At 49.9% G+C, this 134719-nt stretch overlaps 13 protein-coding genes, 1 long non-coding RNA gene and 1 pseudogene across 32 annotated transcripts in view; 6 read left to right on the top strand and 9 right to left on the bottom strand.

Annotated features, from left to right (window-relative positions):
- HINFP (histone H4 transcription factor) overlaps positions 1–9508 on the bottom strand; it is a 10413-nt gene extending 905 nt beyond the window's left edge. Inside the window, exons 1-10 of one of the 2 annotated variants that reach the window (XM_082629696.1) lie at positions 9256–9508; positions 4306–4508; positions 2541–2770; positions 2170–2281; positions 1838–1990; positions 1234–1311; positions 1029–1149; positions 804–942; positions 582–706; positions 1–58 (exon numbers count right to left, since the gene is read on the bottom strand). The exon at positions 1–58 is cut by the window's left edge and continues 905 nt beyond it. In XM_082629696.1, the coding sequence (XP_082485822.1) occupies positions 1–58; positions 582–706; positions 804–942; positions 1029–1149; positions 1234–1311; positions 1838–1990; positions 2170–2281; positions 2541–2770; positions 4306–4498 (1209 nt within the window). In that variant the 5' untranslated portion in view covers positions 4499–4508; positions 9256–9508. Of the gene's footprint in view, positions 59–581; positions 707–803; positions 943–1028; positions 1150–1233; positions 1312–1756; positions 1991–2169; positions 2282–2540; positions 2771–4305; positions 4509–9255 lie in introns of those variants that run through there. The other variant, XM_082629697.1, reaches the window with a different exon arrangement.
- A 3204-nt stretch (positions 9509–12712) lies between these two features.
- C2CD2L (C2CD2 like) lies at positions 12713–25750 on the bottom strand. 3 transcript variants are annotated; one of them, XM_082629695.1, is made up of 16 exons: positions 25697–25750; positions 21997–22052; positions 21010–21733; positions 18924–19019; positions 18424–18543; positions 18135–18245; positions 17930–18046; positions 17724–17835; positions 17473–17581; positions 16722–16786; positions 16504–16631; positions 16238–16412; positions 15409–15510; positions 15128–15264; positions 14755–15040; positions 12713–13805 (listed from the first exon to the last, which is right to left on the bottom strand). In XM_082629695.1, exons 3-16 carry the CDS (start codon positions 21361–21363, stop codon positions 13594–13596), a joined length of 2124 nt encoding a protein of 707 aa, XP_082485821.1. In that variant the 5' UTR covers positions 21364–21733; positions 21997–22052; positions 25697–25750; the 3' UTR covers positions 12713–13593. The 3 variants fall into 3 exon arrangements, with proteins under 3 accessions (XP_082485821.1, XP_082485819.1, XP_082485820.1); XM_082629693.1 differs by lacking the exons at positions 21997–22052; positions 25697–25750 and having other exon boundaries at positions 15128–15261; XM_082629694.1 differs by lacking the exons at positions 18424–18543; positions 21997–22052; positions 25697–25750.
- Positions 25502–30845, top strand: DPAGT1 (dolichyl-phosphate N-acetylglucosaminephosphotransferase 1). Of its 5 annotated transcripts, none has more exons than XM_082629698.1 (9): positions 25508–26571; positions 26886–27006; positions 27183–27396; positions 27642–27788; positions 28871–28955; positions 29325–29513; positions 29836–29923; positions 30091–30246; positions 30330–30845. In XM_082629698.1, exons 1-9 carry the CDS (start codon positions 26411–26413, stop codon positions 30393–30395), a joined length of 1227 nt encoding a protein of 408 aa, XP_082485824.1. In that variant the 5' UTR covers positions 25508–26410; the 3' UTR covers positions 30396–30845. The 5 variants fall into 5 exon arrangements, with proteins under 5 accessions (XP_082485825.1, XP_082485826.1, XP_082485824.1 ...); XM_082629702.1 differs by having other exon boundaries at positions 26480–26571; positions 26983–27006; positions 27199–27396; XM_082629701.1 differs by having other exon boundaries at positions 26487–26571; positions 26983–27006.
- A 78-nt stretch (positions 30846–30923) lies between these two features.
- Positions 30924–32934, top strand: H2AX (H2A.X variant histone). The gene has a single exon (XM_082629705.1). The coding sequence runs from the start codon at positions 31650–31652 to the stop codon at positions 32079–32081; it is 432 nt and encodes a 143-aa protein (XP_082485831.1). The 5' UTR covers positions 30924–31649; the 3' UTR covers positions 32082–32934.
- Positions 32935–33248: 314 nt separating this feature from the next.
- Positions 33249–40594, bottom strand: HMBS (hydroxymethylbilane synthase). Of its 2 annotated transcripts, none has more exons than XM_082629703.1 (14): positions 40394–40594; positions 38126–38185; positions 37714–37786; positions 37279–37328; positions 37140–37195; positions 36679–36756; positions 36368–36445; positions 36155–36230; positions 34925–35038; positions 34641–34679; positions 34316–34435; positions 34020–34073; positions 33792–33878; positions 33249–33689 (listed from the first exon to the last, which is right to left on the bottom strand). In XM_082629703.1, the coding sequence occupies exons 1-14, from the start codon at positions 40424–40426 to the stop codon at positions 33516–33518; spliced, it is 1092 nt and encodes a 363-aa protein (XP_082485829.1). In that variant the 5' UTR covers positions 40427–40594; the 3' UTR covers positions 33249–33515. The 2 variants fall into 2 exon arrangements, with proteins under 2 accessions (XP_082485829.1, XP_082485830.1); XM_082629704.1 differs by having other exon boundaries at positions 38132–38185.
- A 1911-nt stretch (positions 40595–42505) lies between these two features.
- VPS11 (VPS11 core subunit of CORVET and HOPS complexes) lies at positions 42506–52547 on the bottom strand. Of its 3 annotated transcripts, none has more exons than XM_082626385.1 (16): positions 52314–52547; positions 51330–51478; positions 51097–51244; positions 50604–50767; positions 49755–50002; positions 48813–49014; positions 48262–48413; positions 47443–47629; positions 46142–46288; positions 45828–46016; positions 45564–45725; positions 45205–45344; positions 44914–45116; positions 44619–44790; positions 43667–43889; positions 42506–43017 (listed from the first exon to the last, which is right to left on the bottom strand). In XM_082626385.1, the coding sequence occupies exons 1-16, from the start codon at positions 52498–52500 to the stop codon at positions 42853–42855; spliced, it is 2838 nt and encodes a 945-aa protein (XP_082482511.1). In that variant the 5' UTR covers positions 52501–52547; the 3' UTR covers positions 42506–42852. The 3 variants fall into 3 exon arrangements, with proteins under 3 accessions (XP_082482511.1, XP_082482512.1, XP_082482513.1); XM_082626386.1 differs by having other exon boundaries at positions 51097–51232; positions 52314–52546; XM_082626387.1 differs by having other exon boundaries at positions 51330–51501; positions 52260–52340.
- Positions 52548–52631: 84 nt separating this feature from the next.
- On the top strand, positions 52632–78295 carry HYOU1 (hypoxia up-regulated 1). Of its 4 annotated transcripts, none has more exons than XM_082626382.1 (26): positions 52632–52706; positions 67460–67557; positions 67798–67891; positions 68070–68148; positions 68304–68458; positions 68582–68658; positions 69105–69286; positions 69497–69612; positions 70749–70941; positions 71156–71290; positions 71448–71530; positions 71618–71750; positions 71921–72108; positions 72339–72477; positions 73245–73305; positions 73461–73540; positions 73958–74143; positions 74287–74459; positions 74541–74628; positions 74758–74880; positions 75029–75162; positions 75243–75327; positions 75972–76212; positions 76307–76354; positions 76621–76671; positions 76805–78295. In XM_082626382.1, the coding sequence occupies exons 2-26, from the start codon at positions 67467–67469 to the stop codon at positions 76864–76866; spliced, it is 2997 nt and encodes a 998-aa protein (XP_082482508.1). In that variant the 5' UTR covers positions 52632–52706; positions 67460–67466; the 3' UTR covers positions 76867–78295. The 4 variants fall into 4 exon arrangements, with proteins under 4 accessions (XP_082482508.1, XP_082482509.1, XP_082482506.1 ...); XM_082626383.1 differs by lacking the exon at positions 52632–52706 and adding an exon at positions 66393–66484; XM_082626380.1 differs by lacking the exon at positions 52632–52706 and adding an exon at positions 66491–66622.
- Positions 78296–86536: 8241 nt separating this feature from the next.
- On the top strand, positions 86537–93020 carry SLC37A4 (solute carrier family 37 member 4). 4 transcript variants are annotated; one of them, XM_082628723.1, is made up of 9 exons: positions 86537–86598; positions 87829–88170; positions 89041–89273; positions 89588–89831; positions 90325–90483; positions 90729–90814; positions 91348–91461; positions 92081–92219; positions 92330–93020. In XM_082628723.1, exons 2-9 carry the CDS (start codon positions 88023–88025, stop codon positions 92494–92496), a joined length of 1290 nt encoding a protein of 429 aa, XP_082484849.1. In that variant the 5' UTR covers positions 86537–86598; positions 87829–88022; the 3' UTR covers positions 92497–93020. The 4 variants fall into 4 exon arrangements, with proteins under 4 accessions (XP_082484849.1, XP_082484851.1, XP_082484848.1 ...); XM_082628722.1 differs by lacking the exon at positions 86537–86598 and adding an exon at positions 86754–87217; XM_082628724.1 differs by lacking the exon at positions 86537–86598 and adding an exon at positions 87259–87280.
- Positions 93021–93914: 894 nt separating this feature from the next.
- TRAPPC4 (trafficking protein particle complex subunit 4) lies at positions 93915–97110 on the bottom strand. Its single transcript, XM_082627960.1, has 5 exons — positions 96614–97110; positions 96276–96450; positions 95551–95654; positions 94779–94905; positions 93915–94274 (listed from the first exon to the last, which is right to left on the bottom strand). Exons 1-5 carry the CDS (start codon positions 96786–96788, stop codon positions 94196–94198), a joined length of 660 nt encoding a protein of 219 aa, XP_082484086.1. The 5' UTR covers positions 96789–97110; the 3' UTR covers positions 93915–94195.
- Positions 97111–97158: 48 nt separating this feature from the next.
- On the top strand, positions 97159–98986 carry RPS25 (ribosomal protein S25). Its single transcript, XM_082627961.1, has 5 exons — positions 97159–97269; positions 97514–97609; positions 98171–98354; positions 98744–98842; positions 98937–98986. Exons 1-4 carry the CDS (start codon positions 97267–97269, stop codon positions 98836–98838), a joined length of 378 nt encoding a protein of 125 aa, XP_082484087.1. The 5' UTR covers positions 97159–97266; the 3' UTR covers positions 98839–98842; positions 98937–98986.
- CENATAC (centrosomal AT-AC splicing factor) lies at positions 98952–107659 on the bottom strand. Of its 2 annotated transcripts, XM_082627958.1 has the most exons (11): positions 107524–107659; positions 107218–107381; positions 106697–106795; positions 103024–103090; positions 102883–102945; positions 102472–102536; positions 102214–102319; positions 101140–101170; positions 99449–99538; positions 99244–99376; positions 98952–99160 (listed from the first exon to the last, which is right to left on the bottom strand). In XM_082627958.1, the coding sequence occupies exons 1-11, from the start codon at positions 107641–107643 to the stop codon at positions 99097–99099; spliced, it is 1002 nt and encodes a 333-aa protein (XP_082484084.1). In that variant the 5' UTR covers positions 107644–107659; the 3' UTR covers positions 98952–99096. The 2 variants fall into 2 exon arrangements, with proteins under 2 accessions (XP_082484084.1, XP_082484085.1); XM_082627959.1 differs by lacking the exon at positions 98952–99160 and having other exon boundaries at positions 99255–99376; positions 101140–101232.
- LOC309808464 (enhancer of rudimentary homolog) lies at positions 103886–104472 on the bottom strand (annotated as a pseudogene). The gene has a single exon. The product of its transcript is annotated as an enhancer of rudimentary homolog (transcript).
- Positions 107660–107794: 135 nt separating the features above from the next.
- Positions 107795–116444, top strand: LOC309807427. Its single transcript, XR_014294564.1, has 4 exons — positions 107795–107875; positions 109720–109782; positions 110635–110695; positions 116314–116444. It is a non-coding gene; the product is annotated as an uncharacterized lncRNA (long non-coding RNA).
- Positions 116445–116916: 472 nt separating this feature from the next.
- Positions 116917–127101, bottom strand: FOXR1 (forkhead box R1; the record flags this gene model as incomplete). The annotated part of the gene is made up of 9 exons (XM_082629514.1): positions 116917–116994; positions 117462–117700; positions 118552–118778; positions 119020–119267; positions 119370–119444; positions 120329–120413; positions 125497–125685; positions 125766–125897; positions 127096–127101. 9 exons carry the CDS (start codon positions 127099–127101, stop codon positions 116966–116968), a joined length of 1230 nt encoding a protein of 409 aa, XP_082485640.1. The 3' UTR covers positions 116917–116965.
- Positions 127102–132523: 5422 nt separating this feature from the next.
- UPK2 (uroplakin 2) lies at positions 132524–134382 on the bottom strand (the record flags this gene model as incomplete). Its single annotated transcript, XM_082629731.1, has 5 exons — positions 132524–132660; positions 133063–133133; positions 133393–133531; positions 133719–133853; positions 134307–134382. The coding sequence occupies 5 exons, from the start codon at positions 134380–134382 to the stop codon at positions 132524–132526; spliced, it is 558 nt and encodes a 185-aa protein (XP_082485857.1).
- Positions 134383–134719: the final 337 nt, after the last annotated feature.

The following is a 134719-nucleotide window of genomic DNA, read 5'->3' as shown; positions in this document are numbered from 1 at the left end:
TACACTCTCATAGCGAACCAGCTGCAGCCGCATGTAGCCGTCTTCATGCTCCTTGTACCTGGTGAAGGAGGAGCAAAGAGGGCAGCAAACAAGGGCGGGGGGGAGGCAGAAATGGCCTGGAGATTGGCGAGGTAAGGGACAAATACAAGGGAAAGCAGCAGCTCTGGGATTCTAAGTGATGGAGGTTAAAGACAAAAAAGGTCTTTATTGGAATATTTAGAAGAAAAGGCAAGAAGGATCATTACTCAAAAAGGAAAGGGAGGGGAGTGAAGGGGAGAGGGAGGAATTATCTGTACTGGACAGTAGTGTTGTCAAAGGATTTATGAGCAGGCCGTGGAGCTACAGGTTAGGACCCTTGGGCTCACACTCTGGTTCCGGCTACAGGGCTTTTGGCACCATTTACTGTTTTTGGCATCGTGCCTTGGATTCAAAAATCAGGAAAATCATCTTTGCCCCACCACTATTCTCGAGGTTCCTTGAACCTAAATGGAGATAGTGGACATCAAAGCACCATCAAATTCCAGGTCTCTAAATTGTTGAAAGGTATGAAGAAAAAGTGTGGGAATCTGGGAGGAGCATACCGAAAACGGGGGTGCCCTGAGGGCCACTTGAACTGGTGTTTCTTGCGAAGGTGCACGGTGAGGTTGTTACCCCTCGTGAAGCATTTGTCACACACGTGGCATCTGTACCTCGGCTCTGAGTCTCCCTGGGGGGGGAGGGGAGGGAGGGTGAGGCTAGCTTCCCCCCGACCCCGGGCTCCCCGACACTTCTGCTGGTCCTTCCCCACCGCCAGCCCCACTCACTTCATGCACTTTTCGGTAATGGGACTTGATAGAGCAGAGCGACCGGGCACTGAAGGTGCAGTTCTCGAAGTCACACCTGTAGGCTGGCTCCTTGCTATGGGTATCCAGGTGCTTCCGGAGGTCGATCAGATTCTTGCAGCTGCCGAGAGAGGTCAGGAGGGGTCAGAGGGCATGGGGGACCCTGGAACACGAGTTTCCTGATTTCCAGTCCCCGTTTCCCTTTACCTGTAGTCACAATAGTCACATTTAAAGGGCCGGGCCTCGCTGTGGCGAAAGCGCATGTGGTTTCGGAGGGAGGATGGCAGTGGGCAGGTCATGTCGCACAGAGGGCACTTGTAGTGGTTCACTGAGGAGCAGAGAGCAGGCTGTGATCCGAGGGCTGGTGGAAGCTTGGAGGGCGGGCCGGGACGGGGGGTGGCCGGCCACTCACCGTGGTTACGCATGTGGTCCCGCAGCAGCCGCTCCGTGGCAAATCTCTTGGAACAGTGAGAACACTGGAAGTGTTGCTCTGTGGTGGGGCGGGCAGAAGAGAGGGTGGGTTGTGAGGGATGGTGGAGAGGCACGGAGAGGAGAGCAAGCTGGGAGAGGAGAACCATCCCAGGCAGAAGGGAACCACCAGGGGAGGAGCGGGGAGCTTAGGGAACTATGGACGGACATAGTATCACAGAAAGAGCACGGGACTTGGAGTCGAGAAGCTGAATCAGAATTCCGGCTTGACCACTTACTAGCTGTGTGATCTCAGGTAAGCGATTTAACCTCTCTGAGCCTCAGTTTCCTCATCTGCCAAAAGCGTGGATAAGAGGCCTACCTCATGGGGCTGCTGCTAGGATTCACTGAGATAAGAGCTGCGGCACACAGTAAGCATGGAATAACAACGTCTAATGAGTCTCTATCAGCAGAGACTGTGGTAGGTGACTGAGCCCTCAAGGTAGATACAGCCAACTTGCAGATACCTTCAGCGGTCCCCTCTCCTGGGAATGTGCCCCCGACCCCCACTCCAAGCCTGCAACCATGCCCCTTCTCCGACCGCTTACGATCCAACGAGGTCTGGCGACGGATGTGATCTAAGAACTTGGTGTTGTTGGCAAACATGCCCCCGCAGGTGGGGCAGGCCACCACCTTCTCCTGGGTATGGCTACGGAGGTGCTCTCGAAGCTTAAAGCGGTCCTTGAAGGTGCACGTACAGCCTGGGAAGGAAGGTCCAGTCAGGTCCAGCTACAGACCCTCAGAGTAGGCTCTCATACCCCCACGTCTCTCCAGCCAGCAGCCAACCTTGCCCTGCAGGACTGGTCCCACCCCTAGCTGCCCTGGCGCCTTAGCAACCCCAAGGTTTCTTGAGAGGTCAGAAATTAAAGAGTGGCCCTACCTTTCCAGCCACACACCACCAAGTGGTTGTCCTTGCCGACTGCCTGGTATTCACAGCACAGACTGTGCGCTTCCACATGCCGATAGAACCACTCGGGATTGTCGAAGGAGCTCTGTGCCAGGAGCAACTTGGGGTAAGGACTGAGGGTGGGTGGAGGGACTCTTACCCCTAGGTGCCCAAAGGGGGCTTCTCGGCCCTCTCCCAAATTAACTTGGTAGGATAGGAAAGTTTGAGCAAGGGGGCTACCCAGCAATGTAGGAGGGCTACTAGCGGGAACCTCAGGAATACAGGGCATCCCTGAAACGGTCAAGGCATCTTGAGTTGAGATCCCCAGCTTCCCCCCACCCCTATTTCTGGCTCTGCCTGCTGACCTCACAGTGCTCCCACAGACACAGGAAGTGGTCAGGGATGTCAGGGATGAGGTTGCGGCTCTGGAAGTCCAGGACGCAGGGGCTGAGGTCAGCCTGGCTCTGCAGGGCCTGCAGCCCACACTGTTTCAGCTTGGTGTGGTAGCAGTGGAAGTAGACATGGCGCACAAGATCAGCAGAACTGTCCAGAGAACAAAAGCCGCACTCCTGCCACAAGCAGGAGAATTCTTCCTCTGCAAAAAGGGGTTTAGAAGGAAGAGTCTGATACTTTCCAGAGCTCTCCGTCCACTTAGCAGCAAGTGAGGATGCCGGACTGACCTGGTATGCCAGGAATTCTTTCAGCAAATACTAGTATTTAATGACCACTAACTGTGTGCCAGGCACCAGGGATACAACTACAAGTTAAAAAGAGTCCCAGCCTTTGTCCTCGTACAGCTTTCAGTCAGGGAGAAAAAAACATCAAATAATCACATGTATAAATGTTAGACTGCAACCAGGTGGAGGGGAAGTGTGGTCTAGGCAGGGGGACAGTGTGTGCATGTCCCAGTGCCAGTGACTCAGAGACAGCAGGTGTGGCTGGCATTTGCTACAGTGGCTCGGAGTTTCTGCTGTTCCCGAGGGGCCTGAGACACCTCCCACTCCTTCCCGTCAAACCGGAAGTCCTTCTTTCCCCCATATGCTGCCCAAGATCGGCCTTCCCTAGGAAGGACTATTCTCTAGGACTATTCAATTCCACTTCCTATCTCTCTAGCATCTGTCTAAGCACCAAATTTCCACTGCTTTATAGGGGTTTACTTGTTTTGAAAAGTAGGTACTTTAAAAAATATAATAATCCCCTAATTTCTCTTCTGTATAAATATTACTTGACTTCTGAAGCTATTAATTATAGTTCGCAGTCACTAGACTCAAAACAGAATTTGAGGTGGGGGAAGGAGAGGTGTCTCTATACCTTCTGTAGAACAGAGTTTTTCAAACTGTGTTGTGACCCATTAGTGGGTAGTGAAATCAGTTTAGGGGATTGCAAATCACACTTTTTTTTAATGAAAGAGAATAAGATAGAACAATTCAGAGAGAATTTAATAAAGGCAAGTATTGTTTTTAGTATTTTTTAACTTTTGTGTACAGGGTTGTGATATAAGATGTATTCCTAACTGATGGTCACAGTGGAAAAAAAAAAAAAAAAAAAATTGAAAAGCACTACCAGAGAGTGAAAAAAGCAGCTTGCCAACAACTTGTACAATACGATCCTCTTAAAAAAAATAAAATCATATCTAATTTATGTATACACATGCAGCGAGAGGTCAAAAAGAATGTTCACCAAAGTCAGTAATAGACTTTTTTTTTTTTTTTTTTTTTTTTGCTGTACACGGGCCTCTCACTGTTGTGGCCTCTCCCGTTGCGGAGCACAGGCTCCGGACACGCAGGCTCAGCGGCCATGGCTCACGGGCCCAGCTGCTCCACGGCATATGGGATCCTCCCGGACCGGGGCACGAACCCGCGTCCCCTGCATCGGCAGGCGGACTCCCCACCACTGCGCCACCAGGGAAGCCCAGTAATTGACTTTTGATGGCAGGATGGCAGGTTCATTCCATATATCCTTGTTGAATGAGTTTTCTATAATGAGTCTACAGTGTTTTTATAAACAAACCAAAAAAAATAGGAAAATAAACCACCACTCCCGCCGGCTGCCCTCCCCCTGTGCGGCAAGGAAAATCCGATTTTCCAGCATCCCTCGAGCTCCCTCCCCTGCTGCGTCCTGCGTCCTTACCCAGCGGGTCCTCCTCCTCCTCCTCCTCCTCCTCCTCCTCCTCCTCCTCCCCGGAGCCCTGCAGGTGCTGCCGCAGGTGCTGAGTGACGTGCTCGCAGAACTCCTCCATGGCTGAGCACACACAGGAGCAGGACCCCCACTCACACTGTAGCCCCAGGTTCTCCTTTCGAGGAACTTTCCCAGGGGGCGGCATGGCCTTCACCCTAGAGGGGGAGGAAGAAATCAGCAGCTGCCAGGATCCCACCCAAGTGTTGGTGGGCGTAAACAGCTGGGCGGGCAGCCAGCCTAGAACCAGGAGACATTTTCCAGTGGCCCGCGACAAACGCCATGCTTTTTCAATAAGGACAGAGTAGCAGTTCCTTAAGGCCCTGGAAGCTGTCCGCTGTTCTTGGGAAAGGAGAATACGAACTAACATTACTGAGCATGTGCCAGGCTCTGAGCTAAGAACTTCAACAGACCTTTTTTCAAGGAGCTTCAGAGCAACCCGCCAAGAAGGAATTACTCCTACAGGAAGCAGAACAATGCTCAGGTTCAAAAAGGCGGCTTTGGGGAATGACCCAGGGTTCAAATCCAGACGCCTCTGTCCACCACCGACTTAGCTGGGCGACCCCGGCCAGGTAACGTAACCCTTCTACTCCTGAACATCCTCATCTTCACAATGGCGATAACAAGCCCTTTTGCTTTCAATTTCACGCTTACTATATGCCAAGCACCTACTAAGCACTTTATTTGCCTTGTGTCATTTAATTACCAACACCACCCTATGAGGTAAGCACTATTTTTAACTTCATTTGTAGATAAGGGCCTAAGACTTGCAGAGGTTAACTGGTTTGATCAAGATCACACACTAGTGTGGTCGGGTCAGGTGAGGCTGACTCCGAAGTCCACATTCTTTCCTATGCACACAGATGACCCTAGAAGCTCCTTATTTCTTACAGTATCGTAAGTCCCCGCCAGACTTACAAAGTGCCGTACCAACTCCCTTTGCCTAACCTGTCCAGTGCTTTACTCCACCATGGCCCTAACATCCTCTGAACAACAGTGCAGATTCCATTTCACGTAAGAGGCAGTTACCTGTCCAGTTTATACTGGGTGTACACAGTGCTAGGCACACTTAGGCATGTAATAAATATTTGCTGAAGAAAGCTGAATAAAAAAACTAAAGGTTCTCAACCTTTAATACGCACACAAATGCACAGGTTTCCAGCCCCTCCCCTAAAGGTTCGGATTCGGGAAGGCTGGGTTAGGCCTAGAAATTCGCTCTCTTAACTCAGCACTCCAGTTCTGGTGGGGCTTCCAGGAACAGAGTTTGAGGAACAATAAAAGAACAGTTTCCCTCGTTAAAACAAAACACAGGGACTTCTCTGGTGGCGCAGTGGTTAAGAATCCGCCTGCCAATGCAGAGGACATGGGTTGGAGCCCTGATCCGGGAAGATCCCACATGCCACAGAGCAACTAAGCCCCTGCACCACAACTACTAAGCCCACGCGCTGCAACTACTGAAGCCCGCTCACTCTAGGGCCTGTGCTCTGCAACAAGAGACGCCACCGCAATGAGAAGCCCACGCACCACAAAGAAGAGTGCCCCCCCACCCTGCTCGCTGCAACTAGAGAAAGCCCGTGAGCAGCAACGAAGACCCAACGCAGCCAAAAATTTAAAAAAATAAAATAAAACAAAAAACCCCACAGAATGACAGATGATACTGCAAGCAAAATCTCTGCGGGAAGAAAAGACACTAAGAGGCCCTGACTTTGTCCCCTAGGTGTCACCTCTTCCTTGAGGATTCTCACTGATTCTTGCTGTCCCCACTGTGGTACCCTGAGAGGGAGCGGGGGCATTGCTCTCGCTGGCCTTCCTGAAACAGGTGGGAACTCTGAAAAAGAACTTTACTACATACTGAGGAAAAAAACCCAGAAAACACAAAATGCATAACATCTTTCATAGCTACAATTGTAAGAACCTACTATATCTAACTGCTTACCAAAGAAACCCCCCCCCCCTTTTTTTTTGCGGTACGCAGGCCTCTCACTGCTGTGGCCTCTCCCGTGGCGGAGCACAGGCCCCGGATGCGCAGGCCCAGCAGCCACGGCTCACGGGCCCAGCTGCTCCGCGGCATGTGGGATCTTCCCGGACCGGGGCACGAACCCGCGTCCCCTGCATCGGCAGGCGGACTCTCAACCACTGCACCACCAGGGAAGCCCCAGAAACGCCTTTTAAATCCACAGCCTTTGCCTCTCCTCTGAGAAGAAGCCAGCTACCTTTGACACTCTGGGGTGTGAGTAGTTGGGGTTGCTGAGCTCTTGGTAGACTAATAGTGAAGCCCTATTAGGAGAAAATGTGGACTACTTTTACAATTTGGGGGTAGAAGAAGTAGGGAAAGCCTTCCTAAGTCAGACATAACAGTCCAAACCTCCTATACTACCTTCAGGATCAAGTCCACTTAGCACAGCATGCAAGGCTCTTCTCCAACTGGCCACAACTTACTTCTCCAGGAGCTGGGTAAGGGAACTAACACATGAGGGCCTACCATGTGTCAGCCCTGGGGTGAGTCCTCTTCCAAACTTCACTTCATTTGGTGTAAGAGTGCCCCGATTCTAATCCAAAGGTCATGCCCTTCCCCCCACACCTATCCATTTATTCCCTCTTTCTGAGTCAGTAATCTTTGTCCCTAAACATACTACATTCTCCTAAAACGCTCTGCCTGAGAAACTTCAACTCATTTGCTTCAAGCCCAAATGCCCCCTGCTTGGTGACCCCTCTCCCAATTCATCCAGGTACAGCTGACATATCCCCCCTCCTGCCTCCACAGCACTCGGTACACACCTCCATCAAACTACCTGTTACAATGGAACAGAATGTGTGTCCCCTAGACGAGGAGCTTCTCAGGGCAGAGCCCATCTCTTCACTTCTCATTCCCAGCATTAGGCCAGAGCTTTGTACTCTTGGGAAACTCAATAAATGTGGGGATATGATTATATCCCAGGAAGCGTTCCTAAACTAACCTGCCCCTCAAATCACTCTCGCCTTTCGGTCTGATGGCTAGCACAGTTGAAACCAGAAAAGCTCAACCCTATTTTTTCTGCTGCCCTTGGTCACTCATGGTTGTTTTGTGTTCTACTCTCATCTACCCAACTGGACAATATTAGCTGCTTCTGAGCAGATACCATATCACGCCTGTGTCCCTATACTGTGTCCAGCACAATGCTGAGCACAAATATTCTAAACACATATCTGTTGTTAGACTGTGGATAAGGCCCAGGAAGCAGGCTATCTAGATATCTAGAATGACTTGAAATTTAGGCAAAGCTCCCTGAATCCCTCTTTCACCATCCCCCAGCGTTCTTTACTTTCTTTCCCTGTACGCTGCTTGTTTCTACCCTGGGAAGCTGTAGGACAAAGTGACTATTTGGTCACCACTCCTCTTTCTGTAGGCAAGGGATGCAAATGAGGCAACCTGTATAAGGAAAGGGCGCTGGGCCAGCTGTCAGAAGACCTGGGTTCGAGCTTCCTGTCTCAATGAGTTTGCTCAGCCTAGAAAAATATAACACCTATTAACTATCTACTATATGCCAAGCACTGTTTTAAGTATCTTATATGTATAAAAACTCATTAACACAACAACCCTATTGAAGTAGGTACCATTATTACCCACTTCATAGATGAGGAAATGGCCCAGATAGGTTAAGTAATTTACCCAAGATCAAAGCTAGAAAATGATGGAGACAGAATTCAAAGCCAGGAAGCTTGGCTCCGTTCTCCTCCTACATCAGCCCGTCTTACCTCTTCATGTCTGATTCCTTCCTCCCCACAGACATCGTATCCAAATACACAATACCCAAAGCATGTTTTATTGAGTAGCTATTTTGTCAGTTTCCTCCAATAAGCTGTGAGCTCCTAGAAAGCCTGGTCTGTGCTGTGTTCAGTTCTAACTGCAGGGCCACCACAGTAGGTTGTACCTAATACAACCTCTTTTAATGTTTAAGTAAATCTGTTAACTTATTACTTTACTTTCAGACAAATCACCTAGCTTCTTTGAACCTATTTCCTTAAATGTGAAACAGGATACTAATATCACAGCAGTGGATGATGGATTCAACAGATCTGATTAGAAAGTTCCAACATTTACTAGCTATGTGACCTCAGGGAAGTTACTTAAGCCCGGGTTTCCCATGTAGCATGGGAATAATCATGCCTGTCTCATTGAACTGATTTATGGATTAAACCAGATAATGGATATTAAAATGTCTAGCATAACACACCGCCAGAACTCAACAAGTGTTGGCTCTTCGTATCCTTGCTTCTAAGGATGAGATGATCTAAGCACGAATTCTACAAAAAGATCAACAAAAGGAAAGCCCGAAGGATTCCTAACCCTTCCTTTCATCGGGAGCCATAGTAAGAAGCAATCAGCAAATACCTGAGTATACATTGTAACGCAAAACGCCGAATGAACCCTGAATGGTGTTCAAGAAAGGAGGGACCCAGATCCGGAACCTCCTAAGGACTCACAATGTGGTCGAAGAGATAAGACTCTGACGTGTTAAGACAGCGACCAAAACAAAGCGCCGGATGGGGGAAAGCTGGACAGGGAGAAATCCCAGGGGCAGGCGAAGCAGGGAAGACTTGCCCTAAGCGGTGAGGACCGGGCCCCCGGAGCACAGGTAGAATTCGGAGAGAAAGAAGGAGACCGCTCCGGCGGGTAAACCTCTCCCTCTCAGCCCCGCAGGCTTCCCCCAAGGCGTGGCGGCGACCGTGTCTCAGCGGCAGCGAAGCCCCAGACGGGAGGTTCGAGTCGATGTTGGGGGCAAGGCGCTGCAGGCACCAGGCAGACCAGCGTGGCCGAACAGCAAGAGGGAGCCTCGCCTAAGCGACCGGGGAAGAGCCTGGCCTCGGCTGCCAGCCCAAAGCCCAGCCCGACGCTGCCCGGCAGAGCCCGGAACCCGCACTTACCGTCGATCAGTCTAATCGGCTCCGGGGTCTCTCCGGCTCTCCTCCCACCTCCCACCGTCTCCGGTAGGGCTCTTGAGCGACGGCCAACGACAGCCAATCGCCGTTCTCGGATCCCTCTAACAACCAATCGCCCCTGCGACTGACGGAACCCATGCGCGACCAAAACACGGAAGGGGCGGGAGTGAGAGGCGGCGGGACGCGCGGAAAGGTACCGCTGCTGGCGCCGCCGATCTCCTGGCGTGGCGCAAGCGGGGATCCCTAGGGCCCGAATTCCCCCAACTGCGCAGGCTCGGCCCACGGCACCAACTGGGCATGCGCAGAGCTCGGGCTGAGCGCAGAGAGGGGTCTCCGACCTTGTGTTGGTTATCAAGCTAGCTGGCCGCGTGGGCGGTGAGGCGGAGGAACAGGTGGAGGAGGCCGAGGAACAGGTGGAGGAGGCCGAGGAACAGGTGGAGGAGGCCGAGGAGGCGGAGGAGGAGGCATGCGAGGCTCCGTGCCCAGCACAGCAAGCCCCGCTCAGCCCAAACTGGGGGTCCTTCACCTTCTTAATCTTCCTGTTTCTTAAATATCAGTATTCCTTGTGCCATCTTCTCTTTCCCCTACACCTCACCTCCTGTGTCACCAGGCTCAGTGAATAACTCCTTCAAGTCAGAAACCTGGCGGTCATGGCTGATTCCTCCCTCACACGTCGCATCCAATCCATTGCCAAGTTCTGTAAGTGCTACCCCCTTAAATACAGGATCTCTCATGTTCATCCCCCGTTCTTGATGTTCTTGACGTTCGCCGCCCCCTCTCTAGTCCATTAACAACGTCCATCCCGGATGTGTACACTGACCTAACTGGTTCCACTGCGGGCACTCCTACTTCCTTCCAAACCATTCTCGTCGGAGCTCTCAAGTGATCCTTACAAAGAGCAAATGTGATCAAACCACCACCCTGCTTTAAACACTCAAAGTCATTCTGTTGTCCTCAGGACAAAGCCCCAAACCATACTGAGGCTTTCTAGACTGTTCAGCATCTGGGTCCTGCATACTTCTCTCCACCGTGTCTTGAGTGCTTCTCGAACTCACTCTCTGCTCTCCAGCCCCCACATTTCTTTCAGTTTCTCCACCACACCTAGCCGCCTTTCCTCCCCTGCCTTGTATTTGCTGTTTCCTCTGCCTGGAATAATCTTCCCTTTCTCTCCTTCCCACATATGTTTGATTCCTACTCATTCTTCTGGTCTCAACGAAGATGCTTCTTTTTCCTGGAAGTCTTCCTGGACATCCCTTTCCTGCATTTCCCCATTACAGCTCTATCATGCGGTATTGTATTTGCCTGTTTACGTGTCTGCATTCTGCACTAGACTCAGTTCAGTGAGAGAGGGCAGGGATTGCGTGTGTTTTTCACGTTTATAACCCCATTGTTTAGCCTAGTGGCTGAAACTCAGTAAGGGTCCAAGACATTTTGTTTAAAAATTATGTACCTTAGTAAAGTTCATTGGGATTGATATTTACTGTGTTATATTTTCTAACCTAAATATAAACCTATATAATTTATATAATCAGAAAACACCTTACACGTTCAACATAAATAAAATGAACTTAAAGATGCCATTAAAAATAGCAGGGCTTGGGGATTCCCTGGTGGCGCAGTGGTTGGGAGTCCGCCTGCCGATGCAGGGGACACGGGTTCGTGCCCCAGTCCGGGAAGATCCCACATGCCGCAAAGCGGCTGGGCCCGTGAGCCATGGCTGCTGAGCCTGCGTGTCCGGAGCCTGTGCTCTGCAACGGGAGAGGCCACAACAGTGAGAGGCCCGCGTACCGCAAAAAACCTGCTTCCCTGGTGGTGCAGTGGTTGAGAGTCCGCCTGCCGATGCAGGGGACACGGGTTCGTGCCCCAGTCCGGGAAGATCCCACATGCCTCAGAGCGGCCAGGCCCGTGAGCCACGGCCGCTGAGACTGCGTGTCCGGAGCCTGTGCTCCGCGGGAGAGGCCACAACAGTGAGAGGCCCGCATACCGCAAAAAAAAAAAAAAAAAAGCTGCCAGAAAATCTTAAAGCATAATTCATACTCATCAAAAACTGTGGATCTCTTCTGAAAGTATAAAGTGAATTAGGTTATGTTTTGCGTTTCTTTTGCGTTCATTTTTTTAAGTCCCTATTTTTGAAATGTGATCAGGCTCTTTGTCACTACTAAATATGTGATTGCATTGAGTTCTGGGCAGGTCACCCTAGAAACTGAGTACATCTTCCAGTTACCATCACCTCAATCCACGGGTCTAGTAGGAATCTGAATACCTGCCCTCCCATCAACAATAGTTTCTTGTGAAATTTCGAGTTCAGTGTGTTTGGCCGTCTTGTCATATTGGTAAACAAACTGCTCCTCTGTGAACTATTAAGAGTTGTATTTCTTAGATCAGGGGAAGTAGCTTGATAAATCTTTGAGTTTTGAGGACCTAGAATTTCGCATACCAATATATGCAAATTAACCAAACATCCATATTCTGCCACCCTTTCTAAATATTCCATTATTCTGTGACTAGCGCGGACAGGAGCATGGGGAAAATGAACAACTCCAAGCTGCCTAGCCAAAGGCAGGTGCCCTGAAGCCCCCTGTGATATAGGTTAGTCAGAATGGCAAGGCTGGAAGTGAGTGACCTGGATGATTATCTAGGCCACCCTTCATTTTAGAGATGAGGAAGTTAAGGTTCAGAAAGCAGAAGCGGACTTCTCAAGGTCACTTGCTGAGTCTGTGGTACACCCAGGTTTTCTGTTCCTGGTCGAGTGCTCTCTCTGACATCCTGCAGCAGCTTATCTGTTTCAAGTCCTGTGTAAGATCCCAGAGAACAGGAACCAGCGTCCTAGAGTTTGCTAGTATCCATCACTCCCTGAACTTTGCCCACATTTAGGAGTGAAAGACTTTTTATTATGACGAAACCCTTATAAGACTTCCCCCTCCCAATCCGTCTCTTCTGAGGCAACAGCTCACACTCATTCAGCACCGACTGTATGCCAGCCAAGTTCTAACCCACAACCAAATGATAGTTACTTTTATCACAGTCCCCACTTTACAGATGAGAAAAGTGAGGCGCTCTAAGTTTACATATCTTGCCCAAGGTCACAAAGATAATTAGGGGAGCTGGGACTCAAATCCAGGCAGTCTGGATCCAGGGGCTGTGCTCTGGACTCTCCTATATTCTAGAAGGAGCAGCCTGTTCAAGGAAGGGGAATGAAGATGCCCGTACTAGCTGATGGACTTATTTTTCTGATTGACATTTTTGCTACAACTTCACCCTTCAAAGATGCTTGTTCTCCCATCCTCTCTCTACATGTCCCTTCCTCCCTGCAGGAACTTCGTAGACCCAATGTACGTGTCACCAACCCCATCTCACCATCTGGGCCCTGTCTCTGATCCTCCCACTCCAACACCACAGCCTCGCTGCCCATTCGCCTGTCAAAGGATGACCAGTTGTCCAGTTTATAAACTCCAATTTGACTTTAATAAATTAAATTCCAGGCCATCACACAGCAATGGACATCATCATCTCCCACTATACAGAGGTGCAGCTCTGCTGCTGCTCCATCATCACACACTCTGTAAATAAAGCCCCTAAAGCCACCTCTCGGGGGAAGGCTTCCCATCAGGCTCCTGGCTCCCTCCTTCCAACAGAGCCACTGCTCACAGAGAAGGCATCAAGTACAAAAACGGTAACAAAGGGGGAGGGAGGCATGAGGAGCAGAAGGGGAGGCAGGGAGGTGGGGAGTACCTGCCCCCCATCCCGGGCACCGGCCGGGCTTTCTATGAGCTGTCAGTGTCCTCAGAGGCAGACACTGGTGCTGGTCGGAGTGGGGACCTGAGGGAGGTGAGGGCGCCCCATCCGAAAGGGAATTGCCTACCCTCCTGGGATAGGGAGGAAGGGTCACCTGGGAGAGATGCCCTCTATTACCTGTTCACTGAGGGTCCAGGACCACACATATAAATAGAAAAGAGAATAAATAAGGGAGGAAGGATCAGCTGAGGAGCCGAGCACCCCGGGACTCCTCTGAGGGGCCAGTGCCCACAGCAGGCCAGCGGGTCCGATGAATGCCCACACGCGCCAGGACGGAGCCTCCTCTTTCTCCGGGCCTCCCGCTCCCTCCTCTATGTCCTCAGCAACGGGCGTCCACCTCTCACATGCTTCCCGTTGCAAGTCCCCTTCCAACTAGCCCCACAGCCCAGGGTGGACAGGGCTTCCTGGAACCCAGAGGGCCTCCCTGGCCCAGGCTACTGGGAATCCAGGAAGGGGAATGGAAGGGAATGTGGGGAAGGGGCTGAGAGGACGCCTGCCCTCTCCTAGCTCAGGAGGTGAGCAGGGCCCTCAGAGCTGGGGGCTGGGGTTGCCATTGGCCTTGGGTTTGGATTTGAAGGAAAAGCGCTTGATAAGACGGCGAGAAAAGCTGCCAGCCTTCTTTCGGACGCTGGGTGTGGCCGTCGTGTTGGAGAGGTCATCGTGTGATTGGCTCAGACCGGCTTCCTTCTGACGAGGCCTCCGGCGGAAGATGAGCTTAGTGCCACTGCGCAGGAAGCTCACTGTGAGGGGAGAGGGGAGGCTGAGGCAGAGAGAGGGGCCCCGGGGGGAGCAGAGGAAGGACAAGCATGAAGGGGTCCAAGATGCGGAACAGAACAAACATGCCCTTTATCCTTCCTGAGGAAAACGTGGTGATGCTTGTGGGATTCCGCCCCTGAGGTGGAATGTCACGGGGCTGGCTGCTCCATGAGGACAGATTGATGACTGGGCCTCTTTACTATGGAAAGACAAAGGCGGAGCAAAGGGTGTTCCTAAAAGCCATGAAGGGACAAAGCGGGTTGCCGCTGACTTGCTGACCAAATTCCAGGCTGTGAGCAGGAAGCAGTGTGTCTGGAAAACTTCAAAGAGGTAAATTCAGGACGAATACAATGAGAAGGGTGCTTACACGGCAGGCTTCGGACTTAGGACTCTCATTACCCCAAGAAGTGATGCAGGCTTAAATCATAAATAGTTATATATACACTCGTGAGTGATAGACTCACTGGCAGAGGGATGTGGACGTCTGGGGCAAGCCCTTGAACCTGAGAAATTAGAAATACCACAGCTGTGCACAGACTGTGTCACCGCTAGAGGGGTACCCCTAGGGTTGCCTGGGGTAGGAATTCTTATTCTCATAGGGGAGAGAGTTAAGAATGAAAGGAAAGGGTGGGGGGCGAGAATAAAGGAAGGAGGATATGCGCTTAGATCCAAGAAGAAAGAAAAAGGGAGGTAAAAGGAAATATTTTTACATCTCTTCTTATCACCCAAGCCTGTTAGATCCAAGCCAAGACTCCAGACATCAAGTCCCCCCTCTCTACTCAAGCTTGGCTGAAACAGGCTGGGAACTCTGGGATCCCTTAGGGGAGGAAGGAGGAGATTGGCCCGAGGCTCCTATGTCCCTCAGTGTCCAGTGGGACCCAGGTGATGATACTGGGTATAGAAGAAGACGGGGGGCTGCCAATATCTCCCCACCTTTGTGATCCTTGAGGCTGCGGGTTTCCAGCGCACCAGTAGACCCTGTTTCCGACTCAACATCATCCACAGAGGGCCTCTCAGAAATGTCCGAACGTGTTGTCTCATCTGCTTCCTGGACACTCGTGGGACTGGAGAGGGCATCTAGGGGTCCCGGGGACATGGCTGGTGGGTCTGAGGGAGGTGAAGAGGGACCTCCACTGGGCCCTGCATCATCCTGCATTGAGGCTTCCAGGGATGCCGCATAGCCCAGGGATAGTGCCAACTCGTCCTGAGCAATGGGCACCTGGCAGGAGGGACAAGTTTTAATGGTCAGGAGTGACCAATGAGGGCTCTTTCCCTAGCCCAGCTCCTCTCCCCAGAGCCCTGTTACCTTGGAAACACCGGAGATGATGAGTGTGCTACGCTTGGTGGGTGTCTTCTTGGCTGCCCGCCCACTGGGCTCAGTCAGCTGGCGAATGGCTGTCTCTGCTACAGGGTCCAAGCCGTTGGAAAGGTGGCTCTCCCCTGCTGGATGATGGATACAGGGGATGGCTAGCCTGACTCCTCCCCAGCTCCTTCTTGGACCTGAACTCCTGTGCCCCACCCAAAATGGTTTTTGAGTCTGGGGCCCAGGTGCCAACCACCACTCACACTTCCCGATTCCCTACTCACGGCTGCTGCTGTGGGAGGTACTGCTGGGGCCACCGCTCTCGCTCAGCACAGTTGTTGTCTTCTCGGTCACCTCCACCTTGGACGGGGAGCGGGAGGGGGAGTCTGGTGGGTGGGGGAGGGTCAGTGAGCTGGGAGGTGCTTTAGAGTGGCCCCCACCCCCTACCGTCTTTATTGAGATGCAGACTTTGGTTGACTCAGAGGGTAGGGATGACTAAGGGATGATTAATCACAGGGGTGACTAAGAAGATGCCATGGGGACAAAAAGACACCACAGGAACCAATGGGAGCGTGGGAAAGTGCCAAGGGGCCCACCAAGGGCACAGAGAGATGCCATGAAAATATTGAGTGTGCAGAGATGGCAAAGGGGTCCAGTGGAGGTAGGGGGAATTCCATGGGACCCCTAGGGATGGGAGAAATGTCACGGAGGGCCCCTGGGAGTGGGAGAGTTGCCAGGGAGCCCACTGGGTTTGTTGGAGGGTCCCACAGGGTGCTGGAGGTTGAGGGGCGAGGGAGGGGCAACTGGGCAGCTGGGGCTGGGAAAAGGGAAGGGGAGAGACGTGTGAAAAGACAGAGGGGAACTTGGGGAGGTGGAAGTGTGAGAATACTGTAGGAGGGGCTGGTAGATCCAGGATTGAAGAGGGAGAGGACTGGTTAGGGAAATGGAGGGATGCAAGGGAAAGTTTGAGAGAGTCAAAGACAATGAGGAAGACGTGGGCGGAAAACAGGGAGAGTCGGAACTAGGGCTTTCCTTGCCCTTTCCCTGTCCAGCCACGGATCTGCGGTCTGGGGCCCCTGGCTAGAGCTGGGCTCCCAGGCTCCTCCTCTTTACCTAATTTGCCATCTACCCGGGGCCGGGACTGGACGGTGGTGACTGTGGTGACAATGGTGCCATCGGGCATGATGGTCCGGTCAAGCTCAATCTTCTTGGTAGGTGTGATGCTGGGGCGTGGAGTGGAGGGGGTGGGAGTGCCCAGGTTCCGGGGGGAGCCCTCCTCATACTGAAGCTGCCGAGGGGTGGAAGCGGAAAGAGGCAGGGCCTCAGAGACTGGTCTTCCCCCGTGTCCTCCCCCCTCCCCCCAGGGGGCAGCTTCTCACCTCTACTGCCATGGTGGCTGCCTGCCCCAGGGCTTTCCCTGGCCCAGGGGTGAGTGGGCACACCTGTCTTCGGGACAGTGGTCGGGAAGGGGAGGCCACAGACACTGTGGCCTGGCCCAAGAATTCAGCTGGGGAAAGGGGTGGCACTGTGAGCTGGGGCCATGACCAGGCCCTGCTCAGCACCCACCCAGAGGTGCTCCTTCCTGCCCCATACTCACTGTCTCCACAGCTGCTACTCCTCAGCACTTTGAGGATCAGCTCCCGGCTCTGGGGCCCCAGATCCCTGTGGCCAAGAAGAGGTAGGGCAGGGAGGGGGAAGATTAGCAAACTGAATCCACCCTTGAGTTGATCACAGGCCAGAGGCAGAGAGAGATGGAGGCAAATAAAATAGAACAGGCACTGCAATCATCCTCCAAATATGGCCTCTTCCCAAGAGAATGGGACGGGGCTGAGCAGGGACCGTACTACTCAGCTGGGCATTCAAATCCTCCACGCTCCTGCCCCATCCTGCCTTCGCAGTCTCCCTCTACGGCAAATAACTCTCTTTTTCCTTTACTCAAGCTGTTCCCTCTGCCATGAACGCTTTTCTCTAACACTCCGTTAAAATCCTACTCTTGCTCGAAGGTGTGATTTAAGTGCCACCTCCTCCGTGAAGCCTACTCTGATCCTTAACCTATGGGAATTAAGCTCCCCCATCTAAGCACTTCCACAGCACTTTGTGTAAACCTGGACTGGAGCACTTATACCATCTTCTTTACGTACACCTGTCTCTGCTTCTAGCCTGTGATCAACTCAGGGCGGGGGTGTATCTTGGTTATATCTGGACTAGGCAAGGGCCTGGCAGACAGTAGAGGCTCACACCAAGGTTTACTGAAAACAGAGCTGATTCATGCCAGGGCTCTGCTGGAAGGCTCTGATCCCCAGTCCAGCCATGGGAGCAAGGGTGGGGGCTGGGGAGTCACTCCTTACAGTGCCAGGTCCTCGCTCCACTCCACCTCAGGCCCAGCCCTCATGGGCTTGGTCCACTTCTGTTGCATGGGGTTGTCGAGCTCAGCTACACAGCACACTTCCCCAGTGCCTGTGGGGAGCCGGAAATTTGAAAACACTCAGTTCCAAGCTGAGAGGCCACTGAGGAGCAGAGAGGCCATGCCCTTGGCAGGGGTGCCAGGAGCACCTGCAACCATAGCCTCGGCAGTCCCCCAGAAGCTTCTGGCTCTCACCTTCCAGCTCACGTCCCAGGTGAGATGCTCGAAGCTGCCTTAGGAATAACCGGGTAGGTCTGGGGATGGCTGGCTGGGCTTGGGGCACCATAGGTGGCTTCTCACTGGGTACCTAAGAGCAGAAGGAGGTAAAAAGAGCAAGAATCCCGACACAGTACCCTGGGGACAGTATGCATGCAAACTATCTGCTTTGAGCACCTACTCACCAGGCCCCCAGGGGCAGAGCAAGCCCTGAGGTTGACCATCATAGCTGGCTGGGTGCTGACTATGGAATCCTCGATCAGCTCCTCGATAGTGGAGAGCTCTACTTGCTCCTCACCTCTCTGCAGGGCGGAGAACAAGGAGGTGAGGCCCCCAGCTCCGCCTCCCCCTCCCTGTTCTGTCGCTTCTCTCCCAGCCCTGCCCCCTTACCTCTCTGTTCTGCAGCTTGGGAAGCACTGTCAGCCTGAGATCTGGGCGATCCGTGAAGGCCCAGGATACAAGCAGGCCCTCGCCAGGGATTTCCTCCAGGTTTACTTCCAACTGGGGACAGGGGACAAAGGGACTGGGTTGACTTGCCCCACTCCTCCAACTACTCCCAACCCCCACCCCAGGACCCTCCCTTCCCAAATTCTGTCTTAGAGAGGAACCGAACTGAAAAGGCCGAGGCAACTGAACGGCCCGCCCCCTGCCCAACTCAGTTTCCCACATCCTCCTCCACCTGTGTTGGTGGCAGTGTCAGAGTGACGTGGTAGGTCTCCATGGAGACGGCAGCGGGGGACTGCTGGGTCACAGAGACTGGAAACATCACCTCCTCAGCAGAGAGCTGGCAATGCAGCACCTGAGACAGGCGAGGCACGGAGGCAAGGAGGGTCACGCACGGAGGAAGGGCGCTCAACTTGGCCCTGCCCTGTCCTGCCCGACAACGGTTCCGCAGACCCCTCTCCACTTCGGTTTTCCTTGGGAATCACCTTTTGGGGGTCATGAGCCCATAAAAGAATGATAAAAGCCAAAGACTCCTCTCTCCAGAAAAATGCAAATATGCACACATGTACTACAGTTTGCATGTAACTTTAGTGGGATTTTCAGACCTCCTGAAACCAATCCTGGGATCCCTAAGGCATTCAAAGACTTTCAGGTTAAGAACGCTCAGACTAAAGGGAACTCAGGATCAGCCCCCACTCCAGCCCTAAAGAAGGCAGTGCCCCATCAGACCCTTACCATGGTGCGCTCTGATTGGTCTGTGCAGGTCACATGACTGATGCTGGCTTTGGGTGGGAGTTGGGGCACCTCCTCAAAGGCGATTTGGATGGAGCTCTGAGGGAGTAATGTGGACATAGGATCAGGTCTCTGGAGCTGCCCCCCACAGGGCTGGCCTACTCAGTTGCTGGCTAGGCCCTGGCACTGCGGAGGCCTCAGCTGCAGGCTGGCTTCTGGCCCCTCCTTGGCTCAGCGCTTTAGGACAGCAAGTGTTCCCCCTGAAGTCCGCCTCTCCGGGGCCTGCAGCTGCTAGGGAGAGCTGGGAAGCTAGACCGCCTCAGAGACCACATCACCTTGAGCTGAAGACCCTAGACTTCTCCTGGAATGCCAGGAGCCTCCCTCTTCTCCCCCACCTTCCTCTTCATCCCCGCCCTACCCTGGAAGAAAGGTGTGCATAGAAAAAAAATAATAAAGGTGTTGGTGCCACCTGCATATCGTAGCTGGGCAGAGAGAGACACAGCTGAGCTAAGGATGAAAGCAGTAGGGCCCCTTATTCAAGACAAGAGCTAAACCTTCCTCCAGATAAGTAGGATGTAGAGGCCTAAGAGTAGGACTCTATCCATATTCTTGGAGATGAAGACTAGCTCAGCATGGCCTTGGGGAACTTTACCAGAGGAACTGGGAAGAAAAGCAAGCTCAGAGGGCTCAAGGGCCAGAGACTTGGCTAATTCCTCAAGGCAGACAGCAGGGTGGCTTTAGGGAGCAGAAAGCTGCTTAGCTTAGGTGTTGTAAGAGCTTCCTAATTCTTCCACAGCAGTGGAAACCAACTGCTGCAGCCCCATCCAGAGAGCAGGATGGGAAGAATTGAGGAGGGGGCACAGACTGAGCTGGCAGCTCCTCCTTGGGTCTTGGGATGGGAGGAAACAAATCCACAGGGCTCATTTGCCTGGCAAACCAGGGAAAGCCAACTTCTCTGCTACTGTAGCGGTCTTGTTCAAAAGCCAGGCCAAGGGAGATGACTGCTGGGAACGCCAGTCTCCCCACCCCCTGCAAGGGAGGCTAATGTCCAGCTGAGTCAGCTGTCCTGGGGAGTCAGTCCTGACCCAGGGACAAGGTACAGGGAGAGCTGGGTGGAGGGTTTAGTTCAAGGCATAGACTGACAGCTGCCGTCTGGCTTTCAGGTCAGCTGGGCAGAGGAAGCAGAGCAATTTCTTGCGTGGCCACTTCTGTTTCCAGGCATCTGGGGAGCTAGTGGAGGAAAACCCTCAGACTAGTGGTGGCTGGAAATGGAGAACCCTCTGAGCCAGGGGCTAATAGGCTGCGAGGGCCAAGATGAGTGTGGACCCCAAGAGAGGGAGGTCTCCACTTCCCACCCCACCTCAGTCTTATGACCACGCTTCCTGCCCCACTTCCTGGGAGGCCAGCTGCCCATGGTGCAATGGGAGGAAGTAGGCTGGGTTAGTCTGTGACTGACCCTCAAGGGGCAGCTCTAGGCTCATCTACTGGGCGGGGCATGGATTGTCAATCTCCTTTCCACCTGAATACCTTTCCCTCAACACAGACACTGCAGGGAGCATGGAGAAGGACGTGTTAAGACTGCAGCAATGAAATTACTGAGGGATGGGGTGGGGGGGAATTCAGGCTCCCCGGAGACCTGCCTGATCACACCAGGGATCTGGGGCATGAAGTGCTGACTGGGTGTGGTGGCATGAGGACCTGGCAAATTCCTTCCACAGGTGCACATGTCTCCCTTCTAACCCCCAGCAGCGCCGCCCCACCCACCCAAGCCACACACACAACCAGCACCCAGGCTGGGCGGAAGTGCCCCGGGGCACAGGGATTAGCGTTGCTGTGAGAACAGCAAGTTGTGCACTGGTCTGGAGCCAGAGAGTACCTAGACCGCAAGAATAGAGGATTTGGGACACAGCCGGATTTCTACAACCTCCAGCCTCACTCGCACCCTTTTCTCTGATCCCGGAGGAAAAGAGAGGCCATAGGGTTCCCCAGTTGCTCCCCACCCCCATACGTGCCTCTTGGCCTGAGCAGTCCCTCCTCTAGAAGAAAAGGCTGAGTGACGGGACCACCTAGGTCCTCCTGTCCAACTCACCCCATCCCTGCAGGCCTGCTCGTTCAACGCTCGCACCCAAGCCCGCTGCCAGTTCTCCCGGAAAGACTTGAAGGCGAAGAGCGACGCCAGGAGGCCCCGGACGCCTGGCTTCTCAGGGGCGCCGGCCCGAGTCGCCCGCAGCCTCAGCAGCGAGCGCCAAGCGCCCAGCTCCCGCAGGGAGCCGGCGGGCTCGGCAGCTAAGGCGGGTCCCGGGCCCCGGCCCCCGCGGGCCCGCGCCAGCCACAAGCCCCGGGCATACTGCAGCAGCCAGCCCAACACCGTAAGCAGCGAGGCGGCGAAGAGGACCAGCAGGGCCGCCCAGCCCACGTCCCGCTGCCCCCAGTCTGGATCCATGCTCCGCGCGGGCTCAGGTCCCGGTTCCGGCTCGGGCTCAGCCGCTGCCCCGGGGGAGCATGGCCCGGGCGGGCCGCGGGGCGGGGGCGGGCTCCCCCGGGGCTGGGCGCGCGGGATCGGGGCTCTCCGGGGCTGGGTGCCCGGGACTAGTGGGTGCCACAGATCGAGGAGAGGAGGTTCCTGGGGGGTCGCGACGCCGGGATCCCTCTCTCCGGAGTCCGGGGCCCTCCTCGGTTGGTCCGGCAGTCCAACCCGGGTTAGTCTCCGGCCAGCGCCCGACTCCTCCCACGGCGGGGGCCCCGCCGGACCCGGGCGGGGACTCGTCTGTGGGGACGCTGGGGCTCGCAGGCCGGCACCGGCTCCAGGAGGGCTGCGTGCGCAGAGCTGACACTGACAACACGGCCGGCCCCCCCGCCCCCATCCGGCCTTAAAGGAGCCGCACCCGAGGCGGGCGGGGCTTAGAGAGCCCGGCGTTCCAGCGCTAGAAGAGGGTGGGAGGAGGAGCGGAGAGCGGAGGAGGTTCTAGGGTTGGAAATAGGCGGGATCTTTAACTACCCCGCCCCATCCTGGAATCGGGGGTACTCCTGCTCCCCCGAGCTCAAGGCGACAGTAAGCAAGAGTAATTTCACTCACCTGAGATGACGCCTCTGCTTTCCCCTACGTTCCTTAGCTTTCCATAGTTTGGACGCCTGTGGGGTTAAAAAGGAGGTGACCCCTGTGGATAGCATCAACCCCTTATCCCAACACTCCCAGGCTCAGCAGCTTCTTGGTTCCTATGTCCTGGCGGAAGCTAGGCCCTGGGTATGTAGCTGCAGAGCATCCCTCCTAGATAGAAGTGACTGGCAGAGGTCCAGCTGATACCGACCCGAGAGGAACCAGAACCTGAACCTGGTAGAGGTTGAGAATAGAACATGGAACATTGAACCCCCTCCTCCACCCCCATCCTCTTCCCTCTGGAGCCAGGACCAAGGGACACCCTATTAACCTCCTTGCTCGTGTGGGTTTATTCTGGAGATATTTCCAAAGCCTGGGGCTGCTTCTGTTTTTAAAAATAATTTATTTCCATAGTAACAGCTCCTGCCTATGGAGCACGTGTAGGGGGGGTGGCAACGAGGAGGGAGCTGGCAATGCAGCACTGGACTATCAGTAGATTCAGCCAGAAGACCCTGCCATCCAAATATGTGACATCCCAGCAAGAACCCCAAAAATTATGTTATAGGTACACTCTGGCCTCAGGATCCATTCCTTTTCCTAGATTTAAGGGAATGAATTCCATCCCTATAGGACAGAGGCTTGTCACTGCTTTCTGGAGGCAGGGGAAGGAAAATCCTACAAAAGGATTCAAAGGAATCCCCATTCCCCAAGAGGCCCTTTTTCTCCACATACATATGGCAGGCCTTCCTTAGAGAGGTGAACAGAGAGGCGTTAAGTATCTCTCTCCCAAATCCAGTCGTTAGTCTGAGCAGTGAGCAGATAGGAGTAAACAATGTCTTCTAAAGTGCGGGGTTGCAGAGCTAAGCAGAGCCTGGCAGGTCAGCGACAGGGTGCCTGAGCCACAGGAGGTGGTAGGAAAGCCTGGGGCATCCCCAGATTTCACTCTAAGGAATGGGGTAGGGTGATGGGGTAACCTTGCTGTGACCCTGCCCATGCATTATCACTGGACCTCCAAAACCATAGAAGATTCTAGAGTGTGGATTTTTAATCTTGGGGGGAGAAGAAATGAAGGGAGGAGAGAACTCAGGGACACAGAAGGAAGCTGTCAGTGGGCAGAGCAGCTAGGGCTAGGGGAGCAGGTTATGTGGAAAGTTGTCCAGGTACAGTTTCACTATGAAGACCCTCTTCCCCCAAGAACCCTTTTCAGGGTTCTTCAGAGTTCATCTCAGGTCTCTGAGTTGTTGGGTTTACTTCAACTCCTCCACTGAGTGCTTGGTCCTGTGCTGCCAGATACTGCTTCACAATTCAGTCTTATATTAGTCTCTCTACTTAGTCCTCCCAATCTTCCATCCACTTATTACTAGACCTCTTGTACTTATTTCATTCTGCCTTATAGCCTAGCTGGTTATTTATATGTCTGTTTTTCCCACTCACCAGAAAGCTGCTTAAGAGTGGAGACCCTGTCTTACTCATCTCTCTTCCCTCATATTGACTCAAGGTGCTTTAATATGATGAAGTAGACTCCTTGGGGGAAAACAATTGCATTTATATCACTTTGTGTCCCCACAGTACTTAAAAGTTTCCCATGCACATACTAGGGGTTAGCAAATTCTTTGTAATTTTAAGAAGTCTAACAGAAAATATTCCAATATACATGTAAACACTGAGAATTTCTATATTGTTTCCACCTTTTGAAAACCCATTCATGTCATCCAAGTGGAATGGGAGATCTTGGGGCTTGCTATCAGCTAACAACTTTCGATAAACTGACAGGAGAGAGGTGGGAAGAAATGGTAAAAGAGTAACTCAGCTGCTTGTAAAGAGCCACAGATATGGTCCTGCAAGTGTCATAGATCCAGACTCTCCAAAGCTGTCTCATATGGACTTTTTCAGCACTGTGAAACATTTCTGGGACAGTCTTTGTCAGGCAATCAGCCTTAATAGTGCATTAGCTTTGCTTACTGGGAGGCACTCAGAGCTCCCCAGTAGGAGATGTGCATCTCAGACCTTGTCTACTCAGCCCAAGAAACCAGCTGAAACTCACCTGATCCATGGGTCCTAGGACCAGCTTCAGCATTTAGGCAAATGCTTTCAACTTGTACCAGGACAGGCACAAAATTTCAAGTGTGGCCAAGTCATGTGTGTGTTTGTTTCTCCTGGTGAGTCTGATAGTCAACTGGGCATTTACCATCATGGGAACAAAAATATTCAAATTATATGACAAGTATCCAAGTAACCATGTTCTGATGGTAACATGTATGCATGGATGATGAAGCCCCAGTGTCTTGTTTTTGAACAAGTATCCCCTACCCTCTTCCAGGGGTGTGTGTGTGGGAGGGCTAAAAATCTCTGGAGAAGAAAGAGACAAAGGTGCCCAATGCCAAGCTGGGAAGGAAGAGTTATTAGGATTGGCCTCCTAATAAAACAGGAAGTAGTTACAGACTGTCCCTCAGATCTCCAGGGAGTCTCAGCCTGCTCCTGAGCAACAAGATAACTGAATGCTGCCTCCTCTGGGGCTCCGACAAGCTCCTCCTTTCCACCTGCTCCTGGCGTCTCACTTTCCCTGTTTGGAAGGCCCTTCCACTCTTGCCACCTACTGAAATCCTTAGAGACACTACTCTTCCTCAAGGTCCTCTCACTTCCCCTGGTCACAACTAATTGCTCTCTCCATGTGCTTCTATTGCCCTCTGTACCTCTTTCAGATCCAGACTCATTATGTGTGATGATGCCTTGTATACAGATATCTGTGTGTCCTTAGCCCCATAGGAACACACTGTGGAACAGAAAACACTTTGCCTCTAGGGAATTTCCAGTCTAAGAGGCACAGATGCACACTCATGCACCCGTGTGCAGGTACACACACACACACACACACAGAGAGAGAGAGAAAAACAATACCAGTGGGATAGTAAGTACTGAAACTTTGGAGGAATACTACTATCAAGTAATTACTGGGATTACTTTATATACATGGTTTGAGTTGTGAATTAGAGCCACCTTCGAGTAGAAAGGACATTTCACATCTGGTTTTGAGAGACAGGAGGGCCTATCTTTGGCCTAAAAGGAGTCAACCTGACCCTGACTCCTTATTCAAGAGTGAACAAAATGTCAGCATACTTCAGTCGTCTCCCGCACTTCCTGGTGATGAATTCTTCTCTGAGGACTAGAAATCATTTGCCACCTAAGAGCTTGTGTGTCTGTGAAAGAGAATGAGATGCTGGTGAACTGTTATTTGCAAGGAAACAGATGCCAAGCAAAAGGCACCTAGCCTGGAGAAGAACCTGCCTGGGAATTCCTCACACTTACCGGAAGCCAGCCACTTGTGGGTCTGGTTCTCCTACTTAGCTCTTTCCAAAGCCTCAGCCTCACCTCCTCCGACTGGGAGCCTGGCACAGTGCAATGATCCAGGACCAAGGAAAGTCAAGAACGGGGTTAAATCCAAGACCTGAGGGCATGAGGGTACTCCCAGCCCCTTCAGTGCTGAAGTACCCCCTCAGTGTTGCCCGGCAACTAACTGCTACTGCGGGGGCAGAAGGCGGGTGGGATGATGAAGGAAAAGTAGCTGGATCAATGACACGGAAAAACATGAAGTGGGAGGGGCTTTTCAAGTGTCCGCGCTTTAAATTTTACATCATCTTCCAAATTGTAGCTGTGTTTCGGGGAACTGAGTTGTGTTTACCTTGGCTTCCTTCCCAACGCTGACTATGTTAGCAACAGGTTTTCTACACCGAGCAGGTGCTGCTCCACATCCTCATCCCGCCTGCCCTGCCCCTTGCTTCCAGTAGCCATCTTCCAGTCTCCAGAGGCGTCCCAGAGTAAACGCGGGGCATTGGCCCTTTAAACGCGACCAGCGAAGGCCGACGGAGCTAAACCTGACGTGGAACGAAGAGTAAGCGGCGTCAGACACGTGGTACAAGGAGGCGCTCATCTTGGAACCGGGCAAGGAGTTTTTCCGCTTTGGGCTGTACATCTTTAATATGATGTTAGGAAAGTATCCGCCTTTGTTTGTCCTTCTTTAATTGCTTTTCCAATCCCCTCTTGATGATTCAACTCTCGAATAAAGGGTTTAGTTTAAAATCACACTTCTGTCCCTACTCTTATGCCCATATTAAAAATGGCCGCCGCCTTCCACAACGACAGTTGCTCTGCGAACTAGATCCGGGTGGAAACAGTGGGCAGGCAGATGCAGTGGGGCAGAGGCAAGGTTGCTTTATAGAGGCTCGCGGGAGTCCGGAAGGCGGCTCAGGTCAGAGTTGTTGGGTTTCGCTCAGGGTGGTGTGGGAAGATCCAGCCTGTGGCGAGCGGCCACTCCTTACTGCTGGGGCCACAGGGCTTCTGCCCAGCTTGCCCGTTAGCTAAGGAGGGGGCCGACCGGGCCCCCTGGCCGGTCACCATGTGGGCCTTCCCGGAGTTAACGATGCCGCTGTTGGTGAATTTGATCGGCTCGCTGCTGGGACTTGTAGCCACACTCACCCTCATCCCTGCCTTCCGTGGCCACTTCATCGCCGCACGGCTCTGCGGCCAGGACCTCAACAAATCCAGCCGGCAGCAAATGTGAGGGGCCGCGCGCTGGTCCGGGGCAGTGGGGAAGGGGTGGGCAGGCAGGGGCGGGGACTGGAGTGCTGGACTGCGAGCGGAGACGAAATGCTAACCCAACAGCCAGCCCGGGACTCTGGGAGGTGGAGGGCAGATCTGGTTAGCATTGGGGAAGGGGTGGAGGCGGGAAGGTGGGACCCTTGGGTGTATCTGGGACTCCAGTAGTGTTGCCCTTCCCCGCCCCCAAGTCAGGTTATGGTGATGCTTGCCCTAGTGAGTGACCACGCCCCCTTTCCTCTTCCCCCTCCCCCCGGCTTGCTGCTGGGCCACAGCCCAGAATCCCAGGGAGTGATCAGCGGTGCTGTTTTCCTTATCATACTCTTCTGCTTCATCCCTTTCCCTTTCCTGAACTGCTTTGTGGAGGAGCAGTGTAAAGCCTTCCCCCACCATGAAGTAAGTGGGTTAGTGAGGGCTGCTGCCTGTGGCTGGGACTGGGAGCTACTGGAGAGAGTTGGGGTTATTTGGGTGTGGGGGGGAGGGGCTGAGAACGAAAGAAAAGATGGGAATTCTTGAAAGGAACTGTGAAGTGGGAGTAGGCTGGAGCCATGACCTGCCCGAGCCCTCCCCAGTTTGTGGCCCTGATAGGTGCGCTTCTTGCCATCTGCTGCATGATTTTCCTGGGCTTCGCGGATGATGTACTGAATCTGCGCTGGCGCCATAAGCTGCTGCTGCCCACAGCTGCCTCACTACCTCTCCTCATGGTCTATTTCACCAACTTTGGCAACACGACCATTGTGGTACCGAAGCCCTTACGCCCACTTCTTGGCCTGCATCTGGACTTGGGTGAGTAGCACCGCCACTTCTGCCCCTGTGGCCCCTGCTTCAGGGCACCCTTGCCCTGTGAGATATCCAGCAGAGCATCCTTTCTGGTGCTCCACATTCTCCTCCCTGTTTTGTCCCTGTGTTTTCTTAGATCCTTTTGTTGGCCTTTCATCCCATCCTCTATCCTCACCACTTTTCTCAGAAGAATATCCTTAACTTCTCATTCTACAGGTGGCATTACTTCTCTTACTGTTTTCTCCCCCCAGGGATCCTGTACTATGTCTACATGGGGCTGCTGGCAGTGTTCTGTACTAATGCCATCAATATCCTGGCAGGAATTAATGGCCTAGAGGCTGGCCAGTCGCTAGTCATTTCTGCTTCCATTATCGTCTTCAACCTGGTGGAGCTGGAAGGTAGGTGGGATTGGACTAGGGAGAGAAGAGAAGTCTGAGTGTTAAGGAAGTTGCCTGATATCTGGCTTTGGGGAATTTGTTAAACGTGAGAAAGAAACTAAGATTTGTTAAATGTGAGAAAGGAAAATAGCAGCTCTGTCATTTATAACGGCATTGGCACTAATAGGTAGGCCATGGTCTTCGCCTATTGAACATAAACAACTTCATAAAACCTCAACATCAGACAGGGTCACTCTGTGACCTTGATAGAGTATGACCAAAACTAGACCCCTCTGTAACCATGTCTGAGCATAGACAAAACCACAGGAACATGGTTTTGGTGCATCTCACAAAAATGACCAAGATCCCCTTCTAGCTAACACGAGTGCTTGCTGCTTCCTTCCGATAACAACTCAGTTCCTCTCACTTCTTGGATAGAAATTATTAAGATGCCCAATCATCGCATTATCTCTGCTGACAGCACCCAGTGCAGGGCAGAACTCTGCCTCCTTGCATCCTCCCCAGAATTATTTAAAACAAATGCTATAAAAAGTCCTCCTAACACCTCCTTACTGAGGCATCCCATGGTTCCCCAGGGTGTGTGGGTTCCAGAGTTTCTCTTGTTTCAAGTCAGTAAACCCAGCTTTGTCTCCAGGCGTGTTTCTGGTGGTTTTCGGCTGATGGACATCCATAAGTACTTATTAAAGCACTTTAAAAATGTGATCTCACTTTAAACTCTGTAACAGCTCTATGTGGCAGGTGTTTTCATCAGCCTTTTTTCACAGATAGGAAACTGAGGCTCAGAGAAGTTAAATGTGTCATGATCAACGTCACACAGTTAGGAAGGAAAGCTGGCATTCAGACCTAGGTCTGAATGGTCTAAACCAAATGTAAGACAGTAACTAGTTTAGGAAGGGTTCATGAAAGAGGTGAAATATTGGGAACTGCGTGGGTGACATAAAAGGAATAGTGAGTTCTTGGGACTTGGAGAGGTGGATGATACAGCTTGGGACAGAACTCAGGGACAGACAAAAATAGGACCCAGGTGTGCAGGGGAAGTGGCTATCAACATTTCCTTCTTTCTTTTTCCCCTGCTTCCAAAGGTGATTATCGGGATGATCATGTCTTTTCCCTCTACTTCATGATACCCTTTTTTTTCACCACCTTGGGATTGCTCTACCATAACTGGTAAGTAGGCCTGTGGATAGTGGGACAGCTATTTGAATTTGTGGCCAGTACGGTCCTCCTCATTGTGACCCATCTCCTGACGGAGAGGCTGAACCTGCGCATCTCTGTATTGAGTGTTTTCTGGGTCTTTTTGGTAATATTCTTAAATCTTAAATATTCTCTACCCAATTGTAGCCGGGGGCAGGTGCTGTGGAGCCCCCAGGAATAGATGGATTCAGGGCCTTGTTTCCTGGAGAGTTGCTGGGAGAGCTGGAATGTCCTCTGAGCCAGAACTAGGGTCAGGGCTAGCCCAGTGAGCAGGGTGTGTGATGTGAGAGAAAGGATTGCTCATGCCTCTTGCCCCTGGCTCAGATCCTCTCCCCCACACAGGTACCCATCACGGGTGTTTGTGGGAGATACCTTCTGTTACTTTGCTGGCATGACCTTTGCCGTGGTGGGCATCTTGGGACACTTCAGCAAGACCATGCTACTCTTCTTCATGCCCCAGGTGTTCAACTTCGTCTACTCACTGCCTCAGCTCCTGCATATCATCCCCTGCCCTCGCCACCGTATGCCCAGGTAGCCACTTTGGGGCTTGAAAGGGACATCATAGCTTTTTCCCTTGGGATGCCTTAGACGTTTGCTGTGCAAAGGGAATGGGCCCAAAGAAGGGCTAACTCTTGCCATGCGGTTAGCCCTTTATACGTTACAAAGCACATTTGGTTCCACGATCTCATGTAATGTTCACAGCAGCTCTGATCACACAGACGCAAGCAGCAGAGCCAGAAATAGATCTCAGAGTGTTTGACTCCACCATTCAGTGCTCTTCCTATTAATGAACCACAGGGAGGAGAGTTCTTTGAGTAGTGGCCCAGTCACATGAAGCTGTCTTCCCCTGCAGACTCAATACCAAGACAGGCAAACTGGAGATGAGCTATTCCAAGTTCAAGACCAAGAGCCTCTCTTTCTTGGGCACCTTTATTCTAAAGGTAACAGGGTAACAAGGAGGTAAGGCTCTAGGCTGCCATTCGGAATTCAGGGAATGGGGAACCTAGGCCTACAATCACACCCAAGGGGAGTTTGGAAGCAGTGAGCAGATCCCCATTCCTGAAGCGTCGGTATTAGCTGAAGTTCTCTCCACTTTTGACCCCTCCAGGTAGCAGAAGGCCTCCGGCTAGTGACGGTGCGCCAGAGGGAGACTGAGGATGGTGCCTTCACGGAGTGTAACAACATGACCCTCATCAACCTGCTACTTAAAGTCTTGGGGCCCATGCATGAGAGGAACCTCACCCTGCTCCTGCTCCTGCTCCAGGTGCAGTGCTGTTGGTGACGCGGCTTACATGTCCTTGTCCCCCTTTCTCCGCGGTTCGTACTGTAGTTCATTTCTCCTTACAGGTCGTGGGCAGCGCTGTCACCTTCTCCATTCGGTACCAGCTTGTCCGACTCTTCTATGATGTCTGAGTCTGCTGATCCACTGTCCTATGCTTCACAGCCTCCAGATTTCCTGACTCAGGCCGACCTCTTCTAGACCAAGATTGCCTCCTGGCCCAGGCGTCTCCCACCCTTCATTCTCCTCCAGATTCTGTCCTCAGCATTTCCTTTCCCCTGGGCCGTTCTTGCCCCCTAATGACTATTGATGGGACTTTGCCTATGGCTTTCTTCTACTTGCCGCTCCCCCTCTCCGTCCCATCTTTGCAGCCTCCTAAGGTGGGGTACTGTAGCTTTGATGCAATTACCCACAACTCTGACGCTCAAGAAATATGTTGGGCCTGGGGATAGAACCCTGGCTGGGGATAGGGACACAGGCTCGAAGGTGACTTGACATTTGACTATAAATTAAGTATTCTGATGATTTAGCAGACTGGGGGGCCTGTGCTCCCAGTGGTGACAATAAACTGTCGTCTTTTTCTTGTTGTTCCTGTAGGTGTATCTCCTGTATAGGACATTTTCGGGTAGACTGGGAGGGTTGGTGGAGGCATTTCCTCGGAGAGGATGCCTATCTCTCTGCCCCATCCTTTTTCTTTCAGTACATCAGGCCCCTCCTAGCAAGAAGGGAACAGAAAGAACAGACCAGACAGAACATGTTGAATAAATAGGAAATCCTGCTGCTCAGGTGGCATAAAGGGCCATAAGATTGGCGTTGTCTGTTCTCTGGTAGGGGGTTGGACTTTCAGGGGGTCTCATTCCTTCCCTGTTTCACTCTCCCTTTGCCAGGCAGGAGGAGGGAGTGACCAGACCTGGGACGGGAGGAAGAGGTAGCCGTAATGTTGACCCCTTTCCTTTAAGAATCCTAGACCCGCACAGACTTCCCTGAGGCTCTTGAGCTGACTTCGGACTCCGCCCTCTTTGTCTTCCGGCTCTGGTCTGGGCTGTAGGGTTTAAATCTGGCGCGCTTCACTTGGATTGGCTACACCCGGGAGTGGTTGGCTGGCTGCTTGCTGCCGCTCCTCCTCGCCTTTTCCCCGGGCAAAAGGTTTTCAAATTCGACCAGTCGGCGGGCGCGTTCCCTCAGCTGAGGCGCGTCATAGAAGGGTTAACCGCAGCCGACCGGAGGCGGGTACTGGAGAAAAGAGCCAATCAGGAGGAGGCGGGGGTGCGCCCTGGGGGCTTATAAGGGCGGCCCTTGGGCGCGCGCGGCAGCAGTTGGACTGCGGCGGACGGCTGTGCCTTAGTCTCGTGAGCAGCCCTCCTCTCCGTTCCTCTACCTCGCGCAGCATGTCGGGCCGCGGCAAGACAGGCGGTAAGGCCCGCGCCAAGGCCAAGTCGCGCTCGTCGCGAGCGGGCCTCCAGTTCCCCGTGGGCCGCGTGCACCGGCTGTTGCGGAAGGGACACTACGCCGAGCGGGTGGGCGCCGGCGCGCCGGTCTATCTGGCGGCGGTGCTCGAGTATCTCACAGCCGAGATCCTGGAGCTGGCGGGCAACGCGGCCCGCGACAACAAGAAGACGCGGATCATCCCCCGCCACCTGCAGCTGGCCATCCGCAACGACGAGGAGCTCAACAAGCTGCTGGGCGGCGTGACGATCGCCCAGGGAGGTGTCCTGCCCAACATCCAGGCCGTACTGCTGCCCAAGAAGACCAGCGCCGCCGTGGGGCCGAAGGCTCCCGCGGGCGGCAAGAAGGCCACCCAGGCCTCGCAGGAGTACTGAGGGCGCCCGCGCCGCCGCCACCGCCGCCGCCCGGCCCCTCCCCTCGCCACCACAAAGGCCCTTTTAAGGGCCACCACAACGCTCACGGAAAGAGCTGGGCCCCGTCGGGCTCCGGGCCGGGCGGCAGCGCACTCGCCCCCTCCGCGGCCCCGCCGCCGCCGCCGCGCGGCCTGCCCCTCCCCCGCGCGGCTCGCTCCAGCCGTGGCTCGGCGGAGGGCGGCCGTTTGAACGCCGCTCGGTGCCAGGAGCGAGCTCGTGACTCGGCCGGCCTGGCCCCCGAATGCTGATGGGCTGCAGGGAGGCCGCGGCACCTTCTAGAAGGCCGGGCCGGCCGCGCTGACGCAGGGCCGGGGCGCGTGGCGGGGAAGGTGAGTCGGTGCGGACGGCCGCCGGCGGGGCCGCGCGCGTTCCCCACCAGCCCGGTGCTCCGGACGAGACTCGGTTGACGGCGGCGGCGGCGGAGTCAGTCGGTCACTTCATTTGTCCCGGGACGCCCTTTGCTGCCGGATCCCGAGCCTTGCACGTCCGCGCTCCCTCCATCTCCACTCGCAGGCCTGTGCGCGTCCCGGAAGACACACTTCGCGGCGTGAGCATCGCCCGCGGTGTCGGGTCCCGGCGGCGTGGGGGCTGCGGGAGTCCTGACCCTGGACCCGCGCCCCTCCCGGCGGGTCCGCTCCGCAAGCCAAGCACCTAGATACCAGCACTAGTCCGTTAATCCCCATCTGGACTGAGTCGCCGTTGGCCTCGGAACTGGAATTTTGCAGCTAACCCATCCAAGACAGTACTTTAGGTATTGGGGAGTTTCAGATGGACTAATTTTGTTTATTAAAGGATTGTTTTCTTTTTTAAACAATGAGGTGTGTCTTCATTTTGCAGACGGGTTGTAGGATCGATGACTGTAGATTCCTAAAGGTAGTGGGGGTGGGGAGCTATCTGATACAAAGGCTCTACCGTTACCTGGAGCGGCAAATCGTAGGTTATAAGATTATGCTTCTTTCTTGGTGTTCCCTGGGAGACAATTTACTCTGTCAGAACTACTGAGACAGAAACAGAAGGCAATGTATTCCAGGAGAACTTTGGACAGGGGTCCTAGCCTCTGAGGTCAGGAGCAAAGGGTCTTGTGTTTGTCCTTATCTTTCTGTCCTGCAACCCCATCAGAAACAAAGCCACCTTCAAATCTAGTTTATTAGTAGAGTTGGTTACATTCAAAGGCTGTGGCTTGTTAGATGTTTTTTCTCCAGAGACTAAGCCTCCACCTACTGAGGAGACAAGGCATCACCAAGGCCCCAAGTTGAGACAAGTCTCTAAGTCTCCGCCCCTGCAGTTCCATCCCCTGGGTAATCACCCCCCAGGTAACAGTGAGACTGGGGCACTGAGGGCTGGGATGAAGGCACGGGGCACCAGCAACCCAGGCACCTGTGCCCCACAGACCAGTTAGTGGGCATCATTGAGCTGCCGTGCCACATCCAAGATGTTCTTGGCTCCTTTGTTCAGCAACAAGGTGGCCAGGCTGATGCCCAGGCTCTCAGCAGCCAGCTGGGCTTGTCGTGAAATGTTCCGGGCAGTGATGCCCACCAGCTGCGGATCATCCTCAGGGCCATCTTCATGCTGGGTAAGGGAAGGAGGGTAGGATTTGGTGAGCACAAAAGGGGAAGTAACATACAGACGTGTTTTTTACCCTCTCCGTCACCCTCCATCCAGCCTTGGCACCTGGGCAGGGACATGGATGGTGGCCTGCATGGTCTCTTGCATGCTATCTGCGCCATTCAGACTCCAGACTCCTCCAGTCAGGTACAGCTGGGAAAGAAAACAGTTGCCTCAGCATATTGTGAGAGGGAACTGCTTAGAAACCTGGGCTTTTCTTGCTGGCAGCTCAGGATGCACAGGAGAAATGCCAGAGTCCCTTCCCTGCCCTCCCACCCATCTTCCCCTGCTTACTTGCCCATCCTTCATAGCTGTATGCACTGCCACTGGCACACTGCAGCCTCCTTCCTGCAACAAGTCCTCCCTGTGAGCTCCAAGGACCCTTACCACCACCCTGTAACCAGAGTCCTCAGAGAGAACAGACCCCTCTAAGGACATAACTGAAAATGAGGTAGCGGCCCAGACCTGGGTCCTGTCCATACTTTCAAGGATGAGTTACCACTAAATACAGAGCAACAGTTTGAGAAATCTCCCCACTACCCTTCCCAGCTCCCCAGGTACCCACCCCTCCACAAGAGCACAGGCCCTACCAGGTGCCTCAGGAAGGCCCGTTCAGCAATGCAGCGAAGCAAAGTCTCAGGATCATGCAACACACCCACCAGATCCAAGATGTCCTGGTCCTTGGCTCGAACTTCCACTCCCAGAGCCCCCTGATGGAAAAATAGCCTAAGATATCAGGGCCAATCTTCCCCCAACCAATGGAGCTAACAACGATGGGAACCAGCCTACTTCCACCTGTTTGCCAGGTCCTTTTGGGCCAGTAGCCTCCCAAGGCTTGCCCCTCTCTGGGAGTGTTCTTGGTTGAAAACAAAGGAAAGGGACACATCAACACACGGCTTCCCTGGTCAAGCATACCTGACCCACAGCATACATGCACTCCTCAGGGTGCAGGATCTGTGGGGGCAGAAGAGGCAGTCAGAAGGGTGGAGGTGGGAGTGCCTAAAAGCACACAGCAGTGAGATGGGGCTTTCCTAGCATACAGAAGGGCTGGAGAGGCAAGAGTGGGAGTTTGGCCTCTGATCCCCAGTCTTCCCAACCTGGGACTCATTTCCAGCTTGCACTGTTAGAGGTGGGAGTCAAAGAACACAGGCAGGAAGGAGATGAAGATCAACTGGGGAGGGAAGAGTGGCAGGCCCTACCTGCCCCACCCGGTTCTGCCAGCCCATGCGCTGCAGGCCAGCTGCGGCCAAGATGATGGCACTGAACTCCTGCAGCTCATCCAGCTTCCGAAGCCGTGTGTTGAGGTTTCCCCGCTGTGGAGAGGCGCTAAGGACCACAAGCTTTGGGCAGTCTGGAGCCTTATGCTGTTCCCTTTGCCTGAGTCTCTCAATCTGCTAACTTCTCACCTTTGAGTTCTCAACTTAATGACAACAGCTAACACTTACCTCATACTTACTACATGCCAGACGCTGTTCTAAAGTGCTTTAGATATGTCAATTCATTTAATTTTCACAACCCTATGATGTAGGTAAGTATTATCATCTCCATTTTACAGATGAGAAAAATGATAGAGAGGTTTTAATTTATTTAATAACTTGCCCAAGGTTACAAGACCTCTGAGAAGCCTTCCCTGACTCTCAAGTCTGTGTTTAGATGTTCCAGCTAGAAGCTTCCAGAGAATTCCCTACTTTGCGCACTGGAGCACTTAGCAAATACTATTTTGAAAATCAGTTTTACAAACATAACATTGTAAAGATCAAAACAATATAGTGGAATATAAAATAAAAATGGAGTTATGGTTACCAAAGGGGAAAGGGGATGGGGGGAGATAAATTAGGAGTTTGGGATTAGCAGATGCAAACTACTATATATAAAATAAACAACAAGTCCTATTATATAGCACAGGGAACTATATTCACTATCTTGCAATAAACTACAATGGAAAAGAATATGGAAAGGAATCTGTATATATACGTACAAGAATCACTTGCTATACGCCAGAAACTAACACAACGTTGTAAATCAACTATAATAAAACAAATTTTTAATTATTTAAATTTAAATGGAAGCACCCCCCCAACCCCCCTCCCTCGATGTAATCATTATTCAGTATCACTCTGTATTACCAATGCCTGGTTGTCGTCTGTCTCCAGAACTAAAATGTAAACTCCTTGTAAGCAGGGACAATGTTGATCTTGCTCACCATATCCCCAGTGCCAGGCACTTGCCTGGGGCTAAGAAAACATGAAAGGATTATGAATGAATGGATGGACGGGTGGATGGATGGGTGGATGGATGGGAGGACAGGCAGTCCACTGCATCCATGGTCCACTTCCTCTGGAAGCCCCTTCCACTCTCACGACTCCCAGGACCCTCTGGACCCCGTCTTCCTCCTTGGCTGCTGCCTCCTCCCTCCGCTAAAAGGATACAATACTCTTGAACTCCAGATGTGGGAACTTTCTCTGCAGCTGGGCCGCTCTCCGCAGGGAGCTAGTTCCCACCACGCTGCTCAGAGAGATGGTTTAAAATGAGATTTAACTCGCATGAGATTTAACTAGGCAGGCACTGTTCCCTTCCTCCTCCTCCCACCCCTCCATCTTCTGTGCACATCCCACCAAGATGCCTATCCAGGCCCCACTCACCTCTTCTCTGGCAAGGTTTCTAGGGTCTTCCCAACAAATTTTGGGTGAAAGACCACAGCATCATAGGGGCTCTCCCGCCTGGGGATGGAGGGAAAGTCATAGAATAAGGAAGGGAGAGATCTCGGTTCAGGTCACTTCCAGGCTCTCTCAATAGTCAACTAACGGGCATTTTCTGAGTTTTCTGCCATGCTTGACACTCCTCAGGGCAGGGGGGACAGCCTAGAGGCAGAGGGCCAAGTCCCAAAGGGAAAAGTCAAGGTTAACATGATGTCTACCCCATGCCGAGGCCCCCTGACTGGCAGGACTCTTACTTGCAGATGGCTCCAATGGTGAAGCCAGGAGGAAGCACTGTGGGCAGGTCTTTCAGGGAGTGAACAACCAGGTCCACTCTAGAGAGATGGCAGAGAGGGAAGGAGAAGGGGTCTGAGCAGCACGTCCCCAGCCCTTCTCCACCCACTCCTGCCTGTAAGTCACTGGCAGAACCTAGAGCAGTTCAGGAAGCAGGCCTTTCCGAGACCTTGGGTCCCAGAGACCTGCTCCCCTCCTACCCTCCCTTTCACCCCCCTCCCCCAGCCAGTCCTGCACCCCAGGCAGCCAGATGGCTCAGAACCAGGACACTCTCCTTTTCTGAGGCCTGAAAAACTCACATATGAGCCCCTCTCTAGCCCATCCAAGCATTTAAGCCCAACAGTCTAGCTGATACCCAGGTCTGATGTGCACTGGGGTCCTAGCGAGAGCATGGGAGGGCGCCATGCTCCCTGCTTTCACTTACTCATTCCTCTCCAGCGCGTGTTCCAGCTCCTTGGTAAACAGGCTCTTCTCTCCAATCTGCCAGGCAAGAAAGAGCCTCAGGGTGAATCTTTTGGGGGAAGGAAAGAGGAGGGGGAAAAGGGTTGGATGGAAGATGTTACCTTAGAGAGAGCAGTATCAAGAATCTTGTCCCCTGTGGTGGACATAGCAACTGAGGAGAGAATCAACAAATCAGACGTTCAGTGATCAGCGCTTATTGAGCCCCTACTGAGCTCAGCACTTGTGCTAAGATTGTTGGTGGATACAGAGGCACGTAAGCCCCAGTCCCTACCCTCTGGGAATGTACGATCTTGGAGGAAGACCAGACATAATCACAAAAAGACCCAAAGCAGATGTTAAATGCCAGGCAAGCCCAGGTAGTCAGAGCTGGAGGTGTTCAGAGAAGGAAAGGGCCCTCCAAACTGGGGACAGCCAAGAAGAATTCTCAGAGGCAACAGGACCAGGCTTTGGTCCAAGACAAAGCCAGAAACACTGTGTTCTCCCCTCCAGGGGTTAAAGGCTTCCCATTAGCTTCCATTCCTGTCCAGAAAACTCACTGATTTCAAACTGCAGGCCTGGGTATAAGGCTTTCAGCGTTGCCACCACACTGTCCGTCTGTATGCGGGCCAGCTGCGGGTAGAAATTCAGGTTAGTCCTGTCCTCTGGCCACTACCCTAAGGTCAGACCCTCACAGGGTCAGGGAGATCCGGAAAGGATTGGAATTCAGAGAGGGGATTGAATGCCCACCTAGGAAGGGGAGGGGTCTGGCCTAGGAATCCTCTGTACCCCAACTTCCCAGCCCAGGGACTATCTATTTACAGAATGCAATCTGTCATCCTGCATGGGATTTGATACTCAGTCACCCCATTTCCTCATCCCCGAGCTGCTGAGAACGCTCTGGGCCCCCCAACTTATAATACCGTGAACACAGAAGTCTCTGACATACCTCCTCCACCTCCAGGTACTTACACTCACCTGGCTCTTGCGGGTACCCACGCGAATCACTCTCATCTTTGAGCTGTTTTCTTCCTGCAGAAAAAGTCCCCAGGTCACAGTCCCTGCTGCTCTTTGTATTCCTCAACACCTTGTCCAAGAACCAGAATCACTGGCTTGGAAGAAAGGAACCTCAGCCCCTGGCCTGTGGCCAGCTGAGCCTCGGAGTGGGGAAACACTCCCCTCCCCAAGACTGGTCCCTTTACCTTCCCCAACAATACCTTCTGCCTCCTCAGGGATCCAGAGAAGCAGAGACCAGAGTGAAGTGACAGTAGGACCTGCTGTTGCTGTAATGACCAGGACACTAAGCCCTGAAGCCCATCCAAGCTAAGGCAGTAGGAATGCTGCACTCAGCCAGGTGGGTAGAGAGATAAGGTCTATCAGTCTGGCCCCAGGGAGGGTGGGGCCTGCAGCAGGCAGGGGCAGGACAGCTGGGGCCACACAGGGGAACGTGAGCTGAGTCACTGAGGACAAGTTCAGCATCCACAACAGAGCGGCACTTGAGAAAGCTTCAGTGCCACCTAGATGCCATAAGAGCTACCCCACAGCTGCTGCACTATGGATCTCATAATCTGGACGGAATGCATGACTGGGGTGGACAGATCTGACGTACGGTCCTGCTCAGCCTCTTGGCTGGGCGAACTTGAACACATCATCTTATTTGTTCATCTATAAACCTGTTTGTTCATCTATAAAATGAAGAAGTTTGCACTCAAGTATCTTCTGCTTTTGATATTCTGTAAGACTAAGAGGGTGAGCTGTCTAATGTCCATTCACCTAGAGTGCAGCCTCTGGTTTCACCACAAAGGAAATATTAGGATGTCAGAGACCAAGCCAAGAACTCAAAGGGCCATGCCTCTTCCTCTTGCCAGGGCACCTTGGACAAAGGTATTCAGTGCCAAGCAGGCAGAACTGGGTTCTCCAGTCAGGTCCTGTTTCTTCCCAGATCAGACAGTGGTCACTATAGATACTATCAACTTCCCCTGTTCTGGGATCTTCATCCTACAGAATTCTTCTGCAGTCAGGTATCTGGGGCCTCTGTTGTTGGAGGAGGTGCCAGCTGGCTGCTCTTGGACTCTAGTCTATTCCATAGCTATCACTTCTCCAATAAATAAACGCTGGGGGACCCTAAGCAAATTAGGCTAGGTTTGAAATGCTAAACATGGCAACTAAAATTCTGGGCCACAGGGAGCCCACAGAAAGGGATCTAAGGTCCCAGAAACTGCTATGTTCAAACAACCCCTTAATTTCATTGATTCTGCACAGCACATTCAAGTCAAATTGTTCCAGTAAAAAATTCCTTATTGAGCATGTATATCATTGCTTTTAATCTTCATAACAACCTATCAGGTAGACAGGGCAGGCATCTCTGGAACTACGTTACAGAAGCAAAGTCTGGCTCTGAAGAGCGAAGTGACTTGCCCTGGGCCACAGGGTTAATCATGGGTAGAGAGCTGGAATCCAGATCTTCTTACTCCTAGTCCAGCACTCAGGAATGTCAGCAATGGCACAGAAGCCCACTCCTTGCCAGCACACAGGTCAGGGAGAGAAAGGGCAGCTGCCCCACTCCTTTCTTATCTCAGGCTGACGTTGGCCTCATGGGCTCTGCAGTTTGCATCTGCACAAGCCCAGAACTGGGACCCCAGGCTAGGAAGAGGAAGGCCCAAGGGCGTCCCCCGTCCATGGTAGTAACCCAATGATGTGTCTCAGTTGGAGACTTTTGAGTGTAGGCTGGGGCTGGGTGTCCATTAAAAAGAAAAAAAGCGGAGAAGGTGCACTTCCAAGATGTTTGTGTGCAGTTCGGAGAATTCGAGGTACACTCTCCTCTCTGGATCCAAAATGGAACACTTCCCCAAAGTGGCTGAATCTCGACTAGGACCTGTCTCGTGTGAAGGGATCCCGGGGAATAGCACCCTGTCTCGTGCAGACGAATTTTCCTGTGTTGGGTCACTACATCTAGAGCCGTGGAAGCCACGCCTCATGAAATCCCATCCAGATCCCCGCAGGAACGGGGTTCCGTTCGAGACAATCCATCTGCTCTTAAGTCCGCCCCCACCGCTCACTGATTCCCGTACGGGCAACCCAGCTACTGGCCCTTTAAAAACTGTTCGAACCCAAAAAAAAAAAAAAACAGACGGATAATCGTCCCGACCAATTGACGACGGAGGGTGCCAGCTTGGGGCCAATCGTGGCACTGCTAGTGCAGAAGACCGAAGCTGCGAGGGTCACCGTCGCAGGACTCACCGCCGTTGCGGCCGCGTCGCCGTTACCAGACATGGCTGTGCGCGGGAAGTAGGCCGGGGGCTGCTGCCAATGTCCTCCGGAGTCGGGCAAGCCGAAGGCCCCGGCCGGCCGGGCACTGGGCGCACGCGGAGCTCGCAGTCCTCCGGCAGCCACACACTCCCGGCTCCGCTAAGTGCGTGCGTCACTTCCGGCCCCGCCCCAGAGGTCCTAGACCTCCCCTGGGCGGGAATTAGAACGATTGCAACAGAGAAGACCTTACCTTGGGTTACCGCACCTACTCCCCCAGGCTGGCTCTCGTGTTCCCCGTTTGAGACCCAGGCCCACCAACTGTTCATTTTTACTTTTTACGTAGCCAGGAATACCGATGGTCAGTGGCCAAGATATGCTTCCCGGGTTTACCCACAAAGTAAGTTCTTTGCAGTCCCTCCTACCGCCACCCAAGGGAACGTCAATAAACCAAAAGTAGGCGTGCCGAGAGGAAAAGGATATTAACCCTACAATGCGGCGTCGGAAGTTAAAGGCTACTTGAGCAACTTACCATGCCCCCAGGCTGCATTCAACGTCTGCACATAAAAGAGGCCTGCTTCGGAAAGCTAGTGACCCAGAATTCCACAGCTTTATCTCCTTAGCTGTGGCACAGGCATTCAGTGCAGCTCATGTGGTGTTTCTTCTGCTACAGCCCTGAAGTAGGCAACTAAAGACAAGTAACTGAAATGGGAGTGCCAACACATTATTAGCGTTAGTGGGAAAAGGGCTTGTGAGTAAAAGTGCTTTACCCACTAACAGTACTAATAACCACGTATTAACCACTTTCAAAAAACTGGACACTTGTCATCCATACCAGCCCGAGGGCTACAAGATTCCAGCCTTGACTTCTCTCTCTGTATTTCAAAAGCACCTGGTATTTGACAGAGATGTTTTGCAACTGAGCTTTAAGAGATATGCAGTGGTCAACAGCCCCGAACTAGCTCTGACTTGGCCACAGGACCTGGTGTCCTAAAGCTACCTTTGCTTCATTACCATGCCAAGATCCCCGCCCAAGGGGGATATTTGTACTCTGCTAGGCGCAATTCCTGCCGTGTGGAAGACTGTGATGCCCCAGCTCCCCACCCCCCAGAAATCTCTGCCCTGTTTCTAGAGCCCTGATGACATCTGCCTCCTATCCCTTAAATTCTCTTACTGCCCTCCCTTGGGGGAGAAGGTGTCTTTAGAGCATGTGCTCTCCCCTCTCCATTCCTTGATCAATGAATAGTTCCTGCTCTGCTATACCGAACATAGTGTTGTTTGACCGGAATTTGCAACTCCAGGCAAAGGACCCACTGAGGGGTCACTGACCTCTTGGGGACCAGTAACACATCCATTGATTGGCTCCTTTGACCTTCATAACAGCCGTACTAGAAAGATGTAATTCCTCGTGTACAGACGAAGAAACTGAGGTCCAGAGAAGGTTCAGAGTTGCCCTAAGTGAAACTAAGAATCAAGCTCAGGGCAGCTGATCCAAAGTCTGTATTCTTAGCTGCCACCAGTGTAGTGTACTCTATCTGCCTCTTCTGAATACTACCTAAACCACAATGTCTAAGCTACGTCTTTTAATTAAACCCCATAGGAGCAATTTGCCAATGGGCAGTGTAACCCCAATTACACGCAGACACTTAGCAATACAAACTTCAGCTGACAACTTCGAAGAGGGAACAAAATGTTTCAATAAAGGCCCTTTTATCCTGCTTATCATCTGGTACTGAATACAGCAAGACACCAACCCACCCATTATGAAGGCAGCCTTTAAAGCCCAAGGCTCCCCACGAGAATAGGCCTCCAGCTTGAATACTCTGTCCTTACAAGAGCCACAGAGACCAGCCACACTATAGAGCAGAGTCCTCAGTCCGGGCTGCTCTTGGGGCTCAGGCCTCAGGCCTTTGCAGAGGTTCTTCAACTGAACTCTACTAGATGCCACAGGCCCCACTCATTACTGGAATGAAGTCTCGTCAACATCATCTTTAAGGAACTCTGTAGGAAGGGAAGGGGAGCTCTAGGAGAGCAGAGGGAAAGAAGTACATTTTGCACAGTTAAGAATCACCAGGAAGTCCCCAGAATAAATCCTTCAACCCCGAAATCATTATATGCTTTTATTTATAGACTCTGGGAGCCAGGACCCAAGCACAGCCTGGTGCTCTTGGATAGAGAATAAAGCCGCTATTGTCCAGACTCTGAGGTTGCTGAGGTGCCCTCCCCCTCTGGTCTGGAATGATCTATACTGTTCAAAAAGTCAACAGGAGAAACGGCAGGTTGGCTGAAGGAGGAGGCAGGAAAAGAAAGTCCCCTTAAGTCCTGAGGGCTATGGCATCAGATGAGAGCAGAGTCCTGGGCATGTCTGCCTAACTCCTGTGCAACAGCCCTGTCTCTGTCCCCCTGTGTCCCTGCTGCTGGGCCTCCACCATCACACCCCTCCCACTAGCCGCTTAAGTGCCCCTCCTGGCATGTATGAGCAAGTCCCTCTGCAGCCCAGCCTCCAGGCTCGCAGTCAGTCGGGCTGTGGGCGGGTCGGTCAGCAGAGTCAATTTGTTGAAAACACCTCGGCCAAAGTAGTCAGCAATCACAGAGAAGCTGTCGTTGGAGCACTTGAGCTGCAGGGAAAGAGAAGAGTTGCGAGTCAAAAACCCACAGGACGGGCTTCCCTGGTGGCACAGCAGTTAAGAATCCACCTGCCAATGCAGGGGACACAGGTTCGAGCCCTGGTCCGGGAAGATCCCACATGCCTCAGAGCAACTAAGCCCATGCGCCACAACTACTGAGCCTGCGCTCTAGAGCCCGCGAGCCACAACTACTGAAGCCCGCGCGCCTAGAGCCCGTGCTCCACAACAAGAGAAGCCACCACAATGAGAAGCCCGTGCACCACAACGAAAGAGTAGCCTCTGCTCAACGCAACTAGGTGAAAAGCCCGCACACAGCAACGAAGACCTAACACAGCCAAAAATCAATCAATCAAAAAAAAACAGAACACCTCATTCCATCTCTTTAAAAAAAAAAAAGAGAGAAGCCACCACAATGAGAAGCCCGCGCACCGCAACGAAGAGTAGCCCCCGCTCGCCGCAACTAGAGAAAGCCTGCGCACAGCAACAAAGACCCGATGCAGCAAAAAATAAATAAATAAAATAGATACATTAAAGAAATAAAATATTTAAAAAAAAAAAAACCCACAGGAGGAGGAGAAAAGAACACCAGGCCCCAGCGCTCACCACCTCCCTGTGGGCGGGGGAGTCACGTCATCCCCACCTGGTGCTGGAACTGATCATGGAGATCTCGCTTCTGTTCCTGGGCCCGAATCATATCCATGACCTTGCGGTTTTCAGGGAGGCAGGTAGGGCAGTCGGCATCACTTTCTGAGTAACTCTCAAAGCAGTGCTGGTGGAAGGAGTGGCCGCAGAGAAAGTGGACTGAGGGCAACTCCAAGGCACTGTTACAGATGCTGCACTTGGTCTTCTGGAAAATCTTCGGACTACAGGCAAGGGAGACCAGAAAAGAGTGGCAAAAAGTGAGGGCAGGGCCAGGAACCATGTGGAGAGAGAAGGCAGTTGGAGGCAATGAGGAGACAGAGGTCCCCGTTAAGGAACTACGAGGCCCTGCTCTTACCACCTAAAGCGGGTCACAGGAGGACCCCATGCTGGGCCTGCAGGGGGTCTCAGCACCCTCCCAGCAGGTCCATCCAACCCAAGAAAAGTACCTGCTACAAGATAATATCCTCCAAAGCCCAATACATCACGTTCTACGTAGTAAATCATTCTTTGGAATTCCTCCATCAAAACAGATCTTCAAGAATGAAATGCTTGGGCTTCCCTGGTGGCGCAGTGGTTGAGAGTCTGCCTGCCGATGCAGGGGACACGGGTTCGAGCCCTGGTCTGGGAAGATCCCACATGCCGCGGAGCGGCTGGGCCCGTGAGCCACAATTGCTGAGCCTGCGCGTCTGGAGCCTGTGCTCCACAGCGGGAGAGGCTGCGATAGTGAGAGGCCCGTGCACTGCGGTGAAGAGTGGCCCCCACTTGCCGCAACTAGAGAAAGCCCTCGCACAGAAACGAAGACCCAGCACAGACATAAATAAATAAAGAAAAAAAAAAAAAAGAATGAAATGCTCAAACACACTCCATACAATCCTCTGTCTTTGAAAAATGACACCCTGTGAAAAACAGTGTTATCCCCGGACGCCTCCACAGTTCTGGATGCCAAGTACCTCGCCTTCAGCTCCTGGATCTCCTGGCGGATACGGGTGGTCTCCTCTCGGTAGCGCCGCACCCGGAGCTCGTCCTGCGCGATCTGCTGGCTCTGCTTCTGCAGTTTTTGGACCAGGTAGTCCCGGATGACAGACAGGGTGGCCGTGGAGTTGTGGGCCAGGGTCTGCACCACTGAGACAGGGAGGAAACAAGACCATGAACCAAGCAGCCCTCTGGATAAAACTGAAGGGCCCCTGCCCCAGAGCCCGAGTGCCGGCAGCCTGCACCCAGCCGCCCACCCTGTCCTCGGAGTACCTAGAAGAGGCGGCATGAGGTTCTTGCTCTCGATGTGCTTGAGCACCGCCGCCACGTACTGCTTGCAGTCCTCCTCCTTGCGGGCGAAGTAGCTGAGCGCCTGTTCCCACAGGGAGGGCTCCTGCTCCCCGTGGCGCTCGCACACGGCGAGCACCTGCCGGTACTGCTCGTGCTGCATGTGATAGTGCATGATCTGCTGGAACCTGCGGCCGGGCAAGGCGCACATCAGCAGCCGTCCCCCGCAAGTGGCTCGGCTGCGTTCCCCTTCCCTGAGATTCCCCAGACTCTTACAGTTTCCCCTGCTCATAGAGGTAAAGGACCCCATCCTGGAAGTCATGCATCTGGCAGAGGACCAGGGCTTTGTCAAAGACATCACAGAAGCGACCACTCTTCAGTAGGGAGATGGCCTCCGCGTGAAGCTTCTCTTTGACCTAAAAGAGGAGGGTAGAGCTGCTGGACATCAGGGAAAAACGACAAGGCCCCTCAGGACCAGGCAAGTCAACTATCTCTTCCCCTCAGTCCAATTTCCTCCACGGGGGACCATTTAGCCCCCAAGGGTTATTGGTCTAAAGAAAGCGGCAAGAGGCAACCAGGAAAGAAATGGAAGCGGTTTTTTCTCCAGTGCCTCCAGCCACTTTGCCAGGTCTCACCTGCGGCTCCTCCTCGTGAGCCCAGTTCTGGAGTCGCAGCTCAAGGAGAGTGTCATAGATGCCCTGCGGGGAGTCAGGCTGCACCTCACTCATGTGCTCTAGGAAAGCTTTCAGCTCCCGCGGGTTGTTGGCAAAGATGGGGATGAACTCCTCTGAGTTGGCCTAGGACGGCAAGGGAGGAGAGGTGGCCGAGTGAGTGGGCTCGGTACTTGGGCTGCTAAGGTGATCCCTGCTGACCAAAAGCCATTCTCCCTGAGGCCTCACCCTGCAGCCTGGAGCCTCCCTATCGCCTCGGCCTTCAAGGCTGGGCCGATAGTCGGTACAAAGTCCCTTCAGCAACTCGGTCGTCTGCTCTGGTATATGGTGCATGAGGATCTTGCCATAGCGTTTCATGTTGCTCTCTGCCTGCTCAAAAGGCAGCTTGCCGATGTATTGAAGGGCTTCCTGATAATTCTGTGGAGAGGGAAAGGGCAGAATAAGCACGTGCTCCAGCCTCACCCACCAGGAAGCACTTGCAGCATCCCAGGGATGTCCTAGAAAAAGAACAGGGTCCTGCCCGTGTCAAGGGGCTCACCTACCTTGATGTCCTCTAGCTGGATCTTCAAGTACCACTCGTGATGTGCATGGTTCTCAGCCAAATAGAGGGCATGGGAGTAGTAGCCAGCCTGCCGGAGGACCTTGATGGCCGTCTCCACATCAAAGTGGACTTCACTCTCACTCTTTGTCTGCCAGGGAGACATTAGACAAAACCAGTCATACAGAGGTTGTGGTTAGGGAACAGAAAGGAAATATGCATCTGATTCTAAGATCAGATTCTTTTTTTTTTTTTTTTTTTTTTTTTTTTTTTTTTTTTTTTCTGTACGCGGGCCTCTCACTGTTGTGGCCTCTCCCGTTGCGGAGCACAGGCTCCGGACGCACAGGCTCAGCGGCCATGGCTCACGGGCCCAGCCGCTCCGCGGCATATGGGATCCTCCCAGACCGGGGCACGAACCCGTATCCCCTGCATCAGCAGGCGGACTCTCAACCACTGCGCCACCAGGGAGGCCCTAAGATCAGATTCTTAAGGCAATAAAAAAGTTGATGCTTTTTTTTTTTTTTTTTGGCAGTGCTGAGCGGCGTGCAGAATCTTAGTTCCCCAACCAGGGATCGAACCTGTGCCCCCTGCAGTGGAAGCATGGAGTCTTAAGCACTGGACCACCAGAGAAGTCCTAAAGTTGATGCTTTTAAAGCACTGTTATCCTGCCTCTCCAAAAGTCTTCATCTGCCTCTACTATTAGAGGGACTCGTCCGGGAACACAGGGCTTCCCTGGGCTTAGATACCACGAGAAGTTCTGGCATCAAAAAACAAGAGGGGGGCTTCCCTGGTGGCACAGTGGTTGAGAGTCCGCCTGCCGATGCAGGGGACACGGGTTCGTGCCCCAGTCTGGGAGGATCCCACATGCCGCGGAGCGGCTGGGCCCGTGAGCCATGGCCGCTGAGCCTGCGCGTCTGGAGCCTGTGCTCCGCAATGGGAGAGGCCACAACAGTGAGAGGCCTGCGTACCGCAAAAAAAAAAAAAAAAAAAACAAGAGGGGTGGGAATTCTCTGGCGGTCCAGTAGTTAGGACTCTGCGCTTCCACTGCCGGGGGTCCGGGTTTGATCCCTGGTGGGGGAACTAAGATCTGGCAAGCCACGCAGTGCAGCCAAAAAGAAAAAAAAAAAAAACCAAGAGAGAAAACAGGAGAAAACTCGCAAAAAAGGCTATTCCTCTTCCTAGTTTATAGACCAGAGGACTCTGGTCCCCAAATAAGGTCAGCTCTTCCCTGTCTCTGCAGCCCTGGTGGAGCCCCTCATGCTCAGTGGGGCCCTCACGGAATCTCCCGCCAACACCACCCTGCACCTTGATGAATTCCTCCAGCTTCGAGCTGTCCTTGAGCTTTGTGTAGCAGTTGAGCAGTAGGGTGGTGTGGTCGGCATTGGCCAGGGACTGCCGGTGCAGGGTCTGCAGGTAAGCTGTCAGGTTGTGGATGCGCTGGGCATCCAGGAACTTGCGGATCACATACGATGGCTCCAACTTTCCAATGGTTCTAGGGAGACATATGCATCAAATAGCATTGGGGTCAGCATACTTCTCAAACTTTCATGTGCATAGGAATCACTTGAAGATCTTCTTAAAATGCAAATTCTGTTTCAGCACATCTGGAGTAAGGCCTGAGATTTTGCAATTCTAACAAAATCCCAGGCAATTTCGATTCTACTAGACCATGGACCACATGAGTAGCAAGGCTCCAGAGCACTGTTTCTTAAACTTGGCTGAAAACAGGAATTCAAGAGAGGTTGGGAAAGAGGCTAGACAGGTTCTTAAGACCCCTTATTAATTTAAGAATTAGTATTGAGGGAAGAAAGTGTGGAAGCAAGAGATGAATACCCTTTTCCCTTTAAAGACTCTTATCAAAATGAGTATTAACAAAGGTCAAGTTAACATCTAAAATAACAGAAACTCATCAGCTCAACTGCATGCTGGTCATGTAATATTTGACCCAAAACATTCCCTTTCCAATAAGGTATACTGTCTTCTCACTTGAGGCATCACAGTTTCTGGAGGAAAAAAAGACGGTTCACAGTGGAGTCCACCCTCCTTCCCCAAGTGCAGGTTTTAGATTATCTGGCTGCCTGTCCCTGCATTCAGAGCTATATCCTAAAGCGCCTCCAGACTGACCGGATATACTGCTGGACAGCCCCATCGTGGTTGCCCTTGCTGTAGAGATGGTCTCCATACTGCATGAAGATCTGGGCCAACCCATCACTGTCCAGATGTTGGCTCTTGGCCAGATTAATCGCCATCTCGAATAGGTTCTTCTTAAACAGCATCTGGAAGGGAAGAGAGATTAGAAAACTGGAAGCAGCAGTCCTTAGAAGACACCTTCCCAGAGCGCACCCACAACACACAAGGCAGACAGTTGTGAAGCCCCGACCAGCCTAGATCTTAGACAGGGTGAGACCTCTCAGATACCCCCAAGACCAACATCAGCTCGCCTCACAAGGTTCTCTACAGGCAGGCAGAGTGGACCCTGAGAGTGGGCTCAGGCTCCCAGCCACTGCTTCCCTCTAAGGCCTCATCCCAGGCCACTGGCCTTGTAATCCTACCCTAAGGAAGCTGAGTAAGTGACCCAAAGGGAAGGAAACACCCTGGCCAAGGGACTTGGGGAGCCTGTTCCTAGAGCTGCATCTGGGTGCCCACGGCCTGCTCTGGGAATCTGGTGGCCTTGCCTCCAGTTTGGTCTGTGTGTCCTTCTCCTGCAGTGCGTGGACCCGCCCATCCCGCGTCAGCACATACAGGGAGCCCCACTCAGCAAGCACATCTACTATATCCTCAAAGACGGTGCTATAGGCTATGAACTTGTTGCACAGGTCATAGATGTTGAGAATCTGCTTGTCGGAGCTCTGGGAGTCCCTGCTGGTAAACTCTGACCTGTGTGGGAAAGAGAAAGACCCAGATATTTGTACCACCTCTGTCTCAGCTCCCCTCGATTTCCTTTCCAATACAACTTTGGTGTTGCCCATTCCACCCAGAACAAGACACCGCTTTGGCCCCTCTAGCAGCTCATCCTGTAACATTTAGCATGGTGCTGGCAGTTGTAGGAAGAGAACATATAGACCTGGTCCTACCCTTTAGGATCCTATAATTAATACAGGCAACAGATTGAAAAATTAACTACATTCCAACATCCATTATTTAACAAATAATTAGTGCCTGGTGTATGTAGGCCACTGAGCTTAGTACTGAATGAAAACTAACATCTGACAAGGATCACTTGCCTCACGCTGAAGACCCCATCACCCTTTCTGGTGGCTCAGAGAAAAAAAACGCCCTGTCTTGCATCTCCCAGAGCTTTCCAATTTCTCCACTACTCAGTCCCTTGTTCCTCTACCCAATTCATTTTGACCAAGGAGTAAAAATCCCAATACCAGGTCCCAAATTCCCTGGAGCATTCTAGCGCATCAGGGCTGCTCAGCAAATGTCTGCAGCAAAATCACACACTTTTCAGCAAAAAAAGAAAAAAAACATTATAACTGAGTCTAGGTGTAAGCACAATCTACCTAAAACCAAATAGGAGATTGACAGGATCCAGGCATTAGGAGTTTAAAATCAGGTTAATTCTGGGGAACAAGTTCAGCCCTCTCCCTTTTGCTTCTCCGTGGAGTCCTTACTTGGGAGAAACCTTCCGGTCACGGGAGACAATGACAAGGTAGCCTCTAAACCAGTGAGCAATGAGTTTATGGCCCTCAAAGGCAAAGCAGGGCCCCCGTTCATCAGGCTGGTATAAGTAGACGCATTCATCCCCTGCCACTATGAACTGCAGGTCCTGAGAAGGGTCGCTTAGGGCTGAGCAGCGCAGGCCACAACCGTGGGTGTCCAACTCCACACGAGGGTAGTCCTTTCCAGAAACTATGTAGGACTGCAGGAAGTAAGAGAGGGGTTAACAGGCTCCCTTTGAGGAGGAGGCAGCTAAGCCTTCCCAAAGGTATCTCCACCTCCATATTGGCTCTCTCTTCTTAATTCTTAGCACCCTAAGACCTTCCCTGGCTGCTTGCCGTCTCCATTAACCACCACCCATCTATTAAATATATAAGCAAAGACTACACTTCTTTCCTCTGTATATACTATCACTACTTACTACAGGTATTTAGCAAGTAAGAGAATTTTACTGCTTTATCCAAAAACCACTGCTGAAACAAAACAAAACTATCGCTGAGACTAAGCTGTTATAAATTAGGAGCACAGGAACCAGAGAAGTAAAGCAACTTGTCCAGTGTCTCTTAAGTTAATTAGGAGAGAAACTTAGGTCTTTTACTACAAAACCAAGAGTTCTTTTCCTAGCTCTAACTCTTCCCAGTCTCCTAAGGGAGGAAATAAAATATTAAGCTGGGCAAATGATTCAAGGTTGTATGATGAAAGCTGAAGGAATTCTACCTCTTTTGTCAGTTCCTTACCCTAGCCCCCTGAGCAATGTTAAAGCCTTTCCTGCCTGCCCGTAACAGTGGAGGCCCTGGTCCTACCTGAACATTCTCAGTTGTCACAACAAACAAGTGAGTGGTCTTTCCTGCTTGGCGAAAGGCCAGTCCGGTAACAGGATAGTTGCCCTTGTGCAAAATCTGAGTCTTGCTATGCCGGTCCCGAGTGATGTCCCCTTTGTTCAATGTAACACTGCCATCTGTGAAACCTGCAGGAGAGCAAGAAACAGCATTTTATTGAGGCTGAATAGATCAGGAAGCACAGAAGGGGAAAAAGACCACTTGAGGCACTTGTTAGAAGTGACAGTCTTTCTCCTCATACCAGACTTCTCCAGGGGTTACCATGAAGATCAGGACTCACTGACTCATTTTCAAAGAACAAAACTAAATGCTTTCCCATCCAAAACTTTAAAATCTCAAACGCATCAGTTCAGTACAAAATGGTCTCACGAAAACAGTGAAGATGAGCTGCAGAAGCAACTCTGAAGAAAATCTATAAAGAATCATGGGGTGTTAGCTTTGCCTTCTTTCTGCTTACCGATGGCCATAAAGTTGAGATTTTCATGGACAGTCAAACAAGATACAACAGTCGGCTCTGCCCCTGGGATGGCAGGGAAGATTCGAGTGCAGAGTGGATTGCCACCATCTCTCTTCTCCAGGTTCCAGATCTTTACCTGTGGACAGACCTCAGGTACGTGAATGCTAGTCACCCTCCAACAAACAGCCATTCCCAGGATCCTGCGTCTTTCCCATTTCCTTTCTAGGACTCACCAGGGGGTTGATCCCCTCTTCATCCTCACCAACAGATGCCAGAATGTTGTGCTGCTTCAACTGGTACAGGTGTGTCACCCGTAGTTTGTAGGCCTGGAACCCGGTAAGCTGTAGGGAGCGGGGCAAGAACCAGATCTGGCCTTCCATGTGTGCAGAGTAGTCAAGGAGCCTCCTTTCCAAGGAGAGATACTTATATTTAGGCCAGAACCCAAATAACAACTAACATACATACAACTCTTTAAATTTTCAAGGGTTTTTGCACAGATTATCTTCTGGGAACTCCCCATCTTAAAAAGACTAGAGGGCTTCCCTGGTGGCGCAGTGGTTGAGAGTCCGCCTGCCGATGCAGGGGACACGGGTTCGTGCCCTGGTCCGGGAAGATCCCACATGCCGCGAAGCGGCTGGGCCCGTGAGCCATGGCCACTGAGCCTGTGCGTCCGGAGCCTGTGCTTCGCAATGGGAGAGGCCACAACAGTGAGAGGCCCGCGTACCGCAAAAAAAAAAAAAAAAAAAAAAAAAAAAAAAAAGACTAGAAAAGAAAGGCCCGAGTTTAGTGGCAGCATTATGAAAAACAAAGCAGCAAACTCATGGTCTCATTTAACTCCTCCCCCACAATACTGGGCTGGGGAGATGACACCTCACATATTCATCTTTTAAAGCCAACTTGCATCCGTTCTTTTCATCGATCTTAAAAAACAAAAACAAAAGAAAAACCTTGCCGAACTGTTATTTTACGCCCCTTCTGCAGATAAGGAAATTGAAGCCCAGAGAGGTTAAATGACTCGCCCAGGATTGTTCGCTCAGTTGGCAACAAGTTAGAGAACGGACTTCCTCCTTTCTTCCCTCGGACCACAGACGGAGCACTGGGCGCCCATCTAAAGGAAAGTGGCACGTAACACGAACCCCTCTGACGGACAGATATCATCCCACCTGTATCTCTTCAGGGATTCGGGGAGGGAAGAGGCAGCTCCAGAGGAAGGATATCTCCAAAGACTAGGCTCCCTCGGCCTGAGTCGCAGACAGTGATGCCAGGAGGGAGGCAAAGGAACTTGGAAGCAGAGGGTCCAGAGGCAGGCGCAGCCCCGGGAGCAGCCCCATCATTGCCCAGTGGCTCCTTCACCAGCTCCTTGTCGAAGAAAACGAAGCGCCGCCACTGCAGGTAGGCCGCCATCTTGGCCGAAGGCCCCCGCCTCCGGTAGAGAGGTCACGTGAGAGGAGCCGGCGGATCACGTGACCCGGCAGCTTCCTGGAGCCTGGGTGCACAGGCGCTCTCCAGTCGCCTTGACAGCTTCCCCCTGCTGGGAGAGTGCGCGCCGCCGCTTGAGGCAGTGTCCCCAGCCCGCCGCTCGCTCCGCATTTTGCGGTTTTGCCGGCTCTGTAAGTGCACTGGCTGAAATGCTTGTTAAGATCTAGACCTTCACCTCTTTGAGCATCAGTTTCCTCCTTTATTAAATTCGCAGGCAATGAGGGATCAAGATGAGGATCAAATGTCACGCGGTTTGTGAATTGTAACCCGCTGTGCCTAGGTGAATTACCTTCTGCCCTCATAGGACTGTTTTGAGGCCTAAATGAACCCTTGTATGTGAAATTGGTTTTTCGGCTGTAGAAGAGGAGAATTAAAGTTAGAGGTTTGTGTCTGCCACTAGATAAGGATTGTGAACTATAGTCAGTGTCTTATATTCGTTTTTGTGTCCCTCTGTCTGAGCGCATGGCATGTAATGGGCACCTAAAACATGTTTCTTAAGGAAGCTGGGAAATACTGATGGGGCAGGAATTCCAAGAACCTGGGCTTTCTCTCGTTGCCATAGTGGCAGGGTATGGCACGTAAGCTGAGCACAGCAAAGAGCCTTGAAGCCGCAGCTCTGAGCACTGAGTGATTAACGAGTGGTGTCTAAGAGACTTCATGGTACCCACCAGTCCCAACTCGGGCTAAACCAACTGTCCACGTGGAAAACTGCAGGTGTACTGTTTGTGTGCCACAGGAATCTACAAACAGGAGTGACACAGAGTCATTTGAGATAGTATGCATATGAAAAAGTGGCCATGTGGTTAGTATTTGTGAAGTTCATTTTTGCATCCTTGCCCCCCACAGCTTTTTGTTTTCAGAACATTTTACTCCTTATTCCTTCCCCGGAGTTCCCAGAGAGTAGGGCCTGTATCTTGGTTACCAGGAACCAGGTCTAACAAAGCCTGGTAGATACTCCATGTTTGGTTGAAGCAATGAATGTGGATGACTTTCCTCTTATCACCTCCTCTCCTTGGTCTTGTTGACGGGAAAGGTAGTGTCCATTTGTCTAAAGAAATAAATTAGGGGAAGGCACACAGATTGTCTGATTTCCAGCCCAGATTTCTTTCTTCTTTGTCACACAGGTATTGGAACTAGTTCAGGATCTCAGTCCGCGGGCAGAAGCACAAATGGGGAGTAGATGGGACCAGCTTTCACCTGCTGAGCGTATTCTGTACTATTCATTAGAATTTTTAGATCGTATGTTATGTCAGTTGTTAAGACTATGGATAATGTATGTTAAAGGAAGCAAAGTGAAAGCAGAGATGTGAACAGCAGACTGGCATCTTTGTTGCTGATGTGCGTGCTCCCCCTACTGTCCAATGGTAGAGGCTCAGTATCTTCCTTTGATGTCTGAACCTGGTAAGGCCCATGCGCACTGGATCTTCTTGTTGATGGGGTACACAGGCAGATAACTGCCCACCAGGGGACCCATGGCACCTCTTCAGACTTGTTGCCTTCCTTCCTTTCCTCTTTTTGACCAATACGTGTTCACTACTAACTGTTCCCGGCATTGTACTAAATACCCAGAATAGGGCTTCCCTGGTGGCCCAGTGGTTGAGAGTCCGCCTGCCGATGCAGGGGACACGGGTTCATGCCCCGGTCTGGGAAGATCCCACATGCTGCGGAGTGGCTGGGCCCGTGAGCCATGGCCGCTGAGCCTGCGCGTCCGGAGCCTGTGCTCCGCAATGGGAGAGGCCACAACAGTGAGAGGCCCGCGTACCGCAAATAAATAAATAAATAAATACCCAGAACATATACATGAAAAAGACATGGTTCTTACTCTTCAGGGAGTTTGACCACCACCATAGGGGACAAACAGCACTGACAGTATCCAGCCCTTAATTTCTTTTTTATAATTGAAGTATAGTTGATTTACAATGTTTCAGGTGTATGGCAAGGTGATTCAGCATATACATATATCTTTTTCAGATTCTTTTCCATTATAGTTATTGAATATAGTTCCCTGTGCTATACAGTAGGTCCTTGCTGTTTACCTATTTTATATATGGTAGTGTGTATCTGTTAACTCCAAATTCCCAATTTATCCCTCCCCCCTTTTCCCCTTTGATAACCATGTTTGTTTCCTATGTCTGTGAGTCTATTTCTGTTTTGTAAATAAGTTCATTTGTATCTTTTTTTAGATTCCACATATAAATGATATCATATGATATTTATCTTTCTCTGATTTACTTCACTTAGTATGATAATTTAGGTCCATCCATGTTGCTGCAAATTTTATGGCTGAGTAATATTCCATTGTGTGTGTGTGTGTGTGTGTGTGTGTATGTGTATGTCACATCTTTATCCATTCATCTGCCGATGGACATTGTTTTTTAATATTTATTTGGCTGTGGCAGGTCTTAGTTGTGGTAGGTGGGGTCTTACGTTGTGGCGCACAGGCTTCTCTCTAGTTGTGGCTTGCAGGCTCTAGAGCGCGTGGGCTCAGTAGTTGCGGTGCTTGGGCTTAGTTGCCCTGCAGCATGTGGGATCTTAGTTTCCCGACCAGGGATCGAACCCAGGTCCCCTGCATTGGAAGGCGATTCTTAACCACTGGGCCACCAGGGAAGTCCCTGTCGATGGACATTTAGTTTGCTTCCGTGTCTTGGCTATTGTAAATAGTGCTGCTATGAACATTGGGGTGCATGTATCTTTTTGAATTAGAGTTTTCGTCTTTTCTGGATACCAGTCCTTAATTTCATGTAGTGAATGATACATAACAAAGTGTTTTCACTTTTCATGGATTCTTCATAGCAACCATCTATAGAAGTATCATTATCTCTGATGAGAAACAGAGTCTCAAAGAGGTTCAGGTGATTCTCTCTGGGCAAAAACATCAAAGTCCTTTGGAAATAAAACAAGATGTCTTCAGTTCCCTAACCTTTAATTAAATGGTTTGCTAGGGTGTAAAGCTAGGCCACACTTGTCAGAACCCACACCGGGGTTTAACTTTTAGTTATGCTTGTCTGAATCCAGGAACTTCAGTATAGTGAGGAAGATAAGAAGGCTGACTACACAGAAAATGATCGAGTGTACAAATTCACTTACAGTTCTGCATACTGAGAACTGGAGTTCTGAAGAGACTAAAGATGAAGAAGCAACTGAAGTCTTTAGCTTGAAATTAAAGAGATCACAACTCAGAATCAAGAATTGCCTATCAATGCCCTTTCTTTTGCCCTTCAGCCAACTGCAGCCCATGATGTACAACAGTCATTTCCACTAGAGCAAAACAGGAACACTACTTGTTCTAGCTGCAAGCTTTTATTTTCTATCATTTCCCCCCCTCATCTGGCTCTCTGGGAAGAAACCCATTTCCTAGACTACTGGAAAGTCTGTCTTTTTTCTCTTAGCCCCTAAAAAGGCTAGCAGCAGTTTCCACTTTAGGAACAAGAAGGTCAACCTAAAATAAACTCAGAGGTCTTACAGTATAAGAGAGTCCAGGGCTCCAAGGCTACCATGAAACAGGAGAAAGAAGCAGTCAACTGATTATTGATTGTGAAAATCTAGCCTACAAAAAGAGAAATTCCCCATGAACTTGGCAAAGCACTTCATCAAGCTTTTAACACTGCAATAGTGCACATCTTTTAGTTTTATTTCTCTAGACAAAAACTAAAAACAATAAAAAAGTTAACTAATGTATATTTGGTGCTTAGGATGTCCCAAGCCCTGTGTAAAGCACTTTACTACCTTCTTTTTTTTTTTTTTTTTTTAAGTTAGGGGAACCACTAAACAGGCTCTTTTTATTTATTTATTTATTTATTTGCACAGGGCCTTAGTTGCGGCTCCAGGGCTTCTTAGTTGCAACTCACCTGCTCCTTAGTTGCGGCACACAGGCTCCTTAGTTGTGGCACACGAACTCTTAGTTGCAGCATGCACGTGGGATCTAGTTCCCTGACCAGGGATTGAACCCGGGCCCCCTACATTGGGAGTGCGGAGTCTTATCCACTGTGCCACCAGGGAAGTCCCTACCGCTTTCTTTAATTTTGACACCAACCCTGTGAGGCACATACCAGCATGCCTCTTTAAATGATGTCGAAACTGAGGCTCAGGAGAGCTAAACAACTTGCCTAGAATCACACAGGTAGGAAGTAGTGGGGTTTATAGACAAATCCAGGTCTGCAGACTCCAAAGCCCTGTATTCTGTGTGATCAGTTATTTTTTAAAGAGCACTCAAGTCCATAAATTTGTTCATAAGTCTGAGTCATTTTTCTATGTGATCATGAAGTCATAGAATTCAGAAACCCTAAAAGTCTTGCTTTCTCTCCTTGACACATAATAATCCCCATCTCAATGCAAGCTGAGAAATGTTCCTAAGCCTTTGTCTCCTCATCACCCCCCGCCTCATTTTATTAAAACTCATAATGCTGATCCAGTGGTTAAGAATCTGCCTCCCAATGCAGGGGACACGGGTTCAATCCCTGGTTGGGGAACTAAGAGCCCATGTGCCACAGGGCAACTAAGCCCGCACACTGCAACTACTGAGCCCATGCGCCACAACTACAGAGCCCGTGTGCCACAACTACAGAGCCTACATGCCATGGAGCCCGCACGCTGCAAAGAAGAGCCCGTGCACCACAACTAAGAACAACTAAGAACCGATGCAGCCAAAAATAAATAAATAAATAAATATTAAAAGAAAAAAAAACCTCATAATGCCAAGACTTTATTTTTTTTCCTTTTGGCCGTGCCACACAGCTTGCAGGATCTTAGTTCTCCAACTAGGGATCAAACCCATGCCCCCTGCAGTGGAAGCGCAGAGTCCTAACTACTGGACCACCAGGGAATTCCCACCAAGACTTTAAAAATGAATTAATATTCTAATGTTAGTAAGGATACAGGGGCTGTCATCCACTGCTGTTGGGGAGTGCATATTGGTAAACCTTTCTGGAGGGCAATTTGGCAATATGTATCAAATGCCTAAAAACCAGAATTTAAGGCCACATTTCCACTTTTATAAATTTATTTATTTATTTATTTTTGGCTGCGTTCGGTCTTTGTTGCTGTGCGTGGGCTTTCTCTAGTTGTGTTCTCTAGTTGCGGCGAGCAGGGGCTACTCTTCGTTGCGCTGCGCGGGCTTCTCATTGCGGTGGCTTCTCTTGTTGCGGAGCACGGTCTATAGGCACGCGGGCTTCAGTAGTTGTGGCTCGCAGGCTCTAGAGCACAGTCTCAGTAGTTGTGGTGCACGGGCTTAGTTGCTCCGTGGCATGTGGGATCTTCCTAGACTAGGGCTCGAACCCATGTCCCCTGCATTGGCAGGCGGATTCTCAACCACTGTGCCACAAGGGAAGCCCTCCACTTTCAGAAATTTATCCTAGGTAGATTATAAGGGATAGAGTTACATAAAAATTTATCAATAAATATGTCCATTGCAATTTTATAACAGTACAAAGAACATCTTAATTGTCAAACAGTAATTTTGGTAATTTTTAAAATTAATTAATTTATTTATTATTTTTGGCTGCGTTGGGTCTTCGTTGCTGCGCACAGGCTTTCTCTAGTTTTTGCGAGCGGAGGCTACTCTTTGTTGTGGTGCGTGGGCTTCTCATTGCAGTGGCTTCTCTTGTTGCAGAGCACGGGTTCCAGGTGTGTGGGCTTCAGTAGTTGTGGCATGCAGGCTCAGTAGTTGTGGCTCGTGGCCTGTAGAGCTCAGGCTCAGCAGTTGTGGCGCACAGGCTTAGTTGCTCCGTGGCAGGTCCAGACCAGGGATCGAACCCGTGTACCCTGCATTGGCAGGCAGATTCTTGACCACTGTGCCACCAGGTGAGTCCTTGGTAATTAAATATTGTATTTCTCTATGCTACAATTCCATAAATATAGCCACTGAAAATTCTGGAGAGGAAAAATATGACATAGGAACACGGTAAAAGAGTGTGTATCGATTATATACATACATACCGATATTATACATTATAATACTATAAGTGACTTAATCTAGAAAATGGAATTGTGAGTGGCTTTTATTCTTTTTTTGAATTTTATTTTATTTATTTTTTGTACAGCAGGTTCTTATTAGTAATCTATTTTATACATATCAGTGTATACATGTCATTCCCAATCTCCCAGTTCATCCCACCACCACCTCCTCCCCGCCCCCGCCACTTTCCCCCCCTTGGTGTCCATACGTTTGTTCTCTACATCTGTGTCTCTATTTCTGCCCTGCAAACCGGTTCATCTGTACCGTTTTTCTAGGTTCCACATATATGCGTTAACATATGATGTTTGTTTTTCTCTTTCTGACTTACTTCACTCTGTATGACAGTCTCTAGATCCATCCACGTCTCAACAAATGACCCAATTTCGTTCCTTTGTATGGCTGAGTAATATTCCATTGTATATATGTACCACTTCTTCTTTATCAATTCATCTGTCGATGGGCATTTAGGTTGCTTCCATGACCTGGCTATTGTATATAGTGCTGCAATGCACATTGGGGTGCATGTGTCTTTCTGAATTATGGTTTTCTCTGGGTATATGCCCAGTAGTGGGATTGCTGGATCATATGGTAATTGTATTTTTAGTTTTTTAAGCAACCTCCATACTATTCTCCATAGTGGCTGTATCAATTTACTTTCCCACCAACAGTGCAAGAGGGTTCCCTTTTCTCCACACCCTCTCCAGCATTTGTTGTTGTAGATTTGTGTCTCCATACAAATTTTAAGATATTTTGTTCTAGTTCTTTAAAAAATGCCACTGGTAATTTGATAGGGATTACATTGAATCTGTAGATTGCTTTGGGTAGTATAGTCATTTTCACAATATTGATTCTTCCAATCCAAGAGCATGGTATATCTCTCCATCTGTTTGTGTCATCTTTGATTTCTTTCATCAGTGTCTTATAGTTTTCTGAGTACAGGTCTTTTACCTCCTTAGGTAGGTTTATTCCTAGGTATTTTATTCTGTTTGTTGCAATGGTGAATGGGATTGTTTCCTTAATTTCTCTTTCTGATCTTTTGTTGTTAGTGTATAGAAATGCAAGAGATTTCTGTGCATTAACTTTGTATCCTGCAACTTTACCAAATTCATTGATTAGGTCTAGTAGTTTTCTGGTGGCATTTTTAGGGTTCTCTATGTATAGTATCATGTCATATGCAGACACTGACAGTTTTACTTCTTCTTTTCCAATTTGTATTCCTTTTATTTCTTTTTCTTCTCTGATTGCCATGGCTAGGACTTCCAAAACTGTGTTGAATAATAGTGGTGAGAGTGGACAACCTTGTCTTCTTCTTCATCTTAGAGGAAATGCTTTCAGTTTTTCACCATTAAGAATGATGTTTGCTGTGGGTTTGTCATATATGGCCTTTATTATATTGAGGTAGGTTCCCTCTATGCCCACTTTCTGGAGAGTTTTTTTCATAAATGGGTGTTGAATTTTGTCAAAAGCTTTTTCTGCATCTGTTGAGATGATCATATGGTTTTTCTTCTTCAATTTGTTAATATGGTGTATCACATTGATTTGCATATATTGAAGAATCCTTGCATCCCTGGGATAAATCCCACTTGATCATGGTGTATGATCCTTTTAACGTGTTGTTGGATTCTGTTTGCTAGTATTTTGTTGAGGATTTTTGCTTCTATGTTCATCAGTGATATTGGCCTGTAGTTTTATTTTTTTGTGACATCTTTGTCTGGTTTTGGTATCAGGGTGATGGTGGCCTCATAGAATGAGTTTGGGAGTGTTCCTTCCTCTGCCATTTTTTGGAAGAGTTTGAGAAGGATGGGTATTAGCTCTTCTCTAAATGTTTGATAGAATTCACCTGTGAAGCCATCTGGGCCTGGACTTTTGTTTGTTGGAAGATTTTTAATCACAGTTTCAATTTCATTCCTTGTGATTGGTCTGTTCATATTTTCTATTTCTTCCTGGTTCAGTCTTGGAAGGTTATACTTTCCTAAGAATTTGTCCATTTCTTCCAGGTTGTCCATTTTGTTGGCATAGAATTGCTTGTAGTAGTCTCCTAGGATGCTTTGTATTTCTGCGGTGTCCGTTGTAACTTCTCCTTTTTCATTTCTAATTTTTTAAATTTGAATCCACTCCCTCTTTTTCTTGACGAGTCTGGTTAATGGTTTATCAATTTTGTTTATCTTCTCAAGGAACCAGCTTTTAGTTTTATTCATCTTTGCTATTGTTTTCTTCATTTCTATTTCATTTATTTCTGCTTTGATCTTTATGATTTCTTTCCTTCTACTAACTTTGGGTTTTATTTGTTCTTCTTTCTCTATTTCCTTTAGGTGTAAAGTTAGATTGTTTATTTGAGATTTTTTTTGTTTCTTGAGGTAGGCTTGTATTGCTATGAACTACCCTCTTAGAACTGCTTTTGCTGCATCCCATAGGTTTTGGATTGTCGTGTTTTCATTGTCATATGTCTCTAGGTATTTTTTGAGTTCCTCTTTGAATTCTTCAGTGATCTCTTTGTTATTTAGTAACGTATTGTTTGGCCTCTATGTGTTTGTGTTTTTTACGTTTTTTTCCCTGTAACTGATTTCTAATCTCATAGCATTGTGGTCAGAAAAGATGCTTGATATGATTTCGATTTTCTTAAATTTACTGAGGCTTGATTTGTGACCCAAGATGTGATCTATCCTGGAGAATGTTCCATGTGCACTTGAGAAGAAAGTGTAATCTGCTGTTTTAGGATGGAATGGCCTATAAATATCGATTAAATCTGTCTGGTCTATTGTGTCATTTAAAGCTTGTGTTTCCTTATTAATTTTCTGTCTGGATGATCTGTCCATTGGTGTAAGTGAGGTGTTAAAGTCCCCCACTATTATTGTGTTACTGTCAATTTCCTCTTTTATAGCTGTTAGCATTTGCCTTATGTATTGAGGTGCTCCTATGTTGGGTGCATATATATTTATAATTTTTATATCTTCTTCTTGGATTGATCCCTTGATCATTATGTAGTGTCCTTCCTTGTCTCTTGTAACATTCTTTATTTATTTTTTATTTATTTATTTTTTTTTTTTTGCGGTATGTGGGCCTCTCACTGTTGTGGCCTCCCCCGTTGCGGAGCACAGGCTCCGGATGTGCAGGCCCAGCGGCCATGGCTCACGGGCCCAGCCGCTCCGCGGCATATGGGATCCTCCCAGACCGGGGCACGAACCCGCATCCCCTGCATCGGCAGGCGGACTCTCAACCACTGCGCCACCAGGGAGGCCCACATTCTTTATTTTAAAGTCTATTTTATCTGATATGAGTATTGCTACTCCAGCTTTCTTTTGATTTCCATTTGCATGGAATATCTTTTTCCATCCCCTCACTTTCAGTCTGTAGTGTCCCTAGGTCTGAAGTGGGTCTCTTGTAGACAGCTTATATATGCTGTCTTGTTTTTGTATCCATTCAGCGAGCCTGTGTCTTTTGGTTGGAGCATTTAATCCATTCACGTTTAAGGTAATTATCGATATGTGTGTTCCTATTACCATTTTCTTAATTGTTATGGGTTTGTTTTTGTAGGTCCTTTTCTTCTCTTGTGTTTCCCACTTAGAGAAGTTCCTTCAGTGTTTGTTGTAGAGCTGGTTTGGTGATGCTGAATTCTCTTAGCTTTTGCTTATCTGTAAAGCTTTTGCTTTCTCTGTTGAATCTGAATGAGATCCTTGCTGGGTAGAGTAACTGTGGTTGTAGGTTCTTCACTTTCATCACTTTAAATATATCGTGCCAGTCCCTTGTGGCTTGTAGAGTTTCTGCTGAAGAAATCAGCTGTTAACCTTATGGGAGTTCCCTTGTATGTTGTCATTTTTCCCTTGTTGCTTTCAATAATTTTTCTTTGTCTTTAATTTTTGTCAGCTTGATTACTATGTGTCTCGGCATGTTTCTCCTTGGGTTTATCCTTCCTGGGACTCTCTGCACTTCCTGGACTTGGGTGGCTATTTCCTTTCCCATGTTAGGAAAGTTTTCAACTATAATCTCTTCAAATATTTTCTCGGGTTCTTTCTCTCTCCTCCTTCTGGGACTCCTATAATGCGAATGTTCTTGCGTTTAATGTTGTCCCAGAGGTCTCTTAGGCTGTCTTCATTTCTTTTCAATCTTATTTCTTTTCATTCTTTTTTCTTTATTTTGTCCCACGGCAGTGAATTCCACCATTCTGTCTTCCAGGTCACTTATCCATTCTTCTGCCTCAGTTTTTCTGGTATTGATTCCTTCTAGTGTATATTTCGTTTTAGTTATTGTATTGTTCATCTCTGTTTTTTTGTTCTTTAATTCTTCTGGGTGTTTGTTCTTTAATTCTTCTAGGTCTTTGTTAAACATTTCTTGCATCTTCTCAGTCTTTGCCTCCATTCTTTTTCCGAGGTCCTGGATCACCTTCACCATCATTATTCTAAATCCTTTTTATGGAAGGTTGCCTATCTCCACTTCATTTAGTTGTTTTTCTGGGGTTTTATCCTGTTCCTTCATGTGGTACAAAGTCCTCTGCCTTTTCATTTTGTTTATCTTTCTGTGAATGTGGTTTTCGTTCCACAGGCTGCAGAATTGTAGTTCTTCTTGCTTCTGCTGTCTGCCCTCTGGTGAATGGGGCTATCTCGAGTGGTTTTTATTCTATGTTTTTCCTATGTTCCTCCAGTTTTCTTCAATAACCAGACATTTCTTTTGTAATTCTAAAAACATTTTTATAAAAATAGAAAAAAAACTACTTATCCTGGTGCTTCTCCTGCCTAAGGTTACAGTAAAATCAAACCCTCTAGTCCTTTGTGTGACACATACAAAATAATTTTTAAATTTTTTATTGAAGTATAACATGCAAACAGAAAAGTGTACATACTACAGTCCATTGAATTTTCCCAAAGCCACTGCAACCAGCATCCCAAAAGCCTGCCCTATGCCCTCTTCTTATCCTGAAAGGGTAAGCACCATCCCAACTTTATCACTGTAACTTAATTTTGCCTGTTTTTAAGCTTTATACAAGTGAAGTCATAAACTGTGTGCTCTTTGGCTTCTGGCTTCTTTCACTCAATATTGTTTCTGGGATTCATTTAAGTTGTTGAATGTAATAGTAGACCATTTGTTTTCATTGCTGTACAGAATTCCATTGTGTGAATCTACCCCTATTTATTTATCTATCTAACTATTGATGGGCATTCGGGTAGTATTCAATTTTGGGCCCTTATGAATTAAGCTATTATCAACAGTCTCTACATTTGTTAGATATACAGCTAAGAATGGGGTTGCTGGGTGACAACAAATTTTTTTAATTCTCCTGGATTATGTTCGCCATAATCAACATTGCCCTCAGCCCATAACATAACGTGCATGGTTTATTCTGTATGAATGTGCTCTGGCTAATGTGTTCATTTTAGTCTTCTGTCAGTTTGGCACATGTTCTGCAAGACGGCAACTTTCTTCCCTTGCGTTTCTACACAGCGTGGGGGAAGGGATGTAGTCCTCAAATGTTATTACAGGTTATTCTGGAGAACTAGTGGATTCAGCTGTCTTAGTTCATCTAAATCAGGTGTTTTACATTAAGAATTTCCCATTATTTTACAACTTGCCCTTGTGAAATGCTATTCTCTTCTCTGGTCAGAGAACAAAACAGGTGACTTCCCAGAGCACTTGCACCTGCTGCACATCCCAGGGGGACAGACACCCAGGTCAGGAAGCGTAGCTGCAGCAAACTGTGCTCCCACCAAGGGTATTCTGGGAGTGGGAGCTCACTTAGGAGCAGGGGAGACTGACTTTCTTACTCTTCCAATTAAGTCATTCAACAGGTTTTTAATAAGTGCATGAAACCATGAACATACTTGTTTCCCAACAGACTGACTTCTCTGAAGGAAAGGACAAGGTCGTCCCAATCTCTGGAATCCCAGCACCTAGCACAATGCTTTCAGACGACAGAGGGCCAATAAATGTTAAAATGCATACTCTGAAAGGGATGGAAAGAATCTACCCTACTGGATAGCTGGTCAAAAGTAGAGTCAGTTATTGAGAAACAAAATCTTTCTCTGTGGAACTGACATGACAACTTCTATGTTCATCAGTATGGCTAAACAACCCCCATGCTATGGAATGTTCTGTAGCAGTAAACAAGGTGAATCTTTATGTACTGGTATGGAAAATGCTCCATGATTTATTGTTAGTTACCAAAAAAAAAAAAAAGAGCAAGTTGCAAACAATCTAATTGTATAACATTTTATCATTTAGAAAAAGACAACAGCTACATGTTTCAAAACACATATATGTAAATACAGAGGAAAAGGCCTGGAATGTTACACGTCTGATAACAGCAGATACCTCAGACAGAGTAAGGTTGTGGATATTATCAAAGGGATTTAGCTTTATCTAGAATATTGGAACTTTTTCAAGATTACATTTGTGTATGGTGCTCCAGCGGTTAAGAATTTGTGCTCCCAATGCAGGGGGCGCAGGTTCCATCCCTGGTTGGGGAACTAAAATCCTGCATGCTACACAGCGTTGCCTTAAAAAAAAAAAAATTACATTTGTGTATTATTTGTGTAATTAAACCTTTTTAAGCAAATTTCTATTTCTACCAGTTTCTCTGCTACCTGAACACTGAACTGTTCTTAAAGGGAAAGAAAATCGACCTTTCCCTGGTACTGCCAGTAGGTTTATCTTCTAAGCATAGACACCAGACTCTCCCTAAGCCTCATAAAAAATGTAGGGAGGGCTTCCCTGGTGGCACAGTGGTTGAGAGTCCGCCTGCCGATGCAGGGGACACGGGTTCGTGCCCCGGTCCGGGAAGATCCCACATGCCACGGAGCGGCTGGGCCCGTGAGCCATGGCTGCTGAGCCTGCGCGTCCGGAGCCTGTGCTCCGCAACGGGAGAGGCCACAACAGTGAGAGGCCCACGTACCGCAAAAAAAAAAAAAAAAAAAAAAAAAAAAAAGTAGGGAAAGGAACAGAAAAGAGTTCCTTAACCAAGCCCTGGCTGTCATAGCCAGGGCCTTCACGAGAACCTTCTGTGAAGCAAGGCCAGGCGTCGATTTCGTGAGAGAGGCGACTGATACCACGTTTAAGAAAAGTGCGCTCATCCCAGTAAAACTGGGAAAAGAAAGTGCTCTAAGGACCGTGCATATTTCTATGGGACTGCAACGTACAGAGAGGGAAGTGAGGAGCGCCAATACCCGCCCGAGGTTCTTTAATTTAAAAAAAAAAAGGAAAGTGCACAAGCTTTAATGGAGGAGAAACAGGAGGTGGTGCATCTGTGCTTAACCAATCACAGCTTCACAAATATTAAAAGCGTCTCTTGTGTGTAGCGATTTGCAGTTTGGAATATTCCTTCTCATACAAATTAAAGAGTCCAGGCCATCTTCTGCCACGAACACAAGCGTTATCTCCGACCCATCAGCGAATATCTCTCCTTTGGTGGCTTTAGTTTCCGCAAAGAAACAAAGAGGGGTTGAGGTGCACTGAGCCAGAAGCGCAGCCATTCTCTGATTTCCAGCCAAAACCAATACCGACCAACAAGCGAGCGCCTCTTCCGCGTGCCTGCGGAGGGGATGCCGATCTTTCCTGCTCCTCGGCCGGAGCTCCCAGGTGACCAGAAGAATAGGGCCGAGCGCGGGACCGCCCGTGCGCCGACTCGCTCCACGGACCACTCACTCCCAACCCGGGGAGTCAGACAACCAGCGCCGCGACCGGAAAAGTCCCGCGAGCGCACCGGGACTGACGCTGGGCCGCGTGACGTGATCCAATCCACGGCCAGCATCGGCGGGTTTCCTCCAACTGGTTGACTGGCCCCTCCGCTGCCTCCCCGGGAGCGGTCGGAGACGGAGGAGGGGGCGGGCCTAGGACGTGGCCCAGTGGGAACGCGCGCCGCGGCGGCGGGGGGCGGGGCCGGACCCGCGGCGCAGGGCCGGGCGGCGGAGGCTCCAATGAGCGCACGCCGCGTCCGGGGCCGGCTGGTACGCGAGACGCCGCCGGGAGGTTGGTGGCTAATGTAACAGTTTGCAAACCGAGGGGAGTTGTGAAGGGCGCGGGCTTGAGGGGCGCGCTGCTGGCCTCGTGGGTCCATCGGCCGCCGCGTTTGTCCCAGAGCTGGGGCCACAGGAGCGGAGGCAAGAGGTAGCGAAGGTGGGGATGGCGATGGGGACCGGCCACCCCTCCTAGAGGAGGCAGCGTGCTAGCTCCGGGGGCGGGTCGGTAGTGGGAGTGAGGGCCGCACGAACGCCGGTGCGCTTGGCCCTGCATCTTGGTCCCCGGGGCGCCCCCACGTCTTAGGGGTGGGCCGGGACCCGTTTCCGGGAGTGGAAGCCGCCGTCTTCGGCTGGTGAGGCTTAGGTGAACTCGGGGTGCTCGGTACCCAACGGCGCGGAACCTTACCGTTCCAGGCACAGCGTCTGAGTAGGCAGCGGGGCCTGGTATGGGATGGAGAAGGGGAGCGGGCGGGACAACCCGAAGGGATGCTGAGGATGAGACAGGCCCTTCTTCCATCCCAGCCTCCCCCAACGTCACCATCTCTCAGTTCCCGTCCAGGCCCGGCCCGGCTTTCCCCGCCAGCAGGGGAGCTCCAGGTGTAGGAAGGTAGTTGAGTCCTGGGCGGGGATCCCTGGCCGCACCCCAGGTGTCTGACAGCAGGGACAGTGCTGGGGTGCGCCAGTTGCTGCCTGTGCTGTGGACGGAAGGCCCTGGTCTCCTTTCTCCTGTCCTGTTACGTTTATTTTGGGATGTGGTAGCTGGCGGCCAGGATCTCTGCTGTTTCACCTGGGCCTTTGTGTGGGCACTTCTGAGGATGCTGAGAGTGCTTGGTTCTCATTGAGAGGGAGGGGATGGGATGTAGACTGCTCTGCCCTGGGTTAGGAGGGAGTAGGTATGAATCTTAAAGCTTCTCTGTTCTGGATGAGGTTCTGCCTCCTTCACTCAGGGCATCCAGTTACAAGTGTTGTTTTTCTCCTCCCCCAGAGACACAATGGCAGCCACCGTCAGGAGGCAGAGGCCGAGGACGCTAGCCTGTTGGGCCTTGATGGCTGTGCTCTTGGCAGACCTGTTGGCGCTGAGTGGTGTGTACCCCAACAGAGGCATCAAAAGAAATATAAACGAGTGAATGTTGGATGATACATGGTGGGAAGGGGGAAAGAAGCTGGTGGTGGGAAACTCTGGACTCTTAGGTTGCCAGACCCAGACCTTTTTCTTTGTCCATTGCTGTCTTACTTTCTCCATGGAAGGCAGTGTGCTTTGATTAGCGGGGCCTCAGGAAGTGAGGGAAGAGGGGCTAATTGACAAATCTGTTTCCCCTTCAGACACGCTGGCAGTGATGTCTGTGGACCTGGGCAGTGAGTCAATGAAGGTGGCCATTGTCAAGCCTGGAGTGCCCATGGAGATTGTCTTGAACAAGTGAGGGCGGCCGCAGGGTCGGGTGGGGAAAGGGAGTCTGCGGCCTAAGCCACAGTGTGTTCTTCGTTGTGCCCTCGGCAGACTTTGGTGTCTGCACGATTGATTGTATGTGGGGTGTTGAGGCGCCTGAGAACACACGCTGCCATAGACACCTGGTCCCATTGTCTCTTTTCCACAGGGAATCCCGGAGGAAAACCCCAGTGACTGTGACCCTGAAAGAAAATGAAAGATTCTTTGGAGACAGTGCAGCAAGCATGGTGAGCTAGCGGCCCGCCCCCTTCCCAGGAGCAGTGGGCAGAGGAGAGGAGGTCACAGACCCCAGAGTCTGTTCCCTGATCGATCTCTGAGGTAGGAGGTAGGTGATGGCCAGCTTGGGAGCCTAATACTCTGCTTCTTCTTTACCTCCTCTCAGGCCATCAAGAATCCAAAGGCTACGCTGCGATACTTCCAGCACCTCCTGGGGAAGCAGAAGAATAACCCCCACGTGGCCCTTTACAGAGCTCGTTTCCCCGAGCATGAGCTGGGTTTCGACCCAGAGAGGCAGACTGTGTACTTCCAAATCAGCCCGTGAGTGCCCTGCTGGGAAGGGTGGGCTCAGCGGGCCTGATGGGGTCCCCATTGGCATGTGCTCACCATTGTGCTTGCCTCGATGCCTGGCTTTCCTTGCCTCTAACTGCTTCCTTCCCCCAGGCAGCTGCAGTTCTCACCTGAGGAGGTCCTCAGCATGCTTCTCAATTACTCCCGTTCTCTGGCTGAAGATTTTGCAGGTGAGCGGCCAAGATGGGGCCAGTGGTAGCCAGGTTCCCTAGGGACTCAAATGGAGGTAGTTTTGCCTCCCAGGGAATATTTGGCAACGTCTGATGACATTTTTGGTTGTCACAACTGGGGAGCTACTGCTACTGGCATCTACCAAGTAGAAGCCAGGGGTGCTGCCAGACATCCTAGACTGCACAGGCCCGCCCCCCAAACCAAAGAATTATCTGGCCCAGAGACTTCCCTGGCAGTCCAGTGGTTAAGACTCCATGCTTCTACTGCAGGCGGCACGGGTTTGATCCCTGGCGGGGGAACTAAGGTCCCGCATGCCTCACAGTGCCACCAAGAAAAAAAGAGAGAGAGAGACTTATCTGGCCCAAAACATCAATTGTGCTGAGAATGGGAAACCCTCCTCTAAGGTATGAAGCTGGTGGAAACTCTGTTCTGTTGTCCCCTGTAGAGCAGCCCATCAAGGATGCAGTGATCACCGTGCCAGCCTTCTTCAATCAGGCTGAGCGCCGAGCTGTGCTGCAGGCTGCGCACATGGCTGGCCTCAAAGTGCTGCAGCTCATCAACGACAACACTGCCACTGCCCTCAGCTATGGAGTCTTCCGCCGGAAAGATATCAACAGCACTGCCCAGGTGAGCCGGGGAGGAACTGCTGACCAGACTCGCAGGGTGGCTGAGTCTGATGATGGAGGCCATTTGGCTCATTTTGCATCTTGTTTCCATGGCTGGCCTTGGAGCTGTTTGGCTTTCACTTGAGAGTTGGTACAGCCCCTTGCAGGCAGGGAGGCAGGCACCCGGGAGTTGAATAAGGTTCCTGTGACAGTGGCCTTGATGTCTCTACAGAATATCATGTTCTATGACATGGGTGCAGGCAGCACCGTGTGCACCATCGTGACCTACCAGACAGTGAAGACGAAGGACGCAGGGATGCAGCCACAGCTGCAGATCCGGGGAGTGGGGTAAGTGGGTGCTGGGAGGAGGGCTGCTTGCTGAGATACCCTCGGGTCAGGGGTTTCTTCTCAGAGGGGCAGCTGCCTCACTTTCTTGCTCCCTGCAGGAAAGCTCTCCTGGTTAAAGCATCAGTCATCATAGGGTACCTCTCCCGAAGAGCAAGGGGTAGATGGAAGTTGGGGGAGGACAGCTTGGGAAAACTGAAGGGCAGGGAACGTCCCAGGCTGCTTCTGAGGAAATCCACGAGGCCATAGGCCATACGTGGAGTGTCAGGTTCAATTATTTTTTTGTTCTTGTCATTCCCAGTTTACTTATCACTGGCGTTATCTTATTTCACGAACCCATCCTTTCCTGTCCATCTTTACCGCTTCTATGCTAGTCCAAACCACCATCGCCTCTTACCTGCAGAATTGAAGATCTCCCCGCTGCCAGTGTGGCCTCCCTCCAGTTCTTTCTCCGCATCTCAGCCAGAGGGTTCTTTTCAAAATGCCAACCTGACTGTATCTCGTTTCTTTAAAAACCCTACAGTGGTTTCAAACCTTTGCCTTGGCCTATGAGGCTGTGCCTCTGTGCTCCCGGGCTCCTCCTGCTTGGCCTTGACCCTGAACCTCTTGCTCTTTGAGCTCCAGCCACCCTTGCCCTCCATGGATCTTACACACCGCACTCTCTCTCACCTCACAGTTTTTATGCATGCTTTTCCCTCTGTCTAGAATCTGTCTAGAATGTTCTTTCCTCTTCACCTAGTTAACCTCAACTCATCCTTCAGGTTTCAGCTCAAGCATCACTTATTCACAGAACTTTTCCTGACCTCTCTAAATAGCTGACATTTTCCATATATATGTTTAGTGGTGTTGTTTGTCTCTCTGTTATAACACATAGGTTGGTTAAAATTTCACATTTATATGATTATCTGGTTGCTGGATTATAAACTCTTTGACAACAGGGGGCTTGTCTTGTCTTTTCCTTCTCACAGTTGCATCTTCAGAGACAAATACATAGTTTGATGCCCAGTAGGTACAGTTGAACGAATGGGCAGATGCCTGTCGCTGTGAGGTGTCAGCCATGTGGGTGAAGGCCAGGTTCTGTGCAGATGAAGCAGCCCTGTGTGTTCCTCATGCTTTTCCCTATTCCCTTTCCCGCACAGGTTTGACCGCACCCTGGGGGGCCTGGAGATGGAGCTCCGGCTGCGTGAGCACCTGGCCGGGATTTTCAACGAGCAGCGCAAGGGCCAGAGAGCGAAGGACGTGCGGGAGAACCCCCGCGCTATGGCCAAGCTGCTGCGTGAGGCCAATCGACTCAAGACCGTCCTGAGTGCCAATGCTGATCACATGGCCCAGGTGCTCACATGCGGCTGCTTGAGGGCACATATTCCCCACCCAGAGGGTGGAGGATCGCGCCACCCTGAGCTAGACTCCCTGTGCCTGGTGTGGCGCATCCCTTCTTCCTGTGCTTCCTTCCATCCTCCCGAAGTCCTGTTCCCTTGGTGTCTGACCTGCTCACTCAGAGAGCAGGACCTGGGTGAGAACTCTGACCCTCCTCATCCTCCCGCAGATCGAGGGCCTGATGGACGATGTGGATTTCAAGGCGAAGGTGACTCGGGCGGAGTTTGAAGAGCTGTGTGCAGACCTGTTTGAGCGGGTGCCTGGGCCCGTGCAGCAGGCCCTGCAGAGTGCCGAGATGAAGCTGGTGAGGGGGTCGTCGAGGAGGGCATGGCCGGGAGGCAGGTGGGATAGAAAGTGATGAGGTGGCAGGAAGGAGGGAGCAGGAACGTCAGGGAGGAGTCAGTGCTGAGGAGGAGGGTTAACGCGTGCTGACCCATCTGCCATTCTTTCTCCCCCTGCAGGATGAGATTGAGCAGGTCATCCTAGTGGGTGGGGCCACTCGGGTGCCCAAAGTTCAGGAGGTGCTGCTGAAGGCTGTGGGCAAGTGAGTGTGGGGAACTGGAGGGCTGAGGGGAGGCGGGCCAGGCTGGGAGCTGCAGGTGGATGGTGCTGAGGCTCAGGATGCTCACAGGGAGGAGCTGGGCAAGAACATCAACGCCGATGAAGCTGCCGCCATGGGGGCTGTGTACCAGGCAGCAGCGCTCAGCAAAGCCTTCAAGGTGAAGCCGTTTGTGGTCCGAGACGCGGTGATCTACCCCATCCTGGTGAGTAAGCCTGTCTGGTGGGGTGACGGGCTCCCTTTACCTCTCCCAGGGCCGCCTCCACTGTCTCCTCTAGACTGTCCGTCTGTCTTCCTGCCATTGTGTTCCCTGCCCTTCTTCCCCGAGACCCTCCTCTGCTTCTCCAGCGTACCTCCCCTCTGCCTGCTGTGTAGGTGGAGTTCACGAGGGAAGTGGAGGAGGAGCCTGGAGTTCGCAGCCTGAAGCGCAATAAGCGCGTCCTCTTCTGCCGGATGGGGCCCTACCCTCAACGCAAAGTCATCACCTTTAACCGCTACAACCATGACTTCAACTTCCACATCAACTATGGTGACCTGGGCTTCCTGGGGCCTGAGGATCTTCGGTGAGGGGATGGGGCAGGGAGAGGGCTCCAGGGAGGGAGGGTTTGGGGTCTGAGGGTGACACAGGGGAAGCAGGCTGTGGGCTTGGTCTTGGGGTTGGGCTGAGCGTCTCCTCCGGGAGGAGCTTCCGTCCCGAGGGTGTCCTCGGGGAGGGCCCCACATCTCGTGCTGGGAGGCTGTGTAGGCTAGAGCTGGGGGGGCTCCCCTTAACGGCTCTCTCCTCCCCACCCAGGGTATTTGGCTCCCAGAATCTGACCACGGTGAAGCTAAAAGGTGTGGGTGAGAGCTTCAAGAAGTATCCCGACTATGAGTCAAAGGGTATCAAGGCTCATTTCAACCTGGATGAGAGTGGCGTGCTCAGCCTAGACAGGGTGAGAGCAGGAGACACCGTGTGCAGGGCGGGGGCCCAGGCCCCAGCAGCCTTTTCCAGAGCAGTTCCTCATGGTATTAGAACGTGATAAACGAAACGGGTTCTGGAGTTGGGTAAACCTTAGGTTAAACAAAGCTAACCGGGGACCCGGTATGGGCCATCTCAGAGCCTGTAAATGCTCGTGGATGTTATAAGTTTCAGGATCTGTAGAATGGTTGAGGAACCTGTTTTTTTTTTTTTTTTTTTTTTTTGCGGTATGCGGGCCTCTCACTGTCGTGGCCTCTCCCGTTGTGGAGCACAGGCTCCGGAGGCACAGGCTCAGCAGCCATGGCTCACGGACCTAGCTGCTCCGCGGCATGTGGGGTCTTCCCGGACCGGGGCACGAACCTGTGTCGCCTGCATCGGCAGGCGGACTCTCAACCACTGGCGCCACCAGGGAAGCCCTAGGAACCTGTTTTTAAAGAACGGTTCTGGGGGTTAATATCTTTTAGAACATACGGGGGCAGTAACGGCCCATTCGGTGGAGTGGAGAAGTGTGAGGGTGGGTGGAGGAGGAGCTACGGTCCCCTCCTGAAAGGGCTCATAATCAACAGGGCTGGCGGTGACTCCATCCAAGAGCCTGTAGAAAGAAGGAGGCTGGTGAGAGAACAGGCCGGCACACCTGGAAGTCACTTGGATGTGCCTAAGCAGTCACCCGCCAGGCAGGATGTTTGTGGGGAAAAGGTGGCTTAGCGTGTGCATTTCTTCACCTCGGATCCCTGTCTTCAGGTGGAGTCTGTGTTTGAGACGCTGGTGGAGGACAGCCCAGAAGAGGAATCTACTCTGACCAGTAAGATGAGTGTGCACACACGTGTATGTGTTTGTGTGTGTGTGAGAGGGTGTACTTGTGTGCGTTTCGGGGAGGTGGGCGGGCCATGCCCTTAGGGTCGGGGGTGGAGTCAGCGCTGTGGTCCCCTTTAAGTCTTTGGGTTTTCTTCTTTCTAGAGCTTGGCAACACCATCTCCAGCCTGTTTGGAGGTGGCACCACACAAGATACTAAAGAGAATGGTACTGACACTGTCCAGGTAAGGCCAGGATGGAGCCAAGGGAGCATGGAGGATGGTGCGTGGGACCAGGCGGAGGCAGCAAGGACAGGGGGTTGGAGTGGGCATCTCAGCTGCCTAGGATGTGATAGACCTACCCCTCGTCTCAGCCCAGGCCGAGTTCACCACACCCTCCTCCGGACTCTGAGCTGTCCCTGTGCTTGAGCTCTGAGGCCCACCCTCATCTCCAAACGCTTTTCCTTTGTCCAGCTAGACTGCTGCAGTCCAGATGCGTGCTGCCGATTTCCATACAGTCGTCCTCTGTCTCCCCTCAGCTGTGTCATGGGCGGTGAGCCCCTCAAAGCAGAGCCATGGGGACCTGGCATTGCTGAGCCAGTCCTGATCCGTAGGCTCTGCTAGTGACTATTGGGGGTGGGCGTGTCTGTGATTGTTTCCCAGGAGGAGGAGGAGGGACCTGCTGAGGGGAGCAAGGCTGAGCCTGGAGAGCAAGCAGAGCTCAGGGAGGAAGCTGAGGCCCCAGCAGAGGACACCTCTCCACCCCCACCCCCTGAGCCTAAGGGGGATGCAGCCCCTGAGGGAGAAAAGGCTGCAGAGAAAGACAACGGGGAAAAGCCCGAGGCCCAGGTGAGCTCTAGGCAGAGTGAGGCCAGCCTGGACCCAGAGGCTAAGGGGACAGGTGCCTGCTTTGCTTCTTGGCCCCCAGAGCCCTGCCTGTGGAGGATAGAAGGGCCAGCACTTTCCCTGACACCTTGGTCTCTTCACCCCAGAAGCCAAGTGAGAAGGGCGAGGCAGGGGCTGAGGGTGTCCCTCCAGCCCCGGAGGAAGAAAAGAAGCAGAAGCCGGCCCGGAAGCAGAGAATGGTGGAGGAGATTGGGGTGGAGCTGGTAGTCCTGGACCTGCCTGACTTGCGCCAGGATGAGCTGGCCCGCTTGGCCCAGAAGTGAGTAAAGGCTGCAAGTGCGTGGAGGGTGCCCAGGGTGTGTGGAATGGGGCCCCTCATGCCTGCCGCCCCTGTCCACAGACTCCAGGACCTGACGCTCCGGGACCTAGAGAAGCAGGAACGGGAAAAAGCAGCCAACAGCTTGGAAGCATTCATCTTTGAGACACAGGTTGGTCGGCTGGGAAGCACACCTGCCCCAGGCACTGTGTCTGGGGCTGGGGAGCAGGGAGGGGGTCCTGCTCCATGAGCCTTGCCCCCAGGGCCTGCTGCATGCTTGCGCACTTGTGCACCTCCCCAGGACAAGCTGTACCAGCCTGAGTATCAGGAAGTGTCCACTGAGGAGCAGCGTGAAGACATCTCTGGGAGACTCCATGCCGTGTCCAGCTGGCTGGAGGATGAGGGCTTTGGGGCCACCACAGTGGTGAGGGACCTCCCAGGACATGGCGGGCCGGATGGGAAAGGGAGGAGAGCTGGGGTGCGAGGCCATGATGAAGGATGCACGGCTGGCTCTAGGGCTAACATGTCGTCCCCTCAACCCGTCTGCCCTCTCCCTCCCCCACATCCATCAGATGTTGAAGGAGAAGCTGGCCGAGCTGAGGAAGCTGTGCCAAGGCTTGTTTTTTCGGGTGGAAGAGCGCAAGAAGTGGCCCGAACGGCTGTCTGCCCTCGATAACCTCCTCAACCATTCCAGCATGTTCCTCACGTGAGCGGCCCCTTCGCTTTTCTTCCTCATTCAGTCCCGCCCTGTCCCTCCTGGACTGATGGTCTCCTCTCTGGCTGCAGGGGGGCCCGACTCATCCCAGAGATGGACCAGATCTTCACGGAGGTGGAGATGACAACGTTAGAGAAAGTCATCAATGAGACCTGGGTAATCCCCGTGTAAATACTTAACTGGAGACTTACCTGGCGAGGTGGGCTGTCCTAGGCAGCGAGGGAGATGCAGAGAAACGGAGAGCTGGCAGCTTCTGCCTCCGGGCTTGGCAGCTAATCTGGAAGGAAGAAGATGGTTGCGTTTGAGGCCGTGTCGGATTAGTCCCAGACTAGGGTCATAGCCATGAGTCGTCAATCAGACGAGCAGCAGAGCCCATCCCCGTGAGGTTAGAGAAGCTGCTTTGAGGAGCTGGGACTTGAGCTGGATGCAGAAAGTGGGCCAGGGTTTGGGGAGGTGAGAATGACTTGTCATGAGAAGCAGAAACTGTTTTGGATTTGGGGACTCTTTTTTTTGAACCAGAGCTCAGAAGTGGAGAGATAAGGAGAAAATAATTAAGACGTTCAGCTGTAGTTAGTCCATAGTAATAGGATGTAAGCCAGAAATGTGTAGTTTGGGACTCCCATGTGGAGAGTCTCGAATGCCATTCTGAGGGGTCTGCTTACTTCTGGGGCTGACGGCCAGGGGCAGCAGTGATTAGGGGTCTGAGGGAAGAGCCTGAGGTTGGTTGGGGGGTGTATTTCACCTGGGACAGAGGTGTCTGCCATCTCCGTGGCTGGCTCTGAGCCTGTCCTCGCCCACAGGCCTGGAAGAATGCAACTGTGGCCGAGCAGGCCAAGCTTCCTGCCACAGAGAAGCCCGTGTTGCTCTCCAAAGACATCGAGGCCAAGATGATGGCCCTGGACCGAGAGGTGCAGTATCTGCTCAATAAGGCCAAGTTTGCCAAGCCCCGGCCCCGGCCCAAGGACAAGAATGGGACCCGGGCAGAGCCTCCCCTCAATGCCAGTGCCAGTGACCAGGGGGACAAGGTCATCCCTCCAGCAGGTGAGGGCAGGGTGCCTGGTTCCAGGTGCTACTGGGCAGCAAGAAGCTTTCCTTTCCCTCCCGGGACTACATCTTCCTCCTGGTTTCCCTCCAGGCCAGACTGAAGATGAAAAGCCCATCTCAGAGCCTGAGCAAGAGACTCGTGAGTTGGGGAAACTGATTGGGAATATGGGCGTCGTTTAGCTGAGGGGTCGGCAAACTGGCAGGTACAGCCTCTTTGCAGACGGCCCGTGAGCTATGAACGGCCTTAGAAGGTTATTTCCAAAAACGAAATAAGGAAAGAGACCTAGTGTGGCTCACAAATCCTAAAATATTTACTATCCGGCTCTTTGCAGAAAAAGTTTGCCATCCCCTCCGTTAGCCCCTTCCTTCCTTTGCAGACACTAACCCATTCCTTCCCGAAAGCAGGATCTGAACCGGCGGACTCTGAACCTCTGGAGTTAGGGGGTCCCGTGGCAGGTGAGGGCAGAGTGGGAGATGGGGGGCACCGGGAAGCCTAGCAGGGTCTGGGGGGAGATGCCTGCCCAGAACTGGGCCCGTTACCTCCATCTCACCTGCTTTTGTTCCTTTGCTGTCCCCCAACTCCCACCAGAATCTGAACAGAAGGAGCAGCCTACAGGACAGAAGCCAACTTTGAAGAATGATGAACTATAACCCCCACCTCCCAGTTCCCCACTCGTCCCCGCCCCCTTCTCTTACCACCTCTATTTATTAAACACCAAGGGCTGGTGGAGGGGTTGGTCCCACCCTCAGAGGCTTAAGCTCCTCTTCTCACCTGTGATTGGAGGTGTGGAGAAGGGGGAGGAAGGCACAGCTCACCAGTTCTGGAGTAGTTCTGTGGTTAAAACTGAAATTGTTCCGTTCCCCAATCACACCTGGTTCCCTACCCATCCAGGCCCTAGTTTGGGAAAAATCACTATTAGGTCTTAATTCTTCGCCTGTGGGTAGGTGAGAGGATGGCCATGGGTAGTTGGTTGAGAGACCTGGTAGTGGGAAGGGTGTCCTGGCTTATTAGAGGGTCTCCAGTCTTTTCTGGTCAACCTTCCCTCCCTCCCTCTTCCACCATGAGATCAATGCCACACAGGCCAGTGTCTGCAGAGCCTTGGTTACCAGGTTTGATTTCTGAGCACCTGTCTGCTCTTGCCTCCTCCAGGGTTTTTTCTCTAAAAACCCCCACCCCCATGCCTCCTCCCCGTGGGTCTCCTTGGCTTCCTCTTGCAAGTTGGGCAGTCCTCTGCCTCTAGGCCAGAGCCCTTCCATCTGGACTGCCTAAGTCAATCTAGGTTGACTCCCACCCACACGTACAACCCCCGGTGGCCAGAGTAGGCAGGGAGAAAGTGAAGAAGGGAATCCAGCTGCCTCTCCAGGGAGTGAGGTGTGTGAAAACCCTGTAGCTCCCCAACCTGTGGACTCTTGGGCCTAGGAAAGCTGTGTGCAGTGGCTGGCACAGGATGCCAGCGTCCTGCAAGCACTGTTGAAAACTGTGTCTTTCTAGTAGCCTGGTACTCCGTGGCCCTTTGACTTCCTGCCCCCATTCTCTCCGCTCCTGTTCTGCCCTCTCAGACAGAGCCTTTCCCTCACTTCCTGGCCCCCTGGGCTGACCAAAATGTGCTTTCTACTGTGAGCCCCTGTCCTAAGACCCTGGGGGCAGGAGAGACCATGGCGTGAATGTAAAAATGCCACCTCGCTCTATTGGAGGCAGGCCTTGGCGGGGGAAGGAAGAGGGTACAGGCTGGCCTTTCTTATTAATGTGTTGCTCTGCTGGGATGGGGGCCCTTTACCCACCACACCGGTGTTGGGCAGCCTGCCCTCCAGGATCCCATCTGTAGCAGGGGCCAGGGCTGCCGCCCCAACTTCCAGGGCAAGGGGGAGCCTGCTTGTGTCTGTCTCTTGTGTTTTTTTCCTCTGTTTTTTTTTCTTTTTTTTGCCACATTGGCAGAAATGTGACCCAAGTGTCCTACCCTGTCCTGTTTGTTTGAGTTGTTTCACTAGCAGTTGAGGCTGGTTGGACAGCTTTGAGTCAAGTTGTACTTTGCTCCATTGTTAATTGAAAAGCTGTTTCAATAAAATATTCTTTTCTACAGTTTTTTGTGCTGTGAATTTTTAAAAATATGTTTATTTTTTGAATATAAATAATGCATGTTTATAATGGAAAATTTGGAAGGTAGAAGTTTGAATAACAAAATTGCCTATAATACTACCACCGAAACGTCATTAACATTTTGGACTTAGTTGAGATTCATGTATGTAATTTTTCTTCATGAGAACAGAACTGTGGTTTTATTTTTCCCCTGACATCATTTGGATCCTTATATTCCAGCTATTTTTAGGTAATAATCCATTTTTAAGGTAACAACCTCATTTTACAAATAAGAAATCAGCAGTTCATAGAGGTTCAGAGGTCCAAGGAATCAGAGGTGTTAGGTGACTCAGCTAGGTTTGAACTTAATTCTGACCCAATAACCCTTGCGTTATTACCCTGATACAAGAATGTGTTGCTAGAGCTTCATTACTCGTAGCACAGTTAATTTGGGTTGTTCATCAGTTGTAATGGAGCCATGTTTTACCAAAGGAAAATCACTGTAATCATTAATTATTATTATTATTAACAACAGCCTCAGTCTTTTTTTTTTTTTTTTTTTTTTGGTTGCACCGGGTCTTAGTTGAGGCAGGTGGGTTCCTTAGTTGTGCAAGCTCTTAGTTGTGGCATGCACGTGGGATCTAGTTCCCTGACCAGGGATCAAACCTGGGTCCCCTGTAGTGGGAGCGTGGGGTCTTATCCACTGTGCCACCAGGGAAGTCCCTAGTCATTAATCATTCACATGTCTAAGCAGTTGAATAAAAAAATGACCATGAAGTTTATGTTTTTCTCTAAAGGGTGAACAATTCAGACAAGTTTTGAACCTGCAAGTCTCTGTTTCCCAATAGACTTTTTTTTTTTTTTTTAAAGAACTAGACAGGGTCTTTTTCTTTTTTTGGGGGGTGGGTGGGTGGGTAGGAGTTTATTAATTAATTTATTTATTTTTGCTGTGTTGGGTCTTCGTTTCTGTGCGAGGGCTTTCTCTAGTTGTGGCAAGCGGGGGCCACTCTTCATCGCGGTGCGCGGGCCTCTCACTATCGCGGCCTCTCTTACTGCGGAGCACAAGCTCCAGATGCGCAGGCTCAGTAGTTGTGGCTCACGGGCCTAGTTGCTCCGTGGCATGTGGGATCTTCCCAGACCAGGGCTCGAACCCGTGTCCCCTAGCATTAGCAGGCAGATTCTCAACCACTGCGCCACCAGGGAAGCCCCCAATAGACTTTTTTTAAGGGCAGTTTTAGTTTCACAGCAAAATTGAGCAGAAAGTACACAGTTCCTATACACCCTCTGGCTGCATACATGCTCAGCCAACCCCAGTATCAACATCCCACAGCAGAGGGACGTTTGTTAGGATCTATGAACCTACACGTCATTATCACCCAAACTTTACATTAGGGTTTACTCTTGGCATTGTACATTCTTTGGGTTCCGACACATGGATAATGAAACGTATCCGTTAACGTGTCATACAGAGTACTTTCACTGCTCTAAAAATCCTCTGTGCCCTGCAAATCCCTCCCTCCCTCCCCTTTAATTCCTGGCAACCACAGATCTTTTTACTGTCTCCATAGTTTTGCCCTTTCCAGAATGTCATGTAGTTGGAGTCATACAGTATGTAGTCTTTCCAGGTTGGTTTCTTTCGCTTAGTAACATGCATTTAAGGTTCCTCAATGTCTTTTCATGGCTTGATAGCGCATTCATTTTTATTTGTTTATTTTTATTTTTGGCTGCGTTGGGTCTTCGTTGCTGCCCACAGGCTTTCTCTAGTTGGGGCGAGCGGGGTCTACTCTTCGTTGCAGTGCGCAGGCTTCTCATTGTGGTGGCTTCTCTTGTTGCAGAGCACGGGCTCTAGGCACGTGGGCTTCAGTAGTTGTGGCTCGCGGGCTCTAGAGCACAGGCTCAGTAGTTGTGGCGCTCAGGCTTAGTTGCTCCACGGCATGTGGGATCTTCCCAGGCCAGGGCTTGAACTCGTGTCCCCTGCATTGGCAGGCAGATTCTTTTTTTTTTTTTAATTTATTTATCTATTTTTATTTTTGGCTGCCTTGGGTCTTCGTTGCTGCGTGTGGGCTTTCTCTAGTTGTGGCAAGCGGGGGCTACTCTTCATTGCGGTGTGCAGACTTCTCCTTGCGGTGGCTTCTCCTGTTGTGGAGCACAGGCTCTAGGCATTCAAGCTTCAGTAGTTGTGGCACACGCACTCAGTAGTTGTGGCTCGCAGGCTCTAGAGCGCAGGCTCAGTAGTTGTGGTGCACGGGATTAGTTGCTCTGCCGCGTGTAGGATATTCCTGGACCAGGGCTTGAACCTGTGTCCCCTGCATTGGCAGGTGGATTCTTAACCACTGTGCCACCAGGGAGGTCCCAGATATATCTTTATTATTATTATTATTTATTTTGGGGGGCTGCATTGGGTCTTAGTTGAGGCATGAGGGATATTTCATTGAGGTGCATGGGCTCTTCGTTGTGGTACATGGGCTTCTCTCTAGTTGTGCTGTGCAGGTTTTCTCTTCTTTAGTTGTGGCGTGCAGGCTCCAGGGCCCGTGGGCTCTGTAGTTTGTGGCACACAGGCTCTCTAGTTGAGGCGCATAGGCTCAGTAGTTGTGGTGCACTGGGCTTATTTGCCCCGTAGCATGTGGGATCTTAGTTCCCCGACCAGGGATCCAACCTGCATCCCCTGCATTGGAAGGTGGATTCTTTACCGCTGGACCACCAGGCAAGTCCCTATTATTATGTTTTAATTAATTTATTATTTATTTGGTTGTGCTGGGTCTTAGTTTTGGCATGCGGGCTCCTTAGTTGTGGCATGTGAACCCTTAGTTTCGGCATGCATGTAGGATCTAGTTCCCTGACCAGGGATCGGAACCAGGCCCCCTGCATTGGGAGCACAGAGTCTTAACCACTGTGCCACCAAGGAAGTCCCTCTTCAGTTGTTTTTAAGATTGGAAAACACTGCCTCATCCAGAAACTATTCTAGTGGTTTTATTTTCTTCAATGGCACTCTTTAATCTATCTGGGGTTTATTCTTTGTGGGGTATGCAATAGAAATCTAAATGGATCTTTTTCTAAATAGCTAAACAATTATCTTACACCATTAATTAATTAATTACCCCCCCCCCATTGATTTGGGATGTCTTCCTTATCATGGTTTAAATTATACATGTGAAGGTCTGCTTCTAGTACTTCTTGTTCCTTTTAAATGCCTGGCTATGCTCTAAACCACATAATTACCATAATCTTACAACTGTTAATATTTGGCAGTGGAAATTCTCTTCTTTACTCTCTTTTTTTTTAATTCGTCAAGTTTCTTACTCTGATGTTATTTATTCTCCCAGATGATCCTTAAAACAATTTTGCCCAATTTCCAAGAAATCCTATTGGGATTTTGATTGGAATTGCTTAAAAAACCCCAAATGAAAGGAATTCCCTGGTGGTCCAGTGGTTAGCACTCCACGCTTTCACTGCCTGGGTTCAATCCCTGGTTGGGGAACTAAGATCCCACAAGCAGCGTGGCCGAAAAACAAAAAACTCCAAATGAATTTGGAAAGGATTGATGTTTTTACAGTATCAAAATCATAGTTTCATTTTCAGGCATGTAGTATAATTTGCATTTATTCACGTTAGGTTTTATTATCCTGTAGCAAAGCCTGCTTACTTTTGGGGGATGTCATCGTCTTATTTCCTTTCCTTACTTTTCTTGGGAAATAAAGAGTGAGAAGACTAGCGTTTACATCTCTACAATATCCTGACCATAAGATGCTTTACAATGTTTTCTCATTTAATTCCCACAGTGATGCTGAGGTGGGTTAGATCGTCCATGTTTTATATGAGGGAACTGAAATGGGAGAAGGCAGGGAAATAACTTAGCATACCCCTGGCTGAAAGGAGGTTGAGGATTGTAGGAGCTATGTTGGTGCTGCAGGCGTTGAAGGCCTGTTAAACTCCATTTCTGGGCCATTTTCAGAGCTCTTGGCAGGTGTCTCTGTTCTCACATATGTGGCTGAGCAAACCTCGCCCAGACTTTCTAGCTCTGGCTGACCTCTGAGATCCACTCCCTTCCCCTCCGAGCCAACTAGCTGCATCAGCAGTGGCCAAAGCAAGATTCCGTGCCTACCTCTGCCTCTGAATCCCCATGGTTCTCTCTCTGGTAGGAACTTTTAGCACTTCCCATTGGAATTATGACTCTGTCCAGTTTCTACACCTTCCATCTATTGCTCCTCAATAGCAAGCTAATTCTTAACAGTTTTTTGAGTGTTTCATGCCCCTCAGCCCCAAATCCTTAACTCTATAAAACATGTTTATGCTATAATAGAAAAAAAGTCAAGATATAAAAGTATTTAGATGGTGTGAATAATTGTTCATCTAGCAATTTACTGAGTATTACAGTAGTGTTTTGTACCAAACACTTAGCTGGGTACAGTGGTAAAGGGGCCATAGTCCATCCTCAGGGATGGGTTATTTAAGTGTTGAGAACCCAATAGAAAAACACTTTAAAAAAATCTCACAGGGCTTCCCTGGTGGCACAGTAGTTAAGAATCTGCCTGTCAATTCAGGGGACATAGGTTCAAACCCTGGTCTGGGAAGATCCCACATGCCGCAGAGCAACTAAGCCTCTGTGCCACAACTACTGAGCCTGCACTCTAGAGCCTGTGAGCCACAACTACTGAGCCCGTGTGCCACAGCTACTAAAGCCCACGCGCCTAGAGCCCGTGCTCTGCAACAAGAGAAGCCACCGCAATGAGAAGCCCGCACACCGCAACGAAGAGTAGCCCCTGCTCACTGCAACTAGAGAGCCCGCGCGCAGCAACAAAGACCCAACGCAGCCAAAAATAAATAAATACATAAATAAATAAAACCAGGAGGAATACCAACTCATAAATACAGAAGGAATGATAGAATGAAAAAATCTCCACTTTGCAACCACCATATTAATAAATGATTCAGGAAAGAATCATCAATAGATGATAAAACCACTGGGTGAAAGGTTGTTGAAACAGGAGGATATATCTGTAGTATCAAAGTATGGTCCACTATAGATTAGTAATTATAAAGAGGAAAAGTTTCCTCTAGTACAGAAATCAGGTGGACACCATTTTAACTAAATGATCAAATTTATCACATGCTTCCTGATGTGGTACACTGAGAAAGACACATTGTCATCTATACAGTACAATTCTGCCAAAATTATTTAATATGATCCTTATTGCAAACACAGTCAGACAAATCCATATGAGGGACATTCTGCAGAACAACTGACCTGGATTTTTGAAAAATATTAAAATCATGAAAGATTTCTCTTTCTTTCTTTCTCTTTCTTTCTCTCTCTCTCTCTCTCTCTTTCTCTTTCTTTCTTTCTTTTCTCCCTTCCTTCCTTCCTTCCTTCCTTTCCTTCCTTCCTTTAATAGGAAACTGATTTCTCTTTATTTAGGCCCTAGGAAGACAATTAAATTTGGTCACATATTACTTTTTTAAAAATCTAGTTTCAGGAGTTCCCTGGTGGTCTAGTGGTTAGGATTCTGGGCTTTCACTGCCATGGCCTAGGTTCAATCCCTGCTCCGGGAACTGAGATTCCACAAGCTGCGTGGCGTGGCAAAAAAAAAAAAAGAAAGAAAAAAATCTAGTTTTACACAGATAGGACCAAAGTATCAGAGAAATAATTTCTTCTGTAAAAACTGGCCAGACTTTATAAAAAATCTAACATACAATGTAATTCAAATTATATAAAGACTGCTTGGGATCATAACAGTCTGAATGTATGACAGTTGCAATTCCATTCTAATAGGTGTGAAAATATTTGCTCTCCTGTGGCTTTGGTCCAAAAGGGGTGAGCTGAATCTGCAAGAATAAACTAAGTACCTGTGGACGAAGAATGTCGTATTAGTAAACAAAGGATGTTACAGCCATCAAGCCCTCAGCCACTGCAGCCACCACCAACTGTGCATTCTGAGGGGATTCAAAGGAGAGAAATAGGATAGTGGCCCAAAGAATTCATGTGCATATGAAAGGAATGATTTCAATGAGCCCAGACTCTTACATCTTCCAATACATTAACTTGAGATGTCTGGTTTTTCTTTAATTAACAGTAATCGTTTGATGTTCTGACAACCTGGTTTTTGCCCATATATCCTGGCTCCTGCCTTACCTCTTTAGAGCAGTCCCTCAGAGCTATCTGAGAAGGCTGTCTTCCGGGCTTAAGTCCTCAGCAAGTCTACTGAATAAAACGCAATTCTTAACGTTTGTGTTGTGCATTTTTTTTCAGTTGACATACCTAGTCTTTTGCCAACATTAATTCAGATTGCTATTGGTAGCAGAAATGTCCATGATGACTAGTTCTACTATAACAAAGTAAAATAAAAGAATTTTTTCTTTTGGCCACACCGTGCGGCTTGTGGGATTCCCCGACCAGGGATCGAACCCGGGCCACAGCAGTGAAAGCAGAGTCCTAACCACTGGACTGCCAGGGAATTTCCAATTAAAGAATAGTTATCATGAACACATCACAGTATCAGATAAACTTTTTATAACAGAAAAGTATGAAGGAACAAAAAAAGATTAAACAGCTACCACAAACAAAAAAAGTGTCTCCCCCATAACTCTATTTGAAGGGGCAGAAAGTGCGATTAGAGGTTTATTGACACTAATATGAAAGGAAATTGAGTATTGTATTTATTTCTTATTTTATACAACTCTTACTCTTTATAACAATGTTTATAGTCACACCCATAGAAGTATGACCCATGGCATCTGAAAGCAAACACTCTATAATTATTTAAAAGGGCCTTTTAAAAACTACAATACTGGGTTTCCCTGGTGGCGCAGTGGTTAAGAATCCGCCTGCCAAGGCAAGGAACAGGGGTTCGAGCTCTGGTCCGAGAAGATCCCACATGCCGTGGACCAACTAAGCCCGTGCGCCACAACTACTGAGTCTGCGCTCTAGAGCCCGAGAGCCACTACAGAAGCCCGCGTACCTAGAGCTTGTGCTCCGCAACAAGAGAAGCCACCGCAATAAGAAGCCCGCGCACCACAGCGAAGAGTAGCCCCCGCTCACCGCAACCAGAGAAAGCCCGCGCGCAGCAAGGAAGACCCAACACAGCCAAAAATAAAATAAATAAAATAAAAATAAATAAATTTACTAAAAAAAAATTCAACCGAGAAAATTCTAAAAATCTTATTGGCTTTATTTAACAATTTATGAATCAGGACACGTCCAATCTAGCAGCTAGAAAGGCGCTCTGAGGAGCTGTACAAAATGAAAGCCTTTTATAGATAGCAGGGAACAGGAACAAGGAATTAAACTAGGCAAAAAGCAGTTTGGCTATTACCAGGTTACTTCGCTTTAGGGAATGGCAGGGAGGTCTATAGGTAGATGACATAACTAGGTAACTAGTGCTGAGCAGGCGATTCCTTTTTTATTTTCTTTTTTTGGCGGCACCACATGGCATGTGGGATACTAGTTCCCCAACCAGGATCGAACCCAGGCCCCCTGCCTTGGGAGCACAGAGTCTTATCCACTGGACCGCCAGGGAAGTCCCAGGTGATTCCTGATTGACTTATTTAAGATTCCAATCCTGAGAGAGCCACAACTGTAATTAAGTCTCCCTTTGGTGATGTGGGGCTTAGCATAAGCAACTCCATTTTGGACCTGTTGTGTTTTTAACATCACTCTAAAAGAGCTTTACTCTCAAATTTGAAGCACTTATTTCAGCAATTCTCTGATGGACTCTGTGAAAGCAATTATCTAAATTTTCGAACTCGTATCTGAATCTTCTATTGAATCCTCACAACCACCCTATGAAGTTGGTAAGCAACTGGGGCTCATAGAGATTATTAATTACCCAGGGTCATGCTGTCTGAAGCAGTGCGTCCGGGATTCGAATTTAAGTTTTACTCGGGGCCCATACTTTAAACACTCCGGCTATTTTGTTTTAACTCTGTCCGCAATAGTCTGACCACAGATAAATGTACAAATCGTGCTTACTGAGGACTGCATTAATTTCTTACAGAAAATACTGTGTTCTTTACAAGATGTTTCCCAGACCGTGAACAACTCGGGAACAGTAATTGGTAGCTGGAGGAACTCACTAGTTTGGTTTGTCGAATGCCATCAGTTAAGAAGGGAACGTACGACTCCAGCCCCTAAGGGGCGCTGTCTTCGCCCAACGACCAGCGTGACCCGCAGTCTTATACGAAAACGTTTGTGGATGGCCTCGGCTCTCGGGACTGGAAGACGCAGGCGGAGTCCCCGCCCCACTCTGGGCGCAGACGCATGCGCCCTCCGGGCCCCGCCCCATGCCACTCCAGCTCCCACCGACGTTCAGGTAGGGGGCAGTGTGCGGGGGAGGGGCGTCGCCTGGGGGCGGGGCTGGAGCGGGAGTCTCAAGTGTTGCGGCTCCTTTGTTGGAGGCCCAACTTCCAATCCAACCGGGAGCAGTTTCTGCGGCTGCCGGTTCAGGGGTGGAGGCAATTGCTGGGTCCGGGAGCAGCACGCTCCCTCTCCTTTCTGTCGCACGAGTCCTGGGGTCTCCGCACCTCTCCAACCCCTGCACTCGGGCCCCCGTCCATTCCCAGCCGGAGTCGGGTGTCCTGGGTAGCTTGAGGACACGGGGCTGGGCAGGTGCCGAGAGCCCGCCGCCTCGCTCCCTCCTCCCCCTTCTTGCCGCTTGGCCCCACCCCGCCTGACCGAGCCACTCGCCGCCGGAAGCGAGGGACCTCCGGGGCCTACGTGTGGCACCCTGCTCCGCTTGCGCCCACGCCTTCTGCTCCAGTTGCTTTCCCAACCGAGCGGCAAAGCCGGGGGCGTGTTGCCGGGGCCCTGGGAAGCGGGGCGCATGGGCACTGTGCCTGGAGTCCGTCGCTGCGCCTTCCCGCCCACGGGGCGTCCGGTCACGGTCCCTGAAGCCCCAGCCTGCCAGACCGGAGCCCATACTGACGTCAAGGGTAAAGGCGACGAGAGGCATCTGAGTGGCACAACCAGGACCCCTGCCCCTAGTGGGGCTTTCGGTGTGCAACCGTGGGTCCTGAGCAGAGAACTTCCTTCCCCCGCCCCTTGCTTACAGTTCTGCAACTGTCAATAAACAGTTACACCCTACCGTGTGCTAAGCATCAGGAGTTACAGGGCTTGAGGTCAGCTCTGGAAGACTTGAAAGTGAGGTTGTTGGGGGTGGGTGTCTGAGTGTGTGTGTACGTGTGCGTGTGCGTGTGTGTAGAAACTAACCCAGCACCTAGTGCAGTGCCTCTCAACCAGTAAGCCCTAATAAACCTTCGCTGAATGAATGAGAAGGTAGGTGGATGAGGGAGCCGGGCTAGAGAGGGCAGCTCTACTCATCCCAACCCTGCCTCCCCTGAGCGCAAGCCGACAAAAATAATTAGGTTAAGCCTTAAATCACAGCTGGTTTCACGGGCAGGCGGAGAGGGAAGAGCCGGGAATGGCAGCAATCCTGGGGACACAGGGTGCTGGCCTGGCTCACGGACACTGCCTCCCTCTCGGACGCCCTCCAGGCCCCCACAGCTTGGGCGTCAGTAACCTCCTGTTTTCTTGTCTCCCTCAGGACACCGGGTTCCCTAGGAGCCGCCCCAGGCTTAATGATTGTCCAGAAGGTGCCTATAAAGGGAGCCTGGGAGGCTGGGTGGAGGAGGGAGCAGAAAAAGCCCAACTCAGCAGATCTGAGCACTTGAGAGCCTCAATCAGGAGCCGTGGTCAGAGGCTCTGTGTCCCGGCCAGTAGGGCCTGCTCTTTCCCACCATGGCGGCCCGAGGCTATGGCTATTACCGCACTGTGATCTTCTCGGCCATGTTTGGAGGCTACAGCCTGTACTACTTCAACCGCAAGACCTTCTCTTTTGTCATGCCGTCGCTGGTGGAGGAGGTCCCTCTGGACAAGGATGACTTGGGTGAGCCCTGGCAGGGCAGGGGCGGGGTGGGCCCAGGAACACAGGACCAGCAGGACAAGTTGGGTGTTTGTGCAGTGTGGTGGGTACAGGCATGTAGTGTGTGTGGAGTGTCTGCACAGCAGATGCCAGGGGACAGTGCACGTGCCGGATGAGGAGGCTCTGAGATCCATGTCTGTGGGCACAGGTAAAGGACTGTGGGTATGGTCTAAGCATGTCTGAGGGCTGCTTATCTGGGGGGTGTGTGTGTGTGTGTTGTGTGTGTGTGCACGCCTGCCTGTGACTAACATGTGTCCCCAGAGGCACTGTGTTAGGGGGATTCTAAGCATGGTTTCTGCATCTGTGTGGGTGCAGGCTAAGACCACAGGGTGAGTGCTGGCCACTGACATTGTGAGCACTAGGAACTGGGGAGTTGGTGCAATGACTCCATGTGGCCTAGCAGGCTACCCTTCAGGAGGAATAAGGTCCCTGACTCCAATTCTAAGCCTTTTGTCCCATGTTCTGAGGTGGGGCAACAGAACTGCCAGAGACCCTGGGTTGGCATCCACGGTGAGGGAGAAATCAAGCATATGAGAATCCCATGGAGGAGGGCTGTCCTGCCCCATGACAGCTGCTGCTGGAACTCTCCAAGAGGCTGAAAAGTCATGGGTCAGCCTGGGGCTAGTGCTGATGAGAGGCGGGAGGAGTAGCCTGGCCCCATGAATGAACGTCAGGATTCCAACACAGGCCCCTCCTATTCCTCTTGGAAGGAACCAGTCTCACCCTGCCAGGCACCTCTACACACCTGACCCCATGCCTTCCTCCACCCTCCTGTGCCTCTGCCCTGGCCCCTAACCCCCCAGGTGTCCTGCTCCCTGCTCCCCTCCCCTGCAGGGCTCATCACCAGCAGCCAGTCGGCAGCCTACGCCATCAGCAAGTTTGTGAGCGGGGTGCTGTCTGACCAGATGAGTGCTCGCTGGCTCTTCTCTTCCGGGCTTCTCCTGGTTGGCCTGGTCAATGTAGTCTTTTCCTGGAGCTCCGCAGTACCTGTCTTTGCTGCTCTCTGGTTCCTCAATGGCCTGGCACAGGGGCTGGGCTGGCCCCCATGTGGCAAGGTCCTGCGGAAGGTGAGTGTCTGCTTCCAAGGAGCTGGTTCAGATTGGCAGAGAGGACACCTAAAGAGCATGTGGGCACTGGCACCTCCACCCCCAGCCAGAGCAGGTTCCTCAGGAGTTCCAGTCCAGCTCCTGTTGCTTGTCAAGATATTTTAGGAGGCTGAACGTGGTGGGATCAGGTGGCAGATGAGGGAATTGGCCCTGCCAAGTAGAAGAGCCCTCTCCCTCATCCCTGTAATGTGAGCTTCTGGGTCTGCCCCACCTGACCCTCACCTTCAACATGGACTGTAGGCTGAGCATCTACTCTGTCCCCCTCTGCCCCACAGTGGTTTGAGCCATCTCAGTTTGGCACTTGGTGGGCCGTCCTATCAACCAGCATGAACCTGGCTGGAGGGCTGGGCCCCATCCTGGCAACCATCCTCGCCCAGAGCTATAGCTGGCGCAGCACGCTGGCCCTGTCTGGGGCACTGTGTGTGGTTGTCTCCTTCCTCTGTCTCCTGCTCATCCACAATGAACCTGCTGATGTTGGACTCCGCAACCTGGACCCCACCCCCTCCAAGGGCAAGAAGGGTGAGTACACACTAACGCCGACCCCTAGGGAACCTTCATTCATCATTCACCTGGCAGACTTTCATGGAGGACTGGCTGTATGCCTGGCCCTGTACTAGCTAATGGATGTCGGGATGGTGATGGAGAGTGGGTGGGAGTAAATAAAACTCCATCCTGAGAGGCAGTTAAGTACCAGACAAGTGGCAGAGCCAACAAATGCTATGACTCATGTTATAGCCTAGTCCTTCCTTACAAGAGCGCCAGAGTTCCCTGTGTGGACAGCATCCTAAGCCTAAGTGGCTTGGGTGCCTTCCTCCAACCCCACTGGTCCTCAGGTTCGCTTTCATTCGTTGAGACTTGCAGTGGAGAGGAGAGGGCAGAACAGTGGGGGTGGGAGACCTTCCTGCTGATCCCTGGCTATGTGGACGGACTCTGCCCCTATGGCTAGCTAATGAGTGGTGGGGGCAGGGCAGCCTGAGCAGAGTCCTGAGGCCTGGCCTGCTCCCACCCCCAGGCTCCCTGAAGGAGGAGAGTACCTTACAGCAGCTGCTGCTGACCCCCTACCTGTGGGTGCTCTCCACTGGCTACCTTGTGGTGTTTGGAGTAAAGACGTGCTGTACTGACTGGGGCCAGTTCTTCCTTATCCAGGAGAGAGGACAGTCAGCCCTCGTGGGTAAGACGAGTGTTGGGATGGGGCAGGCCTAGGGAGCAGGAGCCAATGCAGGGGATGGGAAAGTCAGACCCGCTTCCCTTTATCCTTTCTTCTTTCCCTGAGGCCGGGCAGTACTCAGGCAGCTGTGGCCAGTCACCCTTGGGGACCTTGTACCTCTCTGGGTTTAAGTCAGTCTGGGACAACCCCAAGCTGTAACACCCCTCCACCCTTCCTTTCCCTCTTCCCACCACAACTCCCCACTGCAGGTAGCTCCTACATGAGTGCCCTGGAGGTTGGGGGCCTTGTAGGCAGCATCGCAGCTGGCTACCTGTCAGACCGGGCCATGGCCAAGGTGAGTGGGCCGAAGGGACGGGAAGGAGGAGGGTCCCTTTAAATCTTCCCAGCATGACTGGGACAGGCACCAGAGAGGTAGGAGCCCTGGGGCACAGGCAGCTTGGCATATGCTGGTTTAGGCTGGGTGAGGTGGGAATGATTCCAGGCTCCTCTTCTTTGCTGGGGATGTGGAGATGAGGCTCTCGGGGGAAAGGGTTTTAACCGATGTCAAGGAGATAACCGATGTCAAGGAGAGCCAGAATTTCTCTCCGCCTAGCTTCTCCACAGCCCCAGGGAAACTGGGGTTGGGGAAGGACTGGATGCAGCCTGCCCCCACGTGTTCCCAAGCCTGCCCCACGTGGAGGAAGGGATGTTGTGGAGTTTGGCCTCAGAACATAACAAGCAGGTCCCAGGGCTTCCCAGAGCTGCCTTGGGCCAAGAACTGCAATGGGATTGCCAAAGACCTGTCAGCAGAGGTCTGCTGTGTCAGTGTCCAGGGGTGAGGGTTCTCTGCTGCTCCTGGGGCCTGATGTTGCTCGACTGTGTCCACAGGCACGGTTGTCCATGTACGGGAACCCCCGCCATGGCTTGCTGCTGTTCATGATGGCTGGCATGACAGTGTCCATGTACCTCTTCCGGGTAACTGTGACCAGTGAATCCCCCAAGGTAAATAAGCAGGGACTGGCCCACGTCAGGGACAAGGATGAGAAAGCAAGGGCCACTGACTGTCTCCCTCTCCCTGGGCTTTCTCTGCTTCTGATGCCCTTTTCAGTTGTTTGTACCTCCATTCCCCTCCTCTGTGCTCTGATGCCCCTCCTTGACTCTGGGCCTGGTTTCTTCTCCTCTCTCTGCTCCTCTAGGATGTTGCTTTCTGGACTCTGGCTCTTCACCCTCTCGCTGAGCTCACAGGCTTTACGGAGCATGAGGTGCCCTATCTCTATCTCTGGTTTTCCTCTTGGTGTGTCTCACCTGTGTCCTACCGCCTCTGCCTTGCCCTTAGCCAGTCCAGCTTGCACAAATCCTGAGAAGAGACAGCAACTCACCTGGAGGGATGGCTCCTGAACCTCCCTCCCCTACCTGCACAGGCCTGTGTTGGCTGAATGTGGCCCCCACTCCTCTAGCTCTGCAGTCAGCTGTGCTGGGAAGTGGTGTGTGTGGGAGTCACTTACTGTCTGCTTTTGCTACAATTATTTGTTCCTGGGGCCAAGCGTTCCTCTATCCTCTGGCAGGGGTAGGTAGGTAGGCTTTCTCAGACTTTAAATGCTACCCTGCACTGCCCTTGCAGCTCTGGATCCTGGTGTTGGGAGCTGTGTTTGGTTTCTCCTCTTATGGTCCCATTGCCTTGTTCGGAGTTATAGCCAATGAGAGTGCCCCTCCCAACTTGTGTGGCACCTCCCATGCCATTGTGGGACTCATGGCCAATGGTAAGTGATACCCCCACTGATGCCTCGCACACAAGCCAGCTAGGGGCTGGAACAAGCCCCACTGGCTCTATCCTCACAATGACTCAGGCTCTTCCCCTCCCCCTTGACAGTGGGTGGCTTTCTGGCTGGGTTGCCCTTCAGCACCATTGCGAAGCATTACAGCTGGAGCACAGCCTTCTGGGTGGCTGAAGTGATCTGTGCAGCCAGCACAGGTGCCTTCTTCCTTCTACGAAACATCCGCACCAAAATGGGCCAAGTGCCCAAGAAGGCTGAGTGAAGACAGCGCAGGCTCTGGAGCATCCTGTCCCACTTGTGGCCTCTCCCCTCCATGGGCGTGGGGGAAGGGAGGGAGGGGACTATCTGACAAGCACCTTTGACTTTCCCTTTCTGCTCCTTTTCCCTCATCCAAGTGGTGCTGGAAGTTATCAGTGGCTAATGAGGTCCCAGCTTCCCATCTGATCTCTATTTAAAAGACCACCTTTGTTCTTGGACTCCATTAGCTCCTATTTCCTGGCTTTAAAGAGGAAACCCCTGCACTCAGGGAGTCTCCTGTATCCTTCTGCCACTCTTGGGCCCTGCCCTGTCCCCATCCCACCCCATCCTCATCCTGCAGCAGCAGGGCAGCAATGGCCCAGGACTTCTGCCCTGAGGCCTCTCAGCAGGGGGCAACTGCTCCTGCCAATACCTTGGACTCCAGGGGAAGAGGGTCACTCTCACCAATACCCAGGGCACAGTAGGGGGGTATGGATGGGAGAGTAGAAAGACTTGTTATAGAAAATTAAAACTAGATTTGATACTAAACCCTGTCAGTGAGTCATTCTTTCAAAAAGGGTAGTACAGGGACTTCCCTAGTGGCACAGTGGTTAAGACTCCATGTTCCCAATGCAGGGGGCCCGGGTTCAATCCCTGGCCAAGGAACTAGATCCCACATGCATGCTGCAACTAGAAGTTTGCATGCCACAACTAAGGAGCCCGCCTGCTGCAACTAAGACCCAGCGCAACCAAATAGAGAAATAAATAAATAAAAAGGGGCGGTAATACAAGCCAGAGATAGCTTTTTTTGGGAAATACTCCCTTAATACCTGCTTTTTCCACCCCAGAAGAGAGAGACTTCGTTCCCCTGGAAGGGAAAGCTGAAGTGTAGATGGACTCCTTTAAGCTCATGTCTCTACCGCCTTCAACTTCATACTGCATAATTCAATGAACACTTTGAAGATGAAACTACTGGGTGCCAGGCAGGTTAAGTAATTTGATGGAGGGAGATAACAGTGTAGTCAGAAAGCCTGGGTTCAAACTCAGTCTGCTGGTAACTAGCTTTGAGACTTTGAGGCAGAGAGTTTGTACAATTGCTTGCTGAAGCCCATCTGTAATAGAAACAGAATGTACCCCCTAAGGTAAGGGAGAGGATTGAGATAAAGCAGTAAAACGTGGCTGTAAGCACTTGATAAATATTCCATCATCATTTTCACTATCGTCATCACCACCATACCCACCACCTAGGAAGTCAGTAGCAATTCTGGAACTAGGACCAAGGCTCCTGATTCAAAGTCCCATGTTCATTCATTCACTTAATGAACATATATTTGTTTTCTTTTCTACTAGAACATAGTATCTCATTTTCCCAGAATTCCCTTATCATTCCTGTCTCCCCTCCTGAGGCTTTTTCCCCAAACCATCAATTAGGATAGCAAACACTGAGATCAAAGGAATGTTTATTATAGCGTTTATGGGCCTACCTCCTCCATAAATAATCTGTACAGAGTTGGGAAGTAGGACCATGATAGATACAGGAGGAAAGAGAGCATGGTATTAAGGCTCGGGCATCAGTGCATGTCATCAGGCTCAGCAACCTCCCATTTTCAAGTGCACTAACAAATGCCGCTGGGTTCGCCATCGGAGTGGAAACAGCAGGACCCCTGTTGCAGGATCTCTCAAGAATATGCGGGGATTGGAGAGGGGTCCACTGCAGGTTCAGCCTAAGACCCAGGTCCAAAAGTTCCAGCCTTCTCTGCCACCTCCAGGGCTAACTTCAGGTTCTGGTCAAACAGCTCACACCTAGGCCAGACCCAGGAAGCAAAAATAAGGACAAAGTGTGAGGCCTGGCTCTCTCCCCACCTTGGGTGCAGAGGCAGAGGCAGTGGAAACTCTGCTTGAAGAAAGACATAAACCCCAAAGGAAGTCTTTGGTTTCTCCAAAAAATAAATAAGTGAAAGGCTAGTTACTTTTGTTTCATTTAAAAATAACTCTAGGGCTTCCCTGGTGGCGCAGTGGTTGAGAGTCCGCCTGCTGATGCAGGGGACACGGGTTCGTGCCTCAGTCCGGCAAGATCCCACATGCCGCGGAGCGGCTGGGCCCGTGAGCCATGGCCGCTGAGCCTGCGCGTCCGGAGCCTGTGCTCCGCAACGGGAGAGGCCACAACAGTGAGAGGCCCGCGTACCGCAAAAAAAATAATAAATAAAAAAATAACTCTATTACACTTCAAAATGACACTGGGGAAAAGCACACAGGGAGGGGGAACAAGGAGGCTTTGACCAGAATCTGGGAAGTGGGACCACATACCTGATGGGCATTTCCAGGGAGTAAAATGGATTCTTCAGGGCAAAGTCTGAGTAAATCTCATAAATCTTTCGGAGAAGAGAATCTATCCCAGCCTGCCTAGGATCCGCCAGGACCACAAACTTTATCCCTGGAGAGGGACCAGTAATAATTACCAAAGCGTAGAGAATGCAGCACAGAATGCTGCCCTTTGTTTGTACAGCACTTCCATACGCCCACGTAAATTTTATCCTTATTGCTACATAAAGCACGAAAAGCAAGATTCTGAATCTACAGGTGAGAGCAGAGAAGTGAAATGACTTTGTTGCATCACCCAGCTGACTGAGTGACCAGGCTTTGGGTTCTAGCTCTGTCGCTTACTTCTGGCCTGGGGGCCCCTCAGCAGAAAGTGCCAGGCAAGGAACAAACTCAGGCAGTTTCCAATGATCTGCCTTCAGGGAGTGATGCAGTGACACTCACGATCCAAAGGTCATTTCCATTTCACATTCAAATTTCATTTTGGAACAACACACCTTCCAAAACGTGTGCAACATGAGATAACACTAAGGTGAGTTTATCTGTGGACAGGATAAACAAGGCTGAGCACGCTCAGCGGCATGGACAAAACTGGCGTCAGATTAAATATTGGCTTTAGATTCACAAAACAAGTAACTGTCTGTGCAGTTGTCCCAGAAAAGGCTCACCAACACTCCCTTGCTTACCAAACCCAACTTGGGTCAATCCCTTCTCCCAACCTGCCCCATCACATCCCCTTGACCTGTCTAGAGGTGCGTACCTGTCAATGTCTGGAAGCAGTGCAGTTTGAATGTGTCTGTCTCCAGCATCTCAATGCCTGAGCTGCCCTGTTCAGGAGACAGCTGGGAGCCGATTGCGAACAGCCTATGTGCAAAGGAGGCAAAGTTGGGAATGCACCTCATTGCTATAAGGGAGAAGTGCTTCTCGAACTTTTCCGCTGAAATGACCCTTATCTTCTGAAGAGTTCAAGTTACAGCTTGAGATAGTCAGAAGCAGCTGTATGAACTGCCTGGCGGCAGTATCAAAATTTCTTAAAAATTCTTTGAATTCTGCATGTATTTTACATTCATACTTTGCTACAAAACATTGTACATCGAAAACTGTGGGTGAAATTAACACTCTGGGACTATGTGCCGCGTTTACTCACCCCGTGACTACGCATATCCAGCACATCTCATACCATAATTGACAGCAAGAAAAGATCTTAAAGATCATTTAGCTCAACTGCCTTACTTTAAAGATGAAGAAACTTAAGACTCAGAAAAGAGAAGGTGACTTCAGCAAACAAAATCACACCTCTGCCAGCATTGCCTACAGCCTAGACATACGGGATCAGTTCTTCTCGTGACACAAGAACTGACGACTCAGAAGGAGAAAGGTAAGCACCGCCGCTCAGGAAGTCTCTGAGCGCAGAACCACATTAATCCAGCCAGTCTATGAGCCAAGTGCAGACCGACAAAATCTAGGAAGGGTTGTGAGACTTACGAGTGGAACATGGAGGCCAGCATGAGCTTCTCATTGGAGGTGAGGCGAGGCCGGCCGAATCGAATGGACACCGGGTAGTTAGAAGGGTTGCCCAGGTACTCCAGCACCTCTTTCCCATCGGCCGTGTACTTGCCGCTCACATCCACACCATTGATGGCCAGCACTGCGTGGCCCACTGCAGAGCCGAGGCTAAGCGTCAACGAAGCCTCAGCTTGGGGATCCCGCCAAGGGGACAATGGACCCGGCCCCAACTCCTCACCCCCTCCGCCCCCCGCCCAGAGACACCTGCCCACAACGACGGCACCGGGTCCCGCCCTCCGGGCCCGAGCCTAACCCACCCCGGATGCCGTCGCGCTGGCCGAAGGCAACCAGCACACGCTCGTCATGCAGTTTGAGCAGCAGATCAAGCGGGTAACTGAAAGTTTTCTCAGCCTCGGCCCGTGGCGCGTAGCTGTCCAACTGGTAAATGAGGCCTCCAGCTTTGTTCACTACAAACACACTGAAAATCGCCATTGCTGCCGCTGCGACTGCGGGCCCCGCCCCGGAACCGCAGCACAGGACCTGCCCCCGGCGCCCCGGCCGCGCGTCCCCTCTCGACCACGGAGCGCGGCCCGCTGCGGCGCTTGCGCACTTGGAGCACGCCTGGCTGTCAGTAACGCTGGGAAGTTAGCTGTCGGGATCTAGAAAATTGTTTTCCGTCCCTTTTCCCAGGTTTTTAGTGTCAGGAAACAGCAACGTGTGACTGCCTCACAACTAGCCGCAAAGCGCAAAAAGTAGGGGCAGCCTCGAGTGCCTCCAGCTGCAGGGTGAACTCGCACTGTCCGCAGCCAGCCAGGCCTGCGCCTCCGGACTTCCTCCGCGCGGTCCCGCCCCTTGCCCCGGAAGCACTGGCTGCAGGCGGAGGTTTCTGGGTTTCTTCGCTAGACGCACTTCCTTTTTGTCCGACATCTTAGCGAGGCGAGGTGGTACCAGTTGCTCTCCTGGCTTCGCTATGGTGAGCTCTGTTCGGGGTGAGCCGGCGTGGTTCTGGGAGCCGGCGGTGCCGGCGCGCATTTGGGGCGGCATCGGAGGAGGGCTCCCAGAACTGCCGGGCCGCGTGTCGAGGCGGGCGGGCTATTGCTTCCCCCATGTGCTCCGGCAGTGGAGTCTGGGCGGGGGTCGGGGGGGGTGGGGCGCAGGGGTAGGGGGAGCGTGGGGCTGCCTTGAGACCTGGCCGCATTCCCGCTTTTCTTCTGTAGCCGCCCAAGGATGACAAGAAGAAGAAAGATGCCGGAAAGTCGGCCAAGAAAGACAAAGACCCAGTGAACAAATCTGGGGGCAAGGCCAAAAAGAAGGTAGGAGTGAATCGCTTGAACGTTGAGGGAGGCTGCGGGCACCCGTCCCTTATCGATATATTAAGTGACATCTAGCAGATGGCCTGTAAGGTTGTGGGGTCTAGAGTCAGGTGATTACAGCTTATGCTTTTATCACCATTTTGTCTTTTCATCATTTGGAGAATGGGGTGATATATGATGTTTGGAAGCTAAACAGATGTGTACAGAGCATTTATTTTTGATACGCAGCACATAGTGTTATTTTAATTGGTTCCGTGGGGCTCAGTCAGTATCCGAAAGTTTCAGTAATAGGTTTTTCCCCCGCAACCAGATGTGTCTTTGATGCCTTTAACGACAACCAGGGTCTCTCTTTACTTTGAAGTCTGGCTTTCTAATTATTTGAATCTTAATTTGCAGAGTTTCTACAAATTCTGCATTTCATAGATCTCTGCAGGCCAAGGAATAGAGCCACTCTCTCAGTGTAGCCGTACAACCAAGTAACAATTCTTTGAGGCAGGTTGTTGCAGAGGAGGGAAAAACTGGAGCACTGATTTTTTGTTTTTCTTTTTTTTTGGTGAGCAGAAGTGGTCCAAAGGCAAAGTTCGGGACAAGCTCAATAACCTAGTCTTGTTTGACAAAGCAACATATGACAAACTCTGTAAAGAAGTTCCCAACTATAAGCTTATAACTCCAGCTGTTGTCTCTGAGAGACTGAAGATTCGTGGCTCCCTGGCCAGGGCAGCCCTGCAGGAGCTGCTTAGTAAAGGTGAGAGGGGTGTGTTGTACTGATTTGTATGATTTTGCACCTTAAATTGGCCTGACCGTGCTAGCCATCTTAAATGCAATAGGTGGTTGTTAGTAATGTAATTCTAACATGTTACCTAGGTTATTGGTTAGTGCCCAATAATGGAAACAGTGATTTTCAAGTTATAGTAAAGTGCTGTGAAGGTGGCCATCCCAAGAGCAGGTGGTGAGTCCCTTGTTTTAAAAGGGTAAGTCAAATTAGATTATAACCAAGAAATGTAGGCATGCCTTCTAAACTCATGCTTAAATTCAGCATTTCTCTTTTGGGATGGGATATAAAACAAATACTTCTAGTGCCTTATTAAGTATTTCATAGTACTATTGTTTGAAAATTTTATGCTTTCTTTCTAGGACTTATTAAACTGGTTTCAAAGCACAGAGCTCAAGTAATTTACACCAGAAATACCAAGGGTGGAGATGCTCCAGCTGCAGGTGAAGATGCATGAACAGGTGAGCAAGAACCCAGGGGTTCATGGTATAGGAAGTATGCATCCCTTCACAAGCCTCTATAGTTCTGATTCTTGAATTTTTTTTTTTTTTACAGGTCCCACCAGCTGTATATTTTGAAAAATAAAACTTTATTAAATCAAATAAGTGGGCATGTCTTGTTTCCTAAGGAAGGCAGTTACAAAGGGTAATAGTAGGTATCGGCTTGTTGATTTGGCTTTGAGCATTATGGTGGTTGAAAATGTATTAGGAAACCATTAACTTTTCTTTTTATGTGACTGCTGTTTGTTTCTTGCTGCGGCTTCAGTTTTGAATTGATGCCTGAAAGGAAATGAAGGGTTAGCAGGACGAAGGGTGAGATCTCCAAGGGGGAGTGGGTTGGGGTCCTGGCACTGGGCCCATACCTGGATTGCCAGCGGCGTCCATTATTCCAGACCCGGCCAAAAGAGGGCAGCCAGCCTGCACTGGTACTGGAGTTATGATCAAAATTGGCCCCAACTCTGTCTGGTGGGAGTTTCTTCAATTTCTGTTTTTCCTCTACAATAAGCAGTTTTATTTGAGTAGGAAGACTTAAAGAACCCATCCCCATTTCTGAATTAGTTAACTTACTTTCTTTGAGAAACTCTTCATAGGAGGGTCCTATTTGTTGGTTCCCAAAGCTACAGTCCTCATCTTGGACCATCCAGGGAGGTGTGGCACCTGGAAAAGGAAAACCCTTTAAGCAGAAATGAAAGCACTTAAAAAAAGTTGTTTTTAACCTTCAGGCTATTGTGGAACATAGCTAGCTATAAGTTCCTACTTAATTGAAAACTATAAATGTTCGTAAACAAAATCCAGGAATTCTGGACCATGGGAAGTTGAGGGGCCTAGGCTAATTTAAAAGGTGCTGATACTTAATCGCTGTACTGAGGCATGACCGACAAAAAACAAACTACACACATTTAAAGTGTACAATTTGAAATGTTTGGGGTGAAATCACCACCATGTATCCTTGTGACCCTTCAAAGTATTTTCTAGCACACCTCCCTTATACCCCTTTTCCCAGGCAACCACTGACGTGCTTTCTGTTGCTATAGGTTAGTTTGCATTTTCTGTAATTTTGTATAAATGGAATATATTATGTACCCTTGTGTACCTTTTAGCATAGTTACTTCGAGGTTTTTGTTTTACACGTGTTTTCAATCGTTCCTTCTTTGTTATTATTTTTTGAAGTGTTCATTTGCTGAGGCACATTGGGATTTGTTCTTTCAGCTTTTATTAAAGAAACTGCCAAAGTGTTTTCCAAAGTAGTTATGCCATTTTGCATTCCCACCAGCAGTGTATGAGAGTTCTTGCATATATAAATGGTCAGTCTTTAGCCTTTTTTAATTTTTTGGTCATGCCACGTGGCATGTGGTACTGTTCCCTGACCAGGGATTGAACCCCTGTTCCCTGCATTGAGAGTGCGGAGTCTTAACCACTGGACTGCCAGGGAAGTCCTAGTTTTAGCCATTTTGATGAGCATCTTTTTATATGCCTTTATTGAGTGTTGAGAAGTTTTCATATATTGAGAATACACATCCTTCATCAGATGCTGCTTTACTTTGGAAAAACGTAATTTATTATGCTAAAGTTTGTAATCTTCCGTTTTTCAAGCAAAGTATTTTTTCCCTTAGTTGAAATACAAGGAGACGAGTGGCTATAGCGTGGCTAACGCCATGGTGGGCACTGGGTATAGAGACTTCTCTGGCCCTCAATTGCAGCGAGTTTTATTTTTAAAATTTATTTTATTGACGTTTAGTTGATTTACAATGTTGTGTTAATTTCTGCTATACAGCAAAGTGACTCAGTTATATATGTATTCTTTATCATATTCTTCCCCATAATAGTTTATCACAGGATATTAAATATAGGTCCCTCTGCTATACAGTAGGACTTCGTTTAGTTTATACTCTTTATTTTCACTATTAAGTGTATTATTTCAAAAAACACTTTAATGCACACTCATATAGTGGTTGAACAAAAACCCTTATAAGAATTACCATGTCTGATACCTTCTAACTTTAAAGCACCTTAGATCTGAAAGTTAAAAAAAAAAAAATCCGGTGAACAGGTGAACGTACATCTGTTACTTTGCTGAGTTACTCAGACGCATTTCACATAGGTGTCTTTGATACCCTTCTACCAGTGAAAGGCCTAGAACTCGGGTGTGTCTCAAAGATCCCAAGTTCACTGACAATACTGTATCTTAATCAACTTTATTCTTTAAAAAAAAAAAAAAAAGCTTCTTACAGTTTGAGAAACATTGCCGTGGGTCTTACCTGAGTGGATGTTACCAATTCCTGGTGTATCCTGTAGTTGGAAATGGGGGGGAAAATCGTAAGAAAGCCAAGAGATGACAGGATACTCATAGCCTAGAGGAAGAAAGTTTACAGGAGGTGGAGGGAACCACTGCCATGATGCTAGTTCTGCACTGGGTTGATGGTAAATCTTACAGAGCACGGCAAATCACTGAAAGACAGTCTTGCCCTCAGCAGACTCAAGGTCTTAGTAGCAGGTATGTCCAGAAATAAGTGCCTACTAGATGGTAGGTAAACGAAACCCTTTTTTTACAGAGCATACATACTACTGGGAAAGAGAAGTATGAATTACACAAATTACATTCACAGCTTTTTACATGGGGCTACATTTGTAACAGTTTTCCATGAAAAAGTGACATTCAAGCTAAGAGCTAAAGGAAGGTGAGGGTTAAGTAGATGATGAGGGAAGGAAAGCATACCATTTAAGACTGGCAATTACATGTTCAAAAGCAAGGAGCACAGCACAGCTGGAGGATAGAATGTAAGATAGCAGGTGATGCGATTATTTTTTGTTGTGTATGGGACAAGATTGCAGTAGTAGGAATTGTTCCAAGGTGGAATAGAGACCAGCTTGTATTCAGGAGATAAAATAGATAAGACATACTCATTGAGGGAATGTGAAAAATGAAAGAAAGGAGGGGATAAGAATCTTTATCTACAGTTAATGGAAACACAGGAGTGGTAGGGGTTAGCTTCAGGTACCTGCGGGGTATCTATAAATGTCCCGTATTGAGCTGGAAATGTGGATTCTGCACAGGATGAGATTTAGGAGTTGGTACTTCTATGTGGCAATTGGGGCAGTGTGTGGATAAGATCACCATGGAGGGTGAGGAAAAAGTCTAAAAACGTGATACTATGGGACAGGGCAGCAAGAGGGAAAAGCCTGCTAAGACAGGAATGGCCAGAATACACAGAAAAGCCAGGAGAGATGGGTGTCCTGGGAACTGAGGGGGCATTGGCCCTTTCCCAACTTTCGTATCCACTGTGCCTGATGGCCAATGAATGTCCCTTTCCCAACTTTCGTATCCATTGTACCTGATGGCCAATGAATGTCAGAGGTTGTCCTGTCTCCATCCAGTCAAGCTCTGGGGCTGGTGGCAGGTCCACATATGAGGGCTGCTGTGAGGTGGAGGCTACTTGGCTGAAAAAGACAAACAGGAGCCAGGCTGGCAGACAAGGTCCTTGAGCCATGAGGATAGCAAAGATGAGATTTGTTCCCTTTTCCCAGCCAAAGTTACAGAATGTTCTAAGAGATGTCAGAACTCCCAATAAGAGGTTTCCTAACAATCTTACCTGTTTGTCCCTTTCCAGCTTCCAGGTGCCGAAGAGCCCTCTTCTGGGTCTGGCACTGTCTGAGGCTGAGTTTGATTCAGGAAAAATAAATGTGTCTAGGATGCTTAAGAATTTGCCTAGGCCATGCTCCCACCCTCCAGAAGTAAACAAATTGACATATTGAGGGTACTGCCCATATCTTGCAAACTTCCCTCCCTCCCTCCCTCCCTCCTCCCTCCCAGCCTGGCCCACATCATCTCCACTGACAAAGGCCTGCCCCCTGGTGGGCAGGTAAGGGAATTCAAGCCGAGCAGATAAAGCATGGAGTCCATGAATTCTCAGAAGAAGAGCTGGTAGGTGAAATGTTGGACCTGGGAGAAGCGGGAATCAGTGGATTTGGATACTGCTCTGGCTCCTCCGAGGGAAACCAACCTCTAAGACAGACCGAACCACCTCCTGCCGGCTGTGCTCCACCTCACGGATCTGAGCTGCCATCTGTGGGAGAGAGGCTGCTTAGATAGGTACAAAATGGTGGGGGGGCTGGGTCCTTCAGAGGCCTTTCCTTTAACTCACCTCTTTAATCACTTCATCCTCTTTTTCCTCATAGGAATCCAGACTTTTCACCATGGACTTCTTGAATCTAAAAAGAAAAAGGGCAAGTCCCGGCCAGTTGTGAAAAGATCCTCAGTAGATCATTTTTCCCTGAATTTTGAGTAGTGTCAAACTCCCAGAAACAAAATAGTACAGTGAACACCCATGTACCTCTCCCCCAGATTCACTGTTAACATTTTGCCATACTGGCTCCAGTTCGCTTAAACACATTTCCTTTCTGCCAAGAACATGAGACTTAATTCTAAATTTTTCAGCATACATCTCCTGGGAACAGGAACAGCCTATGAAACCATTACCATACTTAAGAAAACCAGTTTCCCTTTCTTGATGTCCAAATTGTCCCATATTTAGGACAATATATTTGCAGTTGTTTTTATCCTGCAATACGAAGGTATCCGAATAACATCAATGCTGCTATCAACAATAAGACTACGAAGCAAAGCTCAAGATTTCTTTGCAGTTCATTAGTCCTCAGAAAACCTTCTAAGGGTGTACAGTCAGATTTTTGTGTTCAAATGTTACTTGAATTCTTATTTCGTCATTGTTATCAGTTGATACATAATTAATATAACTGTCTTTGCCTCATTTTATTATTTTTTGAAAATACAACTAAAGGACATTCGTTTTTCACTAAGACTTTGTCTTGAGGACATAACTAAACCGCGTCACCACCCCCCACCCCGATCTGAAGAAGGGTTTAGTACAGTGAATGTTACAAAGCAGATACCAACAGTTTGAAGGACTGGAACCAACAGTAACTGACAAAAACCAACTTCCATCTAAATCATCATAAAAATGTTTTAAGTTAAAAAAAGCAGGGGGGAGAAGGGGGCAAAAGGGGTTTCAGATTGAACAAGATTCTCACATCTCATCTAATACATTCAACCCTGGCTAGTGTATACGAAAATGGAAACCGGATTACTATAATACAAAACTTCTACTACAGCACTCTGTACACACCTGTGTTCCAAGCCCACCCCCATCCCCCTAATGCTTCCAAACTCAACTATTTCCCGGCCTGTTGACAAAGGAGCACATAGATCTTCTCTTTAATCCAGTCTTTGTTACAAGGCTGGTATGTCTGGGTATCAGCTCGGTAAACAAGGCAGCTGAGGTCTTCCAGGTCATCAATAAAATCAAATAACTGATATCATACGTGATGGGCTGTTGGGATTCACTCTCTTCAGATGTTCTTCATACACTATACAAACACTTTCCATGCATTCATTCACAGATTCATAGTCAGCATAAGTTCTGCCTTCTGGCCTCTTGGTAGGCTGTACCAGCAAAATGGTGTGAGACATGGCGCCAAACTCTTGCTGCAGCCGCTGCCGACTACTCTGCCGACTCCACCTCCGCACATGAGCTTATAGCCTTTTTGCCTAATTTTAGTATGTAAAACATTTATGTAGGGGAATGGCTCTATCACGGTGCCCTGGCGGCCTTGCACGTATCCTTACAGGCAAAGCCTTGAACTGCAGCTTATCAGAGTTTTGGCTGAAGGTCTGCGTGATCCTCCTGGAACACAAGAGGACAGGAGGCCTGAAAGGAACTGCTAGGAGGCCATCTCCCACTCGTCTCCCTATCTCTCATGGGAAACCATTATGAAACAGTTTCTCATCAACTCCCAGTTCTGATGGGGTATGGGACTTTGTGCTCTCAGATTTGAGCTGTAGACATAAAACACGTAGCTGCAGTCTAGACCTGGCTCCCCAGCAAAAGTATCGCACAGCTCACACTGCAGTCACCCAGCCCTATTTGTATCAGTATGGTCCTTCGGGTGTGTTGGACAACCTGGGAAGCTGGCACTTTGTGCTTACTCTTTTCCCTGCCTATGTAACAAACTGCCTGAACCTAAAAGTAGCTCACTGTGGGACTTTCCTGGTGGTCCAGTGGTTAAGAATCCCCTTTCCGGTGCAGGGGACTTGGGTTTGATCCCTGGTCGGGGAACTAAGATCCCACATGCTACAGGGCAACTGAGCCCACACGTGCCACAACTAGAGAGCCCACGTGCTCTGGAGCCTGCGCGCACCAGAACTAGAGAGAAGCCTGCATGCTGCAATGAAGATCCTGCATGCCGGAACTAAGACCTGATGCAGCCAAATAAAAAGACTAATATTTAAAAATAATGATTAGGGCCTCCCTGGTGGCGCAGTGGTTAAGAATCCACCTGCTGATGCAGGGGACACGGGTTCGAGCCCTGGTCTGGGAAGATCCCACATGCCGCGGAGCAACTAAGCCTGTGCGCCACAACTACTGAGCCTGTGCTCTAGAGCCTGCAAGCCACAGCTACTGAAGCCCGCACACCTAGAGCCCGTGCTCTGCAACAAGAGAAGCCACCGCAAGGAGAAGCCCGCGCGCGCACCGCAATGAACAGTAGCCCCCACTTGCTGCAACTAGAGAAAGCCCACGCGCAGCAACAAAGACCAGACGCAGCCAAAAATAAATAAATTTATTTATTAAAAAAAAAATTAAAAAGGGCTTCCCTGGTGGCGCAGAGGTTGAGAGTCTGCCTGCCGATGCAGGGGACGCGGGTTCGTGCCCCGGTCCGGGAAGATCCCACATGCCGCGGAGCGCCTGGGCCCGTGAGCTATGGCCGCTGAGCCTGCGCGTCCGGAGCCTGTGCTCCGCAACGGGAGAGGCCACGACAGTGAGAGGCCCGCGTACCGCAAAAAAAAAAAAAAAAAAAAAAAAGATTAAAAAAATAATAAAAGTGGCTCATTGTATCTTTACTGGTCAAATCAGTCAGGCTTGGCCTTGTCTTGTCTTGTGTGAGCTTGAAATTTATAAAGCTCAAAAGTCAAACTATATTTAAATAAAAAGTTCAAAGAGTCCATCCTCATAATTGTCAATTATAACCTTTGCTGCTCAACTATCCTTTATTCACCCACCAAAAACCATATGGAGCTGAGCCAGGGTGTGAGGAGTGAGTGGCCTCAGTTTCTTATCTCCTCCCAGTCTGAACCACAGATTTTAAAGCAAGGTGGTGGGATCTAGGCATTTCTTATTTCCTCATTATTCTCCACATTGGGTAGAAAGAAATAACAAACACCATGTGTTTTCTTAACTTTGGCCTTGGGATCCCCTTGGGTTCCACACTCCACAATCTCAATATGGTCCCAATAAAAGTGATGATGTGAGGCTGCCTGAGTCCTCTTCCTGAGGCAGTCAGGGCTCATTCCCTCTCTGTGCTGTCCAGCTTCCTGCACTCCGGTTTCTTGAGGTCCTCCGAGGCCAGTTAAAACAGAGTCTAAAACTATTAAAAGTGGGCACTGGGTGAGCACCAGTTTCTTGCACGCTATAAAAAGCATCTTCTGCTCCTAAAGAACCTTAGTAGTTTCTGTGTCATACATTTAAGTAGTTGATTATGGTCAGCTTTAATTACACACTATTCTCTATTTGCTAAATACATTGTAAATCCCCCCCCCCCGCAACTAGATTATAAACCTTTCAAGGACTCTGTCATATTTCTTTTGGGTCCAATATGGTGCCTAGGATAACGAGTGCTACAAAGACAATGGTTACTAATGAAGTCCTTACTAAACTTCCCAAGCAGTAGAGGAAGCTCCAGTACCTGACACAAGGCCCAGAGAACCCACACTCTGCTACTTCATCATGTGAAGTAGTGACTTACCGTGCATAATCCTGGGGGGAGATCAAAAACTTCTCTTTCATCTGGAACTCAGCCTTGTTCTCCCACCAGAATCTGTTGGTTGCTTTCTTGTGCTCTGGACTGAGAATGGAAAGGACAAGTACTCTCAATGATAGACTGCAGAATATTACACAGATATCTAGGCATTAGATAAATAATGCAAACTGACGTCTGGGTTTCTGTCTCTGGGCAAGGCTGAGAGAAGAACACTGGCAGTAGTCTCTTCAAGGTCTCCAGTCTCCCCCTTCCAGTAAAAATGTGAGAATCTGAGAGGAAGTGATGGGAGGGAAACTTGCTTGAGCCAGCTGCCCAGCTGACTTTCCCAGCTAGACCCCCAACACCACTGGGGCCATGGCAGCCGTGAGCCCGCTACCCTCAAGGCTGGCAATGCCTACACGATGACTCAATCAAATCACAAAAGCGTTCTTCCTTTCACCCACCCTAAACGCTCCCTCCCACAAACGTACACGACTGTTGTATGCGGCTCCCGGCCCGGCGCTCACCTGGCCAGATGCTCCAGCAGCCCCCCGTGCAGCACGGTCAGGTTTCCGTGGCTCAGGTGTTTCCTCACCTCACAGCCGCAGCACAGGCACCAGCAACACCGCTCGTGCTCGGGCGCGTAACGCTCCACCTGAGCGGCGCGGACGGCCTTGCGGGCGGCCTCCACCTGCCGCGGAAAGGGTACCAAGGGGAAGAGGCTAAGTAGGACCCCGGCGGGACCCCCAGATCCCACCCCCTCGGGCCCTCACAGCCCCGCCCGCATTCCCGCCCCGTCCGATCCAGGGTTTCCTCCAGCCTCCCGTCCGCACCTGAGGCAGAAGCCGCTCCAAAGCCACCTTCAGCTGCCGCTGGTGCTTGCGACTGTAGACGTGTCCGCGGCCGCAGAAGAAGGTCTGGCGGCAAACAGGGCACCGCTCCGCCGGCGCCATCTACCCAGGACTGGGGATCTGCGACGCGCAGCCGCTCCTTCGCCGTTCGGTGACCTCTGACCCCTCAGGGGCGGGGCGAACCCAGCGGCCCCCGCGGCCCCCGCGGCCCCCAGCGGCCGGCAGGCGCCACTGCAAGTCCTACTACGGTTGCGCGGGTTTTTCTCCGGGAACCCTCACTGCGCACAAACCCAGCTTGTCGCCAGTACCGCCAAGTGCAGTCTGGCTGGAAAAGGTGAGGGGAAGGAGCGCACGCAACAGTTAGGGGGGACCGCGCACGTATCTGGTCACCGACAAGGACCCGTAGAGGCAATTTAACAAATCGTAACTAGTATTTATAGGGTGCTCAGTGGGGGTCCAGAGCTTTACCTTAACTACCTCAGGTAATCTTCACAATAACCCTGTGTGGTGTCCTGTTATTACTGGCATTTTACAAGCGGGAAACTGAGGCGTGAAGGAGGAGGTAAGTTTGTGGAAGGTGACGCAGGTAGAAAGCGGCAGAGGCATTGCCAGCAGGCTGTAGGGAGCACAAGCTGAAGGCCTAATCGAAGACCTGATACCGCTCATACCCCACAGGGGTGATCTGAACGTTGCTCCTGTAAAGCTGTAAACGGAAAGCTATAAAGGGTGCAGAGTCATCGCTGAGGGTTAGCAGACGTGTTTAATCTGTAAACGTGCTAAACTAGTGGAACTTTATTCTCTACAAGCCACTTCTCCCAGAGTCAACAGCCTTCCTGTGTGTCCTGCTCCCTTAGCACCTAAGGTGAATTGCTCCCTCCCAGGGCTGAAATCCCCAGACTGTGATCTCCACCCTAGAACTCCCTCCAAAAAGCCTGGGGCCTGGCCCACACCTTAACTTATTGGATGTGCAAACAGAGCTGGCACAGAGCCCCCGGCTTCCCTTACATTTGTTACCTGTATTGGCGCATTAACCTGGATGGGTTACAGTGTCTGTGGGCACATCCAGTCAGCTCGACATAATTCAGACCCAGAAAGTAGCCAGACTCCCCTTCAGATCTTGACTTCCTGATGGAGCTTCCCTTTAGACTCAGGCCTTTGCCAGATGTGATCCATTTTGATGACCTTGCAGTTCTCAGTTCCTTGACCTCTCATCACTCCCCTGGCAGGGGTAATCCTGGACCTTGTCCACCAAAAATTGCTCCTTCTCTGAATTCAAGCTCTGAAGTTCTACTCTGACCATCGTCTTCCATCCTCCCATGTGGACTTACCTTCCATCTGGTCTTTAACCGCAGGGAGACCTCCATTCCTGAATATGAGTACTCTTATCCATTCACTTGGAAGATTATTCATCATCTGCCAGCTACTAAATGCTTTGCTCTAGGCCAGGTTTAAAAATTTAAAAACCTTTTGGGGCTTCCCCGGTGGCGCAGTGGTTGAGAGTCCGCCTGCCGATGCAGGGGACACGGGTTCGTGCCCCGGTCCGGGAAGATCCCACATGCCGCGGAGCGGCTGGGCCCGTGAGCCATGGCCGCTGAGCCTGCGGGTCCAGAGCCTGTGCTCCGCAACGGGAGAGGCCACAACAGTGAGAGGCCCGTGTACCGCAAAAAAAAAAAAAAAAAAAATTTAAAAACCTTTAAAGTGTGGCCTCCAAGTCAGCAGCATCAGCATCTGGGAGCTTGTTAGAAATGCAAATTCTTGGGCCCCACCCCAGACCTACTGAATAGGAAACTCCGGAGTGGGTCCCAGCACTCTGTGGTTGAATGAGCCCTTCAGGTGATTCTGATGCTCAGTCAAGTTTGAGAATCGCTGGTCTAGGTCTTAGGTCCTCTTGACTTCGCTTTACCCACTGGATCCCAGGAATACTTCCACCACACTCATGGCAACATATTACTTCACTTGACCTACCAAGACCTCTCATTCTGTCACACCCCAGCCATCCCATCTGTTTCCGTCATTTGTCCCAAAGCTGCTATTACCATCTGCTTAAACTCCTAACTTTTCAGCCCTCTGCAATTTGGCTTTTGAAACTGTTTCCCTAAAGTCTTCCATTACTGAGTATTCATTCAGCTGCCATCTGAACTAGACTGTGTGAATGGAACTCAATTTCTTCCTCTTCAGGTCATCCCCTGTTTTCATCCTCCCAGTGAATGATACCGCTAAACTAAAGCCTGGAGTTTTGGGGTAAGTTATCTTTTTTTTTTTTAATTTTTATTTATTTATTTATGGCTATGTTGGGTCTTCGTTTCTGTGTGCAGGCTTTCTCTAGTTGCGGCGAGCAGGGGCTACTCTTTGTTGCGGTGTGCGGGCTTCTCATTGCGGTGGCTTCTCTTGTTGCGGAGCATGGGCTCTAGGTGCACGGGCTTCACTAATTGTGGCTCATGGGCTCTAGAGTGCAGGCTCAGTAGTTGTGGCGCACGGGCTTTGTTGCTCCGCGGCCTGTGGGATCTCCCAGACCAGGGAAGGACTCGAATCGGTGTCCCCTGCATTGTCAGGCAGATTCTTAACCACTGCGCCACCAGGGAAGTCCCTGCGGTAAGTTGTCTTTGATTCTCCCTCTCACTTAGTCCCCACATCCACCCTGTGCAAGCTGTCTTACTGGATTTCTGAGATGTCTAAAATCTTTTCTCCACCTTTTATACTCATAGACCATACCTTATTTCAATTCCCTACCTTTCTTGCTTAGATTCATGTAAAATCTTTCTGACTGGTTTCCAAGGGTCTGGTGTATTTCAGCTCCATTTATCCTCCACACGCTGGTCTTAAGGTAGTCTCTAAAATGACTTTCCCGATTAATGTCTCTAAGTTGCCTTCAGGAAATATCCAAATTTCGCAACATGAATTTTACACTAAGTTTCCTAACCTCCTTTTCAGTCTTGTGTCCCACACTCCACCCTTCCCTCCGCCACCCTCCTCCAGGCAATATTCCTGCAGTTCTGTTGCTCCTATGCACTTTAGCATCTCCAGCCCTTGGTCCCCTCTGCCTAGAATTTACTTCTTTCCAGCTCTGCCTGATAAATTCTTTCTATTATATAGGGCTCTGAAATATGAACTAGAATGGAATTTCCACAAGGCTGGTGACTTTGTCTGGAACATGGTAAGCTCTCAATCTATTCATAAGCTCTTAGATCAGTTCATAATTGAATGAATGAAATGTCACCCCTTTTGTGAAGCCTACCAGAGTGGATCCTGCAGAATTAAATTTTCAACTCCAAGGTCCTTTGCTCATCCTCTTGTTGTTTTGTTTAGTAGTCAGTTGAAAACCCAGTAGTTAAAAAGCTCTTCAAGTGCGGGGACTGTGTCTTGATCATACCTGACTCAGTAGAACTAGCAGAAAGGGACCTTCTATGAATATTTGTCAAATTAAGTTAAATCATCAAAACTCCAGGCACCCTGGTGTTAACATGCCCATGGGGTGGGGGTCTGTGCTGGGAAGGAGCCTCAGAAGCATGCAGCTAACAGCCTGCTAATTATGTTGCAGGAAGGGGGACCCCTTCCAGGGCCCAAGAGTGGGCTCTTGTCTAACACTCGGAAATGAATTGTCTGAGGAGATACATGTGCTGACGAAGCAAAAGACTTTATTGGGAAGGGGCACCCGGGTGGAGAGCAGCAGGGTAAGGGAACCCAGGAGAACTGCTCTGCCATGTGGCTCGCAGTCTCAGGTTTCATGGTAATGGGGTTAGTTTTCAGGGTTGTCTCTGGCCAGTCATCTTTCTTAGCCTATATTTGGTCGGACTCAGGGTCCTTCCTGGTGGCGCATGCGTCTCTCAGCCAAGATGGATTCCAGTGCAAAGGATTCTGAGAGGTTGGTAGGACAATATTATGGGCTGGCGTCTCCTCCCTCCTTTTGGCCCCTCCCAGATTCTCCTGGTTAGTTTTCCTGGCAGCACCGTGTTCCTTACTGGGAACTCCTGTTGTGAGACAACTCATGCGAGTGGTTATCATTGTGCCTGGCCAAGGTGGGTGGTATCAGTCAGTGGTTCCCTAACAATTAGAGTATCAAACTACAAAACAGGCTAGTGGATAGCTTTATTTATGTAAAAATTCTAAAAAGTGATTTCTTATTAAAAAAGAAAAAAAAAACCTGTGCCGAAGCTATAAATAAAAAGGGGGACTTCCTTGGCGGTCCAGTGGCTAAGACTCTGTACTCCCAATGCCTGGGGCCCAGGTTCGATCTCTGGTCAGGGAACTATATCCCACATGCTGCAACTAAGAGTCCGCATGCCGCAACTAAAGATCCTGCGTGCTGCAACTAAGACCCAGCACAGCCAAATAAATATATATATATATATATTTTTTGCGGTACGCGGGCTTCTCACTGCTGTGGCCTCTCCCGCTGCGGAGCACAGGCTCCAGACGCGCAGGCTCAGCGGCCATGGCTCACGGGCCCAGCTGCTCCACAGCATGTGGGATCTTCCCAGACCGGGGCACGAACCCGTGTCCCCTGCATCGGCAGGTGGACTCTCAACCACTGCGCCACCAGGGAAGCCCAATAAATATTTTAAAAATAAATAAAAATGGATTGGCCTCCATATCTTTTTGCCACCCGCCAATCCCCAAAGATAACTATTACTGTCTGATACCTGTTTTCTTTAAGACATCTTCTGTGCGTAGACAACACACTTGTATATATATAAACATAGTTTCTGTCACCTTTGGAATCATATCGAACATACTGTTCTGCTACGTTTGTTTTTTTAAGCCCTAAAAATGTATTATGAATATCTTTCTACACCAGTACTTTGAGTATGATTTAAATGCTGTCTATATCCCCCTGACTCTCAAATGTATTTACGTCTTCAGCTCAGGCTTATCTTCTGAACTCCAGACTTACAACAGTGATCAACTTGATGTAACCACCCTGATGTCTCACACATTCTAAACACAAAACTGCTCAAACCTGCTGCTCCTACACAGGCTTCCCCTCCTCATTCATCCAGTTATTCAAACCAAAAACCTCAGAGTCATTATTTTCTCCTCCTGCATCTAGTCAGGACCGTTGCCGTGTTGATTTTGCCTCCAAGCTATATCATCAAATCAGGCTGCTTCTTTCCATTTCTACTGCCACCTGCAGTCACCTCCCTACAGGCCTTCCTGCTTCCATGTTTCCCCCTTCCAAGCCACTTTCAATGAGTGGCTAAGCATCATTTTAAAAATAAAAGGGAGTTGGACTTCCCTGGTGGCACAGTGCTTAAGAATCCGCTTGCCAATGCAGGGGACATCACTTCCGGAGAAGAGCTAGCTGTTGTTTTCCAGACCTGGAAAAAAGACCCCGTGCTAACGTCTCCTGTGAGAAGTCTTCCCCAGTTCCTCTCACGCTAATTGCCCTCTTCTCTGTGCTTCCAGAGAACAAGGAATCTGCCTGTTAGGGAAGTTACTTGTGACAAGTCCCAGCAAACAGAGCATTCTTACTACCTAATGGGCCTCCTGCTAGGCTCTGGGGTTTGGACATGAACGGGACTTATTCCATTGTATTGTCCTCACTGGTTGCCAAGGTCACTGAGGGTGAGCGCCTCTGGGACAGGGACTATAACTTATACGTTGCTTGGTTTGGTGGTTTTCTACTTCATCAGCCTTAACACCCTAGGAATGGAGCAAATACTCTGTAAGACCGTCTTTACCACCCTGAAATGAACCTTACTGATAAAATAACCTACCTACACATACAATTAAAAAAAAATCAAACTGTAATGCTCTAACGGTAATACAACAGAAAAATAAAGGGAGAGAAATGTATAAAAATGTATTCTAATGGATAAACTATATATATATTCTTTTTTATAAATTTATTTATTTATTTTTGGCTGTGTCGGGTCTTCGTTGCTGCACGTGGCTCTGGTTGCATCGAGCGGGGGCTACTCTTCGTTGCGGTGCGTGGGCTTCTCATTGAGGTGGCTTCTCTTGTTGCGGAGCACAGGCTTTAGGCATGCAGGCTTCAGCAGTTGTGGCACGCAGGCTTCAGTAGTTGTGGCTCGTGGGCTATAGTGTGCAGGCTCAGTAGTTGTGGCACACGGGCTTAGTTGCTCCGTGGCATGTGGGATCTTCCCAGACCAGGGCTCAAACCCATGTCCCCTGCATTGGCAGGTGGATTCTTAACCACTGCGCCACCAGGGAAGTCCAATAAACTATATTTGAAAATATGAGACAGTTAAAAATTTGTAGATACTTATTGTGAATAGCTTAAAGAGATGTCATTCAAATGATTATTGAAAATACCTTTTTAAAAATGGATATAGAGCTATTCTGATTTTTTAATTTATTAATTAATTCATTTGCACCAGGTCTTAGTTGTGGCTCGCCGGCTCCTTAGTTGCGGCAGGCATGTGGGATCTAGTTCCCTAACCAGGGATCGAACCCGGGCCCCCTGCATTGGGAGTGCAGAGTCTTAACCACTGTGCCACCAGGGCAGTCCTGAAAATACTTTTTTCTGTATATTGGCTACCTTGAAATAGCTAAATATTTGTTTATACATGTAGAATCCCGATGATTACAACAAATACAAACAGACCAATACAGGCATGTGGTATTGGTGAGTTAAATACCAGAGCAGCTTTGCTGTCAGTGAAGTGATTTTCCGAAATGGCAAACAACTCTCAGAAAACTTCCAAACTAAAAAAAGTAGAGTCTTCCTCCACTTTACATAAGAGTTGCATTCCTGGAAAATTCAGTATATAATAAAACAACACAACAAATACTTTCTGCTTAGGTGTAAAGCCGGGTTAGGTTCTTGGCTCAGCTCAGTCTCAATGGCCTTCGGTATGAGGCTCAGCTCTTTAAAGTGAGACACTGCCTCCTGCACTGACACTTGACACTCCTGGGCCTGCCAATCCCCCACATCCTTGCGGCAACCATAGGGCCAGTGAGAGCCCCTGGCCTAGAGCCGCTTTTGGTGCATATTCCAGAATGAATGCAAAGCTGGAGTGGGTAGAGCAGAGGTGGTTGTGGTGATGGACAGGTGACCAGGGCAAGACTGCATGTCTGTTACCAAAAACGTGCCAACCAAGCAGATGAACCGGGGCCTTTCTTCAAAGGTAAAGATTTGGGGCTTCCCTGGTGGCGCAGTGGTTGAGAGTCCGCCTGCCGATGCAGGGGACACGGGTTCGTGCCCCAGTCCGGGAGGATCCCGCATGCCGTGGAGCGGCTGGACCCGTGAGCCATGGCCACTGGGCCTGCGTGTCCGGAGCCTGTGCTCCACAACAGGAGAGGCCACAACAGTGAGAGGCCCGCGTACCACAAAAAAAAAAAAAAAAAAAAAAGGTAAAGATTTTGGTCAGATAGGGCATGGGCCATGCTTTTCAGGAATACCATGTTTCAGAGACTAGGGAGGAGGCAGTCTGATTTTATAGTGCTATAGACTGCAAGGGATTAAGGGCTGAATAAGTGGACAGAAATGAAGGCAACTCCTTAAATAGCTATCACACTCAACTGCCTGAGAAGAATAACAGTACCTACTCCTTAAGGCCTCTATATGGATTAAACCTGCAAATGCACTTAGAATGATGTCTGGTCCAACTGTAAGCACTCAATGTTAATATGCCAGACACAGGACTACACACTTTCCATTGTCCTATTTAGTTCCCAAATCAAATCTGTGTGTACTTTTTTTTTTTTTTTTTTTGCGGTACGCGGGCCTCTCACTGTTGTGGCCTCTCCCGTTGCGGAGCACAGGCTCCAGATGCGCAGGCTCAGCGGCCATGGCTCACGGGCCCAGCCGCTCCGCGGCATGTGGGATCTTCCCGGACCGGGGCACGAACCCACGTCCCCTGCATCGGCAGGCAGACTCTCAACCACTGCGCCACCAGGGAAGCCCAGTGTGTACTTTTATTATCCCCAATTTGCATGCAAAAGAAACTGAAGTTTAGAAATGTTAAGAAAACTGTGCTAAAGAAGATACAGTGAGAGATGACAGGTGATCTGCTGAGCGGGAGCAGAGCGGGGAGTCAGAGATGGAGCGAGGTCCTGGCTCCCACTGAGAGCTGCCACGTGCTGAAAGTAAATCCAGGCCATTACTAGCCCACCAGCGTCCTGGAGGAAGGAGGCGGGTCCTAACTGGACATCACAAGAAGCAAAAAAACAGCTACCATTTATTTAGAACCGGGAGCCAGGTTTGGTATGAAGCACCCTACTCCATCCCCCCCATCTCCATGCTGGTACAGTACTAAGAAAGGGCCATCAGGGACTTCCCTGGTGGTCCAGTGGTTAAGACTCCACGCTTCCACTGCAGGGGGTGCGGGTTCAATCCCTGGTAGGGGAACTAAGATCCCACATGCCATGCTGTGTGTCCAAAAATTAAAAAAATTAAAAAAAAGAAAGAGTCATCATCAACTCATTTTCCTGATCAAGACACTCAAGCTTAAAGAGAAAGTGGCTGCCTGAGGCAGGTTCTTCTAGAACGAGGATGCAGGAGCAGCAAGCAGCTACATCAGAGCCGAGAGCCAGTGCCCTTCTTGAGACTCACGCACCAGCCACTGCTACCTCTGGGGAGTAGTGATGCCCAGTCCCCCGGGACAGTGTCTGAGGCTGGAGCCATGTTTCTGTACAGGCCTGTTGTGGGGTGAGGGAAGAGCAGGAGAGGGAATGAGAAGGGTCATCTCAGCCCTGTGGGAAAGCCAGCAGGAACTTCAAGCACTGTGGGAATGTCCATGGCATCCCGACACAGCTCTGAATCTCGTTCCTTCCTTACTTGTTCCCCCTGGCTTTCTCCCTATCCCTCAGGTCTGAAGCTGGCAGCTGGCCTTGCCCTGGACACGGTCTACTGCAACCAAGGAAGCCACAGCAGCCCAGCTGTGATCTGCAGCCTCTAAGGACAAGTGCTCTGGTTTCTACTGAAACCGGAAGTATGGAAGGGCCATGCCTCTCAGCTCTGAGTTCCCACCCCTCACCCCCAATGCTTAAATGGGGGAAATGAGACTTAAGTCTGGCTACTCCTTTTGTCAAGAAATTCTTGCCTTTCACCTTTCTCACTGCTCCTTCGTGGCCTCCTATAAGGGTCTTTCCTTCAACTGTTCCATAGGTGATGTGTTTCCCTAGGCCTCTCCTCACTGTCCCCAGCTGATTACATCCACTCCTATGAGTGGCTGGTGATTTGGGGGGGCCTTTTGCGGGCCTGGCTGCTTTATGCTAGCATCTCCCAAGAAAAATGGGACCCTAAAGAGGGTTGAGTGTTTTCTTCCTTTGAAGAAAGAAGAGTGTGGGCTCCCTTTGCTGTGCACCAGGCAACTTGCCCAGCCATCAGCTCTGAGGGCATCCCATTTCCAACCTCAGAGCTCGCCTCCGCCCCCACCCCTGCCCCATCCTCAGACCACGCACACACCAGGGTGCTGCAGATAACTTTAATAAGGCATGGGCTGACAGATGGTTTGTGGAACTAAAGGTCGAAGAGGGAAGGCATCACATCTGTAAGGAAAGAAGTCAAAGGGATCTATGTGTCGTTTGCAGACGCTGTTCCCTAAGCCTGGAAAGCTCTCTCACGGCAAATGATCTACTTTTCCTCTCTCAAGGCCCAAATGCCACCTGGTCTCCAGGAGAAGAAAAAGCCCCCTTTGCGGAGAACCTCTTATACCATGCTTCTCACACTGTGTGGTTACCATTTCCCCAGGCTGCGGAGCTGTGAGTCGGGCCAGCTGCACCTTAGCTGTTTCTCCATCAACTCCCAGCACCTCAGGTTCCGTGCTTGTGCGTGGGGGGACCCCTGAGGCAGGCACCACCCCAGGGTCTCAGAACACTGCTGTCCTCTCCCCTTCCTACAGTAGGTGCCACCCCCTCCTCCCCGTGTGACCCTGGCTCCTTCCCTGCACACTCGGCCTTGGGTCAGGATCTTCAGGGCCCCTCCCCTCAGCCCCACGTGTGACGAGGCCTCACACCTGGCTGGCTCATGCACTGTTGGATAGTTTCCAGCTTAGTGGAGGCCAAGGCGCGGGCCTCCTCTGCAAAGCGGCGGTGTCCCTCGTCGGTCAACTTCCAGAGGCAGGATCGGGGCCGTGTGCTGGCGCCACCCTGCATGCTGACCGGCACTTTCTCAAAGCTGTCTCGGAAACAGAGATTGTGACGCACGGTATTCTTCCAGCCTTCGGGAGCCGTCCGGAAAAAGGGGAAATGTTGTCTGCAGATAGGGAGGAATGGTAAGGAGAGGTGTGGTCTCTCTGGGAGATGCCTTACCCTGGAGAATGTTCTCCCCCGGGGCCAGGAGCCTCAGCCCTTCTCTCACGTCGGAGAAGGGCAAGCTGGCCCACGACGCACTCTGCCGCCTAAGCATGTGTCAGACCTCCACCTGCTGCAGTGCTTGTGCAGAGCCTCACCTTATAGACCCAGTTCACTGCCCCCACTCCCTGGCTCGCTTTCCTCCCTCCCTCCGAGGGCTCAGGAGTTTGACTTGCAACAGGAACAGAGCAGAAATCAGGCCAACAAGGTCCTGTCAGAGGAATCCTGGTCAAGGAGGACGCCTCTTGAGGATTAATACTTTGCGACTCTTCTGATAATAGAGGGAAAAGGTCCGAGAAACTCGTCATACTCATGGGTACCCGACTCTCAAAGCTCAATGTAAGTCCCTTCTCAGCCCGGCTTCCCCGGGTCCTTGGGGAACAGGCTGTGCCAGGCAGTTCAGTCCAAAGGGAAAGCATGTGAGAAACTGTTGGGGAAACCAGATTTTATACTGGGTGTTCTTGAGAGGGAAGATGGGAGAATTTATGACCCGGGTGATTTTATATGTTAAGGAACTAAGGTATAAAAAGGTTGGAGTTTCTTAGATGTGAAAGGGGGTGGGGTGGCTATCTTCCTGCCTATGTGAGGTGTGGACACACAGCCGGGGGCAACCCAGAACCAGTGCCTGGGAAAGGAGAAGTATCCTCTCAGACCCAGATGGGGGAACTGAAGCAGCAGCTCAGGGCCTGGAAGGTGTCTGAGCAGGGCCCGGCCCCCTCCCTTCGCCCTCCTCACAGGGCCCCCGGCACATACCGAGTGAAACTGTAGATCTGTTGCACGTTGAGGCCACAGGGGGAACTGTTTCTTAATGCCAGTGCAATTAGGTGGAAGTAATTGAGAGGGGGCCGGGACCACAGCCCCCCCTCCTGGCTGTTGGCTTGCCGAAGCCTCCGACTCTGGAGGGGGGCCCTTTTGTGAGGGGACCGGAGAGCCACAGAGGAGCTGTCATCCTGGTCCTCAGCCTCCTCCTCTTCTGTGAGCTAGAGGAGCACAGAGTAGGAACTGGTCCTGACTCCACGGCCTCTACTCCAGGGGTGCAGTGGCAGGAAGGGGTGGTGGTCTAGGGCCACCATCTGGGCTTCTCCCCAACCCAGGGGCACAGCTAATTTCTGAACCCATTAACCCTTCGTTAACCCTAAGAAAACAGAACTCTCTGCTGCATCATCCCTGTGCCCACTCTGCCTACATCCCAAGTCCAACCCACAGCCCAGAAATCCCTACCTCCCAGTTGCTGGGGGAAGAGGCAAACCGCTTCCGAGGGGGATACTGGTCTCCAGAAAGTGATGGCGACTCCACCACTGTGGCCTGTGGGCATTTGGCAAAGTCATCTTCTTTTGGGGGTGGCTGAGGGGAAGGGACTATGCTTGTCAGATTCTTCCCCTTCCTGGGTTCTGGGACCTCCAGCTTTCCAGGAGGGAACACAATGTTGGGGTCTACCCACATCCACAGGTTGGGCTCGAAATCTGGACCTGTGCAGAGAAAAAAGAGATTGCGGGCCATAGGTCATGGGCTTTGGATGTCCCGCCCAAGCCACAGGGCTTGTGTCAGAGAACTCACTCCCATCCACTCACCATCTTTGTCAGGGTTGGGTTTTTTTTCCAGAGGTAGTTTTGGTGGCTCAACTATTCGGAGTTTATATCTGGCAACTAGCAAAAAGAAAAGAAGAGAGTCAAAACATCCTAGGATTTTCATTTTGGCCCCTTGAAGCTTCCCTGGGAGATGGCTATGGGCCCTGCCTGGGAAGTTATGATGCCATATTCTACTGGTTTCCCCTTACCTCTCTGACCTTTTCATTCTCCTCTGCATTCTTCTCTTCTCACCCCACAGTACGGCCCCTAAACCATCTCATTAATGCCTGTTACTTTAGTCAGTCACCATCTATAAATTCAAGGCTTACAAATCTTTATCTCTAGCCCAGACTTCTCTGCTAGCCCGTAACTAGAACTGCCCATGGGATAACCCACAGGCATTTTGAACATTTCTAAAACTCAACTCCATTTTCCTGCTCTTGCTCCTGCATTCCTTGTTTCAGCATATGGCACCATCTAACCAGCTGTCCAGGCTACATACTTGGAAATCATTCCTTTTTTTTTTTTCTCCATTTTTTAATTGAAGTATGGTTGATTTACAATGTGTTCATTTCAGGTGTACAGCAAAGTGATTCAGTTTTATACACACACACACACACACAAGCATATATATACACAGATTCTTTTTCAGATTCTTTTCCATTGTAGGTTATTACAAGATATTGAACATAGTTCCCTGTGCTCTACAGTAGGCCCTTGTTGGTTATCTATTTTATGTACAGTAGTGTGTATCTGTTAATCCCAAACTCCTAATTTATCCCCCCACGCCCCCCCCTCACTTCCCCTTTGTTCACCATAAGTTTGTTTTCTGTGTCCGTGAGTGGAAATCATTCTTGACTCCTCTTTCCCGTACAGCCACACCCAATCAATCACCAAGTTCTACCATCCTAGTCCAAGCCTGTAACCTAAAAGGTCTGTTTATCTTCTTTTCTTTAACTTACCATATTGCAGTTTGAGTGATCTTCCCAAAATGTTAATCCAATCATGCCACCCTTCAGTGTAAAACCTTTGGCCTTTAGGCCAAATCTAAATTCCTGAGATAGTCTACAAGGCCCTGGCTCCTCATCAGTGTTGAGTCATTCCTCCCAGGCTCTCCACCCATCTCCAACAGACCACATCTAGATCCTCTGCCTTCCCTTAAGCTGTTCCCTTTGCTGGAAACACTCTTCCCTCTACCTGCTTGCCTAGTTAATTGCTACTCACCCATCAGGTCTCTGTTTAAACATCTTTCTAAAGAAGGCCTTCTCTGACTACCTGTCCAAACACTCCCGTAGCACACATTTTATTGTAACTACCTGCTTAGTGTCTATCTCCAGGTCTGTCTCCTTCACTGCCTGGCATATGGGAGGAGCTCAACTTAACTGGATGAATGAATACATGGTGGGCTCAGAGTAAATCAGGTACATATTAGAGCTAGCTGCTCGACATAAAGCTGGCTTTTGTCCCCCTCATTGTTCCCATGAGTGTCATCATATTACAGATGAATCTAGGTTTTTGTCTGGAAAATGATGATATACTTATTAGAGAACTCAGTAATTAGAAAGGATGCCCATTACATCATTAATGTTCAACACAGTATTCTAAAAAGGAAAAAGTAGTAAGAGATATAAGAAAGAAAAAGGCAAAACTATAATTATTTACAGAAAAAAACATAGACTAAAAGAAAACCATACAAAATCGATATATAAATTATTAGAACCAATAAGAGTCCAGCAAGTTTGCTGGATATAAGACCAACATACTAATCACCACTGTTCCTCTATACCAGCATTAAGAAACTGGAAAATAAAAAATCTTTTTTTCAAAAAGGTGCTGTTCACAATAGCAACCAGAGTTATAATGTATCTAGGGGTTAACTCATCAAAGAATGGACCTTTATGTGAAAAAGATATACCTACTACTTAAGGACCTAAAAGACTTCAATAAACAAAGACATATAATACATACTATAAAGATGCCAATTATCCTCAAATTAACCTATACATTTAATGCAGATATTATAACACATAAAGATTGAAAGGTTCTGCACAGTAAAACTCACGAGGGGAAAAAAAATCAATAGATAATAAACCAGAAAAAAAATCATTTCCAGAACTCTCAATTCTCTGATAGACAGCTCCTACAAATCAAAAAATAAAAGGCTAAGACAAATCTATACATGGGTAAGATACGAATCAGTATTCAGAAGGAGGGGCTACCTGAAGATGCTCAGCCTTACTAGTAATAGGAACACAATAAAAGAATGATATAATACTTTACATCAAACTGACAAGAATTATAAAAAGAGGTAATACCAAGTGTTGGCAAAGATGCAGTGAAATAGGATCCTTTATTACATCTGAATAGCAACTGGTGCTGGTGAAGAATAATCAGGCAGCACTACAATTTACTGTCTAATCCTGGGTGTGTCTATTCAAGTTAATAGAAGAATTTATATACTAATTTTCATTGCTACCATCATCTACCAAATTCTCGGCCACTCCCCCTCATTTAGAGGAATTTAGTTCCTGGCTCACTGTCACCAGTGCTACTCCTGCCTTAAATCTTGGCTGTTTCAATAGATACATAGATGATTATCCTAATAACCTGGCCTCTAGTTTCTTGAACTCTTCTCCTCCCAAAATTCTACCTTCCATCCTAATGTAGACAGTCCTCACTGTCATAACCTAAACCAATAACTGCAACCTCTCCATAACCTCATTTTTGCACCAGGTAAAAATGCACCACCTCCTCTTTCCAGCCATCTCTTTTGATACCAACTGATAACCCCAATCCATTGATCTATGGCTTTGGAGCACTTGTTTGGTAGAGCTGGATTCAATCAGGGTTGTGGTTTGGCCAAGCAAGTGTTCCAAAGCCATAGAGAGCCAAAGGAGTCAACGGTGTATGCAAGACAGTGAGCCTGTTTGGGGGATTCCAGGTTAGTTACAGAGAGGACATCCTCTCTAACTCTGCTCTTTGAGAGCCGGGAAAGGGTGATGGGATCAACAGATGGGTGATCTCAGTGGGATCAAAGGATAGTGCCTCTGTCCATCTCCCTCCCCTGCTCTCTCTGACACACGTGGCCCCACACCTCCTCAAGGACAGTGTTTGAAATTTATTTTGGCCTCGGGAGGCTTGTGGGATCTTAGTTTCCTAACCAGGGAGCAGTGAAAGCACCAAGTCCTAATCACTGGACGGCCAGGGAATTCCTGTCTCCTCTCTTTTCTGTTATAAATTTCTGTCTCTGGACCATTATCATCATTCAAATATGCTGTTAATTCTCTCATCTTATTAAAAACAAGAACTTCTTTTGTCCCCACTTCCTGTGCCAGGCCACTACTCCATATTTTTGCTTTCCTTTGAGGAAGAACTCGAAAGAACTGCCTATACTTTGTCTCCACTTCCTCCCCCTTCCACACTTAAACCCTTGCCAATTAGTCTTTCTTCTCCACCACTCCACCAAAACCACTATGATCAAGGCTGCAGTCCACCAAAACCATATAATCAAGGCTCTGCTTTGCTAAATCCAATAGTCAGCCCACCTCTGACCTGACCTCTCACAGCAGTGTTCCTGTCCTGTGACCACTCCTTCTTTGAAACACTTTCTTCACTTGGTTTCCAGGAAACCACAATACCAGTTTTGATTCTTAATGGTCATTTCCTCAGTTTTTTTTTTTTTTTTTGGTTTATCTCCTCTCCAATCTCTTTAGAATGGAATGCCCCCCAGGGCTCATCCTTGGTTCTTCTCTATTCTCACCCCTTAAATGCCAGGCATGTACCAAAGACTCTCAAAATTTATATCTGCATACCTCTGTCCAGAATTGCAGACTTCTGTATCCACCAGCTTACTCAACATTTCTACTTGGATATCTAAAAAATATCTCAAACTCAGCATGTTCAGAACAGAACTCCTGATTTTCCTCCCTAAATATCCTATCAGGAGCTTACCCCATCTCACTACAAGACAACTCCATCCTTGCACTTGATCAGCCAAAAACTCTGGAGGAGTCATCCTCTCATCTCTCTTTTTTACACCACACATCCAATCCATCAAGCGAATCCACCTGGTTCTACCTTCTCACCACATCCTCTGCCACCACCCTGGTGGTGCAGTCTGCCATCAGCTCTTGTCTGGATTACTACAGTAGCCTCCTAACTAGTCTCCTGGCTTCCCAGTCGCTCTACATTTACAACGTACCCTCAACCCAGCAGCCACAGTGATCTTTTCAGACTATAGATCATTCAGGATCAGCTACATAATTTGCAGGGCCCAGTGCAAAAAGAAAATGTGGGCCTCCTTGTTCAAAAATTATTAAAAATCTTAAGACAGTGATAGCAGGACGGTAAACCAAGTATAGGCACACTATGCAATGGCACAGGTCACTCACTAAGCTGGCGATCATGTTACTCCTCTGTTCGAAACCTTTCAACCATGCTGCATCTTACTTGGAGTCAACCCTAACGCCCTCAAAGGGGAAGAGGGCTCTTCCTGATCTCCGCTCCACGACCCACACCCTCTGAACTCTCCTCTTTATTTACTTTGATCCAGCTTCACTGGCCTCTTTACCGGTTCCTCCAGGCATATTCCTGAGGGTTTCTACACTGGCTATTTATTCTGCCTGGGAAGCTTTTCCTCTAAGTATCCTCTGGCTCACTATCTCACCTCCTTCAACTCTGCTCTGCTCATATACTATGTTCCCAATGAAGACCAACCCTATTTAAAACTGTAGCTGCCACCACCTCCCAGCCCCCATTCCTGAGCCCTCTTACCATGTCCTTTTCCCCCCATCTCAGTTATCACCTTATAACATACTATGTATCTATCTATCTATCTATTTATTTATTTATTTTTATGTGGATTGCCTGTGTGGCCCCAGGAGAATGTCAGCTCCATGAAGACTTGTCTGTTTTGTTCATGATGTATCACATGAGTGTCCAGAACAGTGCCTGGCAAATTGGAGGTGCTCAATAAATATTTCTTGAATCAGTGAAGATACAAGAATGTTCGTCAGCATTACTTATGGTGGCAAAGAGTTCCAATGGAGTTTTGTCTCCATCAGTAAGGAGAATTAAAATGCAAAAAGTAATGTATGCAGATGATAGAATACCACACAGCAATCAGAAATGATGAACCAGGGCTTCCCTGGTGGCGCAGTGGTTGGGAGTCCGCCTGCCGATGCAGGGGACACGGGTTCGTGCCCCAGTCCGGGAAGATCCCACATGCCGCGGAGCGGCTGGGCCCATGAGCCATGGCCGCTGAGCCTGCGCGTCCAGAGCCTGTGCTCCGCAGCGGGAGAGGCCACAACAGTGAGAGGCCTGTGTACCGCAAAAAAAAAAAAAAAGAAAGAAATGATGAACCAGATTTGCATTTAGCAACCAAAATAACTCTCAAAAACAATTTGAATGAGGGGAAAAAAAGCAATGAGTTTATGTAAATTAAGGTCACCTATAAAAGCAAAATAATGCTAAACAGTTTTCAAAGATACACCTACCTATCTAAAGACATTAAATGGATTAGGGTAGATACTTGAGAGTGTGGGAGGTGACAAAAGTGGGTGGGGATTGAATGAGTTAATCCAAGTACTTTGCCCAAACAGATGGCAATCATGTACCATGAATGTAGGAGGTGATTACCTCAAATCTCAACAGTTGAGGACCAAACAAAAAAAAGTTTTTAAAAGACAGCGGTCAACTATCCATTCAGCAAATATTGAGCACCTCTAGATGTCAGACAATGTATTAAGAGGTGGGGATACAGCCATGAACAAAACCGATTTTAAAAAGATATTAAGAGAAAGATGAACGAACAGGTAGTGTGCCCTGATGGCGTAGGCGCCATGGAGAAAAGGCCGAGAAGAGGCCTAGAAAGTTCTGGGATTTAGCCGGGGCGGATGGGGTAGGATTGAAAGGCCGTGTTCAGGCAGGACCGCTTCCCTCCCTGGGCTTTCCGTCGAGGCGGGGACTCCATTGCCCCTCGGAAAAAGTGGGGGCGGGGTGGGAGCTCCGGGGCTCAGCAAAGGGGGCGCGGGGCCCCAAACGCAACATAGTCACGGGGCTCGCGGGGGCGAGTGGCGAGCAAGTCAAAGGCTGGGAAGCTTCCGGCCCTGCGCGCCCACGAGCCTCCGACCCTCCGCGGCGCGCCCATCCCCCACGACCCCCCTCTCAGACACTCACGGTTTTGTTCCGCTAAGGGCAGGTGCGTAGTGGTGAAGGCCAGAAAGCACTCGTTCCCCATGTCCCAGTCCAGCAATCCCGGGACCTGGCCATGGAGGCTGGCCCAGAAGTCTAGGTGCTGGAGCTTCAGGTCCACGATTAGCTAGAGGAGGGAGAGCCGGTACAGGGTGGGAAAGTCTGGAGAGAATGAGGGTGAGGCCTAGGAGGCACTTCCTCAAATACCCGCGCTCTGATTGACTTAGGTCGGAGCCCGCTCAGGTGTGCCCAGTCCTGCTGACACCCTTGCTCTCGAGCCTCCACGTAGTGCTCCTTGCCACGTCTTTCTGCAAGCTCCACCCGCTTTAATTTGGGAACCTTGGGGGTCCAGAAGGGAGGTACCCCAGGCCCTCTTTCCCCTCTACATTTGCACCAAGCTCTTCTTTTATTTAGTAAATCAGTCTACCATTGAAGAATGATCCCGTGGTGGTATTAATAGCTACTTTCTGGAAGTTTGGAAGATTTCATGGTTTATCCAAGATTACATCTGTAAATATATGGTGGAGATAGGATTAAATGGTGATTTTTTTATTATTTTATTTTTTTGAATGGTGATATTTAAATTTTGTTTTTCATAATTTCAAATTTACAGAAGTCCCAAGAATACTATAAAAAATTCCAGTATACCTAAATCCTGTAACTCACCAATTATACCAATTATTAACATTTCATCACATTTTTGCTTTTGTCTCCATGTATGTAAGACATACATTATTTTTTCTGAACTGTTTGAGAGTAATTTGCAGACGTCATGTCCCTTTACCCACAAATACTTAAGTGTGTATTTCCTAAAAACATGGGTATTGGTTTACATAACCAGAAAATCAGAAACAAGAAAATCATCAAAATTTAACAGTGATTCAATACTATGTTCACATTCTATTCCGATTTCACCAATTGTCCCAATAGTGTCCTTTATTTAATTTGTTTTCTGGACTAGAATCCAATTCAGGATCATGCAGGGCATTTAATATTTATGTCTCTTTAGTCTCTAATCTGGAGCAGTTTCTCAGACTTTTATTTATTTATTTATTTATTTATTTATTTTAAATTTTATTTATTTTTTTTATACAGCAGGTTCTTATTAGTTATCTATTTTATACATATTAGTGTATATATGTCAATTCCAATCTCCCAATTCATCCCACCACCCTCCCACCAGACTTTTAAATCTTTCATAACACTGACATTTTTGAAGAGTACAGGCCATTTATTTTGTAGAATGTCCCTAATTTCCTCATAATTAGACTTAGATTATGCGTTTTTGGCAACAATACCAGAGAAGTGATGTTTCCTTCTTAGTACATCACATCAAAAGGCCCATGATGCCAGTTTGTCTCATTATTTGTTGTATCCATCATGTTTCTCAACTGTGAAGTTACCTTTTTTTTTCTTTTGTAATTAGTAAGCAATTTGTGGGGAGATACTTTAAAGTGATCTAAAATCCTGTTTCTTATCAAGTTTGGACCCACAGATTCTAGCGTCCATTTACTATTCTTGCCTATTTAATCATTACTATCATGGGCGTGAAATGATGATTTTTTTTTTTTTTTTTTGACTGTGGGATCTTAGTTCCCCAACCAGGGATTGAACCCAGGCCCACCATAACGAAAGCACTGAGTCCTAACCACTGGACCGCCAGGGAATTCCCTGATTTTTCTAAATCAGTCATTCCATCTCCATTTATTTAGTTGGCATTCTGTTGTAAAGAGCTTTTCCTTATCTCATTTTGTTTAGTTGTTATCAGTATGGACTCAAAGGATTGATTCTTCTTTTTTTCAAAGGATTGATTCTTATTTTACAGAGTGGATCATAATTCAGAACTGTAATTATTTGTTTTAATTCTTAAATTGTTCAGATTTGGCCAGAGGGTGAGGCAACCCCCTCTGGTTCCTTTGTGCATACTGGGTTTTCCCATCAGAGCTCATCCACCCTATACTGTGTTGCCTGTTGCTTGTCTACTAGACCAGATTTTTTTTAAATAAATAAATTTATTTATTTATCTCTGGCTTCATTGGGTCTTCATTTCTGCACGTGGGCTTTCTCTAGTTGTGGTGAGCGGGGGCTGCTCTTCGTTGTGGTGCGTGGGCTTCTCATTGCAGTGGCTTCTCTTGTTGCGGAGCACAGGCTCTAGGTCTGCAGGCTTCAGTAGTTGTGGCACACGGGCTTAGTTGCTCTGTGGCATGTGAGATCTTCCTGGACCAAGGCTCGAACCTGTGTCCCCTGCACTGGCAGGCGGATTCTTACCCACCGAGCCACCAGGAAAGTCCCAACCAGAAATTTTGAGAGTAGTACCTGGTGCATAGGAGACCCTCAATAAATATTGTTTTAACTATGGTGAAAACAACAGCTTTCTTTTAAAAAATTTACTGGGACTCTACCTTTAATATCAATAATAACAATAACTTTTATGACAATTTACCTAATTATAAAAATAATACATGTTTGATGCATAAAACTTGGAAGTATAGAAAGAAAAAACAATAAAATAAAAATCATTCTTGTTAAAAAAAAAAAAAATCATTCTTGTTATCAACCAGAGGTAATAATTAATTACATTCTGATGTATATTATTCCAATCTTTTTCCTTATGAGTGTTTCATTTTTGTTTTATAAAAAATGTTATTGTAATGCATCCACCCTTTTGTAGCCCTTTTTATTTATTTTTTATTTTTATTTTTTTCCCTTTTATTTATTTATTTTTTAGGCTATACTGTGTGGCATGCGGGATCTTAGTTCCCCAACCAGGTATCGAACCTATGCCCCCTGCATTGGGAGCACAGAGTCTTAACCACTGGAGTGCCAGGGAAGTAAGTCCCCTATAGCCCTTTTTTGGTTGTTGTTGAATTTTATTTTATTTATTTATTTTTTGTACAGCAGGTTCTTATTAGTTATCTATTTTATACATATTAGTGTATATATGTCAATCTCAATCTCCCAGTTCATCACCCCCCCACCCCCACCCCCATAGCCCTTTTAAAATTAGAGTATCATTTAAGAATGTTTATATCATGTAAATCATATCTCTGATAAGGGGTTAACATCCAGAATATATAAAGAACTCCCACAACTCATCAAAAAACCCAAACAACCCAATTTAAAAATGGGCAAAGGACTTGAATAGACATTTCTCCAGAGAAGAAATACAAATATCCAATAAGCACATGAAAAGATGTGCTTTTATATCATTAACATTAGAGAAATGCAAATAAAAACCACAATGAGATACTACCACATCCATTGGGACAGCTATTATAAAAATAAACAAAACACAGAAGATAGCAGCTGTTGACTAGGATGTGGAGAAATTGGAATCCTTGTGAATAACTGGTGGGAATGTAAAATGGTGCAGGCCCTCAAACCAAAAAATGTAGGGACTTCCCTGGTGGCGCAGTGGTTAAGAATCTGTCTGCCAATGCACGGGACACAGGTTCAATCCCTGGTCCAGGAAGATCCCACATGCTGCGGAGCAACTAAGCCCGTGAGCCACAACTACTGAGCCCACTCACCACAACTCCTGAAGTCCGCGTACACTAGGGCCCACGTGCCGCAACTACTGAGCCCGCATGCTGCAACTACTAAAACCTGCATGCCTAGAGTCCGTGCTCTGCAACAAGAGAATCCACTGCAATGAGAAGGCTGTGCACAGCAACGAAGAGTAGCCCTCCACTCAGCGCAACTAGAGAAAGCCCGTGCATAGCAGTGAAGACCCAATGCAGCCAAAAAAAAAAAAAAATTGAAAAAAAATGTAGAATTACCATATGATCTAACCATCTCATTTCTCAGTATATAACCAAAAGAAGTGAAATCAGAGATTTGAACATACATCTCTATACCCATGTTCGACAGCCTTATTCACAATATCTAAAAGTGGAAACAACCCAAATGTCCGTCAGTGGATGAAGGTAGTATATACATACAGTGGAATATTATTTAACCTTAAAAAAGAATAAAATTCTGATGCATGCTACAACATGGATGAACCTTGAAAATATTATGCTAAGTGAAATAAGCCAGACACAAAAGGACAAATTTTGTACACTTCCACCTGTATATCTAGAATAGCCAGATTTATAGAGACATAAAGAACGGTGGTTGCCAAGAGTGGAGGAGGAAGGAATGGGGACGTATTGTTTAATGGGTACAGAATTTCCGTTTGGGCTAATGAGGTTCTGGAGATAGATAGTGGTGGTGGCTGCACATTGTAAGTGTACTTAATGCCACTGACCTGTACACTTAAAAATGGTTAAAATAGTACATTTTATGTTACATTCATTTTACCACAATTTCTAAAATGTTTGTGTCAGTAATATCCAAACTTTGCTGCACATTGGAATCCCCTGGGGATCTTTAAAAAGTACTAATGCCTGGGCTTCCCTGGTGGCGCAGTGGTTGAGAGTCCGCCTGCTGGTGCAGGGGACACGGGTTCGTGCCCCGGTCCGGGAAGATCCCACATGCCGCGGAGCGGCTGGGCCCGTGAGCCATGGCCACTGAGCCTGCGCGTCCAGAGCCTGTGCTCCGCAACGGGAGAGGCCACAGCCGTGAGAGGCCCGCGTACGCAAAAAAAAAAAAAAAAAAAAAAAGTACTAATGCCTGGATCCTACCCCCAGTCATTCCGATTCTGGTGTGGGGTATGGCCTCAGTGTTGGGATTTTTAAAACCTCCCTGGATGATTCTAATGTGCGGCACAGTTTTGCTCCTTGTCTGATGCTCTTCCCACAATACAAGAGGGGTGGGCACCAAACCTCCCTCACCTGGTGCAGTTAGGGTGGGAAGCAGGGCCTGAACCATCCTCCCTGACCCTCCCTCTTGACTCCAGGCCTCAGCTCAGTCAAGCCCACTGAAACTAAGGAGGGTCCCAGTGCTCGCCTCCTCTCATCTATCGTAGCACTTATTCCAGTTTTATTTATTTACTTGTTCGCATTTGGGGGAATCTGTATCCTCCACTAACTTCCATGTAGTTCCACGAGGGAGGAACAGTGTCTTTTCACAGTTTATCCCTAGCACCTTCAGTAGCACCTGGCACGTAATAAATGCTAAGTTAGTGTTCGTGGAAGTAACAGAGATTGTTGTTCTTCTCTTCCATCGCCTCCCTCTCCCGGGCTCCTGGAGTACTCTAGAAAGGGACCATTAGACCATTGTTCCAGCATCTTCTAACTCTGTGTCATTTTTTATTGTTTTTGCAGAATTTTTGGCACTTTCCTAGCCCCCGCCTTCTCTTCAGGGGCTTGTTAATTCATTCGTTCGTTCACTTATTCAACAATATTTATTGAGTATCCACTGTGTTCCAGGCACCGCAAAGGTACTATAGGCCCTTGGGAGCAAAGCTACAACTCCCAGGGAACATAAAGGCTGGTGGGAAGACAATTGAATAATCACATAAACATAATAATAAACATAGTAATGCTATGAAAGATGGGATCGGAGAACCCAGCCTAATGGGGGGTGGAGGTCAGAGAAGCCTTCCTTGGGGAAGCTGGCTTAACTATGCAAATAGAATGGAGTGGGCATGGGGGCAGTCTTCAGAGCAGCCTGTGCTTAAGGAATAGTCTGTGCAAAGGCGCTGAGGCAAGAGGAAACACAGGACATTAGAAGGCACATGGTGAGAGCCAGAGGGGCAGTTAGGGGAGAGACCCAGGGCTGTCTTTGAAGGTCACCTTAAAGATTTTGGTCTTTACCCTAAGAGCAAGGCAAAGGTCCTTAGAAGGAATATATATTGGAGAGGACACAAGTGAATGAGGATGAGCACTCCCGGTCTATTCCCTCTGTTACCCCACGGTACCACTCTTGCCCCCTCCGGCAGGGTTCTTCCATTTCTGCTCTCTCCTCCTAGAGACTCTTTCGCCTATTTTCCACTCCCCTTGCCCCCAGCACCCTGTCCTTGGGTCTCACCCTGGTGGCCCTCTGTCTTTTCCTGGTCAGAGCCTCTCTTTCCCCCAGCGCTTCCCCTTGCCCTGCTGGTCCCCACAAAGGCCCTCAGGGCCCCACGTGATGCACCAGCCTGGGCCTCACCCCCACCCCAGGCCCCTGCTTGGGTGGCCTGCTCTGGAAGGTGCAAAACCCACAGCCCAGGTGTGAGTCTGAGAACCCTGACTCTTGGATTCTTTTTTATTTTTAATTAATTTATTTATTTATGGCTGTTTTGGGCCTTCGTTGCTGCGCACGGCCTTTCTCTAGTTGTGTGGAGCGGGGGCTACTCTTCGTTGTGGTGCGCGGGCTTCTCACTGCAGTGGCTTCTCTCGTTGCAGAGCACGGGCTCTAGGCGCGCGGGCATCACTAGTTGTGGCTCACGGGATTAGTGGCTCCGCGGCATGTGGGATCCTCCCGGACCAGGGCTCGAACCCGTGTCCCCTGTATTGGCAGGAAGATTCTTAACCACTGTGCCACCAGGGAATTCCCTGACTTTTGGATTCTTATCTCATCCAGCCCTTCCTACCTCCTGGGAAAAGCAACTTTGGGGTTCCAGGGCAGAGAGAGGACTGGGAGCAGCTGCAGCCTGGACATAGATTCTATAGGTTCACCCCAAAGTGGAGCGCGTTGAAGAGAAACACACACAGCAACATGGCATCAGGTTTTATTGTAGGGACTAAATTCACTGAGGGAAGGAAAAATTCCTGTCTGTCAGGGGTAGGGATTGGTTAAAGAGGTGAAATGGGAGGAAAACCAATTCTGACACGAGTGGGATGAGGGGAATAATTGGGAGTGTTGGGCCAAGGTGAGGCCTTAGGGGACAGGGAGGGGGAGCGAGGGAGGAAAGGGCTGCGGTGGAGAGAGGGCAGGGAGGGGAGGTGATGGCTCCAGAGGAGCCAGAGCCTGGCGACTGTGGCCTGGGAGCAGGCAGTCTTTTCAGCAGAGGAGACAGGAGCAAAAGCAGAGCCCTGAGCTGGGGAAATGGACGGTGCCTTGGACTTCCTGGCAGAGCCTGCTGCCTGGTGCTGTCCTCCTCACTTTTGGGCGCCCAGTGCCAGGGCGATGATGAAGCCCAGAACCAGCAGGAACATGGCTACAGAGAGCAGCACGGTGATGACCACCATGCCCCCCGTCCGGGCCATTCCCAGCCCGATAGATTCTGCCTTCCTTCCTGTCAGAAGAGAGGAGGGAGGCCGTTGTGGTCAGGAGCGGCCCCCATCCTTCCCAAGGCTCCCAGCCTAGCCCCTCATCCATTCATCCAACCAGCCATCCCTTCACCCATTTATTCACCCAACCAACCAACGACTCGTTGGAGGGATGCAGACATCCATCAAAAACACATTTATGAAGCATCTCCTATGTCAGGCACTGAGGATACAGAAATTAATCAGACACATTCGCTACCCACAACGTTTAGCAGTGCGGGCAGATGAGTCAACAGCCACTTAAAATGCCAAGGGCTCAGCGTGAAGGTAGAGGTAAGCAAAGGAGCTAAGGGAGCACAGGGAGGGGCAGCTGCGGGATGGGGTGGGAGGGGCCTGGAAAGCCTTTGGGGCCCTGAGATGTTACTTACGAGGAAGTGTGGACATTGGGACCTCTCTACTGGACTCAGTGGATGCCCCCTTCGTCACTAGGTAGGAAATGCTTTTGTGGTGAGATTTGGGAGAGAGAGGAGAGAATCCTCAGTGAGTATCTGGGACTTAGGGTAAGAGGGAGCCCAGGCCTCCCCATTCACAGCTGTGCCTCCTGTTGTGCCCAGGAGGGGTGCATTCTTGACCCCTTTAGCTGTGCCCTCACTCTCCCCCATGCTGACCACCTCCCACAACCAACACCAAAGTCAGGACCCAGCTTCTCCTCCTGTAGGCCCTCCCACAGATGCCCCAGGCCAGGGTCCGGTACTTACTAGTATTTGGTTCCCGGTACTAGGTTTGTCATCTGGTATGCACTGAGCCGGGTGACCGTGAAGCCAGACCCACTGTCCACCACGCTCACCAGCTCCCTGCGTCCGCGGCATGGAGGCACCACGAAGCTAGATTTCACCACTGGGCAGGAAATCGGGGGTGTAAGGCAGGGTCAAGTTTCTGGAGACCCCAAGGAGAGGGGCAGTATTTAGAGTATGGATGGCCCAAGAAGGGGGTCAATAGGAAGGGATGAGTGGGAGCAGGGATGCCGGGTGTCCTGGGAAGGGACCTCTGGGGACTAGGGTATGCCTGGGAGGGGGTAGCAGACCTTTGCTGTCATTGGCTCTCCGGGCCATCAGTGTGGCATTGCCCCCTGTGAGGTGACAGGGGGGCAGGGCAACTAGCAGGCTTTCCGTCAGCGCTGGGGACAGCAGACCAGAGAGGCTTGAGATGTTGAAGTCGGCTGGGGGACCAGGAGGGAATACAGGGGAGGATCAATCCCCCTCTCATCAATAGATCTGCCCCCCACCCCTGGGGGGCCTCTCTAAGGATGAAGAGTCCTATTCTGCAGTCCGTTTGCAGAACACGAATCTTTGCCTGTGTGACCACCAGGTGGCAGGCTTGAGCTGCAGAAGCTAGGTACCCCACCAAGCCGCTAGACCCTGGGTGCCAAGAGGGGCAGAGCCCAACCCCACCCATATCCATAGCCTTGGACTCTTCCCCACACCTCCCTGCCTCCTGGATCTGGGACCAGGAGTGTGCCCTGGGCCCCAGTGACTGATGCCTGGTCACTGCCATCACCAGTCCCCCAACCTCAACTGGCCAGACCAGCCCCTCTTTGAGAGCCCTGGAAGGCACAGTCCCTCCTCTCCAGACCCCTGAGCCCCTCCCCACCCTGGCCAGAGATGGCAGAAACCTGCAGCCCCGGGGGCCAGGACAGCCAGCAGAATCAGGATCAAGGACAAGGTCCGGACAGGCAGCGGAGATGCCATAGCTGGGAGCTGGGGTGGGTGCTGGCAGGCTGTGGCTTCCTAAGGAAAGTGAGGCCCTGCCCTGGGGGTGTCTGATTTTGTCCTGGGGGTGGGAGGGGCTAGAGGGGAATCCTGTCCAACCTGCCCCTTGGGCCCTACAGCCTCAGGGGAGGGCCCCAGACAGGTTTTTCAGGATGGGGAGCTAGCCCTCAGGCCAAGAAGGGGGAGGCCCTGGCTGGATCTTGGTGGCTTAGTCACCTGCAGAGGGGCAGGGTAACTAAGGTGGGGGGAGGAAAACCCCCTTCTTCTGGGGCACCCATGTGTAAGGGCATGAGTGTTCCTGCCTGCACGTGCATCT

This window comes from Mesoplodon mirus (genome assembly GCF_964341445.2).
Source record: "Mesoplodon mirus genome assembly, chromosome: 7".
In the NCBI taxonomy this organism is placed as follows: Eukaryota; Metazoa; Chordata; class Mammalia; order Artiodactyla; family Ziphiidae; genus Mesoplodon; species Mesoplodon mirus.
This window is presented reverse-complemented; position numbering and strand designations above follow the sequence as displayed.

Excerpts from the sequence above, each read along its gene's own strand:
- HMBS (XM_082629703.1), bottom strand. The coding sequence starts at position 40,426 with ATGTCTGGTAACGGCGACGCGGCCGCAACGGCG. Across the intron at positions 37,329-37,713 it reads AGGCCTGCAGTTTGAAATCA|TTGCTATGTCCACCACAGGG; the intron begins GTGAGTTTTCTG and ends TTCTCTCCTCAG. Across the intron at positions 34,074-34,315 it reads GGGCCTTCCTGAGGCACCTG|GAAGGAGGCTGCAGTGTGCC; the intron begins GTAGGGCCTGTG and ends GACTTGTTGCAG.
- CENATAC (XM_082627958.1), bottom strand. The coding sequence starts at position 107,643 with ATGGCGCCGGCGGAGCGGTGCCCTGTTTGCCGCCAGACCTTCTTCTGC. Across the intron at positions 107,382-107,523 it reads TGGAGCGGCTTCTGCCTCAG|GTGGAGGCCGCCCGCAAGGC; the intron begins GTGCGGACGGGA and ends TTTCCGCGGCAG. Across the intron at positions 103,091-106,696 it reads TCCCCCCAGGATTATGCACG|ATTCAAGAAGTCCATGGTGA; the intron begins GTAAGTCACTAC and ends TTTTCTTTTTAG.
- SLC37A4 (XM_082628723.1), top strand. The coding sequence starts at position 88,023 with ATGGCGGCCCGAGGCTATGGCTATTACCGCACTGTGATCTTCTCGGCC. Across the intron at positions 88,171-89,040 it reads TCTGGACAAGGATGACTTGG|GGCTCATCACCAGCAGCCAG; the intron begins GTGAGCCCTGGC and ends CCTCCCCTGCAG. Across the intron at positions 90,484-90,728 it reads AGGACAGTCAGCCCTCGTGG|GTAGCTCCTACATGAGTGCC; the intron begins GTAAGACGAGTG and ends TCCCCACTGCAG.
- DPAGT1 (XM_082629698.1), top strand. The coding sequence starts at position 26,411 with ATGTGGGCCTTCCCGGAGTTAACGATGCCGCTGTTGGTGAATTTGATC. Across the intron at positions 27,007-27,182 it reads AAGCCTTCCCCCACCATGAA|TTTGTGGCCCTGATAGGTGC; the intron begins GTAAGTGGGTTA and ends AGCCCTCCCCAG. Across the intron at positions 28,956-29,324 it reads GGATTGCTCTACCATAACTG|GTACCCATCACGGGTGTTTG; the intron begins GTAAGTAGGCCT and ends TCCCCCACACAG.
- RPS25 (XM_082627961.1), top strand. Across the intron at positions 97,610-98,170 it reads GGGGCAAGGCCAAAAAGAAG|AAGTGGTCCAAAGGCAAAGT; the intron begins GTAGGAGTGAAT and ends TTTGGTGAGCAG. Across the intron at positions 98,355-98,743 it reads GCAGGAGCTGCTTAGTAAAG|GACTTATTAAACTGGTTTCA; the intron begins GTGAGAGGGGTG and ends CTTTCTTTCTAG.
- TRAPPC4 (XM_082627960.1), bottom strand. The coding sequence starts at position 96,788 with ATGGCGATTTTCAGTGTGTTTGTAGTGAACAAAGCTGGAGGCCTCATT. Across the intron at positions 94,906-95,550 it reads CTGCTTCCAGACATTGACAG|GGATAAAGTTTGTGGTCCTG; the intron begins GTACGCACCTCT and ends GTCCCTCTCCAG. Across the intron at positions 94,275-94,778 it reads TCCCTGGAAATGCCCATCAG|GTGTGAGCTGTTTGACCAGA; the intron begins GTATGTGGTCCC and ends GGTCTGGCCTAG.
- VPS11 (XM_082626385.1), bottom strand. The coding sequence starts at position 52,500 with ATGGCGGCCTACCTGCAGTGGCGGCGCTTCGTTTTCTTCGACAAGGAG. Across the intron at positions 45,726-45,827 it reads GGGAGGCTCCAGGCTGCAGG|GCCAACTCAGAGGAGTTCAT; the intron begins GTGAGGCCTCAG and ends TTGCCGTCCTAG. Across the intron at positions 43,890-44,618 it reads ATCCAGGAGCTGAAGGCGAG|TCCGAAGATTTTCCAGAAGA; the intron begins GTACTTGGCATC and ends CCTTGCCTGTAG.
- C2CD2L (XM_082629695.1), bottom strand. The coding sequence starts at position 21,363 with ATGGATCCAGACTGGGGGCAGCGGGACGTGGGCTGGGCGGCCCTGCTG. Across the intron at positions 16,632-16,721 it reads GAGTAGCAGCTGTGGAGACA|CTGAATTCTTGGGCCAGGCC; the intron begins GTGAGTATGGGG and ends CCCTTTCCCCAG. Across the intron at positions 13,806-14,754 it reads CAGCCTCAAGGATCACAAAG|TGAGCTTCCTGCGCAGTGGC; the intron begins GTGGGGAGATAT and ends CTCCCCTCACAG.
- HYOU1 (XM_082626382.1), top strand. The coding sequence starts at position 67,467 with ATGGCAGCCACCGTCAGGAGGCAGAGGCCGAGGACGCTAGCCTGTTGG. Across the intron at positions 72,109-72,338 it reads CTGGGGCCTGAGGATCTTCG|GGTATTTGGCTCCCAGAATC; the intron begins GTGAGGGGATGG and ends CTCCCCACCCAG. Across the intron at positions 75,163-75,242 it reads CATTCCAGCATGTTCCTCAC|GGGGGCCCGACTCATCCCAG; the intron begins GTGAGCGGCCCC and ends CTCTGGCTGCAG.
- H2AX (XM_082629705.1), top strand. The coding sequence starts at position 31,650 with ATGTCGGGCCGCGGCAAGACAGGCGGTAAGGCCCGCGCCAAGGCCAAG.